The 119,823-nt window shown below is 44.1% G+C and overlaps 2 protein-coding genes across 2 annotated transcripts; one reads left to right on the top strand and one right to left on the bottom strand.

The window, feature by feature from the left end:
* Positions 1–14,668: 14,668 nt before the first annotated feature.
* On the top strand, positions 14,669–72,191 carry COG3 (component of oligomeric golgi complex 3). The gene is made up of 23 exons (XM_082859620.1): positions 14,669–14,940; positions 23,862–24,008; positions 26,267–26,328; positions 27,382–27,547; positions 28,333–28,407; positions 29,521–29,613; positions 30,279–30,404; positions 31,683–31,763; positions 32,898–32,941; positions 33,409–33,535; positions 34,131–34,222; positions 35,318–35,457; positions 36,882–37,042; positions 39,821–39,932; positions 44,108–44,232; positions 47,409–47,498; positions 51,110–51,230; positions 53,999–54,087; positions 54,197–54,331; positions 59,898–59,973; positions 64,438–64,565; positions 65,382–65,480; positions 70,263–72,191. The coding sequence occupies exons 1-23, from the start codon at positions 14,767–14,769 to the stop codon at positions 70,290–70,292; spliced, it is 2,493 nt and encodes an 830-aa protein (XP_082715746.1). The 5' UTR covers positions 14,669–14,766; the 3' UTR covers positions 70,293–72,191.
* Positions 72,192–78,334: 6,143 nt separating this feature from the next.
* On the bottom strand, positions 78,335–112,344 carry ERICH6B (glutamate rich 6B; the record flags this gene model as incomplete). Its single annotated transcript, XM_082859794.1, has 8 exons — positions 78,335–78,643; positions 79,291–79,516; positions 86,107–86,259; positions 86,411–86,496; positions 94,698–94,806; positions 97,085–97,221; positions 106,209–106,264; positions 112,251–112,344. 8 exons carry the CDS (start codon positions 112,342–112,344, stop codon positions 78,335–78,337), a joined length of 1,170 nt encoding a protein of 389 aa, XP_082715920.1.
* Between the last annotated feature and the right edge of the window lie 7,479 nt (positions 112,345–119,823).

The raw sequence follows: 119,823 nt of genomic DNA, 5'->3' as shown, positions 1-119,823 counted from the left end.
GTTTTTCCCTCCTAAGATCTTTAACTGATTGAATGAGGCACACGCATATTATGGAGTGTAATCTTCAAGTCAGCTGATGGTAGATGTTATTCAGGGCTACCAATACCTTCATGGCAACACCTAGACCTGTGTTTGCCATACAACTGGGCACTGTGGCCGGGTCAGATTGACACAAAATTTTGCCATCACAGGATAGAAAATTATTAATATTTTCTTTATGCATAATTGTATTGGTTGGTTTGAAAACTGGTATTCTGCTGTTGAAAACAAAATCTTAAAAAGGACTAGCTTGGAATATAGATGTCCAAGTTACATCTAAGTGAAGGGAATTGGGGGGAAAGTGAGAGTTGCAGTATATATAATATTCTACTTATATTATAACTATACTGTGTTTCTAAAAGTATACTAAATGTCAAACATAAAATTGAGCTGAAAGTTTAAATGAGAAACTTTTGCTGTTCATTTCAGTTTTTTACTACTTCTTTAGTTCCTCAATGAACTTAATACTTCTATAATTAAAAAGTTTTTTAACTTTTTTTTTTTGACAGTGAGGAGAAACCTCTAGAAGAGTGGTGTATCATGTGGAATACATACTTAGCCTCCGAACTCCTGGAGTATTTTATATAATTATTAGTCTCCCTCTTACATACTGATTTTCAAATTATATTTGTTTTCATTGCATCATGTGGTAGAGTGACAACTACATTTTCATTTAAGAGGTTTTGCTTCATCAATTATAATCTTGCAAATATATTTCTGAAACACCCCACAATTCTTTACGGAAAGAGAAGCTGACTAAATATAAGCTATTACCTCTGTCCACTGAATGTATGTGTGAGAGTTCCAGTGATTCTAGACTTAAAAGGAGTCTGCATCTTACAGTTAATGCCTGGGTTACGAACATCCAAAAACTGTTTTATCTTGAATTGCATCACTATTTAACCTCTTTTTTTGGCCTGTGCAGCATGTGGAATCTTAGTTCCCCGACCAGGGATCGAACCCGTGCCCCCTGCAGTGGAAGTGCAGAGTCCTAACCACTGGACCGCCAGGGAATTCCTTCATCACTTTTTTAATTTGCTGCACTGCTTTGTGCTTTTTTAGCATAATAATTTGCACAGAGTAGATAATACCAAAAATACTTGCCGTGTTAAATGGAAGCAACTTACTAAGATTTGCTCATTACTTCTGGGATTCTTATGTAATAAATGTGATCTTAAGGTCACCAAGGAGTCTGAGAATTGGGTTGAGATCACTGCATGTAGTATTTCCTACTGACTGCTTTATTTACCCAGTTTCTCTTATGACACTCAAAATGTCTGTCAGCTAGTGTTCAGTTCAGGCTGATACTAATTTTTTTTAAATTGTGGTAAGATATTCTTTTAAAAATTTACCGTTTTAACCATTTTTAAGTGTACAGTTTTGTGACATTAAGTGCACCACCGTCCATCCCCATAACTTTTCATCTTGTGGGACTGAACTCTATATCCATTAAATAAGAAGTCCCCGTTTTCTCTCCTCCTCCCAGCCCCTGGCAACTCCCATTCTACTTTCAGTCTCTAGGATGTCCTCAGGGTTCATCCATGTTTTAGCGTATTGCAGAATTTCCTTTTATTTAAGGCTGAATAATAATTCTGTTATACCTTTATGCCACAGTTTGCTTATTCATTCATCCGTTGGTGGACACTTGGGCTGTTTGCATGTTTTAGCTGTTGTAAATAATGCTGCTGTAAATATGAGTGTATGAATATCTCTTTGAGACTCTGCTTTCAGTCCTTTTGATCATATACCCAGAAGTGGAATTGCTGGGTCATACGGTAATTCTATTTTTAATTTTTTGAGGCGCTGCATACTGTTTTCCCCACCGATTGTACTGGTTTACATTCTCACCAGTGGTGCGTAAGGGTTCCACTTCTACATCCTTGCTAACACTTGTTTGCTATTTGATAGTAACCATCCTAATGGATGTGAGGTGGTATCGCATTGTAGTTCTGATTTGCATTTCCCTAATAATTAGTGATGTTGAGCATCTTTTGCTGTTCTTATTGGCCATTTGTATATCTTCTATGCAGAAATGTCTACTCAAGTTCTTTACTTGTTATTTTAAATTTATTATTAATCCCTCTAGTCATTTCCTTTTTTTAAATATTTCTTTTTTTTTTTTTTTTTTTGGCTGCATCGGGTCTTAGTTGCGGCAGGCAGGATCTTCGTTGTGGTGCTTGGGCTCCTCGTTGCAGCACGTGGGCTTCTCTCTAGTTGTGGTGCACAGCATCCAGAGCGTGTGGGCTCTCTTGTGGCCCACGTGCTCAGTAGTTGTGGCACTCGGGCTTAGTTTTCCTGAGGCATGTGGGATCTTAGCTCCCCAACCAGGGATCGAACCCACATACCCTGCATTGGAAGGTGGACTCTTAACGCCTGGACCACCAGGGAAGTCCTGTTAGGAGATTTTTAAATTACTGATTCAATCTCCTTACTAGTAATAGGTCTATTCAGATTTTCTGTTTCTTCCTGACTTAGTCTTGGTAGGTTTTCTGTTTCTAGGAATTTGTCCATTTCATCTAGATTATCCAATTTGCTGATGTACCATTATTCATAGTAGTCTCTTATAATCATTTTTATTTCTGTAGAATTGGTAGTAATGTCCCTATTTTCATTTTTTTTTTGTTTTTGTTTTTTTGTTTTTGTTTTTTGCGGTACGGGGGCTTCTCACTGTTGTGGCCTCTCCCGTTGCGGAGCACAGGCTCTGGACGCGCAGGCTCAGCGGCCATGACTCACGGGCCCAGTCGCTCGGCGGCATGTGGGATCTTCCCGGACCGGGGCACGAACCCATGTCCCCTGCATCGGCAGGCAGACTCTCAACCACTGCGCCACCAGGGAAGCCCAATTTTCATTTTTGATTTTAGTAATTTTAGTCCTCTGTTTCTTTTCTTAGTCCATCTAGCTAAAGGTTTGTGAATTTCGTTAATCTTTTCAAAGAACCAAGTTTTGGTTTCATTTATTTTCTCCATTCTCTATTTAATCTGTCTCTGCTCTAATCTTTATTATTTCCTTCATTCTGCTAGCTTTGGGTTTAGTTCGTTCTTCTTTTTCTAGTTGCTTAAGTTGTAAAGTTGTGTTTCACTTTCATTTATCTCTAAGAATTTCTAATTTCCCTTGTGGCTTCTTTGGTACGTTGGTTGTTTAAGAGGCAAGGCTAGGAAATCAAGTCACCAGAGCCTAGTGCAAGTTGCAGTTGTGGAGGAGTGGCCATTGGGCTGGAACTGTGATCATAGAAGGACACAGCTATGGCCAGTGACACAGCAGAGAAACAGGGAGAGCATGAAAAAATACCCTGTTCTCTCTCCCTCTCCAATTTCCTGCCGCTATTTTCACTGAATAATCCAACTGGAAAATAGAAAGTAAAGAGACCTGAGTAATCCAATCCACATTCAAGGAGCCATCACCCCAAAGCATAGAGCAGGGTGTAGATGTAGTAACTCTGGGGGGGTAATGGAGACTCACCACCTTGACCATGGTCATAGATTCAAGACTTCCGGCCCTGGTGGTACAGAGGTACTGTTTGAAGTCTGAGTGGTCAGATTTTCTTTCCCTCCCAGTTATTTTCCAGTGACACTCCTAACTGGAGCTGGCACACTGCAGCAGTCCACTCCTGGTTGGTACCTATGTATTGTTCAGAACCATCTATAAACCAGGCTAAGTTTGTTCTTCCTCTGTCAGCTGGCCATAGGGAAATCCCAGTGATGCCATAGGTGTGGTTTGAGGGCAAGGCAGTAATGCAGGAGAACTACCTGCCGTGGGAGCCTGAGCCCCGTACTCGTGCCTTTAGGAACGGCTCATGCTTGATGCTGTCTGTCTATCCCACACCACTTCCATTTGCTGCCAGACACCCTGACCCCTCTCTGGGCATTTTATTTCAATTCAAGTAAACCTCAAGCCCTGTGGATTTTATCTTAATATCTCTTCTGTTCATCCTCCTTTCACCATCTCCATTAACACTCCTGAGTTCAGGCCTTCTAGATGCTGAAACAGCCTCCACTCTATGTCCATACCTCTGGTCTGGCCTGTCAATACACACGTCATCCTATCAAGGACCTTTCTGCAGCCAGTCTGACAGTGTCCTCACTACCCAGTCTCCTCAGTGCAGAGGCCAGGCTCCTTAGCATGGCGCCCAGGGGTTTCCTGGTCTCGTCACTACTCACTTCTTTGGCTTCCTGTCTCATCACCTTTCCACCTGCAACTCCAAATTCCAGCCATATTGTAAAATTTTTGACTTCCTAAAGATGTGGTATATTCTCACTTCTAGGCCTTAGCTCACCTGTTTCCCTCTGGCTTAAAAGGGTTTCTCCTTCTTTGCCCTATTTTCCTTCAGATGCCAATTCATTCAAAATACGCTTATTGAGCATTGACTATATGCCAGACACTGTGCTTAGAGGTCCCTTCCTCTAGGACACCTACCCTGATCTTCCAAGAATGGATTCAATGTTTTTCTTCTGTGCTTTCTGTAATATGTAATTATGCTTATTCCAGTGGGACTGCACCTCAAATCGTAATATACTTTCCAGCATTTGTCGGCTTGTCTTACTAGATTGTAAGCTTCTTGAAGGCACGAAATGTTCTTATTTAGTTTTGAAGACTCAGACCAGCACACCACATGGCACCTAGTAAGTACACACCTAAGATTTCGATAAGTGGATGAGCTAATGAATAAATGGGTAATTGGTTATGTTTTGATATCCCTAATGCTATACACATGCCAACAACATAAAAATATATAGGAATAATTAATATATGCCATCATTATAAGTAACACATACTCATTTAAAAATATATAAAAACAAAAATACCAGTAAAATTTAAACAATTTAAGATCACTGTCTTAGTAGGCCATCAAACAAATTTACCATAGTTCTGTATGTAAATTGCTTACAAATGTTTGTTAGTAGCCTATGATGAACAGCTTTCTGCATAAAGCTTTTTTATTTCTTTTAACTTAATTTATTGTGTGTGTGTGTGTGTGTGTGTACTCATGATTTATTGAGGGTGGGAAGGAAGGAAGGAAGGGAGGGAGGGAAGGAAGCAAGATAGGGATGGAGAAGTTGATGCAGGGGAATGTGGTGTTAAGTTCTGCTTTCAACCTGATCTGGAGGGGAGCTCTGGAGGATAAGCTGAACTGCAGAGTCTGAAGCTTTTTAAAAAAAATATTTAAGGGCTTCCCTGGTGGCGCAGTGGTTGAGAGTCCACCCGCCGATGCAGGGGACACGGGTTCGTGCCCCGGTCCGGGAGGATCCCACATGCCGCGGAGCGGCTGGGCCCGTGAGTCATGGCTGCTGAGCCTGTGCGTCCGGAGCCTGTGCTCCGCAACGGGAGAGGCCACAACAGTGAGAGGCCCGCGTACCACCACCCCCCAAAAAAAAAAAAAAAAAAAATATATATATATATGTATAAGATTATCGTTTTTGAAAGAATCCCAAAGAAGAAGTAAAAAAATGAATATTATAAAGCTAATGATGTTTCCAAAGATGTTTTACCAATGTTGCCAGTGTTTATTTTTATCACCGTAATGTAATAATGCTTTTTATTCCATTTCTTCATTTTCTTACTAGCAAAAATGCAGTTCATAGCTTTTTGAGGTTGAAATCTTGACAGGTAATTATGCCTTTCTTCAAAATATGCCTTGATTCAAAATATCCTAAATTGTAAGCTGAGGGACCATTTGTTCGATCTAAGGAAGCAATTCTTGTTACGAAATAGAGCCCAACGTACTATTTAAATAAATTGTCAAGATTTAAAGTGATTTATGCAGTTCACTGATGTGTGAATGAGAAATTGATACAGTAAGTAAGCAAGGAAGTAATTTGAAAAGGGAAACATCTTCAAATACTTGATGAAACTATAAAAACCAACACCAAGAGAAGTGATTCTGATAGTAAGTTGGAGGATCGGACGTGAAGAACTTCAGCAATTTCAAATGAACATGCTCTGAAAATTCAGGAGGGAGTTGCAGACATGCGGGTGGCATAAGAATTCTTTTCTTTTAAATCATTTCATTTTGTGACTTCATTGTAAGCAATGAAGTGAAATGGAGCATGATGGGAGAAGCCTGATGTTTTATCTTTCCTCCTCATCGATGCTATGATTTAGTGTTTTGGCGCTTGAACCACTCCTGCCTTATGGTAGAACAGAACCTATCAAAGCTTCAGGCCTTTTCCTCTTAGAGGCATTCCTTCAAGCCTGTAATGCTCACCCTCGGGGCTCATGCTTGCTAAAATGCCCTATTACAGAAAAGCACTAATGGGTTTAAATGTCCATCTTCATGTGACTCCCTTTCATAATATTAGTGTACAGGAGAAAGAGAAAGTCTTGTCAGGAATCCTGGTTCCGATGACATGTCTGCCCTTTACTAACCATTATCCTGAACAGGTCACAAACCTTCCTGGGATTCAGTTCTTCACTCATTAAATAAAGATAATAGTAATAATATTCACCAACTTCCTCCTGAGTTAAAATTGAGTGGGACTGACTGAGGTGAGACTTGAAGTACGCACTGGAAGGAGGTCTTGGGATCCCGATCTCCATCTCCTCCGCTTTCTCCTTCCATCCCTGACCTGGAACATCCTTGCCTCTTGTCCCTTAGGGTATTTTTTCCACAGGCCTATTCTTTTTTTTTTTTTAAATATTTATTTGTTTATTTTTGCTGGTCTTAGTTGCGGCACGTGGGGTCTTCATTGTGGCATGCGGGATCTTTTACTTGCAGCATGCGGACTTCTTAGTTGCGGCATGCATGTGGGATCTAGTTCCCTGACCAGGGATTGAACCCAGGCCCCCTGCACTGGGAGCTCGGAGTCTTACCCACTGGACCACCAGAGAAGTCCCTCACAGGCCTATGCTAAGACATTAATAGATGAAGTCTTAAGAAGCAAAGTTATGGCTCTGGGGACATTTACAGAAGGTAATAGGGAAGTTTCACGACTATCTTTCTATGCCTTTAGGGTAGCAGGATATAATGTGCGGCATTTCTAAAACCAGAGCCTGTGGACAGTTTTTTAAGTATGTATTTTCATTTCATATACTTAAACATATATATATATATATATTTTTTTTTTTTTTTTTTTTTTTCTGAATCATCGACATGATTGTCTTAGGATTGCCACGTGATTTCACCTTCACCCCACCACCCTCCTGATTTGTGTATTTAGACTATTTTAATTAAGCTATTAAAGAAGAACAGGGATTGATCTATATGCAAATGGTATGTACAAGCCCATTAAAGGCAAAATGATGTTAGGGATACAGCCTGAGTGAAGGCTTCCTGGTGATTCGAATGTCAGGGGATTGAGCGTGTTACCGGTGTAACATAAGTGCGTGAACCCCAAAGCAGCTGTGTGGTAGCAGTCAGCACCATCTTCATGCTGCCAACAGCAATTTCGTTTTCCAGCAAGACAGTATCATCCACCTCGTTAATTTGAATATTGGTTTTATACTTCTAGTGATATGTAACTTATAAATCCATTTTAATGTAAACATACAAAGCTTAGGTCAAGTTTCCTTTTTATACTTGAGCAACATAATATATTTACATCAACATTGGGGATCTGCAGTTTTGTTTTTTTTTTTTTTTTTTTGCTGTACACAGGCCTCTCACTGTTGTGGCTTCTCCCGTTGTGGAGCACAGGCTCCGGACGCGCAGGCTCAGCGGCCATGGCTCACGGGCCCAGCCGCTCCGCGGCATGTGGGATCTTCCCGGACCGGGGCACGAACCCGTGTCCCCTGCATCAGCAGGCGGACTCTCAACCGCTGCGCCAACAGGGAAGCCCGATCTACAGTTTTTTAAAAGGGCTTTGTGCATTACTCAACTTGGGAGAACCCTGAGGTCGTACAAAGAGCCTCAGCCCCAGAAGTCAGCTTGTCTAAGTTCTAGTCCTAACTTTAACGTTAACCACCTGTAGGACTTTGGACTGGTCATCTCGTCATCTCCTCTCTGTATGCCTCAGTTTGCTCATCTGCGGAATGAAAGGTTTGATTATATGATCTTTAGATTCTTTGCCAGTTCTGAATTCTCTTCTTAAAAGGTCAAAGAGCCCTTATTTGGGAACACAGCCAGCCACTGGTTTGTGCTATTTGTTCCCTGGGGATAAAGCCTGAAGTCACTGTGACCCTAGCTGGAGACTGTCAAGATCACCACAAAGCTGCTTCTAGCTGCTCTGACCCCATGGAAGAGTAGAAAGGGGTCTCCTTAACTGTTGTTGGCTCAGACACAAGGCACACGCTTTGGATGTCCCTGCTGTATGACAGCGATTCCTCATGGGGCCTGGGGAAGGTGGTGTGTCATCAGAATCAGGGCTTCTCAATCCAGCGAACTTCCATCTGGAGCCCCACCCCACCTGAGAACCAGGTGGAAATAGACCCCTGGAGCTGCTGGCAGTGGATCCAATCGTCTGGGATGTGGCACAGAAAAATGGTTGGAAAGCAGCTGAGGAAGTTGTCCTTGGAACGTGCTTGATGTTTTTTAAAGATCCGCACAGGCAGAGGTACAGCTGCACTCAAGTCCTAGAGACTTTGGAAGATCAGCCTGCAGAATTCCAGAGGGATTAAAATCTAAACTACTTGAAAGTTTTTCCTAACTCTCTCCCTCTTCTCCTCCCCACTCTCTTCCTCTCCAGGACCTTACTGAGCACCCACCCTGTGTCATTCTAGGGCTTTCCCACAGATCATCTTGTGCTATCCTCACCACACATCCAAAGGGCAAGTACTTTTATTATTTTATTCAGTGCACATTTTCACATCAGGACACCGAGGCACAGAGTTTCTAGTTGCCCATGTTCACCTGGGGAAGGTAACCAGGGTACACCCTTGGGTGGTTGGGCTCCGGGGCCGGGCTGTTAAACACTTTTGTCAGCACCAACACGAGGATAGGCAAAGGCTGGTGAGCACCCTGGACCGCTGACCCTGGGGCCGGCCTCATGGATATGAACAATTCAGCCCAACCATCACTTGTGGAACGAATAAACCAAAGAGGCCCTAGGCCAGGGTGCTGACTGCTGTCTGCGTTCTCCAGCGGGGAGCCGGGTCACGGCTGCCTGGGGTCTGCCTTCTGCGACAGGGACAGGAGTGACCCCAAGCAGCCTGTTCCCAGGTAGGTGGGGCCCGAGTCGCAGCTCCGGCCCGGAAAGGACTGGGGCTCTGCGGGGCTGTTGCGGCGTTGTGGTGAGCCGGCCACAGGCCCACTAGCACCTGGTGCCCGCCTATCATCAGCGGCCCCCGTGTCCTCCCGGAGCCGCCAACCACAAATGCTCACACTTGGGGAAGGGCGGCGGGAGGGAGGCTAGGACCCAAGGCCACAGAAACCATGGCAGCCCTGGTCCTGAGGCTCATCACCCACAGTTGTTCTCTAGCAGGCTCACATCCCAGAAGGAAGTGAGAGAAATGGAAGGAAAAAGGTCAGAACATTGTTTTCTCCTCCTTCCCCTGTAGAAAGCTGTCGGTTGGATTCAACAAAATGCCAGCCACACCTGATAAAAACCTGCAAATGAAAATTTTAAAATGCAGGATCTAGGTTATTCCGGGGGAATGCCCGTTATGCCATGACATAATCGTGAAAGCTATTTAATTTGAAAAAGAAGAGAGATGTTTTTGCTTTTTGGGGGTTTTGTTTTTATTCATCAAAAACAAAACACCCCTCATATACCAGACTGTTAGTTTTAAAACAGAAGTCTGGAAACCCTGTCTTCCCCCCAGGAGACCTCCAAAGGTGACAGATACCTCCTCTCCCTTCATCCCAGCCAAGAGGAGAAGGAAGGAGGGGGGAACCTACTTCGGGAGGAGGGGGGAACCACTTCAGACCTTGTGTCAGGGTTTGTTTATCTTAGATTTACTGCTAGTACATATTCATTTACATGTTCTGTAAGTGTAACCTTCTGGTTCCTGGCAGGGGTTCGCAAGCTGAATGAGCATCAAGAGGGGAATTAATACCAGCAGAGGCCAGTGGAGTGGTTTCCAACACTTGGTCAATCCCCTGAAGTTGTCTGTGCCTCTAGCTTTCCTTTCTTTCCTCTACAGTTGGCCCGGCTGTTGCTCAGTTTCCAGGCTCCTGTGATGTTTACACTCATGTTCTTTTTTTAAAAATTTTTATTTATTTATGGCTGTGTTGGGTCTTCGTTTCTGTGCGAGGGCTTTCTCTAGTTGCGGCGAGCGGGGGCCACTCTTCATCGCGGTGCACGGGCCTCTCACTGTCGCGGCCTCTCTTGTTGTGGAGCACAGGCTCCAGACGCGCAGGCTCAGTAGTTGTGGCTCACGGGCCTCGTTGCTCCGCGGCATGTGGGATCTTCCCAGACCAGGGCTCGAACCCGTGTCCCCTGCATTGGCAGGCAGATTTTCAACCACTGCGCCACCACGGAAGCCCTAAACTCATGTTCTTAATGTCAGCAGACAGTCACAAATCCCTGTCAGGAAAGCTTTCCTCTACCCTTTTCTGAAAGGCTCCTCAAATTATTGCAAGATTATCTATCTATCCTCACAAGATATATTTTTTAATATATCCCACAAGCAGACTTTTCTGTTTATGACAGGTCTGCAATAATAGTTGCACATACGTTGTAAAACATTATGCATTCTTAACGTAACATTAAAACACAAATTAGGGAATTCCCTGGTGGTCCAGTGATGGGGACTCCGTACTTTCACTGCCGAGGGTACAGGTTCAGTCCCTCGTTGGGGAACTAAGATCCTGCAATCCAGGCAGCGCAGCCTGGAAAAAAAAAAAGCTGCCCATTCTTAACTACTCCCCGCATTAAGAAGAGTCAATCCTTCCCCTTGAATCTGGCCTGACTATAGTGACTCGCTTGGTGGAGTGCAGCAGAAATGACCTTCTGTGACTTCTGATGCAAGGGCAGAAGTGGGAACCATCTCTTCGAGCCCTGAGCCACATCCAAATACTCTGAGGTCTTCACACTTAAGAGACCCAGTGGACCAGCTCTGAGACTTCACGAGGATGCAGAGATGCACAGCCAGACCCCAGCTGTCCAGCCTGCAGCCATTTGTGTTTCCCCAGCTGTGGCTCCAGACATGGTGAGCAGGGAGGAGTCTTTTCTGATGTGCCCTCTAGAAATTCCTGACCTGCAAGATTAGGAAAGATAAGAACAAAGTGGTGGTTCCTTTAGGGCATGATTTTGGGGTTAGTTTGTTAGGTAGCAATAAATAATAGAAACTAAACCATTTCCCCATTGAAAAACATTTAGGTTGTGTCCACTTTTTCTCCATTGCAAACTATCCTGTGCAGGTACTACTATTTTTTTTAATATGTAAATTCCTCTAGGATAGATTCTCAGGTACAGAATTGCTGGATCAAAGAGCTATCCTCTCTCCATTTCTCTAGCCTGTGTTTTTGGGTTTTTTTTAACATCTTTATTGGAGTATAATTGCTTTACAATGGTGTGTTAGTTTATGCTTTATAATAAAGTGAATCAGTTATACATACACATATGTTCCCATATCTCTTCCCTCTTGCGTCTCCCTCCCTCGCACCCTCCCTATCCCACCTCTCTAGGTGGTCACAAACCACCGAGCTGATCTCCCTGTGTCTAGCCTGTGATTTGATAGGTGTTGGCAAGTTTCCCTCTAGAAAGAGTGTAGAAAAGTGGTCTTTTCCTTCACCTTCCCAAATGTTTTTGATGTCTCACTTCATCATCCTGTGTTTTGCTTAAATCTAAATGGGAGAATAACCTGCCTTACAGGGTTTCAATCAAGAGATCAAGAGGGAAATCTGAATAACACCTTACAGACAAAATGTCATCTACTATGATATGGGACATTGATCACTTGAGGATGAGACTCCTCTGACCTCATCTTCGTCCTTTTCCCGAGATAGCCTATGTAATCCTGTCTGCTCATTTCTCTCTCTCTTTTTTCATGCACACACGATACGAATACATGTGTGCCTTATATGTACATGCATATGTACAGATACATGCTATATGAGTGTTTACTATATCAACTTGAACATTTCTATGGGAACACTTATAAATACTTGAATCAAATAAATAATATTGTTAAAAATGACAGTAGAGGGAGTTCCCTGGTGGTCTAGTGGTTAGAATTTGGCGCTTTCACCACCATGACCCAGGTTCAATCCCTGGTCGAGGAACAGAATCCTTGAAGCCGTGAGGTGCGGTCAAAAAAAAATTACAATAGAAAATTAAAGCTGCAGTTGTATTTGTCATGACATCTAGTGCTTCTGGGAATAAGCTAATCAGCTGGAAACAGGAAGAAATTTGACTTGTAATACAGAGTATAAAAGTGGATCCATTATAGGAAATTTGTACTACTTCTGGGGATGGGGCACACTAGATAATATTTGTCCATACAGAAAAGAGCCCTAGAGTCTGAAGCAGAGTTCAGCATATTGTATACTACCCTTTCCACTGTATTTTGAGCAACAAGTGCATCGTTTAAATATATATACTTCTATGCTAGTGTTCTGCAATGAAAACACCCCAGGAACAATGCACTTACTGCTTCATTGCTGTTGTCTCTCCCCCACCCTGCAGGGCCAGCTGGTGACTGCTGGATCTTTGCTGACCTCCCTTAGCTCCAGTTCTTCAATTCAGGAATAGTCCAGGCATTATTGTGTGGAATATCTACCCTTCTCTCCCTTCATTTGCCCTCACAGCAGCTGATTAGACATTCAGCCTTGTCCCAAATCTTTTCTGTGAGTGCCATGACCTACACTGCATCCCTTTAGCATCGTGAATCACCAGTTGGTAAAAATATTTTAAGAAGTTAAACATAATGTTTAGAAGAAAGTAGCATGATTATAGGTTTAGGAATATCTGCAGTAGAATATCTGCAGAAGATGCTTATATTTGGCCCTTGAAGGATGATATTTCGTGAAGAATTATCATCACAAAACTCAACAGGATAAACTTCATTTCTGAGATTTTTGGAATCAGCCTGGCCTGAAAAGGAGGAAGTGTGTTTTAGGTATACCAGTTAAAACAAACAAACACCCTTATGCTTAGATGCAAAACTCATTGAAAAAAAAAGAGAAAAGGAAGAAAATAATTATTAGTAATTCTAACCATCTATGAATATTTTGGAAGTGTTTCCTTTGGTCAATAGGATGATACACTTGTTTCATTCTTCTTAATTATATCATTTCTCCAAGGAGATAAATACTTTCTGCAACATGAGAATTTTAACTCTTGACTTTGAGATAATTTTAGACTTTAGAAAAGCTGTAAAAGTATTACAGAATTCAGATATGCCCTTCATCCAGCTTCCCCTCATGTTATCATCTTACATAACTATATCATGTACAACAATCAAAACTGGGAAATTAACTTTGGTACACTACTATCGTCTAAACTGTAGACCTTATTTGGATATCTATATTTTATTCTATAGTTCTCCCTTTTCTGACCCAAGATCCAATCCAGGCTCCCACATTGCATCTACTTGTCATGTCTCCCTCATTCCCAAAATGTAACATTTCCTCCGTCTTTCCTTGTCTTTTATGACTTCGACACTTTTTTTTTTGACTTTGACACTTTTGAAGAGTACTCGTGAATTGTTTTGTAGGATGTCCATCAATTTGAATTTGTTTGATGTTTTCTCATAATTAGAATGTGGTTTTGCATTTCTGGCAAGAATATCACAAAAGAAATATTGTGTGCTTCTTGATATATCATATTAGGAGTTTCATGGTGATGATGCTGACCTTGATCATTTGGTTAAGGGGGGATGTCTTCCAGGTTTCTCCACTGTAAAGTTAACAGCCACCCTCCCTTCCCCCCATTAATAAATATCTTGGAGAGATGCCATGCAAATTTCTGTTTCTCCTCAGACTTTCACCCACTAATTTTAGCATCCATCCTTAGATTTTGCCTGCTATAGTCATTACTGTAGTATCCTTAATGATTTCTTTCCCCTCATTCTTTCTAAATTTATTGATTGGAATTCTTCAGTAAGGTGGAGTTGTCTCTTCTCCCCTATTTATTTATTCAGTCATTTATTTATATCAGTATGGACTCATGGGTATTTATTCTACAGGTTACCCAATACAATCATTATTTATATTTACCCAATACAATCATTATTTATTTTGTTGTTGAAATCTACAACATGATTTAAATGGCAGAACAGTATTCCAATTACACGTCTGTGCCATGAATTATTGATCCAGTTCTTCAATGTTGGACGTTCAGGTGGTTATTTGATACTATTTATGATGTCTGATATATATAAATCTTTGAGTTTTTATGTGTTTTCATAAATTAGATTTCTAACAGCGGAATTATTGATGTTTGAAAAGTTGTGAAAACTGGCAACATGTCAACACGGAAATCAGTCCACACACCTAACCCAGACTACCAGGCTGTGAGCAGAAAGAAGCAGTAGATGCCGCGGCTCACGAAGGCCCCTGCCGGCAGGGTCACTGAACACAGTTGTCAGTAACAATATTAACAATAAAGTTATTGATGTTGAGGAAGGGACTTCTGGTAGGGGCATGTCTATTTCCGTTAGGGCCTGTATACTTCGCCCTCTCTGTTTACATCCCAACCGGAAATACTTGTACCCCGTTTAAAGCCACGTCAGTCCTGGCCTCAGTCCCGCCCACGCGGGGGGAAGCGTTTCCGGGGTCAGGGTATTCCGGTTCGCCCCGCCCCGCCGCCGGTGCAGTGCTGGAAGACCCGGTTCTCCCGGAAGTGCCCCGGACATCTCTCTGTCGGGGTTCCCACCTCCCCTCTGCTGCTGCGGGCCGCTGGGGCGGCGGCAATGGCGGAGGCGGCGCTGCTACTGCAGCCGGAGGCGGCAGCGGAGCGGGACGCTCGGGAGAAGCTGGCTCTTTGGGATGGGAGACCGGACACGACAGCGCCACTGACCGACCGGCAGACGGACTCGGTGCTGGAGTTGAAGGCGGCGGCCGAGGACCTGCCCGTACCCGCCGAGGTGAGGTGACGGGCGGGAGCTGGGCTGGGCTACTCCGCGGGCGCGCCGGCGGACCCCGACCTTGCAGACCCTTGGCCAGGGTCTCTCCTCTCCTTCCCATCACAGTGTCGGCTCCGGTGGGAGAGGCCCCTCACCTTCCCGGACTGTCAGGCCTCACGTTGTCCCAGACCGCCAACTCTCCCCTCCGGCGTGGGGACGGCTGCGGGGGCGTCCAGCGGCTGCTGGCCGCCGGCACCCAGCCCGCCCCCTGCGGCGTGGGGCGGTTGTTCGGGAGCCTTGCCCCGGGCATCTTGCCCCGGGTGCCCCTGGTGTTAGCGAGGCATAGTCCTGCTGCCCACCCTCTCCCGGAAGGAGAAGACACTGAACCCGAAGTGCTTTACTTCAGCACAGCCTCCTGTTGGTATTTGTTTACCACCTTAATGAATAGCCCAGCTTCCTTTTTCCATAGGGGCACTTGGGGAGACCAAAGTTGATTCTGGGTGACAGCTTCATTCATCGCACATTGAGCGATGAGCTCTCGATCAAGTGCAGGTTGTGGGAGATCCGATTTATATTTGACTTATAGCAAAGCAATAAAAATTTTTCTTTGAAAGCTGGGTCAGTACATTATTAGATAATGCTGGTTGTCGGTTTTAGTGTCAACGTTTTTAATCCTAATTGCCATTGGGATGTTATCCCTGATACTGCTTGTGTGATTCAATTCAATTAGTTATAATAGCAAGAAGTACATTTTATGAGTAGTCAGATGTTTGACAGACTTCTTCCAGTTTTGAGGGGTAGGTTTAGGCGGTTATTATTTTATTAGCACTGATGGTTACTTTTGATGTTGGAAGCATTCTCTTTACACGGTTGTGTCCAAAGGCAGACTGAGTTTAGAGACTTAAACATTTTCTGCCCTCACACTTCAGAGGTTAAGAACTTTGGTTTGAAAGTTCTCGCCACTTTTCGCCGTTGCACACTCTGCCATAAAGTACAGGTGTTCTTTCTTGGGTTTCTCTGTCCACCTCTAGGATTCTGTGCTGGAAGTGTGTTTGAAATAAATGAGGAAGCAGTTGGAAATTTGTTTTGGCGTGGCTATCAGAGTCTTTTATGCTCTGGGCAATAGAAGTTGTTTGCTCTATAAATATTTCAGTCTGTTTATAATTGATTTGGCCTCTCACCAAAGCAAGATGCTTGGGCATCACAGTACCTGTGCTGAATGTATTCCATAAGCAAAGTAACCCATTTTATTTTTAATGTCTTGGGCCATAAAATATTATTATTCCCACTGAGCATGAAGGAAAGGGTTTGGAGTGAAGTAAAAGAGATCTCTTCATTTTCACCCCATTGTGTGATATTTATGCAACATAATACCTACCATTGGCCCCACGCAGTCATTTAACATATATTATGTGCCTACCCGGGGCTAGGAATGGGGGAACAGAAAGATAAAAACAAGATCCCTAGCCTCAAGGAGCTGACATAATTATGGTGATTATGAGCATGTGAAAAAGAACAAAGAAGGTAAGTTCAGACAGTCGTCCAGGATATAAGGAAAATCAAACAGGATGGTATGACACCAGGGAATGAGGTGTGCCCTTTTAGATAAAGAGGGAAGGCCTTTCTAAGAAAGTAACCACCTAAGGCAAGAACTCATGATGGAAAACAAGAAGCCAGTCTTGCAAAGACTAGAGAAATAACCTTCCAGCTGGAGGAAAAAGCAGTGCAAAGCCCTGGGTAGGGGATGAGCTTGACAAGTTCAAGGGTTCAGTGAAGGTCTTCTGGTACATGCAGCCTCGGCATTGGATTGCTGTGAGAGTGAAATACCAGCCTGTTATTTATCCATCCTGGAATCTTTGAGGGGGAATTTCTCATTGCTCTTCAGCTTTCGACAGCCCTCTTTTTCCTTTATATGTCTGGTGGGAAGACTTTGGAATTGAATTTTTTATCCGTTACCACTCTTTTAACACTGGCACTGAGAAAGAATGCCTCAATTTTTATTTGGTCTGACCAAAATAAAAACCTGTAAAGGGTTTTCTGTAGTGTTTCACAATTTTCAGGAGATAAGTTACATCCTGAGCATCTGGAACTGGGCAAGTTAGTTGAATAGCAAGAGGCCAGCTAACTCTGAGCAAATATCATGAAGCTGTTTATAGCTTTCCTTTTTATTTAGGAGAACTAGTCTTAGATACCTTTTTATTTGGTGTTAGATAAGAAAATTTGCAGTAGAATATTCAGTAGACTGGTTTCTTGTAGCCAGGGCAAATTTTTTTAGTAGTGAGGGCCTTTTTCTTTCTGCTGAGTTTAGTAATTCTTGATAAAATGCTGAGATAATTTATCCTGAAATTTACCTGTAATTTACTGTTACAGTTGTTGTTTTCCTAAAGTTTGTGTGGCCTTAGACATGATACTTAACTTCTCTGAACCTGTTTTCTTCTTTATAATGTTAGACCTGCGCGGTCTCCTAGGAGTTTCGACTCGCCCAGGAAACAACAAGAGTCGGAAGCCGATGCAAAACGCAAGAGGTTTATTGAAGGCCGGTGCACCGGGGTTCCTTGGTCCTCGCGTAGGAGGTCGAAGAAGGAACCCTTTTGGGCGCGAATATGTCAGTTTTATAGGTTCCCACTTCCCCGTATGTAAATTATAGATTTGGTTGTGTTCTCCTGCTGATTGGTCCCGGCTTAGGCTCGGACCAGAGAGGGAACTTGTCCCCAGCTGCCTGATTGGTCTTTGACAGACACCTTTTTTACATTTTGTTATCTCCCTCCTTCTCGGAAGGGGGCCGGACATCCTGGAAATTCACCCATTGTCTAAGAAGCCCCTATTGTCTGGAGAGTTCTTAATCATTAGCTGGAACAATGTCCCTCGAGTCCCACAATAAAATGGGGATTATAATAGTACTTGCGTCACAGGGAGTTGTGAGAACTAAATGAAGTATGTAAAGTGCACACAGCAAGCTGCCAGCCAGTATTATATTATTCATGTGCTTTTCTCCCCAAATGATTATTACCTTAAAAGAATAGATTAGAATGTTATGATCCTGAGCTGGTACTGTGTAGGTGTCACTCAGACCAAAGGTAAGAAAAGAAGAGGTTAGGTGCCTGGAGGAAGGTTCTGAGACTCCATCTATACCTCTTCAATGATTTGCTCCAAACAGAGTAGGTAACGTCAGGTTTCATTTAGGGAATGAATTTATTAGATTGATTACAGGAGTGATTTTCTCCAACCCAGAACTGTGCAAGAAGCAAAGTTTGGGAGAGAAAGGCATATTTGCTTGTTTTTCCTGGAGCTGCTCAGCTGGTCAGGCAAGGCTTGATAGTTTATTGTAATTAGCATTTAATATGTTAGTGTCCCCATTTGTGTAAGCGGTACAGTAGCTATCCAGGACCAACCAGGAGACTAGGTCTCTGCTCTTCTCTTTCTGGTGGTAAATGTCTGCTCCATCTGGAAGCCAGGACAGTGCGAGTAAGCCAGAGGCATTCGGTCAACATCTCTTCAGGAGTGAAAGAGTAGTCAGAACAGGAAAGTTTGTGACACCAGCACACCCTTTTTTTAAAATAGTTCTACCATTTATATTATTTTATTTTTTTTAACATCTTTATTGGAGTATAATTGCTTTACAATGGTGTGTTAGTTTCTGCTGTATAACACAGTGAATCAGCTATGCATAAACATGTATCCCCATATCCCCTCCCTCTTGTGTCTCCCTATCCCACCCCTCTAGGTGGTCACAAAGCACCGAGCTGATCTCCCTGCAACACACCCTTCTTGATTTGCCATTCTCTTTCAGGTGCTTTGAGAAAAGAAGACAGCTGGGCAAATGTACCTAATGGGGGTATCTTCTCATAAGCTTTTATTTTTTTTATTTTTTTTTTATTTTATTCTGGCTACGCTGAGTGGCTTGCAGGATCTCATTTCTCCGACCAGGAATTAAACCCAGGCCATGGCAGTGAAAGCGCCGAGTCCTAACCACTAGACCACCAGGGAACTCCCTCATAAGCTTTTAAAAAGCAGCTTAAAAAAATTATTTATTCATTTTGGCTGTGCCAGGTCTTAGTTGTGGCATGCGGGCTTCTTGGTTGTGGTATGTGAACTCTTAGTTGCGGCATGCATGTGGGATTTAGTTCCCCGACCAGGGATCGAACCCAGGCCCCCTGCATTGGGAGCTCGGAGTCTTACCCACTGGACCACCAGGGAAGTCCCCTGATTTCTGATAAGTCTGCTTTAATTCTTATTTTTGTTCCCCTGTATATAATGTATCTTTTTCTCTCTGACTGCCTTAAGGTTTTCTCTATGACTTTTGATTTTCTCTCTGAGTTTGAATGTGATGTGTCTAGGGGTGGTGTGTGTGTGTACACACGCACACATGCATGTGCATTCTGCTCGGGATTTTCTGAGTTCAGAATTGTAGCATTGTGTCTTTCATTATTTTTGGAAACTTCTCAACTATTATCTCTTTAAATATTTCTTCTACCCTGTTCTCTCTCTCTCTCTCATTTTGAGATTCAGATTACACATATATTAGATCATTTTATACCATCCCACAGTTCTTGGATGTTGTGTTCAGTTTTTATTTGTCCACTCTGTTTCTTCTTTATGTTTAATTTTGGGTGATTTTTATTGACCTATCTTCAAGTTCACTGATTCTTTCCTTAGCTGTGTTGAGTGTACTGATGAGTCTATGGCAGGTATTCTTCACCTGTTACAATAATGGTTATTTCCAGCATTTCTGTTGGACATGTATAGTTTTTATCTTTCTGCTTAACTTCTGCATCTGTTCATTCATTTTATTTATATTTCATACCAGAGCCTTTGACATATTAGTCGCAGTTATATAGTTCCAATATCCAGATCATCTCTTGAGTCTGGCTCTGTTGAGTGCTTCGTTTCTTGACAATGAGCTGGGTTATTTTCCTTGCTGTTTAATGTAACTTTTGGTCAAATACTGTACATTGTATGCAGGACATTTGAGAATGAGGGAAATAGCGTGAATGCCTGGAAATGAATACACTTACTCTGTTAGGTCATTAGTGTGGAGGTTTGGGTTAGAGGGCTAGATTTGTGTTTTGTTTTTGTTCTGGTTGCCTTTAGTTTACCACTGGCTTCAGACTTCTCTTTCATTACTTTTTGCCTAGCATTGGGGCTGGGCTACTGCAGGGTCTTCTTAACCATCCTTCTCAACCCTCAGCTTTTGGTGTGCTGTGCGCCTGTGTCTCAGAGGGTGTCTGTGCTCTTGCCCCTCCCACAGGAAAGCATTGCTGGCGCTCTATAGCCTGGTGGTGGTAGGTGGGCATTTTCTATCATCTGCGTCCAGTCTCAGTCTTAGGCAGGCCTTTGCCCCTGGGACTCAGGGGTGGAGTTTCTTACTGACTCTGCCCTCCTCCGGCAGTAGGAGACCTCTGATGTTCTGGGTCTTGGGTTCTTTCTTGCCTCTCCTCCAGGGGTAATGGTTGTTTTCTTTTCCCTTTCCCCGGCTGTAGTGTGTTCTCCCCTGTGCCCTAGGGTTGATAGCGCTTGCTGCCCTTTTTTCAGTGTCTTAAGGTTTTGTTCCACTGGGGAGAAGGGTCTGGATGGGGCTTTGTGCCCCACTTTCCCCAGGCCCCTCCTCTTCTAAGCCTGCACCACCAGTCCTCATTCTTTCTCATGAGCACCTGGTGGAGGTCCGTGAAGACCATGTGAGTGGGTGCAAATTCCCCTTGTGTCTGTGACTTCCAAGCATTCTGTACTCACCCGTCCTGTAGCATTTAGTAATTTGAAAGAAATTTTAGCCTAATTCTTACCTACTTGTGTGGCATTTGTCATCTCTTTTTCCATAATCTGCCACGGTAAGCCCATGCTCTCTCTCTGTCTCTGCCTGGAGATACCCATCTTTTTCTAGATTTTAAGCTACTTATTTACTCTGGAACCTCAACTCTCTGATGGCTTCAAGAACCTGATTTTGTAGACTATTTGTCTTTTTCTTATTATTAAGGTGCAAGCAACACTCTGTCTAGCATTCTTTTAGCCTAGTCTCCATGTGCTTTCTGGTGTATTTTTCAAATCTGTACCTGATCCATGTCTCTCTCCCTTTTCCTCCTTAGGTATCAGGTAAACAGTGCTGATAGAATTATGTGTTTGGATTTTGTCATTATCTGTTCATATATAACTAAATTTTACTACTAATAAACTATAATTTTGTAAAGGTAACTTAGACGATTCTGTTCCCAAGAAGCAGTATAGATTCTGATTTGTAAATTTACTTACTGTAAAAAGGGAACCCTCCTACACTGTTGATGGGAATGTAAATTGGTGCAGACACTATGCAAAACAGTATGAGGGTTCCTTAAAAGACTAAAAATAGAGTTACCATTTGATCCAACAATCCCACTCCTGGGCATGTATCAGGAGAAAACTCTACTTTGAAAAGATACATGCATCCCAACATTCAGAGCAGCTCTATTTACAATAGCCAAGACATGGAAGCAACCTAAGTGTCCATCGACAGAGGAATGGATAAAGAAGATGTGGCACATGTATACAATTACTCAGCCATAAAAAAGAATAAAATAATTCCATTTGCAGCAACATGGATGGACCTAGAGATTATCATACTAAGTCAGTCAGACAGAGAAAGAGAAATATCATATGATATCACTTATATGTGGAATCTAAAAAGTGGTACAAATACTTATTTACAAAACAGAAACAGACTCACAGACATAGAAAACAAACTTATGGTTACCAAAGGTGAAAGTGGGGGAGGGATAAATAAGGAGTTTGGGACTAATAGGTACAAACTACTATATATAAAATAGATAAACAACAAGGATTTACTGTGTAGCACAGGGAACTATATTCAATATCTTATAATAACCTATAATGGAAAAGAATCTGAAAAAGAATATATACACACACACATATTTCTGAATCACTTTGCTGTACACAAGAAACTAACACAACATTGTAAATCAACAATACTTCAATAAAAATAAATAAATTAAAAGAAATAAATTTACTTTGTTACTACTAATGAGTAGGAATAGTAATATGATAAATAGAAGCGGCTCCGCTTGATCGTGTGTATTATTTGGCAGGCATTATGCTAAATACACGTAGCATTGTCTCCGAGGAGACAGCTTGTTGTTGGTAACTCGCACAGAGCATGAGCAGGTAGGCTTAGCTCAGCTCAGCTTCCTCTGTCCTCTGAACCTCTGGTGGCAGCACACAGTTGCTGGTGACACGTTAGAGTCAAGATAGATTCTCATCAGATTTCAGAAACTTAATTCTTCCTGCCCAACAGTCCTTTTCTCTTCAGGGATTGTGTCACCATTCAGGGAGAGTTTATGTTGAACAATGATGCCCTTAGTAAGACGTATCTCTGTACATCCAGGACCCTCCTGGAAGAAAGCAGATTGAGGACCTTTCTGAACACTTTTTTTCTGTCTGCAGCTTCCCAGTGGTCCAAGGAGCCTGTTTTCTTACACCTGTGTTTTCTTCATTTCACAATGGCCTCATGATACAGATAATGTAATTCCTGTTTTGCAGAGAAGAAATAGAGATTTAGAAGCATTATGTGATTTACCCGTTGTAACACGCCTATTAAGTGAGCAGCGTTCAAACCAGGCCGCACTGTGATGTGCTTTACTGCGCCCGAAGGTGCAGCCCCACTTTAACCCAGACACAAAACTCCCTCCCTCCCTCCCTCCCTCTCTCCCTTCCCTCCGTCCCTCCCTTCCTCTTTCTCTCTCTCTCGCCTCTCCTTTCTTCCTTCCTCCCTCCCTCCCTCCCTTCCTCCCTCCCTCCCTCCCTTCCTCTTTCTCTCTCTCCCCCCTCCTTTCTTCCTTCCTTTCTTTCTTTCTTTCTTTTTCTCTTTCTTTCTCTCTCTCTTTTTGTGTGTCTCTCTCTTTCTTTTTGATGCCGCACTGCTCCCAGAATCTTAGTTCCCAGACCAGGGATCAAACCTGGGCCCACAGCAGTGAAAGCACTGACTCCTAACCACTGGACTGCCAGGGAATTCCCTCCCCCCATATTTAAAGTGTTGTATTTCTAAGTTAATGATGGTGCATTTTGCATCTAGCTTATTTTATTTTAGCTTTGAAGAGAAAATACTGTCTTCAGCTGAAATTTCTGTATCTAGAAAAATAGACAGGAGGCAATTTCCTAAGGCCTTGAATTAAGGTCTTTTATTGCTGGACCTTAGATGTCATGCCTTAAGGGCAGAAACTGGGATTGAAACGAAATAATTCCACCCTTTTACCTTCCCCAGCATTCACACTCCCTTTCTTTTAAGTCCAAAAACAGCTTGTCTGTATGACCCTAGGTAAATGAACACCTGGAATACCTTTAGTAATGGCAAACTAGACAGTATTGTAGGTCTGATGGCCTCAAGGTGAGGCTCTTCTGAAGCTGATGGGAAATTCTGAAATTCTTTCTTTTCAGTTGTAATTTCAGCATTTGTCAGCAAGAAGACGTGGGTGAAGTGTGGCAACAGTGTAGAAATAGTAGAAGGGGATATAGTTGTTGGTAGTTGATTCTTGGGTACGATTTGTTTTCTGTTTTCTATTAATGAGTTGAGGCTTTTGTGGTGATAATGGAGAGGGCCGGCTACTTTCATTAGCGTGCAGGTTTTGCCTTTGCCTTGGTGCTAGTTCCCAAGAAGTTCCAGTAGGAAAAGGTGTGTGGATTAGTACAGATTCACCACCAGTTTTCAAAAGGTAACTCAAAAACCATACTTTGCAAATGGTTGGGTATTGGTGTCATGTTTATATTTTGAGACCAGCATTTAATATGGAGAGAACCTGGTTCTAAGTGTTAGTATCATATGGCGCTTGTTAACATCAGACGATTTAACAGAAAACATTTCTTTCTCTTTCAAAACACCTGAGGTGGAATACCAATCTTGAGTTAAGTTTAGAGAATTTTCAAGTTATTTGAATATCTTTGTGGCTCTTTTTTTTTTCAAGCTCCCAATTGAAGACTTGTGCAATTTAACATCCCAGTCGCTGCCCATTGCACAGACTTCAGTAGTGCCTGAATCTACAGAAGACATTCTCTTGAAGGGATTCACCTCCTTAGAAATGGAAGAAGAAAGAATTGAAACTGCACAGCAGGTAAATGGCAGCATTATTTCTAAGGATATTTGATTGTTTTAAATGTCTCAAGACAGAGGTCCTAATTAAAAGTTGTGAACATTTGAAACTGTAGTTAAAGTCTTTCTAGGACATCTTTTTTTTGGGGGGGGGCGGGGGGAGCTAGAGAAAGAAGGATATATTACTTGCACCAAGTAAGGAGAACACCAGTGATCTTTCCCAAAGCTGTTTCTATTTCTAGAACATTTTTGATTTTGTGTTAGTTGTGGTTATTTCTTAAGTGTTTTAAATGAACCTGTTGCCCAGTTTTATTTGCAGTACAGATAAAAATATGCTATTCCAAGTTTGGATAGACTATTAGATTTATTAAGGTTTTGATATCTTATGCCCTTTAGACCTTCTCCTAGTACGTGTCTGTGTTAATGTGTCCCCCAACATGCATGTGCGTTGACACATGCACACATGCAGACCCGCCAACCGCACCCCTCACTGCTTGCTGCTAGGTAATTTCTTTCTTAAAAACCTCAATATGCTCTTTAGATGAACGCTTATAGTTATTTTTCTGAAATTTAGCATGTGAAATCTCTTGGTTTTTGCTTATTCCCAACTATAAACTTAAATGTACAGTAGTTTCTTCTGCTGCTTCCTCTGTCTCATCTTTCTGTCCTCTTAAGAATCAAAGCTGAGGAAGGATCTACTGTACAGTACAGAGAACTATACTCAATATTTTGTAATGACCTATAAGGGAAAAGAATCTGAAAAAGAACAGATACACACACACACACACACACACACACACTCACACACACACACACATAAAACTGAATCACTTTGCCATGCACCTGAAACTAACACAACACTGTACATCAACCATACTTCAATTAAAAAAAAAGAAGAATCAGAGCTAAGGCATTTACCAAGTGAAACATAAAGCAAATGTGCTGAATTGCATATACACTAAGTCAGGGGTCCCCAACCCCCGGGCCATGGACCGGTAGTGGTCCGTGACCTGTTAGGAACCAGGCTGCACAGCAGGAAGTGAGCGGCGGGCGAGCGAAGCCTCATCTGTATTTACAGCCGCTCCCCATCGCTCGCATTACCGCCTGAGCTCCACCTCCTGTCAGCATTATGGTGAGTTGTATAATTATTTCACTATATATTACAATGTAATAGTAATAGAAATAAAGTGCACAGTAAATATAATGCACTTGAATCATCCCAAAACCATCCCCCCCTGCCCCCCACTGGGTCCATGGAAAAACTGTCTTCCATGAAACCGGGCCCTGGTGCCAAAAAGGTTGGGGACCTCTGCACTAAGTCAAGAGAGGCAGTGCTGCAAAGTGATGAAGAGCTCTAGCTCTAGAGTTAGACCAACCTGGATCTGAAGGTCACCTCTATCACTTACCATCTTTGTGAGCTTAGGCAAATTACTTATCTTTTCAGATCTCTGTTTCCTAATGTGTAAAACAAAGATAATTATATACTTATAGGACTTTTATGAGAATTAAATTAGATAATGCATGTAAATGAAGTGTGTGCCAGGCACACAATCAGTGTTCAGGAAACGAAAGCCAAGGTACTTGGCAAGAGTAGTATCTTGAGAGAATAAAGTATACCTTTGACTTCGAATCCCACTTGAGAATTATAGAAGATAATCTTGCACCATGTCTGTGAATTTACCTGGACTATTTGAAAAAAAAAAAAAAAGATCTTCTGGATTACATTTTCACTTGCATATCTCTCATTAAATTAAAAAAAGATCTAATACATTGTTATAATTTACATACAATAAAATGTACTCATTTTATTTAAGTATACAACTTGATGGTAGGACCAGAATTCAAACCCAGGTTTGGCCGATGCAAAAGCTATGTTTTTAAACCACTCCTTTATATTATTTCTGAGCTTATATTCTCACAATTATTATTAGATAACATTAATATTTACCCAGAGCCCTATGTTCCCTACTCAAATTTGGCAAACTAGCAGGTAGGCATTAGCTTCTTAGGAAGAAATGTTTATTTCTACATATTATCGTGTTAATACTCTTTCTTATTTAACTCTGAAAATGGCCCGTGTTTTTAAGATACTTTGCTTTTCCTGGAATGTAGACACTGACCATGCAATTAAATTGTCATCTCCTGGCTTACAGCTATAAATGTCTGAGCCCCAAACAGTAAGACTTAGTGTCTACCCTTTTGACTTGCTGTTTAGCATGTAACCACTTTTCATTTTGTCTGTTTTAGTTTTGTTGACAACATAATACCCTATTTTTCCAGTTTTTCTCATGGTTTGCAAAGCTACAAACTCAGATGGATCAGGATGAAGGAACTAAATATAGGTATGTGGCTCTTATATTTGTTGGCTGTCCTAATTCTTAGATCATCTTAAGCATTTCGTTATCTGTGCCTTTAAACAAAATTAAGGTACAAAGAAAACTTGAACAGCAACATTTTCTTTAAGAATAGCTAGAAAGGATGTGGGTCATTCCAACTGGTATTGGAAGTTGTGTGATTTTAAAAAAAGTCACATTGTAATTAATAGGTTAGGAGGGGCAGAGGTTGATTTTAGATAACTCTAGAAAGGCTTGGAATCAAGTGGGAGTTTTGTCAGGAACTCTAAGAGGTGATTGCTGCCTTTCTTTAGAGGGAGAGACCCAAGAGACTTTAGGGTTGGCCAACTAGGCAGGGTGTGAACTATGTTGTTTTGTTTGTGTATATTGACGGCGTGGGGGAAGTGACTGTACTGTTTCTAGCTGATTTGGGGACCGTGGGTTGAACATTTATATTCATTTAACATTAATTAAGTGACTACTATTGCTAGGCATTGTGTTAGGCTCTTTGATGTATGATTCCATTTAATCTTCATAGCAGCTCTATAAGGAAAGGTGTTATTATTCCCATTTTACAAATGAGTAAACAGAGGCCTGGAACTATTAAATACTTGCCTAATGTCATGGAGACTTGGGCAGAGCTGGGACTTGGACTCAGGTCTTCCAATTCCAAGTCCAAAATTCTTTCCATGACATCACACCGTCTCTCAAAGGCAGACATGACCTGAAGGATGGACCTACTTGTTACCTTGGGATGGGCCTGGTGTCCCAGTCTTTGAAAGTTGAGCCCATGATTTACTGCCCTACATGTGAAAAGCCAGTTTATGGCTTTAAGGCTGATTCCTTTTATTGCTCATAGTTTCAATCATTTTCCTTCTTAAGTACTGAAACAGTTTGTGACATAGTTTTTGCTATATTTCTGAATATAATAAACTTTTTGAATAGGTCAGACTTTCCTTCTGAAATGCAAGCATTTGGAGGAAAACAAGACCTTGTTGTTTATTGTCTGTGCTTATTGGGGGAAAATATTATTGCCAATCCCCTTTTGGTTCTGTTTTCTAGACAGATGAGGGATTACTTGTCTGGGTTTCAGGAGCAGTGTGATGCTATATTGAATGATGTCAACAATGCTCTTCAGCATCTGGAATCATTGCAGAAACAGTATCTTTTTGTGTCCAATAAGACAGGAACCCTACATGAAGCCTGTGAACAGCTCCTGAAAGAGCAGGTAATTTGGAGTAGGAGAGAGTGTCAGTGACTGACTGTGTTTAATATTTTATTTTTAAATAGATGAATACAATTTAATTCTAATTTCCTTTATTTCTCCAAGTATATTTTGAACACTTCTCTGTATGAGGCCCTGTGCTAAGTATGTAAATTATTACCTTGACAGCCTGCTTTTAAGCTTATGCCAGCAGGGGCACGGGCAAGCTTTTGTATGTTTTGAGCTGTTAGGTCTCAGTACAGTTTCAGAGTGAAGAGGGTATATTCACATTTGCGACACTTTTCTTTTTTTTTTTGGCTATGCTGCGCGGCTTGCGGGATCTTAGCTCCCGACCAGGGATTGAACCCAGTCCTTGGCACTGAAAGCGCTGAGCCCTAACCACTGGACCATTAGGGAATTTCCTATTGACACTTTTCAAACAAGGCATAGTCATTATACTAATGGTGGGGTTTATGAAAAGATGAACAGATCTAGGTTGCACTTAAACTTGTGACTTAAAGATAGAATATTTAAGTTACTATACTTATCTCAGAATTTTATATATGTATATTTTGTATGATTTTAAAAAGGTAATCATCTATTATTTTATAAAAAGATATGTAATTTACTCTAATAATCATTGCTTATTTTAGCCCATGACTGCAGAAATCTTTGGGCATTATTCTGAAATCATATATCTAATATAAACCTGTATGTCTAGTGTAAATCTCCTCGATGTAATTTTGAGACTGGAGTGTTGATTCTTATGTTCTCATAATAATTGACTTTTCTCTTTTAAAAAATTCAAGTCGGAACTTGTTGATCTGGCTGAAAACATTCAACAAAAGCTTTCCTATTTTAATGAATTGGAAACTATTAACACAGTAAGCATTGTTCTTTATTTTTTCTAGAATTAGTGGCTTTATTTTATATTTCCCATTCTGAGTATAATCTTTAACCTTATAAATTGGCTTGAGTGATATTTTAACTTAATAGTTTGCTTGTTGTTAAGATATTCCTGTTTGTGAGTGATGGACATACCATTACCAGTTCAGATTTCCAAATATGATTTAAATAATAGTTCTTCTTAAATTGTATTTTTGCTATTAAAATCTCTTTGTTGGTTAACTCTTATAGTATCATATTTGTAAGCTGTGAAGGTTATAAGAAGAAATATTCCATTTTAAATCTTGCTGTGGTTGTGCTTCTATAATAGTAATTAAAATATTTCTTAAACTAATCTCATGTTTAGTTTGAGGAAGAGTATAGTCCTCATAATGGATTCTTGGATCCCAAAGAGGTAGTCACAGTAAAGACTTCTGTGTAAATTATATTTCTCTGTGTTCTGGCTCATAAATTAATCATAATAACTGCATATAAATCATGTTATTAAAATTATTAAATCTAAATTATTATAGTTTACTAAAGAGTTAGAAATAAAACCAGTAGCCAGTTAACAGTGGAATGCAATGGGAAATATAAATCATTGCCAAACTCTTTGTATATCAAGATAAGAAATAATTGGGTCATTTTACTTATCTTTTATATATATTATATAGGTTTATATATTTTAATATTTATCATTTTATCTATTATATTAAATATTAACTATCATGTTTATATTATATATTACCTTATATTAGTACTACTTGTATATGTTTACTTATATTTTACTTTCAGTATGACTGCTGAACATGGTAACTGCTAGTTAATCTTTTAACCTTAAGATCGCCAGTGTTTGAAAGTGGAAAATTTATGTTGTAAAGTGCTAGAAAGTGGGAAATCTAGGTACATGATGTATTATTTTAATATAACATTGTGCAATGGAGTATAAAGTGTTTGCTAATTCGTGAAGAGCCCCATTAAAGGTCATTAGGAGTAAACTGAATTCAATCCATATTCTTTTAAATTTGTCCTTTATTGTATTGTTACACATGGGCTGCATTTGAGTATATTTGGTGACTCTTAAAATGTAAAAAATTTTTTTTCCCTTAAAGAAATTGAATTCTCCCACGCTGTCTGTGAATAGTGAAGGATTTATACCAATGCTGGCCAAGTTAGATGACTGTATTACATACATATCATCTCATGTAAGTCATGGTATTTCTGTGTGTTTTAAAGAAATCTTAACATTCCTATTATATCATTTCTTATGCAGTAAACTAATTATTTCTTTCTGTAATATACTTGAAGAAAAACTATAGTAAATTCTTAGTCATTGTCAGTAGTGATGTAAAAAATGCTTTCAGCTGCTGCAGCAACCCCTGGAATAGAAAAAGCAACTGGCTGACAACTTTATCCCATCTAAAAGGACTAGTGATTTTTAGACTGTTGACTTAACTGTTTTGCTAGATACTTCCTTGGAAACAAAAAGTATTACTTGAGGGGGGGGAAATAAAAGGACACATCCCTTGGTTTAATCACCATCTCTTTCTGCCCTCCAAGGATTTATAGCTGTATTTATTTCACCCAACTCCTGTTCTTTTCTTAGTTGGGCCTCACATATTAGCCTTGAGGTCTGTGGGGTACTGAAAATATATTTTGCTAAAAACTGCAAGTATTTATTGAGCCCTTGCTTTGTGCCAGGCACAGGGAATTTGGCTATGACCAAGACAGTCATAGTACTTGTCTTCAAGGAGCTTACAGTCTACATAAGATCTTCTTTTGAACTTTCTGTATAGCTTTACATAAAGGACAGGTTGGTTTTCATTAAAAGTTTGCTTCATTTTTGTAAATCTTTCCCTTTCCTTTACAGCCAAATTTTAAAGATTATCCTGTATATTTACTGAAGTTTAAGCAGTGTCTTTCTAAAGCTTTGCACCTCATGAAGACATATACAGTGAACACACTACAGAACCTCACAAGTCAATTATTAAAAAGGGTGAGTTAACTGGTGAGGTGATTTTTGTTTTTGTTTTTTTTAATTCATTTATTTTCCATAATGTTAGTCTGAGATTAGTATCTAGTAACTCCAATTTTTTTTTTTACCTTTTGTTAAATAAATGTGTTGCAATTTTATTTATAAGAAAAAATGCCTGTATTATATATGTCTGTCACAGCCTTATTTTCAAAGAATATATAACAGTGTGAGAAATATTCAGTACTATATGATAAATAATAAAATAAGATTCAAACTATTTCTCACTTTAACTTTTTCTTTTCCTATCTTTTTAAAGAAAATATTAGGAGGAAATACACCAAAATAATAAAAGTGGTTCTGTCTGAGTGGTAGAATTACATATGATAGATAATTTGAATTTCTTTCTTTACAAATGATGGATAATTTAATTTACTGTATTTAGCAAATGTATTTTTGTTGAATGCCTTCTAAATGCTTGGCATTGTACTAAGAACTATACAGTAGTGAAAGGAGCTAACAAGGTCCCTGCCCTCATGGAGCTTATGTTCCGGAGAAATAATCAGTAAAGAAGGAAAAAGACAAATTAATCAATTACAGATTTTAGTAGACGCTAGGTGGCGAATTAGCAGCGTGTTAGGTTAGAAAATAAGAGTGGAGCTAGATCAGATGGTCACTGAGCACATTTCTTTCCTAAGAAAATAAAACCTGAAAGATAATTTATTTTATTTTTTCAGCCTACTTTCTAAAGAATATGGACTATCTTGAGCTTTTAGTTCAAAGCTGCTGAGTTTTGTATTGCATTTTACTGTTCACATTGCTCTTAGCTGACATAACAGACTATATAATTTTTCTATTTTGCAAAATTTTATTTTAGGAAACTAATGCCTGATAAGTACTAGTACCTACTATGTGTTAATGCTTTATAACTGAGCTGTGGAAAACCTTTGTGCATATGTGTTATCACCATTTAATGGATGCACTGAATCTCAGAGAGGTTAAGTAATTTGACCGAAGTCCTACACTCAGAAAGTGACTGAGTATGAATCTGAGTTCAGTCTTTTTACCACCAAAATTCATGTAACATAGCATAAATTTTAATTATAAAGTAGAGAGAGATGACAGCTCCACATAATTATTTCTCATGTGTAGCAATAATAGTATTTAGTCTTTCTCTCTGTAAGCTTTTGGTTGGTATATAGGCCAAGCAGTAGCCATATGAAATGGTTTGTGTTATATTTTCTGAATAATTATTTGTTCGCTAATTATCTTCCTTCCCTATCCTCCCCCATGTTTCTTTAGGATCCTTCATCTGTACCTAATGCAGACAATGCCTTCACATTATTTTATGTGAAATTTCGAGCTGCTGCCCCCAAAGTCAGAGTAAGTCTATTGACGTAAATAAGATAATGCTATGAAATTTATTTAGCCAGCCCTTTTGAAGTGCTAATGTATGTTAGGTCCTTTGTTTATACCAGGAAAATGAACCTGAATGAAAGGTAGGCTTTGTCCTTCTACATTATAGCAGTGTATGTTGAGGTGCTTTAAGCCCACAGAGGAGGAAACACCTAGCTGTTCCTGGAATGCTCAGGGAAGGTTTCCAGTTGAAGATGATACTTGAGCTTAAAAAAACATAGATTTATAGCAGACTTGAGGGGATTGATAAGGATATTTTATACAGAGAGAGCAGCATGTATAGGGAAAGTTGTGGAGACATAAAAGACTTGTATTTTGGGAGGACCTCATTTAAGACTGGAACACAAGACTTTCAGTAGGGTGTGATAGGAAAGAAGAAAGGAAAGATGGCAAAGACCATCTCACAGAGGATGTTGCATGTCATGCTAATTCAGGAAAAGTAGAGAGCCAGTGCAATATTTTAAATCAGTGTAATCCCAGATACAGCTCAATGGTTCAGAATCCGCCTGCCAATGCAGGAGACGCGGGTTTGAGCCCTGGTCCAGGAAGATCCTACATGCCTCAGAGCAACTAAGCCCGTATGCCACAACTACTGAGCCTACGCTCTAGAGCCCACAAGCCACAACTGCTGAGCCCGTGTGCCACAACTACTGAAGCCCGTGTACCTAGAGCCTGTGCTCCCAGCAAAAGAAGCCACCGCAATGAGAAGCCCGCGCACCTCAACGAAGAGTAGCCCCCGCTTGCTGCAACTAGAAGAAAGCCCATGCGTAGCAACGAGACCCAGCTCAGCCAAAAAGAAATTAAATAAATAAAAAATTTTAAAAATCTTTAAAAAAGAAAAGCAGATTGCAAAGCTGAATATATAGTATAATTCCAGTTTTGTTTAAAAAGAAAAATGTAGTAACTGTGTGCATACAAAAACTGAAAGAAAATATTCTGAAATACTGTGATTAATTTTTTTGTGTTTTAGGGTGATTTTCATGTTTCAACTTTTTTGTAGTCACAGATTTTCTAACATGAGCTTGTGTTACTATTATAATCAGAAAGCAATTGAAAATATAACTAAAACAGATGGAGTTAGTGGACTTTTCTTTATTCCAGAATCTCATCGAACAAATAGAACAACGATCTGAAAAAATACCTGAGTGAGTACCCACAGGTTCTTCAATTTCCAAATTACCTTCCTTGAAGTGCTATTTTGCCAAGTCTGTTATGTCCCTGATATTTTCTGAGCAATTACCTTGCATGCTGTACAAGACTTTTCTTGTAGCACACAGCTCAGTTTGGGGAGCAAGGTCACAGACCTGACTTGGTGAGTTTGTAAGGCATCTTTTTCCCATATAGCAGGATTTCCTTCTCATTTAGGTAGATGTAACATCGCTACTTGTGGAAGATAAATCTGTCTTTAAAAGATAAAGGTTATGGTAGTTCATTATGATTTGATTTTTCTTTATATACATAAATATTTCTAGTATTTAATGTGGGCAAATGAGCAGTAACCATATAGCTTTGGAGGTTTGGCAACCTATTTTGGGATTTAAGATCGGATTTAACTTACATATCTGAAATCAGAAGTTTATACAGTACTCCAATCTCATTTGCTTTTCATCAGATACCAACAACTGCTAAATGACATCCACCAGTGTTACCTTGATCAGCGGGAACTCCTTTTGGGCCCTAGTATTACTTGTACTGTAACAGAGTTAACCAGCCAGAATAACAGAGACCACTGTGCCTTGGTGAGTTTCTGCCGGTTGTGGTTTAATGTTAAACCTTCTCTTGAGCTGTTATGATACCCTAGAAACTATACTTGGGTAAATAAGTTTTGGTCCCCATATCAACAAACTTACATAATGTTTCTTTCTGTTATGACAAATCTAGTTTAGTAATTAGCATTCAGTTTGGCAAAATATTCTTATTTTGATTGATTTTTTGAAGTATGAAGATTCACAAATCAGTATTGTTTTTTGAAAGATGAAGTTTCAGAGTTTCTGGATTTATGTAGACAAATTAATCTTAGCTTTTGCTGCAGAAGTGCTTTTTTGTTTAGTGTGATTTTAAGTCAGATTATAGAAAAAAAATAAAGATTATTTTTTTAAATACTTTTCAACTAGAAGAGTAATTTTCATTGTCAAAAGCTTAGAAAGCATAAAGAAGAAAATAAAAATCATCAATAGTTCCACTGTGCAGAAAACCATTTTCTGTTCTTCAGGGAGTTGTTTTATGAATTACATATGCGTAGTCTCTTTGTAAATAAAATGTTGGCTTTATTTCATAAATGCTGGAGTTGTTGTGTGTCTCTAACTGTAGATGGTGTGTGTTTGTTTCCCGCAGATTCGCAGTGGCTGTGCCTTTATGGTTCATGTATGCCAGGATGAGCACCAACTTTATAACGAATTTTTTACAAAACCAACATCAAAATTAGAGTAGGTGGTACACGGAATCTAACTCTTGTTTTTAAGATTTAATTTGCTAATGGCTGTAATGGCTTATTATAGGAGTATTCTAAAGTTAACTATGGAGTGTTTTAACTTTTGTGGGTATGTGAACAGAATATTGTTGGATGGGACAGTGGTTATTTATTTTGAAATAAATGTGCAGCTTAAAGGCCAACATACTTTCATATTGTTTATAATTATGGAGACAATAAGTTATGATAGTAAGAATCTTGTATAGGGAACTATCTTGGTATCTAGATCCCTTTATCTACACTAAGTGTAATAATTCCTTCTATTTAAAAAATTCTATGATTCTAACTAATGAAGGACACTTAAAAACGTAGATACTATTTAAAATCCTTTTCCTTATTTTTCTCAAAGTGTCTTTCAAACCCACTGTCAGTCACTTTTGGGTTCTTCATATTGGTGGTTTTGACTGTTAAAAAATTCCAAGATTATGACTCTTGTAAAGGGGAAGAGACAAATATATCTTAAGGTTTTGATGAAATACTATATATAGAAGAGTACTGTTGACAATATAAAGAGTATAGACAGCCTAATGTTTTTCTCTTCAAATGTTTAAAATTGTCAAAATACTTGGTGTATGTCCAGAATATTTTGAGTTTTGTTTATCTAAGTCTGTAAGTATTCAAGAGTTTTGAACCTATCTTTCCTGGGGAAAATGTCACCATTTGATTCATAGTGGTGTAGGTTATAAAAGGAAAATTAAGTCTACTGAAATATTTTTTATTGTTTTTGAAAGGACATACACAAAATTATTGCTAACATAAGTACAAGTTGTAATAAATTGACACTCGGCTGGGGCCAGCTAATTGTTGAGGATTGCTTATTAATTCTGAGCTTGATTATTGATTCTAGCAAAAACAGTTCACAGAATTACTTTCAGCCTTTCACTTCTCATCATATAATGTCCCCACGTACTATTTTCCAGTATATATATATATATTTTTTGTTTTGTTTTGTTTTGTTTTGGCTGGAAGCAATCAAGGGTGACTTTTAAACTATTAGGAAATACTGTGAAAGGATTACTGCTGATAACCATGTTTTATTCTTTCATTTTAGTGAACTTTTGGAGAAACTGTGTGTGTCATTGTATGATGTCTTCAGGCCATTGATCATTCACGTTATTCACTTAGAGACTTTATCGGAACTTTGTGGGATTCTTAAAAATGAGGTGCTTGAAGATCATGTACAGAATAATGGTAAATAAGTAGAAATGATCATTTCAAAGGCCTTTTTAATTATATCTATGGCTCAATGAATCTGAAAAAGATTAGTACCTCCCCCCCATCCCTATATAAACAATATTTTTAAAACTTGGGTTGATGCCTTGTCTCTTTTTGAATCAAGATGCACCTTATTCTGTGACTAAATAATAATGGGGAAAGAATTTTTAAATCTGGGCAAAATTAGTAATAAAATAATTATAGCTACTATTCTTTCTGGCATCTGAAATCCATAGAGAACTGACCATCAGTTTTGGGTTGGGTATTTCTAGTACACTATTACCAGAGTACATAAAGTAATTGACTGTATTGCATAGTCTTAATTTAAAAAACAGAAATTGTTTTAGCATACATACATAGTAATAATTCATCTTTTTTGAAATTACAAATAAAGAAAAGCAATTCTCTGGAGTAGCTCTACTTTATTCATCTAATACATGCTTTAACAATTGGTTTGATTGTCATAAAAAGCATGATTTTCCTAATGATACTTAGGTACATTTAAAAAATACCCTTCAGGTAATCATTTTACTGGCAGAAATTATTGTCCTTACTTTGACTTTCCTTAAGAGACACTATAGGTTTGTTACTCTTCCCGAGTTTCTTATTCTATTGCATTTAGTTCATTCTAAGATGTACATTTTCTCCCATTTTAATGCCTGTGAATTAAAGATGATTTTTAAAATTAATGTAAATATTTATATGAGTGTGTAATGCCTCCAACTCCCCAGCCCTTGGAAAACTGATACTGAATCACTGGTATGTCTTAACATTGATGGCATCTTAGAAATGAAGAAATTCTATACAAACACATATCTCATTTTATTTATTTGGCCACACTGCGCGCCTTGTGGGATCTTAGTTCCCCAACCAGGGATTGAACTCGGGCCCTCGGCAGTGAAAGTGCAGAGTCCTAACCACTGGACCGCTGAGGAATTCCCTCATTTTATTTTTTTATTCATTTTTCTTTGTGAGAATGTTAACAAGTCATTTAATATCTGTGGGACTCTATCTGTAAAATGGGGGTGATAACCTAATTAATAAGCTGCTTTAGCTATCTCTCAGGATTGGTATGAAGCTATAGAGATACCTTTTAAAAAAACACAAAGCACTTTAAAAATAAGATTATTATTCACATTAATAATGGAAATTATTTCACAGAGTCCCAGGAAGAAGATGTAAGGGCAAATTTATTTTCCAATTTTAAATTTGAGGAAATTGGAAGACATTTATTAAATTTTTCTAAGGTCATTAAGTCATACCAAAATAGAATACAGCCAGTCCCTGAAGCAAGAGTGGTTTATACTATTACTAGACAATTTTGTAATACTTTTGCTTGTTTAAAGAAAGTATTTTTTAAATCTGAAGGAATGGGTGATTGACCTTTTTTTTTTTATCAGCTGAACAGTTGGGGGCATTTGCAGCTGGAGTGAAGCAGATGTTGGAAGATGTACAAGAGCGACTTGTCTACCGAACCCACATCTACATTCAGACAGACATCACAGGCTATAAACCAGCTCCTGGAGATCTAGCGTATCCTGATAAGTTAGTAATGATGGAGGTAGGGTCTTCTTATTTGATCTTTCCCCTACCCCACACAACTTTTGGATATTTTATACTGGTGAAAATAGGATTTTTCTTCTTAATTCTCATTCAGGATGCAAAAATCAAGATAAACTTGCCATGAAATCATAGGAAATAAAAATTTAAAAAAATTGAACAGATATAATTTGTTAGATTGTCCCTCTTTCAAGTTGTATTTTATAAACATTTGATTCGGTTTTCTGTCCTTTTCCAGGAAGCGTGTCTTCTCAATTTTTAAATAGAATTAGTGCTTTCTATGATTTCTCTTTTTTTTGGTAAGTGGCATAGAAGAGGATTAATAACATATAAGCCACCAGAGTTGATGGTCACATAACCATGTGTCGTCTTCTCTCATTAAAAACTCTGGTGGTTGTCTCCTCAAAATTACATAGTGCTGGTGTCCAGTTTATGGTTTGAAGACTTAGGTACATCTCACTAATCTTTCAGTTACATATGTATCTTCATTTTCTTTGAGTGCTGTACAGAGTTAAAATAATGCATAGGGTATTAGTGCTTAAACAGAATTAGAACCTGGAAATTCTTTTTATTTGTTTATTAATTTTTTTGAATGACAAAATCAGGTTTATTGCTCCAGGTTAAGCCAGTGAAGACTGGATATGGGAAGGGTGAGGGGGGAACACAGGAACTTGGTGAAGGCATCCTCCCGGCCTTGGCCTATACTGAGTTCTTGGCACCCTGGGAAGCCAACCAGTCAGTGCATTTCAGACCTGCTGATCACCTGCCCATGGGCCAGACCCACAGTAAAGTTTGAGGCACAACCCCAGGCTCTGGGGAGCATATCCCTCCTCCCTATGGGGTCACCTGCACAGGTCTGAGCACAGAGGAGGGGTCTGCAGAGATGGCCTCTGCTGGGGCTGTATCCTTAGGAAGGTATCTTGGTGGAGGAGGAGGCTGCCCCCTTCTTCTTGGTGGGGGCCTTCAGCAGCTCCAGCTTCTTGGGCAGACTGGTATAAACAGGTGTTTCTCAGCCTGATCTAGGGAGTTGTGCTCTCTCCCCTTCCTCCCCTCCTTTCCTTGTCTCCTTTGTATCAGTTTTTACATTCTAGATAGGATACCTGTTTTAATAGTGCTGTCTGATAGGATGTTAGGTGATTGAGTTTACTATATACCCCCTCCCAGTTTAATTGAGTGATACATTTGGTATGTTTATTTAGTCAACACATGGCCAGTATCCTGAGTGTCTTCTTTTTATTATTTTTTAAAATTTGTTTATTTATTTATTTATTGGCTGCCTTGGGTCTTCGTTGCTGCGCACAGGCTTTCTCTAGTTGAGGTGAGCAGGGGCTACTCTTCATTGCTGTGCACAGGCTTCTCATTGCAGTGGCTTCTCTTGTTGCAGAGCATGGGTTCTAGGCGCGCATGCTTCAGTAGTTGCGGCACGCAGGCTCAGTAGTTGTGGCGCACGGGCTTAGTTGTTCCGCAGCATGTGGGGTCTTCCCAGACCAGGGATCGAGCCCGTGTCCCCTGCATTGGCAGGTGGATTCTTTTTTTTTTTTTTTTTTTTTGTGGTACGCGGGCCTCTCACTGTTGTGGCCTCTCCCGTTGCGGAGCACAGGCTCCGGATGCGCAGGCTCAGCGGCCATGGCTCACGGGCCCAGCCGCTCCGCGGCATGTGGGATCTTCCCGGACCGGGGCACGAACCCGTGTCCCCTGCATCGGCAGGCGGACTCTCAACCACTGCGCCACCAGGGAAGCCCGACCTCTTGTTTTAAGTGTACTGCTTCCAGTAAATCTATTTGCTTTGTTTTTCTTTTGGTGAAGGTCAGGGATTTAAGGTGATCTGGCTGTGACATCTGTGTGCCATTTAGGGATTAGCTATACTTTCTGGTTTCTGTTTGCAGAATGAAAGGACGGGCCTGACTGATACAGAGCCTGTCTCCTAAACAGTTCTCTGGCTATTCTTTTTGGCAGTAGGTGGGTGTCTGTTAGGCCAGGGGTCCCCAACCCATCCATGGCCTGTTAGGAACCAGGCCGCACAGCAGGAGGTGAGTGGCGGGTGAGCAAGCGAAGCCTCATCTGTATTTACAGCTGCTCCCCATCGCTCGCGTTACCGCCTGAGCCACCCTCCCCCGCATCTGTGGAAAAAGTGTCTTCCACGAAACTGGTCCCTGGTGCCAAAAGGTTGGGGACTGCTGTGTTAGGCCTTCACTTCTGTATATTTCCACCTTTATAACCAATGTAAATAAGTAGGATTTTCATTGCCAACTTAGTAGTTAGTGACCTGTGTATATTTGATGATATTCTTTAGATAGTGAAAAAGAGTTAAATAGTCTCAGTCCATAAGATAATTTTTAAAAATCTGCTTAAAAAATAACAAACTGTAGCTGTTCTCACATAAAGAGAAAACCTGTAGTTTGAGTTTGCCAACTCCTTGATAAAAGCATTTCTGACATCTAGAATGTACCCAGTCTTAAATATGAATACTTTGTTTCTAAATGTAAAATTGAAAATTAAGCTTCTAATCTGAGCCTTGTATATTTGACTCTCTTCAGCAGATACCTTGTAATGGTTCTGAAATTAGTGGATCAGAAAAGGCTATGTATGCCTTTATGAGAATAGAGACACTCTATACCAATTTAACTTTTTCATCTCCATGTGTTGTTTTGGCATAGTTCATTAGTTCGTTTATCCATTAATTAGTATATATTTTTTTACCTTAAAGAAAAAATGTGTTCATATTGCTAAACACAGCTGAAAACTACACTTTAATGTTCCTTCTGATTTCTTTATACAGCAAATTGCACAGAGTTTAAAAGATGAGCAGAAGAAGGTACCATCTTCAGAAGCTTTGTTTTCAGATGTTCAGTTAGAAGAAGCAGAGCCTCCTAATAATCTAACAAAATCTGGTATGTCATGATGTTTTAACTTCCAGCTTTTATTCATTCATTTAATAAACTTTTATTGAGGACTTGTCATGTCTCAGGCAAGAAAAACAGCTTGTGCCTTTGAGGAGCCCACACTTTAGCAGGGGGAGATTGGCAAGCCACAGGCGTAATTCAGGGGTGACAGGATAAAGGTAGGCACAGGGCACTCTTGGACCACGGGAAAAGGGCATCAGAATTGTGAAGGGAGATGAACTTTGAGTGTAGGAAGGCTGATTCAGTGAGAGGTGTGGAATCTGAAAGCTGTAGTGTTGATGAGTATGAGAGAGTCAGGTGAAATAAGGTTGTTTTAAGATAGAATCGCATGGAAGACGGCATACAGGAATGGAAGACCATGGTTGCTTTGGGGATGTCAGGTGGTTTGCTGAGTTTGGGTACCGGTTCCTGCAGGAAGGTGCAGGCAAAACAGGCCAGCTTGTGATAGGTGTCAGGTGATAATCTCATGGACTTTGAAATTCTACCTAATTGTACCATCAGATTTGCATTTTTAAAAACGTATTGAGTGCCTAGGACTCGGGTAAAAAAATTGACGGAAACGTATGGGATAGCTTGGACTAGGGTACCTGTTAGGCAAGGAACAAAATTGTCCAAGAGTCACCCTGGATAACTGATGAGTTATCTAGACAACAGGCTAGATGAGAAGTAGGGCACCCCTTCTCCTCACCCCTCAGCTGTAAGAGTGACACTCAGACTCAGCTCCATGTGGGACTGACTGGGAGTTGGGGGTACTGTAACTCCATGGGCTTTAAAGAGCCCCAGCTGCCCCCAGATCCCCAGGCTTAGTGCATCATCAGTTTATTCTGAGTCAGCTCTGTAACAGTTGACAGCCCAAATCCAGACTGCCCAACAGCCTCAGTATTCCCCATCTGACAAAGCCGTTTTATCACGCCTGCCCTATAGGAAGAGAGACCATAGGGAGCTGAAATTTCCTCCTCTGGAATAGAACCCATGCCGTGTCCTAATACACATCTTGGTCCAGTTAGCCGCTTGAAGAGTTACTGGAGAGACTAGAGTACATTTCTGTCTTACCAACCCTGGCCTTGTACCTTTCCCCAGTAAAGCTTATTCTTTAACTCACGCCTGGCATTACATTAAGGTGTTGTTGGTAGAGCTGTGGAGACTGGTTAGGATGTTGTTGTGTTTTTCCACCTGAAAGGTAAAGGTGGTTTGAACCAGGGCGTTGATGGGGGGGAATGGAGAGAAGTGTATAGATGGGGGATATAGTTAGAAGTGTGAATCAGTAGAATTTGGTGATGCACTAGATATGGGGGCTAAGGAAGATTGAGTAAGGTCCATGTGGAACAACCGAGAGATCTGTATTAAATGGATCTAGAGTTATGCTGTCCAGTACGGGAGCCATAGAGCATGTGAAATGTGGCTAGTCCGAACGTGCTGTGTGTAAATACACAACAGATTTCAAAGACTTAGTATGAAATAAAGAATAAAAAGTATCTTATTAGTGATTTTTATATTGATTATATGTTAAAATAATGAGATTTTTGATCTGTTAGATTAAATAAAATATATTCAAAGTAGTTCCACTAGTTTTACCTTTTTTAATGTGGCATTTTAACGTGTCACATTTATGATTCACATAAGAGTCCTCTTGCACAGCACTAGCTCTAGAGCTATAAAGGGGCAGCTGATTCAGAGGTAAAGACTGAGGACCCTTGATGCTTTGGACTCGTATGAGATCAGCCAAGACAGAGGGTAGAGTGACAGTAACAGAAGTCTGGGGAGAGAGTCTTAGGAGCAGATGGAGGGAGGGGGTGCGCTGGGCTGACAGGGGAAGGACAGCCAGAGGGGTCAGAGGGTGTGATTAAGCCAGAGGAGGAGGGGTCGGCAGAGTGATTTGAGTAAAGAGGTGAGAAATAGGAAATGGGAGGATATCGTGGTTAGAGGGTGGGATGCTGAGTTTTCATGATTAAGAGGTGGAATAGTTTGGAGTAATAAGAAGGTCTGTAGAAAGCAATTCTGAAAGAAAGTCATAAGAAACTGTGTCTGGAGTAGGGGGTGCAGGGATGGAAGTGAAGGTCTTTGGAGTTGAGACGGGCAAGGATAACCATATGGGTCATCCCTAAGGTTGTCAACGCTGTTCAGAATAGACATGGAATTTGGGATGGGAAGCAAGGCTGAGTCTGGTGGCAAGGGGAGCAAAAAAGAAAAGAACGAGTGTAATCACTTCTCCTGCTTCCAGGGTATGTCAGAAGTGAGAAAATGAGATTGTTCTGAAGTGAGGCCTTCAAGTGATGTGATGTTCATGTCATGGGAGTAGTGTCAGGTCAAGTTGGTGGAGGGCCCACGGTGTGAGGAGGCCGACGATGAGTGTCTTCAGAACGCATGGGCCTTGTTCTCTGCATGGAGAAGTGAGGGCAGCGGCAGGCTTGCAGAGGGAGGGTGGTAGGGGCCCACGGCGGGAGCCGATGCAGAAGCCCTGCTACCGGGTTTGCTCAGCTCTTCAGAAGAGGCAGCCAGTAGGCACCTTACCTGGCGACTTGCTGTGTAAATAAACTCTCCCCAGTCAGCTATTTTAGCTATTAACTCTTCTTCTCAGGAGAGTGAAAAAATGAACAAGTAAGTTGACTTCTGACTTTGAACTACATAAATACATTTATTGCACTAAACTTTAATTTGGGAGTACCCTTTTGGCTCTTTATTTTGAAGGAGGAATCCCGCAGATATCATCATTCTTAGCACAACTAAGGATACTTAACCTCCTGAGTATTCCGTGATATAATTTGTCCAGTTTATTCTTTTTCCTTAAGAAATTTTTTTTATAACGTAGGTATCTTAGTTTAAAGTAAGGCCTTATGGAAGAGCTTTTTAAAATTCTACAAGTATTACATGCTTTTGAAAAACAACTAAGCTTACAGAACCATGAAGTGAAAGCACCAGCCCTCAACATTGCTCTGCCCTTTCCTGCATAAATCCACTCTGCAAGCAGCAGTTCTCCTTCTGAGCATATGCAGATCTAGCTCTTTTTAAATTTTTAAAAATTTTGGCCACGCCGCATGGCCTGTGGGGTCTTGGTTCCCCCCCCCAGGGATCAAACCTGGGCCCCCTGCAGTGGAAGCACAGAGTCCTAATCACTGGACTGCCAGGGGAATTCCCTCTAGCTCTTTTTTTAAAAAAGGAATTCTGTTTTGCTTGGATTTACTTTTCTTCTTTTATTATTAAAAAAATTTCAAATAAACAGAATGATGCAATGAACCCCTGTGCCCACCACCCAGATTCAATACTTAACATTTTATCGTATTATGTATACATTTTTGCTGATCATTTTAAAGTAAGTTATTGTCATCATTGCCACTTTACCTTTGAGTATTTCAGCACCTCTCCAAAAAAAAAAAAAGGGCATCTTTCACAGAACCATAAACCATCATTGCACTAAAAAATTTAGTAATGTTTCCTGATGTGCTCTAATACCCAGTCCATATTTCAGTATCCCCTCTTGTCCCAAAGTATGGTCCCAGCTGCACTTTCCTGGCTCGTGTGAACTCTGGTCCCTCCACCAGAGTGATGGTGCGTCCGTTACAGACGTGTCTCTGCTCAGGCACCACCCCCCCATGCTCCTCCTCATGCTTGCTGGGGCTACCTTTTGGGTGGGGCGGGTGGGGGGATGGGCACTCAGCTCTGGTCACTTGGGAATTACATACACTAAGTAGGCCTATAAGTGATGGAGTTGAGCACATGGAAGGCAGGCTGTCAGGCAGACCGGCTTCGATTAATCTTCCTGCTTAACGTGCTTTGTTTTCTTGTCACTCCCCCACCTCCCGCTTGCTTCCACGTGACGGCATCTAGACCTGTCTCCTTTTTATTGGCTGCATGGTATTCTGCAGTATGTGTATACTGCTCATGTAGTCCATGAAGATTATCGATCACAGTTCGGAGAGAGCAACTTGGGCTGAGTGCGTGAGGCTGGAGTGTACATATGTGTGTAGTCACGTGCGTTCTCAGTGTGTTAAATCTCACCTGTCACTGATTTAGGTTCCCTTTGGCATTCTCGATTAAAGGCGAGGCTAGAGAAAATGGATACCTCCAGCCATTGATAGCTAGTGAGAACTAACAGTTTATAATTGCTATGCAAATAAGACAGACCTCCGTGTGTGAAATGTCTTCTTCTTCATTTGGGATTTTAGGTTCAACCGAATCTCTCAGTCCTAGAGCACAGACCACAATTTCTCCAGCAGATCTTCATGGAATGTGGTATCCTACAGTTCGACGAACTCTCGTCTGTCTCTCCAAATTGTACAGATGTATAGATGTACGTGTGTAAATTCTTATATCTTTACTGTAAATTGCGTGCTCTTTCACTTAAAATATTTGTTTAATTTAAATTTTAAGATCTTGATATAATATATTTTGTTTGGTATTAGATGAGAATAATAAGATTTTTAGATACAGAGATAACTTTAAGATCAATCTAATTTAGAGATTCTTTTTTTTCTTTGCGGTACACGGGCCTCTCACTGTTGTGGCCTCTCCTGTTGTGGAGCACAGGCTCCGGACGCGCAGGCTGAGCGGCCATGGCTCACGGGCCCAGCCGCTCCGCGGCATGTGGGATCTTCCTGGACCGGGGCACGAACCCGTGTCCCCTGCATCGGCAGGCGGACTCTCAACCACTGCGCCACCAGGGAAGCCCCCTAATTTAGAGATTCTTAACCTGAGCATTCTGTAGACCCTCAGAATCCTCTGATGCAGGGGTCCCCAGCCCCCGGGCCATGGACCGGGACTGGTACCTATCCGTGGCCTGTTAGAAACGGGGCCGCACAGCAGGAGGTTGAGCGGGCCAGCAAGTGAAGCTTCATCTGCCGCTCTCCATCGCTCCCATTACTGCCTGAGCCACCAACCCCCGATCCCATCCGTGGAAAAAGTGTCTTCCACGAAACCGGTCCCTGGTGCCAAAAAGGTTGGGGACCGCTGCTCTAATGGACTTTGGGTAGTCTGTGAACACCTTGAAGTTGTGTGTAAAATTTTGTCTGTATGTTTGTATTTGTGTCTTTCTGAGGAAAAGACCTATAGCTTTTATCGTTTCTTATAGGCGTCTATGGCTACAAATAACATTTAAAACTACTGATTAATTCATCTGTCTTAGTTTATAGATGAAGAAAAAGAGATGCAGAAAGGTTATGTCCAATGTCACATAGGTATAATATACATTTAGTACTAAATGCAACTACTTTAGTTTTGCACTCAATTTAAATCAGCTTCCTTAACAAGTAGTTGTCGGACTACATGTTTCTAACCCTGGACTAATTTTAATTATTTGCTAAAATTAGCAGTACCCTTTTAGTTTTTTTAGCCCCAACTTATACTGTGCATTTATTTTAGGTAACATTTATTTTAAGCATTCCAGTTTAATGATATGAGTATCAATCCCTGAATGATCAGATTTGTCTACATTTATTTATTGTCAGTGTTAAACCCAAAATAGTTTATAAAAATCAGTGATTTTAATTCACTTTTATATGTTTGTTTGTTTGTTTTGTTTTGTTTTTTTGGCCATGCCACACGGCTTGTGGGATCCTAGTTCCCCGACCAGGGGTTGAACACGGGCCACAGCAGTGAGAGCACGGAGTCCTAACCACTGGACTGCCAGGGAATTCCCTAATTCACTTTTAAAAAATTAATTTGATTGTTACAACTGAAACAGCATATAGAGAGAAGTGATTAAATATAATGGTCATGTAATGAATTGTCCAGATGCCACTGTTTCTTAAGAATATGGTTCAGAAGGGTACATGTATATCTCCTCCCACTCTGAGATGCGCTGTACCTCAGAGTCCTCGGGCCTGAGCAAAGTTGCACAGTTGACTCATTCGTTCATTAGAGTGCTCACGACTTGGTGTCTGTTTTAAACTGCATCATTACTGGAGTTTGTGCTTGGAGATTTTGAAATTCAACCAGAAAGTGCCTTTTGCTCAGTTCTGGGACTTTTAGGGGTGAGGCCAGATCACCTCTGCAGAATTAGATGTCTCAGCCTTCTGCCCAGCTGCTGAGATCTCTTCCAGAGGGGGGTTTGGACATTGGCAATTTTTCTTCCCCGGGTCCCCCCAGGAGGTGTATTGAACGATGGTGTTAGGTTGGGATTCAGGAACTTCCTACAGTGGAGCCAGGATCCCCAGGGAAATAATGCAGAGCCACATTGCACATAGAACCCATTGTCATCACAGACCCTGGTGAAGCCTCTTAGGTGCTTAACAGGAATTTGAGCCCAACAGGAGGTGGGCCCAAGGACGTTACTCTGCCTGTTTTTATTTTCTGCCCTAGGCCTGCCCATTACATTTTCACCTAGCTTACATCCAAATCTTCTCCCTCTCTATCTTACCAATCAAAGGTGAGGAGAGACAAATCCAATGAAAACCCCATCAAGGCTGAGCAGGAGAGAGGGCCTCAATCTAAGCTGCGTATATTCGGTCTTCCTAGCAAGAGGCAGCCCTCATCTCTTCTTACTATACAGTAGCCTCACGAGAAACAGAAGTTAGGGAAGCGGTACAAAAAGCGAATAAAGCATCAGGTATGAGCCCAGAGCCCAGAACAGGGGCTAATAATAAAAATTTTGCTCCTACCCATCCATCAGTTCCAAGGGAACTGACAGGAGTCCCTTCTGAGACCAACATCCCACACCTCTAGGAAGATATAGAAATGGCAGAATTAAATTAATCATGCTTCACATTCTATTTTGTAACCTGATTTTGTTTTGACTTAATTATGTTTTATAAGAATTGCACCACCTCCTATTTAGCATTCTTTGATTTCATGCACAGTGTTCTATAATTTAGATGTACTAGTATTTTATTTGTCAGCCTCCTATCATTGAACATTTAAGTTATTTCCAGGTTTTTTTGCTGTTTTAAATAATATTGTGATGAAGAGCCATGTGCATGAATCTTAGAATACAGTACTGATTTTACTTGGGGTACATTTTTAGAAGTGGATTTACTGAGGCTTTTTTTTTTTTTTGGCCGTGCTACGTGGCATGCGGGATCTTAGTTCCCTGACCAGGGAGTGGAAGCTCAGAGTCCTAACCGCTGGACTGCCAGGGAATTCCTACTGAGGCCTTGTTATAAAGTTGGTTTTATGTATCTAAAAAACAGCCTGTAACATGAGATCATGCTGGAGTGAGGGCTCCATGAGGTCAGAATCACATCTGCCTTGTGAACCTACCACTGTACTTCCAGCATCTAGCACAGAGCTGCATGAAATAGGTGCTCAGGAAATATTGTGGAAGGTTCACATGAGTGTTTTGGGAGATGCAAATTAGGAAACTATGTGCTGGTCTAGAAAGGTTGCATGGGAATAGGAAACTCCAGGAGGAATACTGGTAGCAATAAATTAATCCGTCAGATGAGGGCAAGCAGGCTGTACTCAGAGCCTATGATTTTCCTTTTTTCTGTTTTTGAAGTGCTGCAAGGTGATGTTTCTCTTTTATTTCACCAGAGGGCAGTATTCCAAGGATTATCACAAGAAGCCTTGGCGGCCTGCGTTCAGTCGTTACTTGGAGCGTCAGAGTCTATCAGCAAAAAGAAGGTTTGATGGAGTGTTAGATGAAATCTTATCGCCTATAGTAATATTGTGGGATGCAGCATTAATTTACAGGCACAGAAATTTAAAGCCATTTTGGCAGTAGGATTTGTTTAATATGATTTAATTTTGAGGCCCTTTGAGAGAAGCTAGTACTTCACTTTAGTGCTCAATATGAGAGTGCCAGCTTTGCTAAAGTGCCAGAAGTGATACTTAGGTTATAAATTCTATAGGATGAAGGTTTCTTGTTCTAGCCTTAGCAACTGGGAGGTACTGGACTGCTGTTTCCTCGAAATACCAAAACAGTGTTTTCAAGGAAATGTAGCAATTTATAATCATCCCTGCAATGACATTTTAAATAGTTTAATGGCCTCACTTGGAGGGAATCAGCCAGTCAGTTTGGAAGACAGGCAGTTGTGGCCCGTGGGTTATGTGACTAGAAGTAGTTGCCGTGATTTTGTAGCTTAGAGTTTTTAATCGAGAAGAAGGGGTCTGGGGCTGAAGGCTGTTGACGTGTGCTTCTCCCACGGCCCCTGAGACTTTTTTCAGAAGGTGTGGTTCGGAGTGCTGCTCTACCTTGCTCTCCACTTAGAATACCTGTTGCCACCTACAGGGAGGAAGCTGTCCGGGGTGTGTCCAGCCAGAATTTCATAGCTGCTGGGAGTTTTCAAACCTGTGAACCTTTCTGGACTTCCAGGTTTATAAACGTGGTTTCTAACTTCAAGACTTTAGATAAATTAAAACCAAAAAACAGAAATCTCCTCACAAAAGAATTTGGGACCATAGAAAAGCTCTATCTTTGTGACCACCATATGCTCCCATTCATGAAATCGAGAGTTGAAATGAAATTTTGACAGGGGGATTAGAAGAGAATGGAAAGTTAAGTTATAGACAGGCAGGTTGAAGTTTAAAAAGTATTTCCAAGTCTGAGCTCTCACATTTTTTTATGGTATGGTAGGTAGAATTAGGAAATGCTTGTCTAATATTAGGGAAATGGTTAAGTAAATTGTGGTATATTCCATATAGTGGAATATTACACAGACATTAAATTTAAAAAAATGAAATAATAAAATTTAACTTAAATATGTTAAGGCAAAAAAAAGCACAGGATACAAATCAGATATACGCTATGACTTTATGTAATGACGTGTTAAAAAAAAAGTAACGGTGAAAGCTTTTGGGTGACTATAGATGATTTTTTCTTTCTTTTCCTTACACTTCCTTTACTTTCCACATTTTTTACAGTGAGTATGTATTTCTTAGATTATCAGAGGGAAAAAATGACCTAATTGAAAAAAGAAGTTCATATACTTATGTCCTCTTGTACCACTGTCCTCTTTTTAAAGGGGGGAGTGAAAAGCCTTCTGATTATTCAGTCTTTTGCCCTCATTGCCTGTAAGGCTATTCTCTTTTATTAACTCAGTTTCCTTCATATTATAAGGTGCTTAAGTATGTATGAGGAAGCCCTCAATTTGGTAAGAATTAGCTAATTTATTTTCATGACTGAGTTTATGCTTTTTGCCTTTCAACTTTAAAAAAAGTGATCAATGAAAATGGCTTAATGTCTTAGAGAATTTCTTAGGGCAAGAAATTCTTCTTACATACTTAAATCGAGTACCTAGTATATCAGTAAACTAACACAAAGCTGGATCACAACAGCTTCAGTAAATTCAATCTATATTATACCATTTTCTCCATTGGAGCTGTTAGTTCTTTTGAAAATAGAGCAAGCATTCAAAATGTGTAGCATTTCCTACTTACCTAATGTTCTGTGTCCCAGAGTACAAAGTGAGTTTCCATCAACTAAATCGTACTTATATGTTGATTCTGTGTTTATTTAGCAGGGAGGGAGGCAGGAAGAGAGAACAGAGAAGAGTCACTTTAATAACCTCTTTAAAGTTTATACAGGCACACCTCATCTCATTGTGCTTCGCTCATTGCACTTCATAGATACTGCGGGGTTTTGTTTTTGTTCTTTACAAATTGAAGGTTTGTGGCAACCCTGCATTGCACAAGTCTATTGGCACCATTTTTCCAACAGCATATGCTTATTTAGTGTGTCTGTATCACATTTAGTTAAGTCTCTCAGTATTTCAGATTTCATTATTATATTATGGTGATCTGTGATCTTTAATGTTACTATTGCAAAAAGGTTACGACTTGTTGAAGGCTCAGACGATAGTTATTTAAAAATACTTTATCGCTAAAGATGGCTAGCATTTTTAGCAATAAAGTATTTTAAAATTAAGTTATGTACATTGTTTTTTTAGACAGTGCTATTGCACACATAGTAGACTACAGTATGGTGTAAATGTAACTTTTTTTTAAAAAAATAAATTTATTTATTTTTGGCTGCATTGGGTGTTCGTTGCTGCACGTGGGCTTTCTCTGGTTGTGGTGAGCAGGGGCTACTGTTAGTTGTGGTGCATGGGCTTCTCATTGCAGTGGCTTCTCTTGTTGCAGAGCACGGGCTGTAGGTGCACGGGCTCAGGAGTTGTGGCTCACGGGCTCTAGAGCGCAGGCTCAGTAGTTGTGGCGCACGGGCTTAGTTGCTCCGCGGCATGTGGGATCTTCCCGGGCCAGGGCTCGAACCCATGTCCCCTGCATTGGCATGTGGATTCTTAACCACTGCGCCACCAGGGAAGCCCTAAATGTAACTTTTATATGCACTGGGAAACCAAAAATATTCATGTGACTAGCTTTGTTGTGATAATTACTTTATTGCAGTGGTCTGGAAGCAAACCTGTAATGTCTCTGAGGTATGCCTGTATTGCTTACTGAAGGACAACTTTATTCTTTTCCTAATGCAGTATAATTTCATTAAAAATATTTTCAAAGTAAGATTGCGTCTTGAGTAGCAGCAAGAAGGAGCAAACATAGCCTAGCTCTTCTTAATATACAGACTCTTTTCTGAAATGAGGGCCATGATTATTCACTATTTTGGGACTGGATCGGAGCTTGAGAACTAAGCTTGATTCACAAGACTCTTGTGGATGAGTCCTGAGAGGGTAGAAGGAAATGCAGGGCCTCTCCGGGGTGTACGCAGTCAGTGCTCTGTTGCTGGCCGGATAATCCAAAATGGTAACCCCAAATCATTTTGCATTTGGAGGCTCCTTTTGTACTTCTATATAAATATGAGTATTTCTGATACTCTGTGTATTGAAACCACTCTGACCAAACAGTGAAAGCCAGGTTCCTGAGAGAAACTAGGAAGCCCTGGGAGATCAGAGTCGTGCTCGTACTTGGAGCTTTTAATTCCTGCTCTGTGCTGATACTGGACCACGTGGTTTCTTCTATTTCTGCACCAGGTTAGAGTAGATTTGCCTTCTCTTTCTAAATGCGTTGCTTTACAACCTTTTTGTCTGATTTACTTCCTTGGGTTTACTAAATAGAACAGGTGATAGAGTTAGTAAGAGTTTGAAGCAAGATTTTTCCAGATAATTCTAACATGGAAATATGGGAAGAGTTCATCGCACAACAAAGGAGTATTGGTACCATATAGTTAGGCTAAGGGCCATAGACCTAGATAGATGAATGTTGATTAATAACATGTGTTTTATGTGCGCCTATTTTTATTTCATCTGTGATAATATCCATTTTTCTGTCTTTCAATTTAGACTCAGATTGATGGACAGCTTTTCTTAATAAAGCACCTTTTGATTCTCCGTGAACAGATCGCTCCATTTCACACTGAATTCACCATTAAGGAAATTTCCCTGGACCTCAAGAAAACTAGAGGTACTCCATTGTCCTGGCTGGCACAGTTGGGTGTGCTGGACCTGATGTGTCAGCACAGGTTATAGGTTTGTCGTATGTTCATCTGCAATTTGCATGCATGCTCTGCTTGCTAGGCGTGTTGCCTGTCAGCATCCTAGCTACATCTAACTCGCTGGATCTTCTTTATGGAGAGAACTCTATCTGAGCATCGCAGCTTGCAAAAGAGGATTGCCTCTCTTAGACTCTGCCACATATTACCATAACCAGTTAAAAAGTGAAAAATCACTATAATAACTACCTAAGAGTGTCAGCTAATTGGAGTGATTTTAAATATTGCGTTGGGTTTGTTAGTTCATAGAAACTGAGACAGCCAGCTGGGTAAAATAGGAAGAGTACTTATCTAAGAGTCTGAGTCAGGTTCTGTGCCTGGCCCATCATTTCCTGGCTCTTGTGATCTTAAATGTGTGTTTTAGCTTCCCTACCCTGTGTAAAACAAGCAGAATCCGCTTGTCGAGATGCTTTCACCAGAGTAGCAATATCATTAAGAGTGAAAATAAATGAAAATACATATTAAAGTGCTTTTGTAAGCTTAAGGTGCTTAAATAAACTCAAGTTGTATTATTATTAAATCAGCTGGTTGTTAAGTAATCATGTAGATAGGGCCTTTGAGTTGGTAATAGACATGGAATCATCTTGGGAAAGGTGATTCATCCATCCTGATGGTTTGTTTCTGACTGAATTAACACGTGATGATTTCTAAAAGCTCAAAGTAGTTATTTTCTAAGATGTTGATCTTAAACAGTTAAGGATATACCATAAATATCCATCTCCTTTAATTACTTACAAATTTATCTAAACTTTATCTTTTCTTAACCATTTCCAAGAGAATTAAGCTCTAACACCTTAAGCTGTCTGTTTATGGAATGAATGAATTTCTCGCTTATGTATTGGGGGAATTGAGAAAATTCATAGCCATTCAAATTACTTTCTGTATTCTGTGGTTTAGAGGAACTCCACATAATAGGATTTCCAAGAGGAACAGGTTCTTACTTTCCTAATGACTGTGTTTATAAAATAGCGGACTTGATTTAACTCGCCTGAGAGCCAAGTCATCTCATCATGAGTCATATTAAAACAGCTTATTCTTTTTCTCTTCCTAATGCACTCTCCTTTTCACCGCAGGGAATACCTTTTGGTTCTGGTGACATTTATTTATTTATTTATTTTTGGCTGCATTGGGTCTTCGTTGCTGCGCACGGGCTTCCTCCAGTTGTGGCGAGTGGGGGCTACTCTTTGTTGTGGTGCGCGGCCTTCTCACTGCGGTGGCTTCTCTTGTTGCGTAGCATGGGCTCTAGGCACGTGGGCTTCAGTAGGTGTGGCTGGCAGGCTCTAGAGCACAGGCTCAGTAGTTGTGGCGCACGGCCTTAGTTGCTCCACGGCATGTGGGATCTTCCTGGACCAGGGCTCGAGCCCGTGTCCCCTGCATTGGCAGGCGGATTCCCAACCACTGCGCCACCAGGGAAGCCCTCTGCTGGTATTTAGATAGTAAGCCTGTATGTTATTCATATACTTTGTAATTTTGTTTTTAAACAGCAACCAGATTTTCTGGCTTTTACCCTTACAGAATGCATAATTTTTTTAGTTTATTCTCATCGGAGGCTGCCATCACGCAGCCATTCTGGTTGATTTCCTGCTTTCCTTTCAGTGTGAGGTGTGGAAATAGTGCCTTAACCTTGAGGAATGCCAGGCGCTGATAGTCCTTACTTTATTTAAGTAATGGGACAAAGCAGGGCTGATCTATTTTCTTTCGTATTTTTTCTAATGCATAATTTGTTGCTGCTTCGTTCTACTACAGATCCACTGAGGTGTGAGAAAATGAAATACTCTAAAATTTTGGCAAATTTTGGTATAAAGTATGTTTTCCCTAAAACCTTATGAGGGTTATGTAATCCTGCCATATGATCACCTACAGTTGTTCAGGTTTCTTACAGAAAAGACAGCAGAAACAAAGAGTCATTTACTAAAGCTTTACTCTGAATCTGATAGAGAGGTGTGTTTTTTGTGTTTTGTTTTCCCAGTAAGATCAGGATCAAGGCAGGGAGTACAGTCTGGTGTGTTCTTGTAAAACCAGGGTTGGAAGCATTTCATGCTTTGCTTTCTCCAGCCTGCCAAAGCAAAGCAAAGAAATGATCTTTTCTGACTATCACTTAATAATACTTGCTATCTTTACTTTTAAGCCTCTAACCTCTCATGACTAACGTTATACCTTATTGCATTTGAACATCAATGAGACCTATTTGTACTTTGCATAGACTCTAATTAGTCTGGAGGTTAAGGGGTAAATATGTCCTTTTGGTGTTTTTCTTCTGGCTGACACATTAGTTTATTCTCTGCTTCAAATGAATAAATTTCTGTGCCAGCCAGATCTTAAACAAAGGAAGCTGGGTAAGTATATGAGTTTTTCTTAAAAAACCTATTTAGCATCATAAAAGTAAAGCAGTGAAATTTTAAGGTATTGATTACCATTTATCCTTTTTCTTTTTTTCTATAAATGAATAATTGTGATTAATAGTCATTTTGCAATTCTGAGTTCTAGAAGATAATTGTGTATGAGTGCTGTAGCCGTTGTTGGCACTAACCCTATCCACTTGTGGAGGTGACTTGGTGGAAATGAAACCCCTCTTGCTCTGTGGTAATAGAGAACTAGTGTATGTTTACACACTGAAATAGGAACTTGGCTTCTTGTTGAAACTGTACATGTTCACTGGATGAGTAATTTTGTTTCACAGATGCAGCATTTAAAATCCTGAATCCTATGACTGTTCCAAGATTTTTTAGGCTGAATAGCAACAATGCCTTGATAGAGTTCTTGTTGGAGGTGAGAAGGAGTCTGTTTTCTTGGTGGTGGGAGATAAACGATATTCTTTACATGTCTGGTAATTTCTAGGCACATAAAAACAGGAGGAAACTGTCATCTTCTCTTTAAGGGTACTCCTGAGATAAGAGAACATTATCTTGACTCTAAAAAAGATGTAGACCGTCATCTGAAATCGGCCTGTGAGCAGTTTATTCAGCAACAGACCAAGCTGTTCGTAGAGCAGCTGGAGGAGTTCCTGACAAAGGTATAGACCTTGGTGCATATTGGGTAATTGTGAATTCTTCCCTAGATTGCATTTTGGTTTTGTTCTTTTTGTTTGTTTGTTTTTTTTAATAGAAATCCATTTTAAATTTATTTAATTAATTAATTTATTTTTGGCTGTGTTGGGTCTTCAGTGCTGCGTGCGGGCTTTTTCTAGTTGTGGTGAGCGGGGGCTACTCTTCGTTGCGGTGCGTGGACTTCTCATTGCGGTGGCTTCTCTTGTTGCGGAGCACGGGCTCTAGGCACGCAGACTCAGTAGTTGTGGCTTACGGGCTCTAGAGAGCAAGTTCAGTAGTTGTGGCACACGGGCTTAGTTGCTCCGTGGCATGTGGGATCTTCCGGGACCAGGGATCGAACCCGTGTCCCTTGCATTGTCAGGCAGATTCTTAACCAATGCACCACCAGGGAAGCCCCTACTGTTTCCTTCTGCCAAGGTTTTCATAAGAGGGTAATTCAAAATGCAACCTAGGGGCTTCCCTGGTGGCACAGTGGTTAAGAATCTGCCTGACAATGCAAGGAACACGGGTTCGATCCCTGGTCCCGGAAGATCCCACATGCCACGGAGCAACTAAGCCCGTGCGCCACAACTACTGAGTCCACGTGCTGCAACTACTGAAGCCTGCGCGCCTAGAGCCCATGCTCTGCACTGAGAAGCCACCACCATGAGAAACCCGCGCGCCGTGACGAAGAGTAGCCCCCACTCGCCGCAACTAGAGAAAGCCTGCACACAGCAGCAAAGACCCAACACAGCCAAAAATAAATAAATTAAATAAATAAATTTATTTAAAAAAAGAAAGAAAAAGGAAACAGTAAACCCATGTCTTAATGATTCTGTCTAAGAAATCACCGTGTTTCCTATTATGGAAGCTTTTTGGTTTGGACTTTTAGGTATGCTTGCAGAGTTTTTTAGTTTTAAGAGAAAGTGTGCAAATATTGCAAAGTTAGTTATAGCAGACCTCTGGTTAGCTCTGTTCTCTTTATCCACATTGTAGGGACCTGCATGTGGTCTGGGACTCTCACTTTTCCTGGATTAGGACCTGCATGGCAGTAATCACAGTCCTGTCTATCAGGGTTTCCTGTTACTTAAATGGGTGATTTATTTTCCTCTTTGTTTTACATGCTATTTTTCCTTTCATTTTGTGTAGATAATTGAGAATTGAAGATTTTATATCATTGCATTGTTAATTACCAGACATATGGATTTATAATAATCTGTCTATTTCTCTGTCTCCTAGCTAGAATCCATCAACTGGCAAATGCCAGCAAAGGCAAAATCAGATCATGGCAGTTTTGACTTTTCCTGTTCCAACGTAATCATTTTTTAAAAAAACCTAAGTGTTGTTACTAAGGACTTACCTCATAAAGATCTTTAAGAAGTCTTGAAGTGAACTTTCATTTATTAAGCCTCTACTGTCTGTCCAGACTTGTGTTAGAGGACATTAAAAAAGATGAAAATATGACAGCCCTCTCTCTCAAATTTACTTATCTACGTCTTAACTGGGGAGACATTGGTAACTTGTTGCTGGGTCCTGTGATAAAGACGGAAGATATTAGTTTTTGAAAGTAAGAAATGATACCAAAAAAGCAAATATAGAAATGTTAAACTATCATTTATCATTGAGGTATATTACTTGTTTAGTGGCTTTTAGCCCATTCATCGAGTATTTGGAATGTGTGTGTGTGTTTTTCCCCACCACAGAAATATAAAAGGAGGGTGGTGTAAATGTTTTCTCCCAGCTTTTTGATTAAAAAAAAAATGGTGCAAGTATGGATATTTTGTAAGTTACAAACCAGTCGTCATAGTTTTTACTGAAATTGTCCTCACGGAAAACTAGTTTGTAGATTGTAGTATTTTGGGGAGAGCACCCACATTAATACTGGTGGGAAATACTGTAGATGGATATTTTGCAATAACAGAGCAGCAGAACGAATCTTCTGATATAAGCAACTTGGTTATAATGAAATCTGCCATTAAAGGGTTTTTTCTAGAAAAGCACAGTTTTCCTAGAAGTCAAGAGAATGAAAATTCACTGATGGTAGTTGTCCAAGTTGACCTTAGTATAAATTTGGTAAATCTGGTATAACTCTGGGCATTTGGAAGATTCTGGACACTACGAACATTCTTTAAAAATTAGAGGTTTATGTAGAAAATATGTATTCCAAGTCTGAATTATGTAATGGCCCTCCATGGACATGCTGCATGTCTATAGCAGGGACCCCTGTATAGCTGTTCATGCACCTCTTTTTATACTCCTCTCAGTATGGGGGAGAGGGAAAGGCCCTGCCCCTGATCACTGAGAAACCGTTCTCCCTCACCTGCCTCTATCTGCTCACTCTATGTTGACCTTACTCAGATTATTCACAGTTGCCTCATGTTTCCTTTTACAACCCTGGTCCCTCACTGCTCCTTACTGTTCAGTGAGAATCTTTAGTAGATACTATGGCTTAGAGGACCCGGCATCCCTTTTATGTTATCTTATTCCAAATTTAGGTTTCTTCCCCTGTCCTGTTGGCATAGAGTAGGTCAGAGGTAAAGATATATACGCACACACACGCACAAGCACGCACACGTGCATTGTAAGCACTAGAGTTCATACAGATATACGTGATCATTTAAGACATTATTTCTTAGAGTTTGTGGACCAAACATTTTTTACGTTTCACCGGGTCAATGTTACTAGTATTCTGAATAGCAGAGACAGAGTAAATGATTTTAAAACCTTAAAATAATTTTCTTTAAAGGTAATTGTGCAAGTGCAGAATCTTATACCCCTTTTATTATAATTGGCATTGTAAGGCAGCCAGTTCTTGTACCTTGATAAATGATCACAGGAAAAGCAGTATCCATAGATGCAGAAAGGAAACAGTATTTCATCTTTCATTTGGATGTATGCTTGTAGGTCTCAGTATTTGCTATTTGGATGTAAGCTTCATCAACAAAATGTCCTCAGCTTGTTTCTAAGTTTGGACTGACTTTTAAAATATATATAGGTTTGCCTAATAAAACAAGCTGTGAGAGTGTATAGAGAACGTTCTTAGGTTGTCAGAAGACTTGTTTATTGAGCCTGAAGACTCCAGGTGTGATTCTGGTCCCCGTTCACCTGTTGTAAATTGGCTTTTTTGTTTATGTAGCTCCTTCCTTGGGCTCTCTTTTTTGAGATGCAGTTAATGAAATTTCTTGAGAACAATAAAATTATAAAATTTTATTTTATAAAATAATGAAATTTCTTGAGAACAAGAAAATGGTTCTAGAAGAACTATTGCCTTGTTTCTTGCTCCTTGAAAAATAATCTTTTCTCTCAGTATTTGAATGGCCCTAGGGAGTATAATACTGTTCTCTAAGCGTTGGGGGTGGCGGTTCATATCAAAACATTTGGGTCAGTTATTTTCTAAAACTAAAAAACTATCGATACTTTTTTTATGTCCTAGAATTTTATTGTACTGAATATTGCTTGAAACAAACTCTTAAGTAGGGCTTGGAATCGCCTTGGGTGTAGTAGAAAGAGCATAGCATTTTGAGGCAGGAAAGCTGAGCTCTGCACTTCCTGACTGGGATGGTAGTGGTCACTTAGCTTCTCCAAGCCTCAGTTTCTAATCTCTACAGTGGAGATAGCTATTGCATCCTTCCTCCCTACTTAAGGTTATTATGGGGACCGAAAGATGATTTTATATATATAAACATACTTTGTCAGTGCTTGAAGAAGTGTTATTTTATAGTAAAATGTGACAGATTTGCAGTGAAGATTTTGCTTTTGCAAAAAATCTGAATGAAAGCATTTTAAAGGAAGTATAATTTCATGTTTATAGCTAAGCTAAAAGTGTTTCCCCTTGTGGGACCAGTTTATGCTAAAAACTCAGACTTGTATGCCTCTCAAGCAGTTTGCTAAAGTATTGCAAGTTTATTCTTAATGTTCCCTCTGAAGTGTTATTAATTTCCTCAGCAACACTACAAATTAATTTTTTTTCCTCAGCATAGTGTGTGTAATAGAATTTGACCTATAAATTTAATTTCTGTTTACAAGGAGTTATAACCTAATGGGAAATCAAGATGGAAAATATGTAAACATTAAGATGTATACAGCAATGTCATTATGAGACAATGGGTCTGTCTTCATGCTGTAGGGTTTTAAAAAAGATGGGGCAAATTGGGGAAAACTTCTGAAGAAAATTCTCCTTGAGGTTTAACTTAAAGATAAGTATATTATCTAGGTAGTAAATAGAGGTGAGTATACAAGTTTGTATTTGCTTTTAGTATAAAAATAGTTATATACAATATATGTCTTTATGAAATTGGTTAAATTCTGGAACAATCAGTGGCATAACAGCCAGCCATTACTATTAAAGCATAACAATTAGATACAGAAAAATGTCCAGGATTTAGATTTAAGTGGAGAAAAAAGTTTTTAGAGCACTGTGTTCCTACTTTTGTAAATGTAGACACATTAGCATGTTTATATATTTACGTTGGGAAATATTTGGTATAATATACACTAAACATGAACATGTTTTTCTTTAGCATTGTCTAACCTATAATCGTATGTATGACTCACTTTTAAAAGCTGCATCTCACAATAAAAATAAAGACGTAGAGAGGAATTGAGTGACAGTGGAAAGGGGTGATTTTATATACATGGCAACATGAGCAAAGGTCTAGAGTGGTCCAGGAATATGAACTCGGTAGAAATAGAGAGAGGGCTGAAGAGGCCTGAGTTAACATTATATCCTGTCTGTGCCCATCCTCTGCCTAAATATTTGTGTGGCCTTCTTTATGAGAAATCTAAAAAGTTGGTGTTCAGGTTTTTCTAATGAGACTGTCTGCTGAGGCCAACATGTTATGGCCTGGACCGTTGGCACCTAGCAGTCCATTTTTTACAGATGTTTTGTGCATTTCTGTCCTTCACCCTCCCTAGCTGCAGCCTAGCCGCACCGTAATTTGCCATCTTAAGAACATTCTTGTCCGAAAGCTAAATGTATGCTTTTGCTTCTCTGTACTGATGCTGAGAGGTGAATAGAGGGTGGGCATCCAATTCTTGTACCTAGAACACTGGCTAGTCAAATGTGCTTTTTGATGCTATCTGAAAATCTTTTTTTTTTTTTAATAATTCTCTCTGCCTGTAACGAAGGAAAGGACCCTCTAGGTATATAAAGGAGATTTTGTCCAACTGCTGTGACATTTTTCTAATAACATACGATAGTAATTTAATGTTAACCTAACAGTCCACTGAAAGAGAGGCCTGTTTTGTGTTGACGTTTCTCTCGGTCTTCATTTTTGTCTTCCTACCCTGAAATGTTTCAGGCTGAATGCCTCAGGACATTGGTATGGTTTTCTTTTTGCAAAACAGTGTATGCCTTGAAATCACAGAAGAAGTTTTGCTAAAATATTTTATTGGTTGTAAAGGACTATGAGATATGATGCATTTTCTTTTAGGGCTGCACATTTGATTATCATTATGCTTTCATACGTTCAAATGGTGTATCTTATGAGAGCAGAACTAGTTTAATTTGTCATCAGTGAAATGAAACTTTTTTCCTTTTGTCCCCTCTACTAGGTTTCAGCACTAAACACAATGGCCAGTCAGGGAGGACCCAAGTATACTCTCTCTCAGCAGCCTTGGGCTCAACCAGGTACCCACGTTTTACTGTTTGGGATTTCTTTTTTAGGATGTCAGTTAATTTGCATTTATATAGCCGCGCTCCGACAGCTTGAAGTTGGTTTCCTACTCCTGCTGTGGTTTAGGTTAACGCAAGATTCATTTTGGAGCTGACAGGTCTTAATTGAGCCAACACGACTTGCATTTTAACAAGCATCCCAAGAAAGGAAGAATTAAAAAAAATATACACACACACACACACACACACACACACACACATGCATACATACATCAACACATACATATACATACACACACACACAGTTAAAAATAAAATATGGCTTAGATGGAAATGCTTTGAGTGTGATGGTTTCTGTACACTTGATTTTCATTGTCTTAGAGTGAAAATACTGTGTTTGGTAGCATGAAATTAATGGAGAGAATGCTACTGTTTCCAAGTATTATATGAAGAAATGTTGGACATTACATTTTAAGCAAGTTACATCCTCTTTAATGTTTCAGAGTGTTTGAAAAAAATTATAAAACTGTGGTGTCATTTAGGAGTTGGCAGGCTCTATCACTGATTGGCAGAAGTGCTGGAGATGTTTCCAGTCTTAACTCTTTCCTAAATGTAAATTTTTTTGTGCTAGGTGTTTTTTTCCCTCTTTAACATTAGACATTGAAAATCACGACTAGTTTTGTGGGTTATTTTTGGTCCATGTTGTGACATTTTAAGTTGTCATTAAACCAGAATAAATCATTTTGTTAGATTGATACTTCTGGCCATTCCCTGGCCCATATTGTGATAGAGATCCTTTGAAACTAAGAAGGGCAAGATGCCGAAAGAATCAGGGTTTTAATTATGGGTGAGCTGTGTCCAAGTTGGTAGGAAGCTTTTTGCTCATAGTGAGAGAGATTCAAAGAATGATTCTGGTTTAGCATCCATAAAAAATTGACTGTCTACAGGCACCCAAAACTGGAATTAGGTTTTTAACGTGATTGGTTTCCCATAATGAAAGAATGAATGCATGTCTGTCAGGTATTTATTTCTTTTGGGAAAAAGAATTGAGGCCATTCTAAAATTTTCAGTTATTTTTATTAGTGCCTCAGGTCAACTTGAAGTTGAAGTAGAACAAAGAAGTTGTAAGAGTAGCTATGTATCTCCTGGAAGATTTGTAAGCATAGAGAATTATCACTGGTATTTGAATGGAAGGCAGGATTTTATTTCAAAAATTTGTCATGTGAACTTTGATGATGTCAATATAGATTTGCATTGATTTGCTTTATTTTGCAAATAAACTTTGTGACATGCTTTAGGCCTTTTGTTTACTGTGATGGAGACAGTGAATATTATACTGGCTTTATTATTTTAAACCTTTGTGTTGTATATGAGATTGAAATCTTTGCCATCTTACTAAAGGACAGAGAGCATCCTTCGTGCAGTAGTATATTCTGTCAAGAGACAGAAAACCAGAGTCTTTTACTGACAATACTGGAAATTCTAACCATAGTGAGCCTGGTGGTAATCACTTGTTCTGACCCCTCAGGGTCAGGAGCAGGCTTGTCAGGCTGTAACTCAGCACTGATTCTAGAAGGAATTCTAATCATCTTTGGATTAATTGGGCTATTGGCTCAAGGTTTGTCATTTACAGAGCTTATTTAGAAATAGGACCTGATTTTATTTTGAACGTTAATGTAAATGAAACTCTTGGGTGCAATAAATCTCTCTTAAAATAGGTAGAAACCACCAAATTGTCATAAGTATAGTTAGTACAGCTAAGCCCAGGGGCTTGATGCATAATTAATGTATTTTCTTTCCCCTTTGGGAAGATTCTCTTCTCAAAATAGGCGCTGTCATTTTCTCAAGTGGAGACCTAATAGATCTCCTAGTGTTAGGTGTATTGTGCTCTTAAGTATTACTAGAATTGTCATTAGTAAAGCAGGAGTAGATGAAAGGAAACCGACAGAAAGACTAGATGAAATAGGGCTTGCTGTTTTGTCATTTAAAACATTTTGTTTCTTTCTAAGTGAGGAGATCCTGGCAAATGGAGCAGTTTACCTAGTTGTTGTATCTTCCGTCTCATTTAGCCTCAAGGAGCTATGGAGTTGCTTTTTCTTGATCTGTAATACGAGAAGCCCACACTTAAATGTCAAAGATTTTTAAGTCTTTGGGGTGGGCGCACCAGGGACAGTCTAGAAACTTATCTTGGGCCCCCAGAACCCAGGGTTAGTGGTTCATGCAGACTTGATCACCTTCTTGGGGTCATTCCGTGCTAAACTCACGAGACTGAGTTATAGTTAGGATGCCAGTTTGTTAATTACTCTGGGAAATATACCTTTTTAAGAATTAGGATACTTTATTTACAAGGCTCCACATAAAACTGGGCTCTGAAGACTGACCAGTGATCCCTGAAGTGTGTTAGTGACCATAGGACCAGAGCCCATGGGATTCATTGTCTCAAAGGAGCTTTCATCTGTCTATGAAAAATAAGGGATTCTTGGATTGTTTGTTCTTTCTTCTTGAGAGCACTGGCAGTTTCTCACCCTGCTCTTACACAACCCTCCTCAATTAAAAAAAATTTTTTAACATGGTATAAAATTTGAACTGTGGAAAGGTATAAAATGAGAATTCTGTTCTCCACCTCTAAACTAGTTCTCTCAAAGGTAACCACTATTAATGGCGGCTTTCCCAAAATTATGTGTATTCTAGCATATATGGACTTGAAACGTGTTATACAGATAAGATTATACTATTGTTACCTGAAAAAACGGGTTTGCCTCTTGGTGGGCATTGAGCCAAAAGACACAACCAAGGCAAAGAGTGGGAGGAGGAAGGATTTATTACTTGCAACGAGGAAGGAGAACACCAGGGGTGTTTCCCAGAGCAGTGTCTCCCCGAATGGCAAAATTGGGGAAATTTAAGCTAAGGGTACATGTATTCATGAAGGGGCTTGAAGAGAGGAGAATTCAGCATTGAACCGGGGCAATGGTTGACAGAATCCAAGCTTTAGTTAATTGAAGTCACGGTGGTCAACGGCATCGTTCCATCCTCCACCCGAATGGGGGCCTTCGTTCCTGCAGAGCTCAAAGACGTGCATCCGATTGTTCTCTGTATCCCTTGAGGAGGAGCTAGGGCTGTTTCATTACCGACCTATTGTTTCTTATTACTTTTCCTGTGTTCCTGCATTCCCTCACTTCCCTTAAGTTCATCAATTACTGAGACCTGTTAAAGAACAAGCATTGTGGCCAGGCTGAGATCACAGAATGGTTTAGGCCAAAATGGCTTCTCTTACGTTAAGAAAGCCAGTCCTGGTGTTCCTTCTTCAGTCCTGGTGTTCCTATCTGCTTACAAAATATCCCTTACTTTTTTTTTTTTCTTTTTTTTTAAACCACTTATTCTGTATCTTGGAGCCCTTTCTATACCAGCATATCCAGCTCTACCCATTCTATTTAACGTGTAGAATATATCACTAAAGCATAATTTCTTTAATAATTCTATTAATAGATATTTAAATTATTTTTAGTTTATTTTTCCTTACACTCTTAATAAACACACATATCTTGGTATTTTGTAAATATGTCCATAAGGCAAATTTCTAGCAGTAGAAATGTTAAGTGAAAGAGTGTGTATATTTTCAGTTTTGCTAGACATTGCCTAATATCCCTTCCAAGAGGGTGAACAGTTTATACTCCCGTCAACAGTGGATGAGGGTGCCTGTTTCCCCACACCCCTGCCAAGTGTGGATATTCACAACCTTGGTAATTTTTACCAATCTGAAATATTTCAGTTGTTTTAATATGCGTTTCTTTAATTATGAGTGAGGTCAAGCATCTTTAAAATTATTAATCAGTCTTTTCTTTGATAGCTTTCTAGGTAATTTTCTCTTTTAGATACTTCATACAGATTACGACTCTTCTTTTCCATTTGTACTTCTTTTCAGACACTACACCTGGGCTACTAATTATTTCAGTTACAATTTTCTGGAATTCTTTTCCTTTTCTGATAATACAATATAAGAACGTAACAAATGGATTTTTAGTTCCCATTAAATATGTGTGGGTATTTTCTGAATGATCTCATAAGACAGGGAGCACCTCTTACTGTGAGTCAGTTCTACAAATCGTTACGAAGTAATTCTTACTAGTGCTTCTCTGCAAATGACCTTTTATTTCACCTTACACCTTATCTCCAAATGCCGAAGGCACCATATTACTATCCCTATGAATGTCCTGAGCCATGGCTGGGGGGTGGGGGGGGCAGGATTCTTTTGCTGTTTAGCCCATGGGGTTAGAATTTTGTATACAGTAGGTACTTAATGAATGTTTATAGGGCTTGTGATTAAACTTGATAAATAAATAAGAAAAGGGAAAGAAATTCTTTGGGGAAGTAAAGAGTCTTCTTTTGCTATTTTTCTCTCCTTTTATTCCCCTCTGAATTAAAATGGAAATGTTTCTTCTGTTTTTATTTGTGATACTAAGGAGGTTAATTTCTTTCCAGCAAAAGTCAGTGACCTTGTGGCAAGTGCCTACAAGACAATAAAAGCAAAGCTGCCCCTGACGTTGAGAAGTATGTCATTGTACCTATCCAATAAAGATACTGAGTTCGTCCTGTTTAAGCCAGTTAGGGTGAGTGTCGTGATCATCTCTTTGAATGTTGGCCCGTCTCTTGGAGTATTCTTGCCTTGTGTACCATTTTCCTCTTCCTGTAAACATTTTGAAATGTTGGTCTACTATTCTAGTACAGTTGACTAAAAAGCACTGTGATTCTTGAAAGACTTACAAAGCATGCATCTGTCTGATTATATCTCCCCGACCTCGCCCCCAGCCCTCATTTTGTCTTAATTTCCTTATGGTTACCTGTGGCACAAGGGTAATTTCTACCTAAAAGTAGAAATCAGTAAATGAATAAATAAGTAATCAGACCCTCACATGAGATGGGGCCCAGCACTTGTGAAAGAACAGCATTTCAGGAATTATGTCCCATTTTACTGGTGAGTAGCGGAAATAAATGGCTTGCAGCGGCCATGGAGGGATTAAATGTCAGAGCAAATTTAGTACTCATAGCTTCCAGCTCTGTGTTGAGCTCACATCTTTACGCAAGGCGTTGGTTGATTTTTAAAGTACGTTTTATGTGTTTGGGAACTTTATTATCTTCTGTGGAAGAAGTTGCTGCAGAAGACTGTTACTGTTCTCTGCGGGGGACAAGGCTTGCTAGAGTTTAGTTTTTCCAGTAAGTATTATCTGATAAGTCTTAGACAGGTAGTGCTTGCATGTGAAATATTAATGCAAATTGAACGTCTTTGGTAATGCCCTAGAAGATACATTTCCTCCGCTTGTTTTGGCACATAGCAAGATTTAACTTTCTTAGTTATTCATATTTAAGAAGACTGAATATGTTTTCAGTGACTCATGTAATAATGATTGCCTCTTCTTCTTTCTAAGAATAACATTCAGCAAGTCTTCCAGAAGTTCCATGTCTTGTTAAAGGAAGAGTTCAGCCCTGAAGATGTCCAGATCATTGCTTGTCCTTCTATGGAACAGGTAACCCAAAGTCTGAAGATCCTTGTTACTTCTATAACCTTTTAGTTATTTTGCTTGAGTACGTAATGTCTTTGAGTAACTGTGTTTTAGTTGTGCTTTTAAAAATTGTGCGTTGTTTTGTTCTGATGAGCAAGAGTTAAGGTCTGAACTGCTCTCTCGCATAGTCAGCGCTGGCGTTAGGATTTTCAGCTGCTTTTCAGTGCTTCCTGGTATCGAAGGTTGCTGTGTTTAAGGTGAATGAACTGTTTGTGGGAGACTCAAACAGTGGTATTTAGATTGCGGAATAATTTTGTTTGCAGTATTATGATAGGAGGCCCATGTTTTAGATGAAAAACAAAAAGTGTTTTAGGGATTAGAATAGATGTTAGAAGTGTTTCTGTTTTCTCTCTTCTTCCTAAATTAAAAAAACTAAATAGAGAGCTCACCTGTGTTTATTATCATTCATTTATTCAATTCAGTCAGCAGGCTTTTATTGAGGAGAAGTAGGCTGGTGCTATGGAGGGTATTTTATTTCTGGTTTTAAGATTAGTTGAGGAGTTTAGTAGGGTAAGGACCAGAGAGAGAGACTGGGGGAGAGTGGTAAGGTTGGTCAGAGCCCGATTGCTGTGGGTGGAGCCCGCGGGGAGAGAGACTGGAGGCCGTGCGTGTGGTAAGTCTTTTGAGGAGTTTTACTTCACGGGGAGAGAAAAGATGGGGTGGTAGCTGGAGAAGAAATAGGGTCATTTTTAAATTGTGATATAATTCAGATACCATAAAATTCACCCTTTTAAAGTAGGCAATTCAGTGGTTTTTAGTATATTCAGTAAGTCCTGGCACCGTCACCACTATCTAATTTTCAGAACACTTTCATCCCCTCAACAAAGAAACCCCTACCTGTTAGCAGATTCTTCATTCCCCCTCTTCTACTAACTTTCCTTTGCCTCTGTGGATTTGCCTGTTCTGGACAGTGCATTAAATGGAATCGTACAGTACATGGCCTTTCGTCACTGGCTTAGCATAATGTTTTTAAGGTGCATTCATGTTGTGGCTTGTATCAGAACTTCATTCTTTCTCATGGCTGTATGAATTTCTTTGTATGGCTCTATGGGTCATATTTTAAAATGATTTCTCTGTAGTTCTAGGGTTGTAGACAGTCAGGATACTTCTTTTTTTTAAATTAATTAATTAATTTTTGGCTGCGTTGGGTCTTCATTGCTGCGTGTGGGCTTTTTCTGGTTGCGGTGAGTGGGGGCTACTCTTCGTTGTGGTGCGCAGGCTTCTCCTTGCAGTGGCTTCTCTTGTTGCAGAGCACGGGCTCTAGGAGTACGGGCTTCAGTAGTTATGACTCACGGGCTCTAGAGCGCAGGCTCAGTAGTTGTGGTGCACGGGTTAGTTGCTCCGCGGCATGTGGGATCCTCCCGGACCAGGGCTCGAACCTGTGTTTCCTACAGGCGGATTCTAAACCACTGTGCCACCAGGGACGCCCCAGTCAGGATACTTTTTTATAAGTCATTTGAAGCAGTTATATTCTATGTGATTATACCACTAACTTGACATGTAGTTAGTTTATTTTCAATATTTAGAGATTTTTTTCCCGCTCGTTTTGATTTAATTTTGTTTTTATGTAAAATGTTTACATGATTCCCAAGTCAGAATTATGGAACAAGGTAAATTTGGAGAAGTCTTGCTTCCCTTTCCAGTCCCTCCAGCCTTTTCCCTCTCTCCCCTTTTAGATAGCTATTTTTATTTGTTATTGGATTATCCATTCATCCTTTTTTTTTTTTTTTTAAAGATAGGGGAAATGTATGTTTGTATATTCGTGGGGAAGATCTAAAGAGAGGGAAAAATTGCTGCTGGGAAAATGTCCTTGAGAAGAGAAGGGGGGATGTGATCGCAGGGGAAGTTGGAGAGTGGGGCCTTTGTCAGGGGCCTGCAGGGTTCAGCGAAGAGAGGAGCGAAGGCCGAGCGTGTGGGCGCACGTGCAGGGAGCTGGCACGCGTGATGGGCGCTCACGGAAGCTCTCCTCTGACTGCTTTGTGCTTGTGGGGGGAACAGGAAGCAGGGTCACCACTGAAAGTGAGGAGGTGCTGAAGATTCCGCAGGAAGGTTCGGTTGAGTTCAGTGGCCGGTTATGAATCCAAGAAAAAGCATTCAGCATAGTTGTCTCATGTTTTTTTTCCTCCAGTCCTCGTCAGTTGCATGAGTGTAGCCGTGGAGTTGCTGGAGGGTTGTGTCAGGGCTGTGCTTTTGCCAGGAGGGACAAGGCAGGGGCGGGTGAGGGCGGGAGAGTTAAAGAAGGGAGTGGCTGTAGTGATTGCCGTGGAACTCAAGCGAGGGAGCTGAGGGAAGGGAGTGGGGAGGAGCTGTGGTTTCCAGGTCCTGGTCGAGTCAGACAGTCATTGGCGTTGGAATGTGAGAGGGAAGCTGAGCTGGGAAGATGGGTTGTGGCGATCAAAGAGTGAGCTACTTGACGATGGGACTGCGGAGGGGTTGCAGTTAGAGGTAGTGATGGGGCTGGGATGTGCCCGCGGCCTGAGTAGCTGACATGGTTGGTGGAAGATGAGGTCATTGGAGGAGAGGAGCTGAGGCTAAGCCTGGAAGGGTGAGCTATCTGGATGCTGAAACCACCAAGAAGTCCTACAGGAGTAGTTTTAGGAAAGGGTGATAGCGCTCTGAGATCTGCAAGAAGTGCAGGGCTGGGTGATGGCGGAGGGGTCGTAGATGGAGGAGTGAAGCGTGGCATAGTCTGATACGATGAAAACCAAAGCTGGGGCGATGTGCTGGGAGAGGGAAGGAGAATGGTCTGGAAATGACAGTGAGGAACAGAGGGGACTCTGATCCCGCCTCCAGGCCCAGTGGTTCCAGGCATGTGGATGAGAAACACCCATCACTGGAGAAGGCTGCAGGGGAAGCTTGTCCTGGCAAAGGGCTGGGGGGCAGGGCTTCAGGACTTCAGAGAGGTGGGCCATGAGGTGGGAAAAGAGCCTTGAGGTAGTAGAGGAATGACTTGGGAGGCCTGGGCTTCTTGTGGTGGGTGACGTAAGCATGGATAAAGGTGTGAGGAGAGCGGCTCTGATGGAGGAGAGGCAGGGGTCTGGCTGAGAACATGCAGAGTTACTGGACTCCCACTTGACTCCTGCCAGTGAGATATGTGGTTTAGCGTGTGTACGTGTGTCTGTAACTTAAAAGTTTTATAATAACCACACACACTATGTGCAGCTCAGTTGCTTTGCTTTTCTTCTTTCTCCTGTTGATGAACCACTAAATTATTTTCATGATCTACCAATGGCTTGCAGCCGAGAGTTTGAAAAACACTAATAGAGGGACTTCCCTGGTGGTGCAGTGGTTAAGAATCCGCCTGCCAATGCAGGGGACACGGGTTCGAGCCCTGGTCCGGGAAGATCCCACATGCCGCGGAGCAACTAAGCCGGTGCGCTACAACTACTGAGCCTGCGCTCTGGAGCCCGAGAGCCACAACTACTGAGCCCGCGTGCCACAGCTACTGAAGCCCACGTGGCTAGAGCCCGTGCTCCGCAACAAGAGAAGCCACCGCAATGAGAAGCCCGGGCACCGCAACGAAGAGTAGCCCCCGCTGGCTGCAACTAGAGAAAGCCCATGTACAGCAACGAAGACCCAGGGCAGCCAGAAATAAAATTAAAAAAAAAAAAAGAAAAGAAAAGCACTAATAGAGACCATCATGCTCACTGTTCCTTGTTCCTCTTTCAGAACCGTTAACATTTTCTAGTTAGTAACAACAGCTGATAATACTGACTGCTGACTGAGTCACTTGGCCACAGGCTCATAGAGTAGGAACCAGAACAAGGAATTCTCTTACCCTACATGCTGCACAATGATCAAAACAGGAAATGTAACATTGATACTATTACCTAATCCTCCATCCATATTCAAATTATTTTCCCCAGTCCAGGATCCAGTCCCAGTGTTGCTTTCAGGTGTCACATCCCTTTAGTTTCTTTAAACCTGGAGCAGTTCCACAGCCTTTCTGGGCTTTCTTGACCTTGTCGGGCCAGTTATTTTGTAGAATGTTTGGTGTTGTCTGTTTCCTCATGATTAGATTCAGGTTTTGTATTTTTGGCAGGAAAAACACAGAGGTGATTTTGTGTCCCTCTCACTGGAAGTACACATTTATAGACGAGATTAGGGGTGATTATTTTGATTACCAAAACCCTACTGTATAGAAGGGCGCACTGCCAGGCTCATCTAGCCGCAAGTCTCTCCAGGCCAGGGTGGCAGATGTGCAGAGAACATGCTTCCAGCCCCTCCTGTCGCAGTGGCGATTTCTCTGGTTTTCCCCGGCTGGCTCTGGGTCTCGTGCTCCTTTACAGAGGGGACAGGGGGCTCCTGGTCCGGGTTAGCATATGAGGTGAAGCTCACCTGCCGTGCCTATTCTTGTGCAGTTAAGAGTCATTTAGAGAGTTCAGCTTACTTACAACTCTCCGCGAAACACACTCTGCATAGAGGCAGGTGAAGTTGGTTATTTAGAGCCATTTCTATCTCCCGTTAGTGTTGGTATGTAGTTCTTTTCTGTCTTCCTGATTGGATTCTTAATGAATTTTGAGGGCCCAGGTTCGGCGATACCTCCCCACAGGCCCCGACGATGCACAGTGCCCGGGGCTGCTTCTGGAATCAGCACCTCAGGTCCAGTTTATACCTTACAGCCATGTTTACTGGTCTCTTAAAAATCAGACATTTCCTCTCATTCTTTTTTGAGGATCTAAACAACTTATCTTGAATATGGTATTCCACAGCAGAACTAACAAGGCCTTTCTCTTTGCTTTTCAGCTGAACCTCCTACTGTCAGTTTCTAAATAACCAGGCCTGTCGGGCTGTGTGCGTAAATGGCCGGTCCGGCAGGAGCCGGCTGCCAAGTCCCACGGCCTGCAGGACACCGGGGAATTGTGCGAGGGGCTTCCCGAGAACCACAGGGCTGCTCAGGGCTGACCGCAGAATGAAGTGGAAGCAAAGTGTGACGTGATTTGTGTTTCTCTTTTGAAAACATCAAAATGCCAAAGATAAGCTATAATCTATGAGCGCTGATTACTGCCTCATTTAAATGGTCACAAGCAGTGTAAGGTTTTAAGAGGAAGCTATGGTGGGCACGCAGTGAAATGGTTCTTAAGAAAAATGTGCAATGAAAATAGATTACAATAAATAGTGCAAAGAACTTTACAGAAATACAGCTAATTAGAAAGCTTCTAAGAGAAAGGTTTGTTGAAGCGTGAAACACTGCACTTTTAACCACTGAGCATTCCACAGTGACTATTTTTTTATTTCCAGAAATGTTATTTCTACACCCTATTTAATGTAATGTTTCTCCTGTCACTTTGAAGTTTAGTTTGGGATAGATTGGGTGCTTCTGAGAACATGTTCTGCTTTCCTGGGAATTCAGTGTGTTATCTTTCTGTGTGTTTGATGTGAGGTAGTTTCAAGGTGTAAGGTCCCTGGATCTGTACTCCATGAATTGCTTAGGTGCAGAGTGTTCAAAAGCAGGCAGGTAGCTGCAGCGTCCTCATGGTAGATAACGTGCCGTATCTTTCATGAGAATCTTCATGGTACAGTAGGCAGCGTCCGTGAGGGGGAAGTACCAATTTTGGCATCATCCGTCTGGCACATAAAGGAGGAGAGGAAGCCTGATGAATAGTGTATCTTGTGCACGAAGGTTAGGGTTACCAGCTTTCTGCACACTGCCTTCCGTTTCCGTAGTTGTTTGAAAAGTGAACATTTTCACGTCCTGTACCTTCATGGTGGCTGTGCTGCGAGCCTGCCTTGTGGATCTGTACCCTGCGACAGCAGGATACATTTCACTCGGAGTCGAGGATGACGAAGACCACCCATCCCTTAACATCAACCACACGATAGCAGCGATCATCAAAAAAATTATGCGCATCTCTGAGTTTTCCTACAAATACGTTTCCTGATTGGATTGGTTTTGCCTCTGATGTTATAGTAAATGTAACCTGCTCTTTGGTTCACAATGAATTTTGAGTTATTCAGACACTAGTTTAGAGATAGAATGCTGACAGGGGTTCTGGAATGTAGCCGGCAGACCTCATTCTGTGAGACTGTAGCATTTCTCATCCGCTTCAAGCAGACTCCGCCATGTGTAGATAGGTTACATATCCTGATGTCTGTCATTTTAAACAGGTCACTTGTTTTCAGCTCAGTTTAACTTGGTGATGGATGTTGCTCGATAGAGCTTAATACTCTCTATTTTGGGAAGGTAGAAGGTAAAGAGGGTCCATATTCACTCTTCAACAGGAAATGAATGAATTAGGAAGATTATATTTACTTCCATTTACTATTTTAAATATGTGTTTAATGAAATAAACTGTACAATCCAGTTTTGTATATTATATGTACATTTGATTTTTAAATAGCCTTTCCAGAGAAATGAGGGCACGATTATCGTACAATACTTGACTGATTTAATTTGATGTACAGAGCAGAGCGTGTTCTTAAGGATAAAAGAATTTGATAGCACTCGTTCTTGTGTTTTGAGTCTTTTATTTCTGAAACAAACACCTTACAAAAGTGCTGAGCAGGTGATAGTGATCCAACTTGTTTGCTAAATGACTGTTTAAATCTGTACAGTTTCAAGTGTTTACTTATACAGAGTGTACATACTTTCAGATAATTAATTTAAAATGCTTTATATTATTTGGCTAGAATTTGCTGTTTTTAATAAATGTGAATTTTTTAAAAAATAAAGATTTTTGCTTCCTACTTTTTGTCCTCATTGGTCTGTTATGTGTGTGGATTCTTTAAAAAATTTTTTTAATTGAAATTAAAGATAACTTGTAGATTCACATGCAGTTGTGAGAAATAATACAGAGCGATCCTGTGTACCTTTACCCGATTTCTCCCAATGGTGTCATCTTGCAGAACAATAACATGTGTCACAAGCAGGATATTGACAGTGTTACCCTCCACCAACGTTATTCCGATTTCCCCGGTTTTACTTGTACTGTGTGGATTCTTTTGGCAAGATGATTATTGTGGAAAGACATTTTGAAGCATCTTAATGCTTCATTAGGTGACAGATAATTTTTCTTTATTTGCAAAACTGCCAGTTTCCTGAGTACTACCAGCACAAATAGTTGTGCTGAAATTTAGTATTATTGAAGTCACAATAAAAACAAATTTGTATTTCCACAACCCCATATCTTTAAATTCTCTTCTGCTGTTACCTTACAAGGAAGAAAGAATAGTCAACCTTAGTTTTTAAAAAGGGTCCATTTAGGGCTTCCCTCGTGGCGCAGTGGTTGGGAGTCCCCCTGCTGATGCAGGGGACACGGGTTCATGCCCTGGTCCAGGAAGATCCCACATGCCGTGGAGCGGCTGGGCCCGTGAGCCATGGCCGCTGAGCCTGCGCGTCTGGGGCCTGTGCTCCGCAATGGGAGAGGCCACAACAGTGAGAGGCCCGCGTACCGCAAAAAAACCCAAAAAACAAAAAACCCCCAAAAAACAAAGAGTCCATTTATTAAAGGAACTGGGGGTGTGTTGGTGGAGAGAAGGTTACTTCTCAGAAAAGAGGAACTTCATCGATTCCTTTCTGGCGTGCTTTTCTTCTGGTGGTGGTTCCTCCACTAGCTTGTCTGTCTGCTCTTCCTCAGCACCCAACCCCCATAGAAAGGAGACAGCTGCTGGAAACTTGGTATAATGGCATCCATTAAATAGTCATCCAATAAATACATATTGGGGGGGGTTTAAAAACATTTTTCCTGGTTATCAAAATATGTTCACTATTAGACATTTCTGTAGTGTTTGCATTTCAACATAAAATGTGAACGTCTTCCATAAGTGAACCTTGAAAGGTAAACTGCTGTTAAATGTTTGGCATATAGCTTCCCGATTTTTTTCTATGTATATTCTAAAATAACTTTTCTTACAGGATTGGGCTCTTTTACACTTTTATTAATCAGGTGAGTTTATTGATTGATTGATTGATTGGCTGTGCCACACGGCTTGCAGGATCTTGAACCTGGGCCCCGGCAGTAAAACCGAGTCCTAACCACTGGACCACCAGGGAATTCCCAGTCAGGTGCGTTTTAATTATCATTGCTTAGACACACACTCACTTGCTGAACTATTTGAAGTAAGTTGCAGGCATCATGACATTTTACCCCTAGATACTTCAGCATCCAGCTCCAAACAGTAACCCTAATACCATTATCACACCTCAAAGAAAAAAAAATCAGTAATATCTACTGTGTAGCCCATATTCCACTTTCCTTGATTGTTCCCCAAAATGTTTCATAGCTTTTTCTTTTCCAGGTTCATACGTGTTAACTTGATTGTTTCATCTCTTTAGTCTCTTTTAATTTAGACAATTCGTAAAGTTTTTGTTTGCTTGTTTTCATGGCAATGACTTTTTTTTTTTTTTTAAATAATGTGTGGACTCCTTATAGAATGGACCAGAGTCTGCAGAAGGCATTCTTTTCAAGTACGTGGAACATTTGCCAAGACAGATAGATGCTGGCCCATAAAACAACAGAACAACCCAAATGTGATCTGCAACAGTAGTTCTCAACAAGGGATGACCCCTGCCCCCTGCCACCAAGGGTGCGTTTGGCAACGCCTGTAGACATTTTTGGTTGTCATGACTGGTGTGTGTGGGGTATTACTGGCTTCTAGTTGGTAGAAGCAACTAGAACTGCCAAATATGCACAGGCTAGCCTCCCACTACACGTAATTATCCAGTCCAAAATGTGGATGGTGGCAAGGTTGCAGAACCCTGTGATATATACAGCAACCCCCAATTCCTAGCACTTGCTATCCCCTCACCGGGCTTAGTTCTGTTCATACCAACAAATGATGTCTTTTACTTACTTGGTTTTTTTTTTTTTTTTTTTGGCTCCGCCGGGTCTTAGTTGCAGCATGCAAACTCTTGGTTCCCTGACCAGGGATCGAACCCGGGCCCCTTGCATTGGGAGCGAAGAGTCTTAGCCACTTGGCCACCAGGGAAGTCCCTACTTGTTTTTATTTTTTCTGACTCCCCCAGTCTGGATTGTAAGCTACCCGGGGGAGGAGCTTTGCTGTGTTTACAGCTGTATACCTAGTGCCTAGAACAGTGCCTGAGGTAGATGCTTAGTATCTGTTGAAAGAATCCACTTGGGCCCAAGTCACACAGCCTTCCCTTCCCCATCCCATTCCTACCAAGTCCTGCCTGTTCTCTACCCCCTCCTGCTCTCCTCTATTTCCTCCCCTCTGCTATTTCCGATGCCATTGCCCTGGGTCAAGGCCCTTGTTTTCAATATTCCTTGCTGGGAATATTGAAGTATCTTTACTACAAGAACCTGGTCTTGTTTTTTTTTAAAATATTTATTTATTTACTTGGCTGTATCAGGTCTTAGTTGCGGCACGTGGGATCTTTGTTGCCGTGTGCGGGATCTTTAGTTGCAGCATGTGAACTCTTAGTTGCAGCATATGGGATCTAGTGCCCTGACTAGGGATCGAACCCAGGCCCCCTGCATTGGGAGTGTGGAGTCTTGGCCTCTGGACCACCAGGGAAGTCCCCAGGAACCTAGTCTTACTAACACTCTCCTTCCCCTTTGCTAAAACTTTCACCTCCTGATGCACACGGGCTGTTCAGCCTCCTGCATATCTATCTGCCCACACTTGTCTCCTTACTACTCATCCTTTGTATCTCTCAGGGTCCTTGAGTGTAAGCAACAGAAGGCATCATGTCGAACTTGAGCAGAAAAGGGCTTTATTGGAAGGAAATGGGAGTGCAGGGGACAGACCAGAAGCAGGAGGACCAGAGGAAGGAGAACAGGAAGCATTACAGATGCAGGTTTTTATTTTTTCAAAGCAGAAAGTGTCGGTCCACTGCTGTGGCAGTGTCCTAGACTTGGCATCACTGCAACTGCTCTCATCTTGGCCAAGCTGACTTCCTGTGTGTGTGTGTGTGTGTGTGTGTGTGTGATTTTTCCATGCTTCACTGAGTGCTGGGGCAGGGAGGAGGAAGATTCTCTGTGCCAGTTATCGATATAGTGCCCCTCAGCTCCAAATCCACCCTTGTGGGCCCTGCTTTGAGATTCTGGAGCTGGTCCCTGAGAACATTTCTCCATTGCCAGCTGGTGCAGAGTTAGGCTCGGTAGGGTGCTGGCGCTACGCTGCAAGGCACAGGGGAAGGGCGTCTCTTTCCGTCTCTGGTGTGGGTTTTGCTTCCTACACTGCGCTGCAGCCGTATGTGTGTCGGGGGGTGTCTGGTGGTACGTGCTCTCTAGTGAGTTTCCCTGGTATCCAAGCAGGAAGCGTCTTGTGAACCAGCTTGTTGCAGGTGCAATTGGTTAAGATACTGGAGTTGGGTGGGCCCCTCATCCAGTATGACTGGTGTTCATGTAAAAAGGGGAAATTTGATACAGGGACGTGCACACAGGGGGAGCACCATGTGAAAACTGCCAAAGACAAAGGAACTACTAGAAGCTGGGAGACGGGCCTGGGCCACATCCTTCCCACGCTCTTGATCTTGGACTTAGGGCTTCCAGAACTGTGAGATGATACATTTTTGTTGTGTAAGCCACCCAGTGTGTGGTCCTTTTTGTTACAGCAGCTCTAGCAAACTAATACAGAGGGTGGGGGCCGGATTTTTATAGTTCCCGGTCATCTGGCTACTTTCACTACTTCCTTCACACTCTGTGAGGTAACTCCCTTTTCCTTATGAAATAGTCCCTGGGTGCTGGGTAATTGTGTCCAGCCGGTGATAAGACTCGAACAGAGCAGCAGCTACAAGAGAGGCTGGAAGTGCCTAAAATCGACGTGAAATACTGTGTCTCTATAGACGTTGGCAATAGAATATTTAAAACAGGGAGCTGACAGAGAACAATGCCTCTGCGAGGCCACCTGCTGACAGTCTCTGTGTTAATGGGGTGAGTCATGTCTTCAGGTTTTGTGGAAGGAGAAGGACCAGGGAGAGGCACTGACGGATGATAATAAAGTGCCCACACCTGTGCAGCGTCACGCTGAGCGCTTCACTGACGCCACCTGCTTTCATTCTCACTCTAACTCTGCAAGGTGTGTTGGTGGTTGCCCTCCTGTTCCAGAGGAGGAAACGGAGTCCCAGAGGGGCTCACTGCCGTGGCCAAGGTCGCACAGCTGGCAGGTGGTGGCACCAAGACCCCCACCAGGGCTGTCTGCTTCCCGGCCACACGTGGGAGGAACGTCGGGGCTCTGAGATGCACGCAGGCTCGGGAGGATTTGTTTGCTGCGAGACGCGACTCCGGAGCTTCTTGTCTCCAGGGCCTGGTAAGAGAAGGGACCTCTGCCCACGCCAGCGGAGGTGTAAACTAACAAGGTCCCTAGAATGGCTGTGTCCTGAGTCAACCCAAGCACTGTGTGGCCTGTGACGGTCTGCTCCCCAGCGGTCACTACCTGGCAACAAAGTACCTGTTGTCTTAGCTGATGATGCTACTTGCCAACAAGGTGTGATAGTCACACGGGGGAAGTGACCGTGCGACACCCCACTACTGCCAGCCTCACCACCCTGGTCCCACCCCCAGGCTCGCAGTTGTCGGGATTTGGGGTGAGGACGAGACTTTGGTGAGCGCAGTGTGGATCGGCTGGAGAGCGGGGCCGCGAAGGTGGGGCTGGGCTGTCTGTTCACAGCCGGGATCAGCTGGCTAATTGCTAGGCTGAGCCGGGAAGGAGGTGTTTCCTGTACTCTTGGTTCAGGCTGTAGTTGAGGCCATCCTGGGAAGTTTGCAGTGTCCCAGGGACATATAAAAGGCATGCTATCGGGGATTGCCCAGCTCCTGAGTCCCCCTTTTCTAGAAACTACTGCCCCTCTCCATGCTTGACATTGACTAGGAGCCTAAGACATAACCCCACCCTCCCTTACCACACTGGATCACACCAAGGGTGGCCTCCTGATCAAGCCAGGCCAATAGAGACCACTGGGATCTTTTGAGAAAGACCAGGAGACAAAGCCATGTGAACTGAGATGCATAGAAAACACGTCTTTGGGCTTCCCTGGTGGCGCAGTGGTTGGGAGTCCGCCTGCCGATGCAGGGGACGCAGGTTCGTGCCCCGGTCCGGGGAGATCCCACATGCCGTGGAGCGGCTGGGCCCGTGAGCCATGGCCGCTGAGCCTGCGCATCCAGAGCCTGTGCTCCGCAACGGGAGAGGCCACAGCAGTGACAGGCCCGCGTACCACAAAAAAATAAAAAATAAAAAAATAAAAACATGTCTTTGGAACAAGACCGGTGTCGCAGAGCTGAGAACGAAAGTCCTCCTGGCTCCTGGGGCCCTCCCACGTGCCAGTCCTTTCTGAGACCCATTGCATCTTCCATCCAGATCACACGTTTCCCATTTTGCTTTACCTATTTGAGTTGGTGACTGTAACCAGTGACCAAAAGGGGCCCAGCTATTGAAGAGAGTTTAAGTGTGGGTCCTTTTGGGCTCCTGGTGTGGGGGACTGGCTGCAGGCTGGTGCTGCTTTGCTGACTGGGCGTCCCTCTGTCTTGGCGGGGGTGTTTGTGAAGCTACTATTTCTAGACCCATTTTACAGATGAGAAAACTGAGGCAGAGAGCTACTTGCCCAAGGTCACACAGCCAGCAGTGGGCAGAGCTAGGCTTTGAGGTAGTCTGTGTCCTGAGTCAACCCAAGCATGGGAAAGTCACAAAAGAACCTCTGCATTCATGTGCAGTAGAAGCAAGCGGGACAGGTGTTGGCATGTATTGTCTGCTGAAACAATTTGCTTCTAATGCTGGCAGGGTGCATGATTAAGTCTCTTCTGTGCCCAGCCACAGACTCTGTCAGCCCCTCTCTACCCCTGAAAAACTTTTTTTTTTTTCTCCAAATCAAGGAGCTGTGATAGGTCCCAAATTACAAACCAGCTCCCACAAGATATGAACTAGGGCTTTGGGGGTTTCCTCCGGGCTTTGGACACCTCCACCTCCCGGGAACGTTCAGCACATGCCGAAGCAGCACAATTTGGTGACTGCCCCGGCTTGGAAGATGAGAGTTCCTCCTCCAACTCATATTGTCTTGTTGGCAAGATCTTGCTGCCCTGTATGAAGCATTCCAAATCAGAGGTGGTCAGTGTACTCAGGATCGTCTTCATTTTCCCTAGAAGGATCTGGATCTTCTGAGCCGTTGAACTGAATTCCATCTCCAGGACTGCTTCCTTCTTCATTTCGCTCAGCACCGCCGGGGTAATGTACTGTGGGAATTCACAGGCGGCTCGTGAGGATTAATGCTACCTGGGCGCCAAGCTCCCCCCACGTCAGGATTAGGACCCTGTGGCCATGACCGAGCCTTCCCTGGAAACGTCACTGTCCAGGGCGAATCTGTGAACCCAGCCCTACCACCAGCAACCTTGCTGCTGCTTCCCCAAGACACTCACTTGGCCTGTGGCCGTGGCCACATCCCAACCTGACCCCAAACCAAAGGGTGGCCAGTTGCTGGGCCCTGGTGTGACCTGCCTTCCAAAGGCTGTGCCCTCCTGGGGGCGTCCAGCTTCTCCCCTTGGCTTCCCTAGCACAGCAGGAGAGTGAGGCCCTCACGGTGTCTGCCTACGAGCCCCACATCCATCTGGAGCTCCCTTGGAGCGTGTCTGGGTCTGGCTGGGATGCGAATGTCAGTTTCCTCAGCTCCGAATCTTATGTTAAGTGATAAGTGTTCGGAAGTTAAATGATTGCTTTGTATATGGTCAAGCATCAGGTCAGGGAAGGGGGCCTCGTTTCCCTAGGGGTTGGAGTGTTGAAAAACATGGCCTGGAGGCCTGGGCGTGGACCAGTTCAAGCCAGCAGTGGCCTGCGTGCAGGTAGTTCCCCACCTGGCAGGAGACGTGCGGAGTTGAGACCTTACCTTGTACTTGGTGCCTAGGTTTAAGCAAATGTGCTGCTTCTTGTGGATGAAGCGGAAGATGATCTTATCCTGGCTCCTTATTTGTACCTTGATGTACTGGTTGATTTTCAAGGAGATGGGCTGGACGGGGGGTGCATGGATGTGGAGGTTCAGATCCCACCAGTTCCAGGCCTTCTGGTACTTGTCTCTGGTGAAGTAGTATCCCAGGTTTGGGCTCAGGTTCAACCTAGACCAAGAAGGCATCAGGCAGCCACAGCACTGGGCCCCGGGGGCGAGGGCACAGCCTCTCCCAGGGGTGCAAGCCCGCCCCTCCTTCCTCCCCTCCCACCCGTGCTCTTTCCCCCCAACGTGGGGCCTTGGCAGGTGGGAGAAATGCCAACAAGGAGGTGAACCCATCTAGGTGCAGCCCTTTGGCCCTGGCCTGTCCATGTTCAGCTTCCTCTGGTGCTCCTGGCCCCTCACACCCAATTGCTCCATTCCGTTCCCGGGTCACGCATGCTCTCGAACTCCTCATGGCTTTGCCGTGCTGTTCCCTCTGCCTGGAGAGGTCTCCCCACCCTGCTTGGCGTGGTTCCCTCCTGCTTATGCTGTAAGCCCCAGCTTAAATGTCACCTCCTCAGAGAGGCCCTTCCTGAAGCCCCCTGAGTCCCGATATGACTATCTCCATCTCTTTGTTAATTTCCTTCCTATGATTTACTAATACACATTGATTCTCTTTATTTGGTGTAGTTGGGTTCTGTAAAGTTGCCTCAAACACAGAGTTAGCGAATACTGAACCACTGCTCCCTGGGGAAGTAGGTGTGTGTATCTATCACATAGATAACCGTACATACTAGAAACAACCCATCCTGGTAGATTCCAGCCGGCGGCCCCAGAACTGAAGCTGCTGGTGCCACGTGCCCTGCTCCTCCTGGCTCCATCCTCTGGTTCCCTCGTCAAGAGCTGAATTAAGAAGGCAAAGCAGCTGGGAATGCGCACATCAGGCAACTCAAATCCTTCAGTGCTCTGTGCGTGTTTGTGACTCTATGTGAAATGTGTGCATTTGCATCTTTCCCCTGGGAGCGATGGTTCAGGGTTTGCTAGTTCATGTTCTGCAGACCTTATAGAACAGAACTATCTCGAATAATGAGAATCGACTGGGTTTGCTTATCATCCGTCCGTCCCACTAAAATGGAAATGTAACTTGTGGTCCGGAGGGAAGGGTCCACCTCTGTCTGGCTCCCGGGTGGCCCCTGCCCCGCACTGCGCCTGGCGCCCGCGGAAACAGCTGTGGGTGAGCGAGGGGTGGTGGGCTCCTCCCTCTTTCAGCCCAGGCCCTGCTCTCCTTTGAGCCGTCCCTTCCTGGCATTTCAAGCCCACCATAGCCCTCTGCCCTGGCTTCTGCTTTTTGAATCCCGCCAGGGCCGTCTTGAGAATTGGTGTTGATGGGTAGCAACTTCTCTCGGGAGCCAAATGCAGAAGGGAAGAGAATCTGGGACCTGGGTTAGTCAGGAGAAGGTAGGGTTTGGGGGAGCCCGGATTACTCAGACCACCTGCCAGCCCTCGTCTGGGGTGTTCAGGGGCCTTGTAGGACGCTGGGAGAGAGAGGCCGGCTCAGGCCTGCTAACGGCTGCCTTGTTCACTTCCAATAAGGAGAACTTCTTCTGGTCACTCCCCAGCGCTAGGTCCTCCTGTTGCTTCCCACTGCCCATTGAGCCGAGTGCAAACTATTAAGTCCCTTCACCATGGGGCCCAGCCTGTCCAACCACATCCCTCTTTACCTTGACAAGAGGCTGTGATGCATGTAATGTATTAAAAACCTGGGCTCTGGAGCCAGAATTTCTAGGTTCATAGCTTGGCTCTGCCATTTGCAAGCTGTGTGACCTTGGGCCAGTTACTTAACCTCTCTGTGCCTCAGTAAAATGCAGATCATAACAGTGCTTTACTCATAGGGTATTTGTGAGGATTAAGTGCCTGTACAAAGCAGTAAGTCGTTGAACATTAGGATCTCCTTATTATCATTGATGGAGAGGGCAAAGAGGAGTCTTCTTTCACTCTGCAGGGGAGCGGATCCATGCTAGCTTCTAACCCTTTAAATGGCTCCCATCAGAATTTTTGCACGAGGCCCTCCCCATTTCCCAGGGTTAGGATCTGTCTCAGCCTGGAGGTATCCAGTTCTGGGCTAAGCCTCCCTCTAGAACACCCAGGAATGGTGTGAAATTGAAGGCTTCTTCTCAGGGGGTGTAAAGACCCAAACTGTGGAGCTGGCGGGACCCACCACCAGGGACCCCGAGTTTAGGCAGGTCTGGGGCCCTTGCTGTGTGGGACCCTGAGCTCTGGAGGGAGGCCTGGTCTGCGGTTCCTCAAGCGTGGGTCTGGAGGGTGGAGGTGATGCTTAGTTTCCACACAGCCGGCAAACTTCAGCCACGCCTTCTGTCTTCCCTGAGGAGATGGGATCAAAAAATGACCCGAGAAGTATTCAGTCCTCCAATCAGCTTGGCGCTCCATCCTTCCCAGGGCCTGTGATGCGAAGGAGGAATGGAGGCGGGGCTGGACCAGGGGAGAGGTGGGATTCCCCGCAGGGATGAGGGTCGGCGGGGCCCTGGTGCAGCAGCTGAATGTGCCCAAATGGCTTGGAGGGCCTTTGCCACAGGGTCTCTCTCCCAGTGACGAGGGGCCTGCAGTTCTGACCGTGAAGTCCGTCAGGGGCTGAGTCCCTCTGCGGTGGGAGCAGTCTTCTCGGGTGCCACCACCCCTGCGGGCGGAAGCAGCTTGGGGCGCTCTGACCCGTGGTGTGAACTTTCAGGCGTGATGGGTGTGAGGCTTTACACAGGAACAGTCCCTCTCCCATCCAGGTCTCTGATGCCTGAAATGCCATCCGTGGAGCCACTTTGGTTGAAGTCAAATGAGATGAGAGCTTGACCCAGAGAGAGAAGATGCAGCTGCCCTTGGGAGAGGCAGTAAGAAAGCCTTGGCAATGAACTGCTTACAGCTGAGTGCGGCAGGGGGGGCCGCCTGGGGCCTCCCGGCCTGTGCGCAGAGCGGCCGAGCCCTGTCGGGGTAGTCGGAGTGGGAGCGCTTCTCTTCTCCCACTCAGTCTGTCCGGCCAGCAGCAAGAAGGAAGGGCAAGAAAAAGCAACAGTGACACGTCTGTGGAGGCTCTCCTGCCATGGGGGCCCCTGACGGGCGGCGGGTGAGAGCGGAGGCCCTCGGGGGCCCGGGCCCTGGCCTGTGGCCCTGCAGGCAGGATGCTGCCCGGGCCCCTTGCTAAGATTTTCGGGGCGCACTCTGAGCAGAACCGATTCTCTTTCAACATCCCACAGCCTCTTGGTTGTAAGCGGCCCAGTTTCCCCGTGAGGGAGGAGTCCAGGGTTAGAAAGGGAGGTATGTCTCCCACTCTGGAGAATCAGGAGCTGTGAAGTGGTCAACACAATCTCCGAAAAACTTGCAAGGCAAGAGGTCTGCAGGTCCCAAGGAAAGAGACGGGAGATGAGAAGTTAGGGGCTCCTGGGCCAGGAGGGGACCACGAGGCGAGTGCCTGGGCCTGGAAGCTGGGCTGCCCAGAGGAAGAGAGGTTGAACCACTGGTCACTGCTCTCCCCCAGAACAGGATCTCTGGGCCCATTTCCTCATGGAGTTGAGGCTGTCCTGGAGTCCCAGGAATGGTCTGTGGTGTCACACAGCAGCCGCCCCCTGGAGGGGACGGGACGTATTGCCTCGGAGTCCCCTGTCTATCTTACAGCCCCGAGTGGGTGCCACAGCCCTGGGAGACGGGTGGGCACACCGGCCTGGGCTCCAGCACCAGCCAACCCCTACAATCCCCTGGGAAGCTTTTAAAGAATGCAGATCTCCAGGCCCCGCCCCGGACCTACAGAATCAGAATCTCAAGGCGGGGGGCAGCCATTCCCCAGCTCTGAGCACCATCGTTCCCCTTGGGTTTTTCTTTTTTTTTTTTTTTGCGGTACGTGGGCCTCTCACTGTTGTGGCCTCTCCCGTTGCGGAGCACAGGCTCCGGACGCGCAGGCTCAGCGGCCATGGCTCACGGGCCCAGCCGCTCCGCAGCATGTGGGATCTTCCTGGACCGGGGCACGAACCCGCGTCCCCTGCATCGGCAGGCGGACTCTCAACCACTGCGCCACCAGGGAAGCCCTCCCCTTGGGGTTTTGATGCGCTGGGATAAGATGTTGTTTGTCTTGCAAACTTTATTTGATAATTTAAAAGAATGCTTTACTTCAGGCTGGGTCAAAATTCCATAAAACTGCTCGCCTCTGATTTTATGTATGGCTTGGGGCGAACGACTCATCATTTTCTCTGTCCCTAAGTTTCCTCAACAAGAATGTGAAAGTAGATTTTCCCTAGGTCTCTTGTGGCCATAAAATTTAAGTGTCGTTAGGGAGAAGAGGCCCTACTGTATGTAGCAGATGCTATTGGAGATAATTGACTGAGTTTCTGGTCCCCACTCCCAGATGCTTCTTGTATCTAGTACTTTCTTCCCCCTTTTAGACATCAATTCCCTTCTTTAAAAAGTTTTTTTTCATTGACGTAGAGTTGATTTACAATATTGTGTTAGTTTCAGGTGTATAGCAAAGTGATTCCGTTTTATATATATATTTTCAGATTCTTTTCCATTATAGGTTATTACAAGATATTGAATATAGTTCCTTGGGCTATACAGTAAATCCTTGTTGTTTATCTATTTTATATATAGTAGTGTGTATCTGTTAATACAGTACTCCTAATTTGTCCCTGCCCCTACCCTTTCCCCTTTGGTAACCATAAGTTTGTTTTTTTTGTCTGTTTCTGTCTTGTAAATAAATTCATTTGTATTATTTTTTAGATTCCATATATAAGTGATATAATATTTGTCTTTCTCTGACTTACTTCACTTGGTATGATAATCTCTAGGTCCATCCATGTTGCTGCAGATGGAATTATTTCATTCTTTTCTATGTCTGAGTAATATTCCATTGTGTAAATATGACACATCTTCTTTATCTGTTCATCTGTTGATGGGCACTTGGTTTGCTTCCATGTCTTGGCTATTGTAAACAGTGCTGCTATGAACATTCGGCTATATATTTCTTTTTGAATTATGGTTTTCTCAGGGTATATGCCCAGGAGCAGGATTGCTGACTCATATGGTAGCTCTATTTTTAGTTTCTTAAGGAACCTCCATACTGTTCTCCATAGTGGCTGCACCGGTGTACATTCCCACCAACAGTGCAGGAGGGTTCCCTTTTCTCCACACCCTCTCCAGCATTTACTGTTTGTAGATTTTTTAATGATGGCCATTCTGACTGGTGTGAGGTGATACCTCATTGTAGTTTTGATTTGCATTTCTCTAATAATTAGTGATGTTGAGCATCTTTTCATGTGCCTATTGGCCATCTGCATGTCTTCTTTACAGAAATGTCTATTTAAGTCTTCTTCTTTTGATTGGGTTGTTTATTTTTTTGATATTGAGTTGTATGAGCTGTTTGTATATTTTAGATATTAAGCCCTTGTCGGTTGCATCATTTGCAAGTATTTTCTCCCAGTCTGTAGTCTGTCATTTCGTTTTGTTGATGGTTCCCTTTGCTGTGCAAAGGCTTATAAGTTTGATTAGGTCCCATTTGTTTATTTTGGCTTTTATTTCTTTTGCCTTGGGAGGCTGATCTAAGAATATATTGCTATGATTTATGTCAGAGAATGTTTTGCCTATGTTCTCTTCTAGGAGTTTTGTGGTGTCATGTCTTATATATAGGTCTTTAAGCCATTTTGAGTTTATTTTTGTGTATGGTGTGAAGGTGTGTTCTAACTTCATTGATTTACATGAGGCTGTCCAGCTTTCCCAACACCACTTGCTGAAGAGACTGTCTTTTCTCCATTGTATATTCTTGCCTCCTTTGTTGAAGATTAATTGACCATAGGTGTGTGGGTTTATTTCTGGGCTCTCTATTCTGTTCCATTGATCCATATGTCTGTTTTTGTGCCAGTACCACACTGTTTTGATTACTGTAGCTTTGTAGTATTTCAGACATCAATTTCTATACAAAGTGCCCTCCAGGAAGAGCAGATACCCTTGAGAACAAAGTAGTCAACTAGGAAATGGTGTTGAAAAACCTCATAGCAGAGAAAATATTCTTAAAAACCAAGGCCTGGAGAATGAAAATCTTTTTTTGGAATTAAAAAATTTTGGCCTTGACTATCAAGAAGTATAAAGTTGGTTCAAGACAATATGCATTTCCCACTCCATGACCAATTAGAGCAGAAGGCAAGGGAGAAATCCTGAAAAGACAGAGTTCTTAAACCGAAGAGGTGGAGAGAAATTCTGAAGCGACTGAATTACCTCGAATTGGTAAGATGAGGTTTCCCACCATTACCAGAAATGGGAACATAACAACTAAGTTAGTTACAATGAAATATTTAGAAGCTATGTTTTTAAAATACAATACACGCCCCTCCAAAGCACTCACCATACCCTCCTCTTAGAGGCACCTGGAACAGAGGGTCACTGGGTCTTTCTAAGGTAATTCTCATGAAGTTTGATTCTTAAATGATATAGAGAGCTGAAACCAAAAGGGTCCCACCTTACTGGGTCCGTGATTGCTATTTCCTGGCGGGGAAGCAATGGTGCAAAAAGGATAGTGTGTCATCTGAGGTCAGGGACCTGTCTTACTGGCCCATCATGATACCCATCTCCCCATGTGTGAGTCGGATGAATGAATTCATAAGTGAATGAGAGACAGAAAGAGAGGCTTACCCAGAGAGAGGACAGCTGTGCAGACTGGGAATCAAAACCTTAATCACACTGCTTCTCCTCGGGGAGGGGTGTTTGAGACTCATGACCCAAGCTTACCAGATGTCTCCATTTTCATCATAGAAGGTGGCATGGCCAGAGTTGTTGATAAGGGCCCGGACACACAGATTTTCACTGTCTTCCAGAATGATGTATGTGAACTTTCCCTCTTTTATACTGAGGATGAGCATAGCCAGGTGTCCTGATGGATAACTGGGAGATGGTTAAGGCACAAGTAGTCCCTTGGGGTCCCCTGGAGAGGGCAGAGCCCTGCGGAGGACGCAGACCCCAGTAAAACCCATGCCCCGGCCCCGAATCACAGACTTTTCAGACATCATATGTGTCCCTGTGCTCCAGTGGATACTATATCTGGCCTGATCCATCAGGAAAGAGAATTTGGAAGACAATCTCACTGGGGTAGAGAATGATTTTTGCATCACCTGGATGTACCTAGGAAGAAGAGACAAGCCTGTGAAAAGTTCGCAGGGGCTGATTGTCCCTAATCAGAGCATGGTGTTGTCACTAGAAGGCTTGAGATCAGTCTACTTACTCTCTGATTCCCATATGCCACCCACCCATCACTCCCCCACCCGTAACCACCACCAACTTGCTGGGGATTCCAGGTGGGTTTACCTGTCTATGTGACAAGCAGGCTGAGATGGATCGCTCTGTGCACGTGTGTGTGCAGATTTTATTTTATTTTTTAAAATTTATTTATTCATTATCCATTTTTGGCTGTGTTGGGTCTTTGTTGCTGCACGTAGGCTTTCTCTAGTTGCGGTGAGCGGGGGCTACTCTTCGTTGCGGTGCGCAGGCTTCTCACTAAGGCGGCTTCTCTCGTTGCAGAGCATGGGCTCCAGGTGCACGGGCTTCAGTAGTTGTGGCACATGGGCTCAGTAGTTGTGGCTCGCGGGCTCTAGAGCGCAGGCTCAGTAGCTGTAGCGCAGGGGCTTAGTTGCTCCGCGGCATGTGGGATCTTCCCGGACCAGGGCTCAAACCCGTGTCCCCTGCATCGGCAGGCGGACTCTCAACCACTGCACCACCAGGGAAGCCCTGTCTTCATTCTTTATAGTATTTATATCTTTTCTTTTTTGTTTTTCTGGATCAACGTTGCCTGGAGATTTGCCTGTTTTACTAGTCTTTTTAAAGAGCCAGCCTTTTGGTTTGTTTATTCTATTTCTTTGCTTTCTAGTGTATCAATTTCTGTTCCTATCATTATTTTCTACACACGTCTTCTTTCTGTGGGTCTTCTATATTAGTCTGTTTTTCTTCTAATTCCTTGAATTGAACATTGAGCTCGTCGATTTCCATCTTCTTCTTCTTCACAATCCTCTTCCTCCTCCTTTAATATAAGCATTTAAAGCTATAACATTTCTCTCAAAATACTGTTTTAGCTCTTTCTTCCAAGTGTAGATACTTACCTTTTATTTCATTCTGACTCCTTTCAAATTTTCAATATGATTTCCTCTTTGACACACAGGTTATTTACAAGAGTGTTTTAAAATTTGCACATGTACCAGTTGCTTTTGGCTATGTTATTGTTACCAATTAAAATCCACCGGGTTAAGAGAGCAGAGTCTATATGGCATCAGCTCTTTAGTGTTTTCTGTGACTTGTTTTGTGGCCGAGTGTGTCATCACTTATTGTAGCTGTTTCACTTGTGCTTGAGAAGGATGCCTGTCCTCCAACTCCCTCGTGTCCCCATCAGGCATTAAAATCCAAGCCCTTGGGTTATCAGGACAGTTCTTCTGCCTCCCACCCCTCCCCTCCACCAGGACACACCCACCTCACCCACACTCTTCTCGCTCTCACTCTTCTCGTTTTCCAGTTTCTATTTCTGGTATTACCTCCCGCACTTTCTTATACACTCTGCGTTTCAAAGGATTCTTTTAACATTTTGTCTAAGTTTCCCAGGTGTTTGTAGCAGGACGCCTTTTGAAGTCATCTTGTGTCCCGTGTTACTCTAAATAGATGTCACATCAGTGGTTTTCGAGCTCTTAATTTTAACAGTTGAAGAATCCTTTGTTCAAGAGAGCTCACAACAGGATGCCAAAATCCGAGACAATGAAAGAAAGAGGGGCAGCTGGTTGAGGAGCTGCTATGGGCTCTGCAGGGTGTGGCCTTTAAATGCCCAGGAATCTCTCTGTGAGGTGATGATGATGATCCTGGAACTGACTCTTGTCCCTACCCAGCACTGCGCTCAGCACTTTACTTCCATGACACAGTGACCCAATGGAGGAGACACTGTCATTAATCCATGTTTAAGAGAGGCTACCTGACTTACACAAGCCTATCCAGTGAGAGTGGAGCCAGACTCCCACAGTCTGCCTCCCATCCCTTCCCCCCCACCCCCATGGAAACACACTGACTCTAGCCATTAAGCTCCCAGCCACCTGGCACATTTACTCTGCAAATCACTGCTCTCTCTCTCTTTTTTTTTAAACCTAAAAAAAGTGCTTTATAAGGATATCCATGGTTGGTTTCTTCCTTATCGATAGCTCGTAAGAAGCTTCTAGATAATGTTCACGGGAGAGGATTTTGTATTTTAGGTCTTATTTTCAAAAGCCACCTGAAAGCCGGAATTTCTCAAGATGCTTCCTTCTTGTCAAATTCACTTGTCATGGAATGACATTTTCCTAATGATAAGGACACCGTGGGCAAAGAAAAATCTCTGACACAGAGGTAGAGTTGTCACATTTTCTCTCACTGGGAAATATATCATAAATAGCACATCTAAAAGCCCAAATCTCATCACTATTGGCTTGGGGACAAAGTATGAGGTTAAGAGCTAAAAGTTAATAGAGAAGAGACTACATCTCTGGCCTTCCTTCAGTTCTACTAGAGGGAAAACAGTGCCTTATAGGCAGGACCCTGAGCTATGAGACAGCTGCCGTCTGTCTGTGAGTTCTCCCTACTGCTGTCTCTCTGTCTGCCCCTGAGCTCTCCCTGGCTCCTGTCTGTCTGTGATCTCTCCCTGACTGCTGCAGAGATGCTGGCTGGGCTGGTTTTTGCCTGAATACCAGCACACACTTATAAACAGTGCTACCTGACTCAGCAAACTACTTGGAATTTATTGCCCCTTTGTAAAAACAAAAAACAACCAAATGTCCCACTCCTCATGGGCCTCTTGGGCAGCCTACGTGAATGGTGGGTTAGGCAGGATCCTTTGCTTAGAGATCTCGGGGAGGACCTTCCGCCTGGCTGCGGGAAGGACATTTAAAATTGGTTGGGAGACAGATGCTCCAGGAACAAAAGCTCCAGGGCAGGACAGAGTGGGGAATGGGGCTCTAGGCACATGGGCTTCAGTAGCTGTGGCATACAGGCGCACAGGCTTAGCTGCTCCGCGGCATGCGGGATCTTCCCGGACCAGGGCTCGAACCTGTGACCCCTGCATTAGCAGGCGGATTCTTAACCACTGCACCACCAGGGAAGTCCCTCTGTGATTGCTTTTCCGATATAGATTTTAAATTTGTTAGGGGAGGGACCTATATATTATAATATATGTTTCCTTTCCTCTACTCCCAACCCCACCCAATTGCTTAACGTAGGCCCTACAAGGAGAAGAGTCTCAACAACCCCTAGTACAAGTCCTAGTGAGTCTGTGATAACCCATACACTCAGGAGTGCCTCTATACATGGGACGTATTTTTCTTGTTTGTATTCATGTTGTGTGTTGGTCCTGACAGCTCCCTGATGGTGTGTGTATGTGTCTTACCTGGGCCAAAAAAAAAAAAAAAAAAGCCCTGTGCAAAGTGCAAACACCAACTGCCACACTTACCTTAATCTTGCTCTTTATCCAGCCTGTGTGTATTTCTAACGTCGTCTTACGGCGAACGAGACGACGAGATCGTTTGACTGCTTTCTCAGACTCATCTTGTGGTGGTAGATTACATGCATCGAATGTGAAAGTTGTCTCCGTAGCCCTTTGGCTAGATAAGTCTTTGGTAGAAAAGAGAAAGAAAACTTAGATCTGTTTCTCTCAGGGCACCAAAGAGAGCTTGAGGATTTGGGATATTGGCCATATTTCCCCAAGCTCTCTTCTTTTTTTCATTCATTCATTCAGCAGACATTTATCAGGGGCCTATGATGTGCCAGCTTAGTGCCAGATGCCAGACACCACGGTGAAGACCACCCGGTCCAGGCTTGGGGATGTGAGGGGTGACACACCAGCCACATGCCAGTAACAAGTGTGGCTGCTGATTCTGTTAATGGGTAAAAAATAGGCTAAAGTGGGGAGTCATTAAAAAAAAAGGAAACATGCTTGTTTTAACTTAAAACAGAAATGTGTACTAACACATCATTTTTTTTTTTTTTGCGTTACGCGGGCCTCTCACTGCTGTGGCCTCTCCCGTTGCGGAGCACAGGCTCCGGACGGGCAGGCTCAGCGGCCATGGCTCACGGGCCCAGCCGCTCCGCGGCATGTGGGATCCTCCCAGACCGGGGCACGAACCCGCGTCCCCTGCATCGGCAGGCGGACTCTCAACCACTGCGCCACCAGGGAAGCCCCAACACATCATTTTTAAGTGCAGGGCTCTGTGGTCATTTTTGCTTAAACCCCATTCATAATTTATTATCTGTAACTTTCAGTTTTGGCAATTTCTACATAGTCTGAGTGCAGAATTGTAGACTTCAAAAAAATTTCTGTATATGCCCCAATCTTCTGTGTATGTTTGGTCCACATCTTGTTCAAAGCAGTTTTTTTAAAGCTATTTTCTTATTAAGTCATCTTAAAAGCATTGCACTTAGTTTTCGCAGCAACAGCAAGTTTCTTTTTATCTTCATTTTGGTCCATTTTTATAACAATTGAATTTGGGGAGTAAACCCGTAAGGACCACCGGGGGGGAACAATCCCCGCTCCCAGGGACCCTTGGTGCGTGTCCGACCACCAGGGGGCGCAGCGGTAGGAGGAGCTTCCGGCGCGGTCGGTATCAGTCAGGACGCTCTTCCCCGGAAGAGGGCTCGGTTCCCTCGGCTATGAGGTTTGGGGGAGGTCAGTTAAGAGAGGTTGGTTGTCCCACCACTGGGGCCAACACAGTGTTGGAGGAGGTCTCGGAGAGAACGTGACCGCCTCTCGACCAGCGAGCTGGCCGGGGCAATGGAAGGCTCCCCAGCCCCTCCCCGTCCTTGGAATGTACGTTCTGCCCACGGTTCCCACAGTGCGAGCCCTTTTCAAGGACGCAGCGTTGCGAGCAGTGTGCTGTTGAGCCCATCTGGAGGGATACGTGCCTGAAGCCAGGTAAGGCCTCCATCTAAACTTTAAGGTTCTCGTGGGCGGGGGTGGAAATCTGCAAGTCTTGCGCCGTCCAAGACAAGCGTCGAATGTTAAGTGCTCTTGCTTATTAAACCTGCCACCTACCAATCTGGAGCGGGCTGCCTCTTTCTTCGGTCTCTCCTTGCCCTCTGCTTACGGGGGCTAATTTCGAATTTCACCCGGGGGACCCCGAGGTTGCGAACCAACACAGAGGGTTGTTATGTAATCTACCACCATGAGAGCTCACAGGGACCGTATCCAGGCCTGGCGGTCGAGGACACTCCTGGTGGAAGTTTTCTCTAGTGTGCCAGGCAGAATTCCTAGTGTAAGCATGACATGGTTGAAGGCTGGTCTGGGACCGGCTTAGTGACGACAGGCGACTCAGGAGAGGCAGACAGGGCTAGAGCATTCCTTTATTCACTCAGTAGATATCTGTTGTGTACTCATGTGCCAGAAACTGTCCTAGGTATCGGGGATGCCACATTCCCTGCTGCCTGTTCTAGTAGCGGAGATGGTGTTAAACAAGTGAACAGATTAAAAACTTCACGTGCCAGTGGCTAGGAGTGCCCTGAAGAAACATTAAGCAGGTGAGAAGGATGGAAAATGATGTGTGTGTGTGTGTGTGTGCGCGCGCGCGCGCACGCACGTGCAAGCGTGTGCACTGGTTTGTAAAGGGTAGCCAAGGAAACTGTTTCTGAGAAAGTAACATTTAAGCAGAGACCTGAATAAAGTGAGGGAGCAAATTACAAGGGTATTGGAATGAAGAGTGCTCTAGGCAGAGGACAGCACGTCCAAAGGCCCTGTGGCAGGGATGCCTGGCCCTGATGAATAACCAAAAAGCCAGTGTGTCTGGAGAGGAAAAAGTAAGGGCCTTCTAAGCCACATGGGGAATGTGGGATTTTCCTGGAGGCAGTGGAGGGCCAGTGAAGAGTTTTTAAAAGATTTTGCTGGAAACAATATGGAGAAAGGACTGAGAAAGGAGAGGATAGGAGTCAGGGACACTAGGGAGATGAGGGTGTCTGAGGTGGTGTCAGTGAGGATGGAGAGGTGGGGGTGGGGAAGGAGAACCACACCTGTGTGCACCTGAGGAACTAAAGGGGCCACTCAGTAGAGCTCTCAGGGGGAGCTTTTCCTCAGGAAAGTGAAAGAGAGGTGGGCGGGGGCAGAGTCAATAAAAGACCTTTGTGGGAAGCTTGGAAGCGGACCTCAGTCTCCCTCCGAGGAGTCCTCCTCCAGTGCTTGCTTCCAGAGTGGAAATGATTTGTCCGGGGAAAACGCAGATGTGAGCCCAGCTGCTGTTTCTGAGTATCAATTAGAAATTAGTATAAAGCATTTCTGAACTGTAATGATAAAAGAGGACATGGACGTGCTTATGTTTTTCTCCTGTCAGAATGCTAAAATCATGGAGTTTCCGGTTTGTGCCGTTTATCCAGCTCTGTCTCTATTAGCGGGGAGGCTTTAGGCTGCCTTTCTGAGCCTCAGTTTTCTTAAAGTGGGATCATGCTGCCTGCAGAGACCCATCAGGTTACTCTGAAATGATGCGGCACGGAGCCCGCTGCCCCATAGAAGGGCAACAGACCTGTGCCCTCCACACGGGGAACTGTGGATTCTGATGGCTCATGACACGAGCTGTGTAGCGATCGCCTTCTTTTCACCAGGCGAGCTGTCTCTGAATAGGAGAGGCTACCTAATCTGAGGGTCTCCGTGCAAAATGAAAATGCAGGGATCCTTGTTCTAAAATTGTTAAGGATTTCGAGACAGTGACAGCAGAGCCTTAAAAGCAAGCGCAGGGCCTTAAGTGTGAGGACCTGTGTGCCTGCAGGTCGTGTGCCTGCGACGCCAGCCTTGGCTTGGAAATCGGAGAGTTCAGAGACGTGGGGCTGTGTGCCTGGGGTGTCAGATAGTGGTCTGGATTCTGGAAGGAAATGAGTTTGTATCTCAAAGGAGGCTGCAGGATTTCTTTGGGACTGGCTACAACCTGAACACGGAGGGGATGCCTCTTATCAGTTAGAAATGTGTTGCTTTTCTGCATAAAAAGCTCAAACCTTGTAGGCCTCAGGTGTTCAGAGGAGCAGGGAGTGGGGCAGGGGTGAGGGGTGATGGTGAGGCACAAATGGGGAATCCGGTCATGTCGAATTTCACTCTCCAGTTAGAAGTCCTACCCGGGGCATGTGACGTAGAGTATCCTGAAAGGCCTTCATTTCCCAAAAGGAGGAAAAACTCATGCATACCTGCATCCATTTCAGAAACACTTATTGAGTGCCTACTGTGTGCCTTGCCAAGGGGTGAAAGACACAGGTGTCTTTGGCCCAAAGGGAACAGAAATAATAACAGGCATTTGTTGTGTTTCTGGCTGTTGAACATCTGAAACCCCCTCCTTGTTTGGGGGGTACCCCATTGTGTGAGTCTTGGTGGGAGGTAGGCCTGCCCGCTCTAGAAACTGAAGGTGGTCATCCCTTCTTCTGCCTGCCTTCTAACTCCAATGGGGACACGAGACTCAGGCTCAGAAGGCCCTTTACTTCCCCAGACACGCTTGCCTTTTGTTGCTTATTGAACATGTCATGGAGACGAGCCCTGGGTCTGACCTGAGGGGTCTTGGGCCTGAGTGTGGCTCATGCCCACACAATAGCTGGGTGATCTCAGGGAAGTCACTTATTCTCTTGGCCTCAGTTTCTTTACCCATCTTCACATGGTTTTGAAGATTAATTTGAATCCGATAACTGGCCCGCAGCAGTTATTCCATAGGAGTGAGGTCAGGGGCCTACACTGGTATGGGGACAGGAGCTCTTCCTTGAGAGGGAACCTGGGGCTGCGTCCTGGCTCAGCAAGAAAAAGCACCATGATTGATTAGGTGTGTCTGCCGTGGGTGTTGCTGCCATTTCTACGTTAGTTGGATCTGGTCGTCTGAAAGATGTTCCATGTGGTGGTTTTGAGTTTCTGAATTAAGTAGCCTGATGGCTTAGGCTCTTAGGCTTTTTGATTAGACCCAAAAAACTGGCAACCTCCATGACTGGCACAACTTAACAGCTGGACCTCAAATGCCTTCAGTATCTGGTAAAGGGGCTCTTTCTTAAACTTTGTGTTAATGACTTCTTGGACACTGCCCCCCCCCAGGCAAATCTAGGTCAGATCCCTTCTTGTGTGGTCCCATAGTATACCCCTCCAACCATACCATCAACCGTTTTATGTGCAAATTCCCTGATTTCTTGGCTGTCTTCACCTCCTGCCCTCCCTCTCACCCCCAGCACAATCAAAGGATGAACCCCTCGAGGTTTATCCTTTGTCTGGCTTGCTCTGTGCTTTATCCCCAGCAGCTGAGACCGTATTAGCCCAGTAGATGCTCGGGTGAGGAAACAAGCATTTCTGGACACGGCAGAAGGTGGGAGACAGCGAGACGCACCCAGGAGAGCCGGGCAGCGGGGGTGGAAGGTGGGAGAGGGTTCTTACTTTCACGTTTCTTCATAATCCAGAGGATTGTTTCCTTATATTTTCCAAAATTTTTCTTCAGCCTAAAAGGAACGTGACTCATCTTTAGAAGCTGAGACTGGATTCATGTTTCCATGTCATGCTGCACCGTAGACCGTGCTAGGGCCTGCCCAGCCTTTTCATAGGTGGAGGGCGGGCTGGAAGGCTCTGCCTTCGGACCCAGCTTTCTTCCAGTCTGTACTCAGGAATTAAGGGCCAGCACATCGTGCTGTGCGTCCCTCCTGGCCTCTGACTGGCCTTCCACTTGGGCCCCTGAGCTGACCCCCAGACCTTTCAAAATGAATTCAGTGGGGGGTCCTCCTGGGAGCGAGGCCAGGGCTGGGAGGTCCAAATGCACGGCTGGCTCTGTGAGTTAAGCTCGTACAGCTTGCTTTCTCTGCGGCTTGTGCCTATTTCAGCGAAGGCTGTTTGGAAATAGCTTAGAGAAACAGCATTGTCTGCGAACCGGACAGAGCCACCTGAAACCCCTTCGCATTTAGTAGGAAAATTTCAAATACACTCACTCAAAAATGACTTATCATGAAAGCCACATTAAGGCACAGCTCTTCAAAATGATCACGCCCTCAACCCCCCTCTCATGTCAATAGATGAAGGGAGTCATCCTGGCATTAAAGTGGCTTGGACTGTTTTACTTCCAAATAAGGGTGGTCTCCAGAGGCAGCTGCCTTTCCTGGTTCTCAGATCAGAGCCCTTTTGGAAGGGAATCTGCCGGAAGGAGTGAGCCTCCCAGGCTTAATTGGATCAGAGAGGAAGGCCTTTGACAAGACAGATTTTAAGTTCTCAGTTCAGAGTCCTTGAAGAGAGCATAATAATTTAACCCCAAGCAACCTTAGGAAGCACATACCCTTTGCTGGAAAGGGCTGGACTCTTTTGTCTGGGGGAAAATAGAGGTTTGCTCTTTGTACTTTAGGAGCAATTGCGGAACTGGAGAATGAGCTCTTCATGGCCCATTTGTACCAAGTGTTATTTATTTGCAAGCACTTTGAATGGAATTGAAGCAGTTACCTTGCCTACCGTCACCTGTGAAAGAGTAAGGATGGAGGAGGGGGTGGGGTGAAGCCTGTCCGGCCGGCTGAGAGCACGATGCCATGTGCATACAAGAGTTAAATTCCAGTGAGGGGATCCAGCCAGAGGCATCCAGGGCCCTTTGGGGAAGTTTCCTCCCTTAGCTCTTTGCCCACCTTTGCAAGCTAGTGGAATCCTTACTAGCTAGCTCCTCAGTGGTAGAGACTGGGTTACACACTACTGTACAGGCCGGCACACAGGAGGTGCTCATGAAATATTCATTGAGTGCAATTAGGTTAGAATGAGCCTCCGTGATAGGCTTAAATGGGAAAGAAGGGGAGAAAATGTAACATATGAGAGAGGGTACCTTACAGGGATGTTATTTGGGATCTGTTTTTTGCTGCTGTATGAGGATCTGAAAGCTTGGATGTTCTTTGTGTTTTGCATTGTGTATGTTGCCTTCCCTTTTCCTAGAGAAGCCTTAGGGTTGTCTGGCCCTAGGACTCTACTGGGCCCAGAGCAGAAGTTGCTGACAGTCAGTCTCTCCCTGATTTTTGTGAGAGTCTCCATTCACCAAGGAGGTTATGCAGGGCACCCCATCCTCACAGCCTCATCCTCAACCACTGCTGGGGAGTCTGCCATAGACCCCCTGGATGTCTGACCATGTACCTTGTTCATCAAGGTTTCTGACAGCTGGATAAGTGAAAGTCCAGGCTTCCATGTACCCCAGTCTGGATGTACAAACAGGGTTCTGGAACATTTTGAGACCTGGAGTCATGCCAACTAGAAAGATTGGGTGCCAGCAGCAGTCTGCAATAAACTTATCATTCCCCATTCCCAACAGGGGCTCTTGCCATGAATCCCAGGGCAGTGAGGCTCAGGGCTTTTCCCCCTCAGGGAACATGAACTTGATCCTCCATTGTCCCCTCACTTCAAAGGCCCAGGGGTCTGAACCTTGCTTCCCAGACTTGCGTACAATTCACGGTCCCTTCAAGACTTTTCCTGCCCTGGATTTCCAGCATCTGTCACTGCCCATCTTTGATCCTATCCTGCACATCCCCTGCTCATAGATTTCTTTGCTCCTGAGTTTTGGCAGGCAGCTGGACCATCCTGTCCCCTTGACCCCTAATCTTACCCTTGTCCTTGTGCATGGCTTGTGCCTGCCCTTTGACTCAGGGGACCTGTCCAACCCTGGCCTTACTCTATTCTCTGATGACCCAATTTACACTTTCCCTGCTGCTACCACTGGCCTACCTGCACCTACTGACCGATAGCTCCATCTCTCCAGTCACTTACAGAATTCCCAGTTTCCTTCTGGTCTCTCTCTCCAGATGACCGGTCAGGGGAATGTTAATATCCTCCTCCAGTTCACTGCTAGCCGCCATTTCTCTGAGCATGGTCCCGAACACTGACTGATAGGAGCTGGTCACAACCTGCAAAAGGACCACAGAATGAAGTAGCCAGAAAATGGGAATTAACAGTTAGTTAATGATCACTTTTGTGACTCTCTAAGCTGCCAGAGGAGATTGCAACATGTTATTCGAAAAAGACAAGCAGTGGGAACAGTAGGGTGGCTAGCAAGATTGGTTCCAAAGACTATTTCCGTTACGGTCACACCCTCTTCTCGTTCTCCAGTTCCCTCAAGAATTCTTTTTAAATAGTAGCATACCAAGAGATCGTTTGAGAGCATAAAATTACCCTCTTCTTCCAAATGTAGAGATGGCTCTAGAACGTAAAAGTGCTTCCATGCCTTAAGAGCATAACAGCCTTTTTTGAGTTCCAGGAATGGCCAAGCTCTCAGTGGTTGGTTATTTATTCATTGTGAAGGATAACAGTCTTCAGGAAAGCAGGGTAGCACCTAGCACGTTCTTGTAGAGGATGATTCTACCTTTAAAGATTCTTCCAAAGTAATGACATTGCCAGCTCCTTTTTTATTTTTGTAAATTTGATCATTCTATCCCAAGTCCATGCTGCTAACCAGGACTGACCCATAGGTGGGTCTTCACAAGAGTTTCTTCTTTTGGATCCCTTTTGGTCGAAGGTGAAGTTTGACTTGCCGTCCAGGAGAACCCTGGGTCTGTCATGTTGCCCTGCTCACCTACAGGTCGAGGTTGTTATGGTGGTTGTTCTGCATCTGATGATGTGCAGTCTGCCATTCACTTACAAGCCTTCTATCGTAAGTGGAAGACCACAGATCCGAAGTTGCATGCGACCTGGGGCAGATACAAGAATGGAGCTTGTGATTGGCTGGGTTTTCTAGGTTGGGGAAAAGCTGGGGCGTCTCAGGTCTGCCTTGTGTGACTCCCAGCCGCTGCGTGCTCCTTTCCGCATTGCTGGTGTTCAGTTAATGAAACACGGCGGCCATAAGACTGAAGAGGCTGTAAGGCCGTGGTGCCCTAAGTAAGCAAACCAAAGCCTAAGGCCATAAATGCCTCAAGGTTAGGAAATCAAAACCCGAGGACAACCAATCAGAAGCAGCAGGCTTTAAGCTGCGGCCAATCAATAACTTCCTTGCTTTGCTTCTGCATTTTCCCTGTAAGTCTCTCCCCAGCTCCTGTTGGTGGAGGGCTCTTAACCACTTCCGGTTTGGTGCTGCCCGATTTGGATCCACACAGGCTCAAATAAACTCTTCACATTTTTTTTTTTTTTTTTTGGCGGTACGCGGGCCTCTCACTGTTGTGGCCTCTCCCGTTGCGGAGCACAGGCTCCGGACGCGCAGGCTCAGCGGCCATGGCTCACGGGCCCAGCCGCTCTGCGGCATGTGGGATCTTCCCGGACCGGGGCACGAACCCGTGTCCCCTGCATCGGCAGGCGGACTCTCAACCACTGCGCCACCAGGGAAGCCCTCTTCAAATTTTTAATAGGCTTCAGTTTATCTTTTCATACGGGAATGAGTCAGTGCTTCAGGGCAGGCTGAGGTTAAGGCTCTGGTGTGGCTACCCCTGCCTCAAGTTCTTCACTGTTGACCATCCCTCCCTTGAGGTGCAGTGATGGCCTGCTGGCCCAGGCCAGTGGTCTCTCACCAGCCCTTTGGATTCCATGATTTGTTCACCAGAAGATATGGTTACTGCTGGCGGGGCCTGGTCGAAGTTCTCGTCCCAACCAGGCTGTGCTACCCCGCTCCAGCGCATGTGCCCTCCTCGGAGGCTCATCCCGTTTGCTTCCCCAGCCTCTGGAGAGCTATCCTCATGGTCACGGTAGGGGTCTTGGGCCCCCAAGTGATGACTTCTCCCATGCCCTGTGACTGCTCCTGGGTGAGTCTCTGGTTTTTCCAACCAAGAGCGTTTGCACAGCAGGTGTGTGATGCACGCGTGTATCCTACAAACAATTCAGACATGTATAGGGAACTCAGAGCGGCCAAGAGGTTGAATTGTCAGAATAACCAAAGTCTAGGGTGATAGCCGCATCCGAATCCAGGGGCCTCAGCCGCCTCTCCCAGTGGCTTGTGGTGTCCCCCGCCCAGCTGCAGGTGCCATGTGGCGTTGACTCCATTCCTTCTGTCCTGCTCGCTGGCCCCATGTGTCTGCAGCGGCCGCCTATGGCATTGCTTAGAGAAGCAGTGCTTCCCCGGCTGGACAGCTGCCTATCCGCAGAGTGCCACTAGCTTGGGCTGCGGGTGCTGCCTCATTATCCTCCTAAGCATCGATCCTTGGAAGCAGAGTGGTACAGACAGCGAGGGGGAAAGTGTCCCCCTAACTCTTTGCCTCACTTTGTCACCTGGGCAAAGCCCCTGAGACGGCAAAGCCCCTGAGACGGCAAGGAGTGGTGCTTGTGACCAGGGCTCCCCTGCACAGGCCGCCTGTCACACGGAACCCTCCCAGCGTCTGGTCTCATCCAGAACCTTGCACAGCTCCGTGGGAGATGTTCCCTCTGCCTGTGGCTGCAGCTCCGCCAGACACAGCAGAACCTCAATTGACAGGCGCGCTGAAGGTTTCCAAATAATTTAAGTGTCTAATTAAAACAATTCCTTTCAATTTCAACTCTTGCTGAAAAATCTTTCTAAAATGCCTGAGCTTACTTTCCTGTCTTAGTAAATCCAGTGCGGTGAATCAAAGTTCAAGTAATCTTTTTTCCTCCCTTTGACATGGTATTTCAATATTTGAAAAGCAGTTCTTATTCATATAATGTGTATAGGAGCATGTCTGGAAAGTAAGGAATTTAGGGCTAAATAGGAACTGAGACCAGAGAATTTTTCCAATTAAAATAAAAGCAAAAACTGTATAAATGCCTAGGGGTTCCCCCCCCTTTTCTTTTATAAGTTTAGAAAAATGTATCTGCTTAATCTTGAGTTCCAGGGACACAAGATTTCACTCTTGTGATTGTAGTTAATACCTACAGTCCTGAGAAAGTTTGTTAGTTGTAGGGGAAAGGATGTATAACCTGAATCAACATGCATTGGAAGTGTCAGAGGTAAGTTGACGCAGGAAATTAGAGCCACAAGCCTGTACAGGCAGGCAAAAAAATTGTCCAGTAGGGCTTCCCTGGTGGCGCAGTGCTTGAGAGTCCGCCTGCCAATGCAGGGGACACGGGTTCATGCCCTGGTCCGGGAAGATCCCGCATGCTGTGGAGCAGCTGGGCCCGTGAGCCATGGCCGCTGAGCCTGCACGTCCGGAGCCTGTGCTCCACAACGGGAGAGGCCACAACAGTGAGAGACCTGCGTACCACAAAAAAAAAAAAAAAAAAAATATTGTGCAGTAAAGACAATGCAACATGCTGTAGATGTAAGGCTTATTCAGACAATTGGGACTTCCCATGGTGTCTCTGGTTATTGGATACAACTCGGAAAGGACAGCTCTTAAACTTCCGGGGCTGGTTCTGTGCCCCTCTGAAGAGTGTGGGAGCAGGACTCCGATTTGGGGGAGATGCTCCACTGCTCTTTGTTGCGGTGTCTGCACTGCAGACGCTGTTGTCCAAAGTTTCTGTCCTGCTGGGCTGCCCCAGGCCTGGTCCTTTAGTTGGAGACAGCAGGCTTTTCTTGGGGCTTTTGTTTGTGCTTGTTGGGGTTTCTGGTCGCTGTCTTTTCCAGCACCCAGTCGGGTAAATGAAGCAAAAAGAAAACTCAGGAAACTCACCACCATGTTGTTCCTTGGGTCCCAAGGTCCCTAGCCAGTCTGCCTTCTTCTCTCCGTCTTTTAGAAGCTTCTTGTGTTTGTTTTATATATAATGTATAGGGTTTTAAGCTGTACTTAGTGGGAAAATTACATTTAGTCCACCTTTCCAGAATCCAACGTCATTTTTTTTTTTTTTTTTTTTTTGGCTGTGTTGGGTCTTCGCTGCTGCGTGTGGGCTTTCTCTAGTTGCAGTGCGTGGGCTTCTTATTGTGGTGGCTTCTCTTGTTGCAGAGCATGGGCTCTAGGCATGCGGGCTCAGTAGATGTGGCTTGTGGGCTCAGTAGTTGTGGCTCACAGGCTTAGTTGCTCCACGGCATGTGGGATCTTCCGGGACCAGGGCTCGAATCCGTGTCCCCTGCACGGGCAGGCGGATTCTTAACCACTGCACCACCAGGGAAGTCCCAACTTCATTTTTACATAGGGTTTCTGCAAAGGACGATTTGCCTTGATATCTAGGTATCTAGGTAGCTTACATGATTTGTTTTTAGCTTTGCTGCCTTGAAAATCAATCTTGAGGGTTTTTTATTCATATTACTGAAAGCAGGGCCTTGTGGTACCATACTTGGCTTTCTTCTGACCCTCTTTGGTTTAATGTCTGTCATTTACACTTAGGCCTGTTTTAAGAAAAGCTCACTTCGGCTGTGCTAACAGTGTAGTGAAGCTGTGAATCCCAGGGCTCAAGAGGCAGTGTCCGGCTGGCCCTGGGCCACTCTGCTCTGACATTCAGAGCCAGGTGTTCTCCAGTTTTTATCCAACTTACATTGGCTTCGAAGTCTTCGGCTTCCAGTGTGCCAGTGGCATCACTTAACGTACGATCGCAAAAGCTCTCTTTAGAGACAGACTCCTCGGCTTTCAATTTTGGAAGGCACAGCAAAAGGAGAGGCATTTGGAGAAGGAACCAAAACAAGAAACAAACAAAAACAAAAAGAGAAATAGATTTATGGCATTTACGCTTGCGCTTTTGAATAAAAATGCATATGTCATCAATAAGACTTTAAATAAATTCATCAAATCACTTAAAATTTGACTTGGGGATATTAATAAAATCGGAATAAAAAGGTCAGTTTCAGTGGCAGACTTAAGAAAGTGAGTGTGTGTGTCTGGTGGCCAGTGAAGATTCATCTGACAAAGTGACATTTGAGTGAGTCCTGCATGAAGCAAGGGAGCGAGCAGGCAGATGGCTGGGGAATAGCATCCCTGCCAGGGAGCAAAGGAGGTGCAAAGGCCCTGAGGCGAGAGAGAGTGGGAGCATGTTGACATATCTGACAAACTGGAAGAGGCACAATGTGCCCGGAGAGGAGGGAGATGGGAAGGGGCAGGGCCAGCTCACCGAGGACCTTGTAGGCCATGGGAAGGAATTTAGATTGTATTCCGAGAGAGATCTATCCTGAGTGTGATTTTTCTCTTGGAAATCCTGAGAAATATCCCTAGCGCCCGTCAGTTTTGTCAAAAACTGCCCATTTCCAGAATTGCACATGGTTCGTAATTGCTAATCAAAGCCTAAAAGATGAATCGCCAAGCCAGTGAGCTAAAAAAAAAAAAAAAAAAAAAAATCTCTCAGAGATAGCAGATGCCTTTGTTCTCAAGGTCAGCCACAGCCTGGTGACCCTGGGCCAGGAGAGGGCTGGAAACCTCGCGTGTCGACGGGGTGCAGACCGAATGGAGGAGTTGATAATTACAACTTGGGCCTGGAGTCCCTGCTCCCGGGAAGGTGTGGCTCCCGAGGCAGAGCTGGGGGGAAGGGCTCCCACACAGTAATTGGGCCCCCGGGGAAATTACGGTGGCCTTTGTCTCAGCTTCAGGATGACATCAGCCCCTCCACGCTGGGCCATCCCGAGAGCCCTGAAAATCCACCGGCTTGGCACTGGGCCGACCGATTCTGTCTGACGTGTGTCCCTGCTGGGCCTCGGGGGGCAGAGAAGGGGCATTCTTCGTGATCTCCATACACGCACGTTATTTTTGCACTTCTTCCCAACTTTGGTTCAATAATGAAAACGCTGACTCCTTTGGGCCCCTGGGGGGATGGAGAACTCCACTCAGCTGCACCTGCCTGTACTGACACCAGGCCCAGGGGCCTCTCTGCCTGCAGACCTCCTACCCCAGCCTTGGCTTGTTCCTGGTGGAAACCTGCCTCCTTTCGGTGGCCCCTGTGTGGTGGGAGTCCCCCCCGCAGTTCTTTCCCGCCAGGCACTCACCACCCCGCTGGGGTGCTCACAACTGGCAAAGGCACCGGGCCCTTTCCGCTCATTCCAAAACACTGTGTGTCGCTAGGCTGTCTGCCAGGGATGCGGCCTAGAGAGGTTTTAAAACTTCTTGTTGGGAAAGCCCACAAGAATCCTTGGGAATTCAGGCAAGAACCTCGGGAAGCTCCGTTTGGTTGTCACTGGAGAGAAATGGAGGAACTGGTAGAACAGGGGTCTGGGGAGACCGGGTGGCAGAGCCTCTCTGTAAGGGTCTCTGAGGATGTGACGGCCCAACATGGAGGAGTCCGGCTCTGGTCCTGATAGCTTAGCAAACCCCCATGATTTGTGAGTGCTGTATTTTAGTAAGCTTTATTGAATAATAGATAGTTAATTCGAGGGAAAAAAAGAAGTAGGTGTTTGTCAAAAGAAGAAGGGGAGTTGGCAGGAGTGAATGAATACAGAGCAGCAGTGTTCAGAGGCATTCGGTCCCACATAATCATTAACCTTAACATCAACAGGCACTGTCTGCGTGTCAGGAGGCGCCCAGTAAATCCGCAGGAACACAGCCGCAACTGGGGCAGAATGAGCAGGGAGAGCTTTATTCCTAATTAACTTTCCCTTTGGGGATTTCTGTCAACCACTACCTTTGTTCTACGGAGATCATTATCTTTCCCTGAAGTTGCTTTATGGGGGACTGGGGGAGGGGGCAGGTGTCAGGCCAGGTTCCTAAGTGGCGGCCCTGTTACCCAGGACTCGAGCCCCTCCCAGCTTGTCATTCAGTCCCCTCGCACCCTGGCCCCCTCATCTGTGTAATGGGGACCATAAGGCTTATCTTCAGGGTGGCTCAGGGGACCGGCGCTAATGCAGTGAACGCCGGGCACACAGCATTCCCTGAAGTGGAGTGTGCCTGTCCCGGACTGATGAAGAACAAATCTAAATTCTCCCCCATCCGATCAGTGGCTCTCCTGTAACGTTTTTTTCTTGCCAGAAGCATACTTCCTGAATTGGGGTAGATGTTTGAGTCCAGTGTATTTGCCCTGCAGGGCAGAGCCCCACGTTATAAACGAGGAAAGGGAGGGGACAAGCAGTAGGCGACTAGCCCTGGTTGGGCTCTGAGAAAAGAGCACACAGGTGAAACTCGGTCCTGTTTTCACCTCCTCCACCCTGCACGTACTGAATTCCTTGTTGTCCTTAAATCAAGGATAAACGATGGGCTGGTCTGGCAGCTGCTACGGGCACAAATCTGTAATCTGTTCTGAAGCCACTCAGTGTGCTTCATGGATCAGCAGCCCGAGCTGCTGCCAGGAGCTTGTGAGAAATGCAGAGTCTTAGATCCACGGAATCAGAATCCGCATTTTAACAAGATGCCCAGGTGATCGCTCTGCACATTAAAGTCCGAGCAGCAGGGCTCTACCCCGACCGCCCCCCACCCCGGAAATGAAATAAGATGAAGAAAATTTTATAGTCTAGAGTTGGGAGGAGTTTGATAAGCCACCTGTGTAGGTAACCCTGATTCTCCCCTCTTCCCCCACCCCCATGCTGACAGACAGCCAGCAGGTCATCATCCCTACGTTGTTTCTAATAGGATGGGTCTGGTTAATCGCAGGGCTTTTGTGGAGTGATGTGTGCAGGTTGGGATTCTGCCGCCAAAAGGCTTCTCCCCTGTCCTTCCCCTGCATAGAATTCAACTATCCCCTCCTTAATAAAAATTTAATCAGGCTTTAAGGGTACCATCTGAGGGGCTCTAATTCATTCCCTATCAAGCTACCATCGAATGAGTCTGTCTGGAGGGGCCCATGCATCCCAGTCAAGCCCTGCTGACCAGACTTCAGGGAACCCAGCAACTGACCGACTGGACCCTCTTTAAATGTGGGCGTCCCTATACAGAGCTTGAGTAGAGAGATGGACCTCTGGGCCGTTCCCAAGTCATTCTGTCTCGCTCCCGAGACCCTCTCTCTGTTTCTTGTTCTAGCTCCCTTTTACAGTTAAGGACAGAGAAACATATATAGGTTCAGGGACTGTGTGCCCAGCATGTCCCTCGGTCCTCTCTAGGACTCGGCACCGGCTGGACCAGCAAGGCACCCGCCCGCCCAGGGCGCTATCCCCGGCCCCGGCTGCTCTGCGGGGAGCAGGGATCTTTGGATAGGTTATGTGGGACTCTCACCATTTCCTGCCTTTTCCGGTTCTTCAGTGGGAACAAAGTCTGAAAACAAATAGGAAAAATGATGAATAGGATGTGGTTCGGTGAACTGTTAACCCCTAAATGTGTGGGAGACCAGGGTGGAGACTGCGTATTGTAGGGTAAGAGGCTCCCATGACGGTCAGCGGTTGGAGGCCTGTAGCTTATGCCCAGCACACATTGATTCCCCTCCGTCTGTTCATAGTTCATCTTTCCCACTAGAGTTTAAGTTCTGAGAGGGTAGGATGGATTTGTCCATATAAAGGTGGACAGACTACTGCCCAGTACACAGTAGGTGTACAGTAAATATCAGTAGATGCACAGTAAATGTCACGGAATGAACCGAGTATGGATAATCCATTATCTCCCCTCCTAACTCCAGCGGTAGATATTATTTCCTCCCCTTTCAAAACTCAATTTTAATTCAAAATTAAAAGCATTTTACCCTTTGGCCAAGTTTCTTCCCTGAGCCTTGACCCCTGACACCACGTTCTAGAAATAATGCCTTGGCCACTGGCCTTAATGAAGGCTACCGTAATCTACAGTGGTCAGAAGAGGACTCTCTCTGGCTCAGGGTGTGCTAATTCTGTGCTTCTTCCCGTCTCAAAGATGGATTCGTACCCTCCGGGAGTCATTTAAAATCATCGTAGAACTATAAAATTAAAATGATACCTTGTGAATCAGACTTTAAGGGGGTTAGCATCGTTGTTGAGTCTTCCTCTGTTTGAGATTTTGATTTTAAAGGTACTGTTAAAAGACAGAAGAGGGTGGCCGTTAACAGTTTCAACCTTATACTTTCCAGGGGGTTCATGTTGGACGCTTAGGGTCTGAGGTTCTTTCTTGGCACCAAGGCTGATCCACAGAGGAGAAAACGGGCTGGAGGGCACAGCTGGCGTCTAATGGACGCTCCCTCTGCCAGCCTCCTCCTCTTAGCTTTGCTGACTTACTCTGGGGCTGCAGTGAACAGTGACTGGGAAACGTGGGCCCTCGGTGGCCTTCTTCTCTGGTCCCAGGACAGAGAGGATGGCTGGGATTGAGGGGAGACCTTAGGGATATTCCTCCTTCTGTAGGAGGAAGAGCTGCAGGAACCATAGAGCCAAGTGGCCTCAAGGCCGTGTAGACTCATAATGGCGTCTGCCTGTCGCTGTAGGAAGTGGGCATCTCAGGTGTTCTGTTGTCAAGAGCTCCCGGAGAGGGGCATGACGGGGGCTGGCGGGGAAGCATGGGGGCTGGCGAGTACAGATGCACTGGGTTATGCCACGAGAAGCTACTGTGGTTTTTGAGAACTTTTGTAAAGTTCTTGGTTACCCATGTTTCATATTTTCTAGAATTTTGTGATCCCTGCTCCTTTTTGCTCCCTCATCCCTACCTGTCCTTCTCCCTACTCCCAAACACATGCGTGGGTACACACACACAGACACACACACAGACACACACACACACACAGACACACACACAGACACACAGACACACACACACACACAGACACACACACACACACAGACACACACAGACACACACACTCCATTCCTAATGGCAAGGAAGCAGAGGCGAGCTGCCCCCTCCCCTCTCATGGGAGCGGCAGGATTTGAGCTCGGTCTGTGATGAGAAGCCTCCCCACCTGGGCAGGATCAGTGCTGCCAGTGCATCAGCTGAGCCCGAGCCCTCCACAGCCAGGGAGCTCTCCAACTTCGAAGGACGCGCATCCTACCATAAATGGCTCCGACTGTTGGGAATCACGTCTATTTCTTAACTAATTTTCCTCAAGCTGGCCCTGTTCTAGCCCTTCCGTGCAGATGGAGAGGTCAGGTCTTGGTTTTGTGTGTCAGATCATCAGGTATTTGAAGGCAGTTATCCTGTCTCAGAGTCACGTGTCTTCCAGACTTAACGCCCTCATTTGCTTCAGCAGTTCTTTGTACGATGTGGTCTCCAGGTTGGCCTAACACCACCCTCTCCTCGAGCCCCGGCCAGTCTGCCTCTAACCCTCATAGAGTGTGGGATCCCCCGAAGTGAACAGCGGCCCCAGGGTTGCTTCTGCAGTGCAGGCTAGAACAGGACCCGTCTCCCTCTACATAACCTCTTAATTGTTCTTGGTTATATTAACTATTCTGGTAGTCACACCAGTCATACCATTGACTTATCGAGCCTGTGGTTGAGTAAATCATCTACAACAGACAGGGCATTCCCCCCTTGTCCTTCTCCATCCTGTTTTTGTGGGCGTAAGAGCAGGGTCTAATCTAAATTACCATTCTGTTTTATCTAGCCAGTCCCGATCCAATGTTTCTGCCTGTCAAGAACTTTTAGAATCTGATCACATTATTGGCATCACCCAACAGCTGCCACTCACGTACAGATATAAATATTCCTCCTACATCTGTATCTGCGTCTGTGGATACAGACTGGACAGAGCCCTGCGGCTCCTGACTGGAACTTGGGTTGACTCTGATCCTTAAACAGTATCTCTGGATGGTTATTCAATAGCGATCATGCCATTGTCTTGCACTAGCATCTACCTGGTATTTGTCTATGTCGTCCATAGGAACATGAGGAAGGCTTTGAAAAAGAAATGTGTTTTGGAATTCGGGCCTCCAAATTCCACGGTTCCCTGATCTAATAACCTTGTCAAAAAGTGACCTAAAAGCCAGTATTACTTGCTCTGTTCTTATTGATCCTATGCTGGTTCCTTGTGGTCATTTTGCTCTCAGTTATTTGCCCCAGATTGGTCACAGACTCATTTCCCCAGTTCTTCAAAAACCATAAACATGATTAAACTCTTCTCTCTCTGTAGATATTCTGGGGTAGACTTTATCTCGGTCAGGACACAGCAGTTACCATTCTTTTCTGATCTTCTCACCAATCTTTGGTGTCTGCTATTTCTTTTTTTTTTTCGATGTTGGGGGTAGGAGTTTATTAATTAATTAATTTATTTTTGCTGTGTTGGGTCTTCGTTTCTGTGTGAGGGCTTTCTCTAGTTGCGGCGAGTGGGGGCCACTCTTTTTTTTTTTTTTTTTTTTTGCGGTTTGCGGGCCTCTCACTGCTGTGGCCTCTCCCGTTGCGGAGCACAGGCTCCGGACGCGCAAGCTCAGCGGCCATGGCTCACGGGCCCAGCCGCTCCGCGGCATGTGGGATCTTCCTGGACCGGGGCACGAACCCGTGTCCCCTGCATCGGCAGGCGGACTCTCAACCACTGCGCCACCAGGGAAGCCCGGGGGCCACTCTTCATCGCGGTGCTCAGGCCTCTCACTATCGCGGCCTCTCTTGTTGCGGAGCACAGCCTCCAGACGTGCAGGCTCAGTACTTGTGGCTCACGGGCGCAGGTGCTCCGTGGCATGTGGGATCCTCCCAGACCAGGGCTCGAACCCGTGTCCCCTGCATTAGCAGGCGGATTCTCAACCACTGTGCCACCAGGGAAGCCCTCCCGGTGTCTGCTATTTCTTGCCTAACTTTGCTGTACCCTTTTCAATCTGAAGATCATCTTCTTTCACAGAGAAGTCAGAATTCAGTAGCGATGGAAGAACATGATTTTCTTTGAATCGTTCCTCAGCAGGCACTAAACAGTGGCTCTGTGTGCCTTGATCTACTTTTTGCCCGAATCATATTTGAAAAGGGCCCCCCTTCTTTTGTTGCTGCCTGCAGTATTATTATTATTACTTTTTGGTAAGAATACATTTACCCTGGACTTCAGCTCTCCTGACACTTTTCTCAAAGTTCGAGACATTTTCCTACTTTTATCGTAGGTAACAATCATATCTTTTTTAACCTCTACTTGTGATCTTTCAAAATCCGAGTCCACTGAAAGGAACTCTGTGCAAACACTACTTTGCACTTTTTTTTTTTTTTTTTGCGGTATGCGGGCCTCTCACTGCTGTGGCCTCTCCCGTTGTGGGGCACAGGCTCCGGACACGCAGGCTCAGCAGCCATGGCTCACGGGCCCAGCCGCTCTGTGGCATGTGGGATCTTCCCGGACCGGGGCACGAACCCGCGTCCCCTGCATCGGCAGGTGGACTCTCAACCACTGCGCCACCAGGGAAGCCCCACAGCTCCTTTCTAACCAAGACTGTCTCTTCATCATCTACCTTCTCATCACCATAGCTGATCTTGAGCCTGCTGAGGATTCAGCAGCAGTTCCGCAAGTATGTAACAAACATTAATAGGCGCTTACTGTGTGCAGGACGCCAAGTCTTGAGGATTTCTACAAGCAGGGTTATAATGCTCTGTGTTAGAATTTCTGGTGTACTTTGTTCATGACCCTGCTCTGTGCCTGGCTGGGTGGACACCTGAGGCCATAACTAGTCTTTCTGGCCTTCCACCTGCTTCCTCACACGAGCCACGAGACATTCCCGGTGCCTCTAGCCTTCCTTCCATGTCAGACCTGCCACTCTCTGTAGTAATAGGTTTCAAGGATTTATTTATCTGGGTGTTACACCTCCATATTTGGTTCAAAGTGCTGTTTGTAGAGTCCATGTAAAATGCTGTTTCTGGCGCACTGGAATTGAATAGTCCCGTAATAAAAAATGCTTTAGAAATAGGAAACTAGCACCCATGAAATCTGTTCTATCCTAGAGGTTCTCTGGTTCTCCACCATTCCTGTGCCTGGAATCCTCTGGGATCTCGTTAAGGCCGAGGCAGGGATGGTGATAAGAAAGCCTGGGAATCTGCGTCTTTACGGGCACCGGGTGCTGGGGTGCACAGTCCTGGACCCAGAGGAGTAACGCTGCTAACACTCTCACCTCCGCTCCCTCCTGGGGGCCCTCAGTCAGCACTTTGAATTGCTTTTGCCTTGATTGACTGTGTTTCTCCAACAAGTGGATGGGTGGCTTCTGCCCTGGGCTAAAAGCAGATTCTCTTTTGCATCCACCATGCTAGGGAACCCTTAGTGTTCTGTCCTCTAGCTGCAAAAGGACTGGCTTTTCTTCGTGGCAGGGGCCCTCTGCCTCCTCTTACCTCGATTTTGAGCTCCTTCCTGGGGCTCCATGCTTCCTGGATTCCCCTTGCACCCCTGCCCCGGTTACCTCCTCTTACAGCGGTTCACTCTTTCAGAGGAGTCTCTTAATGAGCCTCTTTGCCCCATTCCACTGTCCAGACACAATCAGTTACCTGTTGCCAGCAAATTCTGCCCAATTATTATGAACACTCTCCAAAAGACTGATTGTAAACCATAGGCAGAAGGGAAAAGAAAAACCTTCACAAATTCTAGGGAGTTGCTTACTTCTCCTTGTGTTCCAATCTCTGCTGTAGCCACCATCCCCTCATGTCTCTGCAGGAGCCCGGGGTATGACATTGACCCTGGGTTTAGTTGCTCCAACACTGTCCACACCTTTGGTCCAGGCCACCAACATCACAGGATCTGATCAGTAGGTATTGCTGCAGGTGACTAGACTTTTGCTAAACACTAAATACATGTTGGCTTTAAGGAACTCAGTCCTGGAAAAGACTTAGCTACGGAACATGCCCCTACAGACCAAATAGGCAGAGCGCTTAAAACCTAAATTAGATCCAGACATGACTGGCTCTGGAAATGAAGCTTGGGGACCAAAAGGATCATGAACGAACACGGCAAATGAAGCGGTGATTTCCGGAGGGTCTCCCTCTGGAGGTGGGCGCATAGTGGTATGAACCGGCTCTGGTGACTCCCTTCCCACGCCCCAGGCTTCTCCTATCTCTTTCTCCTCTCCCACATCCTTTCAAGCTTAGCATTGGCACTTTTCAGGCGATTACCCAGTAAATGACTTCGAGAAGCCTGCTTATGAATATTTAGATAAACGCTCAGATTTTTTCCAGCTGTCATACTTACTGACTCTGAAATAGTTCCTGTTTTCAGGGCTCCATCGGAGCACACCCATTAATAAAAATCCCACATGAACCTATTTAGCCTGTAAAACACTCCTCGTCACGTGCTGGCAGCCGGCACCATGGAACTCCTGGCTTGTGTGGGCCTGCCTCTGCCGCACCATTCTCCCTCATAGGGATTCTGACTCTTGATTTCATTTAACCACATTTGAGCTACAAAATGTAGCAGGCACGGATGGGGGCAGGGGAGTGAGGTGCTGGTCGGGAATCTAATTTACCGCTGCCATGACTACAGATGTGAAACGCATGTGTGAATCGGTGATGGTCAGTCTCACTAAGGCTGGGTTTAAATTATTGATAATGGCGAGAAACGCCATTCAGTGTTGCACCCCCAGGATCCTAGGGCGAGGAACCTTTGGGCTTCATTGGGCAGAGGATTAAGATCCTCAGTGTAGTCTTGCCCAGCTGTCTCTTGAGTGTCTTCTAGTTGTGGCCACAGAAGTTCCCCCTGTTTATGGTCTTGGCTCGTCCTGAACCAGGGCTGGCTTTGACTGCACGCCGAGATGGAGAGTCTGGGGTGGGTCCCAGTCCCTTCACCATGTGATTGTTCAGAGATGGCCTCTCTCCTCAGGGAACCAGCCTGTAATCTGGGAAGGAAATGGCCTGTGTCCCCGAGGGAAATAGGGCCTGTGTTCATATAGAACAAGAACAGGAAAACTGGGCTTCCCTGGTGGCGCAGTGGTTGAGAGTCTGCCTGCCGATGCGGGGGACGCGGGTTCGTGTCCCGGCCCGGGAGGATCCCACATGCCACGGAGCGGCTGGGCCCCTGAGCCATGGCCACTGAGCCTGCGCGTCCAGAGCCTGTGCTCCGCAACGGGAGAGGCCACAACAGTGAGAGGCCCGCGTACAGCAAAAAAAAAAAAAAAAAAAGAACAGGAAAACTAATGAAGGGACAAGGGGAAGATCGCAGAAGGTGTTTGTCTTAGCACTTTGCAGATGCTCTTTCTCTGAGGGGGGTCTGGGATGAGGAAGGGGGTCCCAGGGTTAGGGTGGCACAGGAAGCAGTATATGCATCATCAGCCCAATGGCCACTACTCCAGCCTCCATATTCCACATCCATGGAATGCCCGCAAGGCCACATCTCCCCAAGCCCCCAGGAGCCCGGCCGCAAGGTGGATGCCGGCTGTGGGGTCCCTTACCCTGCCGGCTTTCACAGCTCCACTCCGTCTGCGTGCTCTTGTCCTGCAAGCCCAGGAACTCTCCATCGCGCTTCACCAAGGATGTAGACGGCATCGTGTCACTGAGGAGAAGCTGGCTGCTGGCAGGTTCAGGGGGTGGGAAGAGGGACAGCAAAGAAGGTGGTCACCCGAGGGACGCCAGCAGCAGAGGGGAGCAAGGGGTCGGTCCACCTCCAGACAGGGGCTGGGTTAGGAACCCAGAGCTGTGGCCTGCGGGGAGGTTGTGGTGGCAGCGGCTGCTTCCCGGTCCCCGCGGACTTCGGCCTGTCCCTGATGGTGGCTGTCACCGGTTGGAAGGGACCACCTTGTGGACCATGGAAAATAGGCCTGTGTGCCATTCTGGGTGCCAAGCGCGGCTTCACTTAGAGTGACAGGCTCTGGGGGTGCCTTCAAAGGCCAGTCAATGGGCCAGGCCTCCGTGCCGGACAGTCTAACCTTCCAGAACATTCTGTGTCCCTGCTGGCTCACCACCCTGCTCATTCCAGTCGTCCTTCTTGCCTCAGAGCTGCCTCAGGCAGAGCGGAAAAAATCAGCAGCCGCTTCAAACCAAGCACCGACGTCTGTCCCCGCTAGTCTGCCCACTGCACACACCACCATCTTCGAGAAAGGGTGCTGGGTGTGAGGCTCAGGCCCTGCTACCCGGGAGCTCAGGATCAAAAGGGGTGACCCAGCACCCCGACCTACATCGTGTCCTTCCTCAGGAATCTCTGCCTTTTAACTGGGACAAGAACCTGTGATTCAGACGGATGAGAGGGGCTTTTGGCCCTGAAGCCATCTCGTGGAAACTGGCCCAATTGGCAGAGACAGGCCTGAGGGGAGATGCCCGGCCTGTCAGTGGGCAGAGACTGGCGGCAGAAAGAACCTAGACTTTGGTGTCAGGCGGTCTGAGCTGAAGTGTTGGCTCTTGCGCTGGAGTGGAGTAACCTTGGGTGAGCCACCTAACTTCTCTGTGCCTCGGTTTCCGCACCTTTTCGGTAATTGTACCCCCTCCCCCAGGTCCGCACAGGTGAGGACAAAAAGAGAGTGGGCAGTGTTGGCTGTCGTTGTTTGTAGAGGGAAAATGAGAAGTTCAGTGGCCCTTCATGAGACGGGCCTGTTCCCTGTCGGGGTCAGTGATTCCTGATGCGGGGATCGGGGGTGGGGGGCGGAGGGGCCGCAGTCTGAGGCTGGGGGCAAAGAGTTGAGGAAGAGAAGAGGAGGTAACTTGCTCTAGCCAGAAAGCTGTTCTCCCTTCAGCGTTGCTGGGGGCGCCAGGCAGATCTGTGCCACTTCTAGGGGACCCGGGGGAGGGTCCGTGCCAGCTTGCGGGCTGGGGCAGAGCAGCTGTGTTCTCAGGATGTACCACTAGCAAGGGGCCCCGGGGGCAAGTGGCAAGATGCTCTGGTCTTAGGTCAAGTGACCACAGGGCTCAAGAACTAGTGGAGAAGGGGGAGCTTTTTAGGCAAGTGTCAATCCTTGCCCTGCTCCAGGCCTCAAGGCCACATCAGGAGACCCCCCGGGGCTCAGTTTCCTTATCCTTCTGGTGGGATAATGCCTGTCCTACCTCACTCAGCAGGTGCCCAGGGGGACCCAAGGAGATAATGCAGGTCCCCATGGATGGACTTTGACAAATCAAAGCTGTTGACAAACACAGGGATTATACTTAAGGTCATGCAGGGCCGCTCTCGTCATTTCCATGCTCATGTACACTTGCCCAGCACCCTCCTTGCCACGCCTGCCCCAGGCTGGGATGTTGCAGGGCTTCTGGGGTGCCTGCCAGAGCTCCGCTGTGGCCTCAGCACCCGGAAAGCAGGACTGGGGCTCTGGCCTGCGTGGCCAAACACCACCTCCCTGCCCCGTCGGCAATGCGGAGGTGTTGCAAGCAGGAGCCCCTGTCCTGAGATCCCAGGCCTGCTCCTGCAGCCGCTTCAGAGCGGGGAAGGGGCCTGGCATGTGCCTGGGGACCTTGGGGACGCATGTGGAAGAGGGCGCCTTCCCATTTACAAGGGACCCATGAAACACTTGACCTGAGTCTGCTCCCTTCCCATCCCCCCTGCCTTAGCAAAGAAACACGAGTGGGACCCTTCTTGCCCAAAGGGGTTTGTGGAGGGTTTGGTCTCTCAGCAGCCTTGTGTGAGGAAAATCCAGGGCCTCTCTGAGCACGCCCAGGCCCAGACCTGGACTCGGGGGAGGCAAGCCGAATTGCTCAGGGACAGACCCAGGTCAGGCCCCAGGCTCCCCACAGGGCCCCGGGAAAGAACAGGAAACAAACTCAGCTGCAATACGAATAAAAGATTGGACGGGTGCTTGTGTTTGGAGTAAAGCTGACCAGGAATCAGGCTCCTTGTTCTGCACGTGCTAAGTTTTCCTCATGGTGGCTCGTGGGAGCAGAACGAAGGATACCAGCGATCCACAGCCCTTACCGCACGTGCCCCGTGTGCTAACCTCTGCTCCACGTGCGCTCTGTCAGTACGTTTAATCCTCACCACAGCCCCGGGAGTCGGAAACTCTTCCTGTCCCCATTTTACAGGTGGGAAAACTGAGGCAGAAGATGAAGTGGCTGCCCTGTGGCACACAGCTGACTGGGTGGAGCAGCTGCGATTCACACCCAGGCAGGTGCGGATCCCTGGCTCCAGGGTCCCTGTTCTCCATCACAGCCTTCCGGAGGGTCCCTTCACCGTCAGGCCCCTTCAGTGCCACTTGCTCCTCTGTGAGTATCAGTAGCTGAGGGGCAGGGGCCTCGGCAAAGCACTCCCTCTTAGGGATTGCCTTAGTAGGGCTGGACCTGGCAGATACATGGTGCGGAGCCTCTGGAAGTGTGAAGCGTGGAACGGAGGGGCGGTAGAGGGCGGGAGTGGGGAGCTGGCCTCACCAGGTGGAGGGGAGCCCCGTGCAGAGTACTGTGCCCTCAAACTGTAGCCTGTGTCTTTCCTGCGCAGAAGAGCTGGGGTTTCGTTCCTGCTTCTCAGCGTAACCCAGCTGGCCTTGGGCTTTCTTTGTAGCTAGTGTCAACCCACTTCACCGGTGGAGGTCAATGACTGCCTTCCCCCAGCATCCTTTGGGGCAGATGTAGGGGACGAGGACTGTGAATCAGACTGTGCCCCCTGCCCCACATGGGTTTCCACAGAGCTGAGCACACAGAGGCTTCTGTCCACAGCTGTGTCAGTGACCGTCTAGCGTGGGCCAAGCCCTGTGGCGGGAGTTTCGTGAACACTCACCGCGCGATTACTTAGAGCTTGGAATATGCCTGAGCAAGGAAGACGGCAACTGCCTTGTGGGTGTTCACTCACCTCTTCACTGCGAGCGCTGCCCAGGGCCCTTGGCCATTTCTCCCCATCTCAGCCTTCTCTCCAGACTCAGCTGTCCCCTGCCCTTTCCTCTCCGTAGTTCTGGGCGCCCAGGACCCTGATCCTGGGACTCGGCCCTCAGCTTGTGAGTGGCTGAACAGCAGAGGGGAGCTGTATCGGGAGGTCCTTTGTGTGTGACTTCTAGGAGACCCCCGCCTGAACTGCGCCTTCCTCAGGGGTCCTGCTCCCTGCGGCCCACCCCACTCTCACCCCCACTTCCCACCTTTGGGACTGCAAAGGCTCCTGAAGCATCATCCCTAAGCATGAACTTCCACCTGACTTATCAGAAAAAAAAAATCAAAAACTTTTACCTTGCTTTAAGACTAGGCGGGGTTTGCGATGAACGAGCCTTGAATTCTGTTGGAAAAAAGAACAGAAAGACAATGTTGGAAAAAAAAAAGAATCTTTCTATTAAAAAATCTGTTGTTAGGTATGTGATGCTGGGATTGGGGTGGAGAGGCCCTGATTTACAGAATTTTTCTATTTTTGCTTTTCGTTAGCATTGTCTCTCTTAATGGTTTCCTTTAGAAATTATGAGGTTGAAATTTGATAAAATTAGAGAGAACTCAAGAAGCTAATTTTCATGAAATCATGGATTTGGGACATTTAGGTTTGCTTTGTTAATCTTTTGAGTTATTACAGAGGCCTCCCTCTGTCACAGGATGAAGGACATCTATCTATACAGGAGAGGTGGCTGAGGTTCAGAGGATATAAATGTTTTAAAAATTATTTTTCCTGTGTTTGTTGGCAATCTGTATGTCTTCTTTGGAGAAATGTCTATTTAGGTCTTCTGCCCGTTTTTGGATTGGGTTGTTTGTTTTTTTGATACTGAGCTGCATGAGTTGCTTGTGAAGACTCTATTTGTGTCATTTAATCACCTGACCGTTGGCTTTGAATGATAGGACATCAAGAATTTCAGGTACAGTTGGGATAAAATAGATTCTAGAGAATGGCACAGTGGAAATAGTGAAGAGATGGCGGTCAGAAAATGTGAACTTGAAACTTGAATGTTCAACACTTATCCATAGTTTACCCATGAGACAGACTATTATCGAGGAATATTACTTGGCTATTAAAATGACGTCTACAAAAATTAAGCAATACGGGCAAATATGGAAGTGACAATACTAAGTTACAAAAGTAAAATACAGACTTATTTTATAGACAGCATATTTAAAGTGGTACAAACAGGACAAAACAAGGACCACAACCACCAAACATGCAAAAAACGAGGGCAGGAGGAACAGAGTAAAAATGATAAAATGTGAATCAGCTTTACTTATATTTGGATGTTGGTAGGTTGGGTGTTATTTTTCTACTTTTCAAATTTTCCACTAAAAAAATGAACAAAAGTAGATTTTGCTTCTTTTTATGTTACTCTTCTCAAATTAAAATATGCATGTAATTTATTAAAAAGCAGAAACAAAGGGTGAAAGGAGGGAAGAAAGGAGAAAAGAAAGAGAAGTGACTAGAAGAGAAAGAAGAGAAGGCTTGGGAGCCTGTCTTGGCCCCTCTAATTATTTTCCATGACCTTGGAGAAGTCACATACCCTCTCTCAAACTCCAGGATCCGCATCTGTGAAGGGGGCAGGGGGTAAAGAGTGGCTGGAAAATTGAAAGAAACAGATTGCGAAATATACACTGTACACCATATGCCACTGGACTGTGCTCCCCACCTTCAGGGCAAGACACACACAGAAAGTGATACTGTTTGTACAGGAGCAGAGTGGAGGCTGGGGCGACTGGTCTTGGGGCTCAGCATCTCCCCCCAGTAGTGGCCGACTCATGGCACCCTGATGGGGAAGCTCTGCCACTATCTGTGAACTTTCCTGCTGGACAGGTTGTCAGGCTCTCCCATCTCTGCCTTATCGGTGTATCCCAAACCTTTCTTATTAAATACACAGAATTGCTAGGTTCCCCCTTTGGAAATGGTCCTCGGGGCACCACCTCTCAACTGGAAATGGCGACCAAATTATAGCATTTCGGCCAAATAGCATTCAGAGCCGCCGAAGAGGAGCTAGCAAGGGGAAAGAAAGTCAAATCCAGCCGAGTATATGCATCAAAATACCATTAGGTAAGAACATTACGAATCAGAACGAATATACTGTGACATCTCTACGGCCTTATTTGCCACAGAGCAGAATTCAGCTTTAGGAAGGTCTTGGGTTCTAAATAAACAAAAGGGGCCTTATTGTGGGGTGGTTTCCTATTCTGTGACAGCATGACAGAAATGTAGATCGTACTTCTTCCTTCCTGCACCTTGTGAGATCAGAAAAACGTTTTTACACCTGACAGTTGTATGGGGTGGGAGAGCTTTCAAAGCATTTCCAGAATGTTCTTTCATTTAATTGCCACAATCACAAGGAATTTTTTCACGTGGGGAAAGGGAGACTTGGAGCAGGTAGTTGACATGCCCAAGGTCAAAGGCCCACCCTTGTGCTGGGTCTTCTGACTCTGACACCACAGGGTTTACACCCATGTTTCACAGAGATGATCTGGAACCGGCCAGTTCCAATCCGGGGAGATCAGTCCCATGTGGTATTGATTATTCAGTGACAGTCGATGCCACATTTACATTCAAGCTGCTCATCTAATTTTATTGGGTTTTCTCACAAATCATGGGGAAGATCATCCCTTCTTTTAAAGAAGAGACGGGGTGAGGGGTGTTAGTCTGACGTACCCTGATTGGTCCAGGGCAATGGGAGACTCTGACCTTGCTGCAGAGTAGCTGGGTGGGGACCCTAGATTCCTCCCACACCCTAGTTCATTGCATCTTCTCTTGTGTTTTTGTTCTGTCCATTTCACAAAAGAGGAAAATGTGGCCAGGGGATGTAATTTACCCTTCACAAGTCAATAGTAAGGAAATAATAAAATATAATAATAACAACAATAATAGCTAACACATAGTCTTAAAATGCTATATGCCTGGCATAGCTCAAAATGCTTTACATAATTAAACCCCTTTCATCCTCACAAGCATCCTATAAGGTAGACCTACTGTTATTCCTAATTTACAGCTAAGAAAACTAAGACACAGAGAGGTTAAGTGACTTGCCCAAGCTCATGCAACTAATAAGTGGGAGAGAGCTGGTGTTCAAACCTATGCAGTCAAGGGCTTGAGAGAGGAAGAAAAAAAAAGTGTTCTTTGTGACAGGTTCATGTCTGCCACCAAATAGACAAGGAAATAGCGTGCATGCTCCTTTCTCCTCTCCTGATCCCGTGGCAGACATCACTGGCGGATCGTGGCACACTTTCCTGCTGAGCCCAAACGAGGTCTCAAAGTCCTTCTCATTGCAGTGCTTCACCACTAACCTCTAATAATTAATCCGTCAGCGTGCGAGATGGAAGCCCATTTGTCATTTCTTGGGCTCATTTTATAGGCGCCGATTAATTCGTAATGCTGTTTTAAAAAATAAGTATGGGTGATTGGGATTGACATATACACACTACTATATATAAAATAGATAATTAATAAGGGCCTACTGTATAGCACAGGGAACTCTTACTCAATACTCTGTAATGGCCTATATGGGGAAGGAATCTAAAAAAGAGTGGACATATGTGTATGTATGACTGATTCACTTTGTGGTACACCTGAAACTAACACAACGTTGTAAATCAACTTTACTCCAATAAAAATTTTAAAAAACAACAACAAAAAACAAAAACCAAGAAAAAAGGTGTGTGTGTGTGCATGTGTGTGTCTATATGTGTGCCTGGCTTTGTGAAATGAATGAAACTGAATTTGATTCAGTTTGCATTTACTGAGGATCTGAGTCAGGAAAGCACTCTTGTTAGGCTCTGAGGTTCAAAACAAGAGATAAACAAAGTTCCGTCATAAAGGTATCGGGGAGAAATTATACATAAAGAAATCGTGACGTAAATTCTTTTGAAGATTTAAGATCCTCTTGTAAACCCCTTCTTAACTTAATCTGTTTTGTACAGTCTGGCTTGGCACCCTGGGTTTTCGTAGACTAAGACACGCTTCCATGTGCCTTCAAAGGCGTTTTCGTATTCCCCTACAGGTTTTTCAGTGCCTCTCCAATTTTTGCCAGCAGGGCATTTATTTTCAAAGCTTTTGCTTTATACACAGTTCCATTCACTTGACAGCACTGTATTTGTCCTATTCTAGTGGGTAATATATTTACAAAGGTCCGACACATAGCAGGGACATGTTAAGAATGCTTGATTCATACTGTGCAGAAGAAA

This window comes from Leucopleurus acutus (assembly GCF_964270905.1).
Source record: "Leucopleurus acutus genome assembly, chromosome: 18".
In the NCBI taxonomy this organism is placed as follows: Eukaryota; Metazoa; Chordata; class Mammalia; order Artiodactyla; family Delphinidae; genus Leucopleurus; species Leucopleurus acutus.
Note: the sequence above shows the minus strand (reverse complement) of the source record. Positions and strands in the feature narration are given on the sequence as shown.

What these genes read in the sequence shown, in the direction of transcription:
- COG3 (XM_082859620.1), top strand. Translation starts at nt 14,767, where the DNA reads ATGGCGGAGGCGGCGCTGCTACTGCAGCCGGAGGCGGCAGCGGAGCGG. An exon ending in CTGCTGCCCCCAAAGTCAGA is followed by an intron (nt 31,764 to 32,897) that starts GTAAGTCTATTG and finishes TCTTTATTCCAG; the next exon opens with AATCTCATCGAACAAATAGA. An exon ending in CTTGTCCTTCTATGGAACAG is followed by an intron (nt 65,481 to 70,262) that starts GTAACCCAAAGT and finishes TTTGCTTTTCAG; the next exon opens with CTGAACCTCCTACTGTCAGT.